Genomic DNA, 120,413 nt, shown 5'->3' on the forward strand with positions numbered 1-120,413 from the left:
CTGCGATATAACGTTTTCATACGACGACTAAACCATAACACGGTGCGTGTGTTATTATATTCTAAAATTTAATGCTGGCATTTCAATCCATTTTCACAATGCTCGTTTTGTTACAAATCATTTCTTGTATTTTTGAATAAAAATATTAAGCTTTTCTTTTCATTTTTATAACATTTCGTAGTTTAACGATAACATTTGAATTTTTAAATTTTATTTTAACACTAATACTCGATAACACAGTTTTTAAATTATGACAAAATAATATAAGATATTTTATTATTCGAAAGTGGTAATTTTTCCAATCGAATTATAAAGACATTTTTTTTTCTTCGGATTTAAAATTCAAAACGTAGATGCTGCAAAATCGTGCAGTCTTTTATAACTCGATACATTAATAAACAAGTTGTTTGATCATTTCGTTTATTTAATATTTTAATGTCACAGTTCTGATAATAATCATTTATACACGCGCAATATTTCACTATAAATATATGTATAATCTGGGAACGTAATCGATTTAAAAAATTACATTGTTTCTATTCGCATAGTTATCATCTATTATGCAGGACTTTTTTCAAGTACACAGTTCGTTTTATCTGTCGAAACGTTTATCATTTTCTTGCACTATATCTGAAAAGTTTTTACAAAGTTACATTCGTATACAAATTTATATTTTAATTTCAATGATTTATTACTACTTTGTCAGGTTTGTAAATACTTCAAGGCTACACGAAAGCATGAACATATGCAGATACAAATAATGTATTGGATATGTACAGTATAATACGTGAAGTTCGTTAGCTATCTGAAGAATCGATACGCGAATATAATTAATTTCAAAAACTTATACTGGAATGTACTTTAGTACAAATCAAATATTGATGACTGAGACGAAAAAGACGAACTTCGGGAAATATGTCACGACCAATTTGGCACCACCGTGTTGTAGAAACAAATGTATTATAAATAAGACACCTTGATCACTGATAAGGTTTCAGCATAATTACCAGTATTTTGTCAAATTTGAGCTCCAAAAAAAATTAAAAATAAATATCATTCAAGACCCATATAAGAATACTTAATTTCTAGTATTTATAGCGGGATAAGTTATGTAGTTTATTTTTAACTTAACAATTATTTCACGGAACATTCTAAATGACTACCTATTTAGTACTGAATACAGTTTAATCAAAGTTCTTAAAAATTAAAAGCACAAATATTATCATGCACATGTAGTATGAATGATGAAAAATGTCATTTTTTTCGTGTTATTTTATTTATTCACCACACTCACATATTGTTTTTATTTATTTTTATCAAATAAATAAGTTTCATACATCGTGCGTAAAATTGATAATAAATGTACAAAAAAAAAAAAATTAAAAATCAACATTGAATCTAAATTGTAAAGATCGAATACCTATTGGAAAGATTATGGTATCGATGGTATTGAGGATCGAGATAACAGTAATAACAATAATTATTTAGTGAATGATTTTCCATTGATATGGGAATGAAATTAATTTTGGGATTTTATTTTTAGGTGAATAAAAAATACATAATTAACAGCATTACATTAAGTAAGCCATTTATAGCAAATAATTATCATGACGTATACGATTCAATGGAATACATAAAGAATTATTTGTCTTAATTATTTGAATAAATGACCAGATAAAGTCCTATGCGATGGAGACAAAGACCAAAATGTAATTTTGCATCTCATAGTAGTCAAATAAATAATGTAAGCCTGTTAAATATAATACAGTATTATTATGTTATATTTTACTATCATCATAGACTTGTGAGAAACCGGTGGAAAAACGAACCCGTGCGGCAATGGTGTAGCTAATTTGCCTATCGAAGGCGCCGTACAATCAAATTGGCACATATTGAGTACAATATGTACATACCACCGGACTATATAATCGATATTATTAAAGTTTTGTCAAGTGTTTTTTGTGCATCTATATTTCACAAGGACAATTATATTTTAAAAACAACATGCCGACCGTACATAATACTTATTAACGGAACGCGTTGTTATTAATTAAGTAAACGACGACAACAGCGTTCGGGATGAGAACTTTCAATTATAACATTAATTATTTATGACTCGTATTCGCCAGAAACGAAATTATACATTTCATTAATTCTACGCCATGCCAATTGAAAACAAGGGTACGACAACAATACATTTTATTCAGTTAATTATTGAGTTACTGTAGAAATAATATATTTTATAATTACATTTTTTCTATTAACGCAGCTGATTTTGTTTATTAAGCAATAAAATGCACGAACACCACTATAGATAATATTATACTGCACAACAGTTTACCGAGAATATTAATGTACCGGATAATTCAATATCAAACAAAACAATTACAATTTTAATGACTATAAATAATTAGGGGCATATAATAATAATAATAATTATTATAATATAAACGTTGTTGACCTTTATAATTGTTCTCTATTATAGTCGATTTAATGTTGAAAAATGGCAATCAAGTTTCACACGACGTATAAGTATAATAAAATATTTATATTGATTCTTCAGAAAAATTTAATTGTTTAGTGGTTACGAATTTTAATTTTTAGTTACTTTTTAAGTGTATTTATATATATATATATATATATATATAGTACTGAGAATAACCTACAACGTTGATTGTTTTTTAAGTTTAAATATTAATATTACAACGAAGTTTTTCTTTTGAGTGTTTTTCTAGAATTATGTTTTGTTTTGTTTTAATTACGAAAATAAAAATCTACACAAATAAAATCAACAGGTGGATTTTACTATCGGTTGTGTTACAACTATAATCTTTGAACGTAAATCATATAAAGGTTCTTTTTTTTTCATTGTTGACTGTTGTTATTATTATGTATCACCGTCCCCGTAGTTATACATACTACACGTATGGCACGTGATTACATATTGTTCAAAACAAGGATCTACATTTAAATAAAACAATTAGAATGAAAACCTCCCCCAAATAAAAAAGATTATAAACAATATAATTTTAAAATAATGTGCAGTTAAAGAAGCATTTGCGTTACGCTTCGCTTAACAAGAGAAAGTCGGTATTATAATAATTTACAATAATCATACATTTGAAACAAATATGCACATTTTTATTTATTTAATTGAAAATTATAGTTATAAATGAAATTTACATATTTATTTATTTAGCTTTTTTACTAACTTATCTCGCGAGCTTCCAGAGTGATGATATAATTTTATGTCGTTCACAGACAGCACTAAACGTGGCTATTCAGAGTTATTTTGTATTGTTTAGAATCCTATTTCGTGATCTTTAGTTTTCACCATTATTTACTTGGTTCTGAATGAGAGCAACGTTAAGTAAAACCAACATTTAAGGAAAGATACCAATCAAATCTCAGTTGTAATGAGTCTTTTTTACAATAACGCTTTAAAAAAAAAAAACTTTACCGTTCCGGAAAAAAATATAAACAGGTGTTTTTAAAATGTGTTTGATATAACTATATAAACTTATATTATTCTAAATTCAAAATTTCTGAATTTGAAATTTAAATTCTTATAATATTATTGAGCGATGTTTTCCAATTAATTATTCCTTTGAAATAAAGTTAAATGGTTAAATTTAAAACATTAAATATTTTATGTAATGATTTAAATAAATTATAATACGTAAGGATTTTTATTAAATATTTAAGCTTTATTTTGTATATGTTATAACTGTTTTAAAATTTCCAAATCAATATAATAGTATAGCGTTAATTTTATTTTTTATATTTTTCAATAAAATCAGTAGTTTAGAAAATTGAAACTTATAATATTATCAAAAGGTTGTCCACATTGTATTTTAAATACCTATAAAAACTTGAATGACATTTTTTTTACAGCCTTATAAGTTGTCATTTTCAAAATGTTATTAATACACGTCATGGATTAAGCACATTATGACGACCAACGATCCCTTCTCATTCAGAATTTAATAAGCTTCAAAATAATTATTATCTATAAAAACAAATAACAAAAACTCATTTATGTTGATATTCATAACAATAACCTTCCGTAGATTTTGATAGAATTATTTATACATCATCAACGATGTCCTATTATGTTGTTTTTCTATTTTCCGTGACAATCTTTTTTGGCGATTGACCAAAAACGAATTCTTAGAAACATCATAACGTATAGCTTTAGTAATAAATTTCATTTCCTATTACAACGACATCTTGAAGTACTAGTATAAGCAAAATAATAATGTTTATGGTAGTTATTTCAAAAAGTTGTAGCTATAATAAAGATATATAAATATTATAAATATAATATTTTATTAATTCACAATTTATTTTAAATAATATTATTTTAATTTATATAATTTGGAAATTTGGGTTTGAATGTTATTATGAATTCACTATTTATTGCGAAAACAAACGAGTGAGTTAAAATACGGGTTGTAATCCTTTCTCCCCAGAGAAGATTATAAATTTAAAATTTTTCTCTCTGAATAACTCAGTTAAAAAAATATTTATTTTTTATTTTATTTTACTTTTTTTAATAGTGGATAATTTATTGTTTTAATTTTTTATATTTATAAAATATGAATATTGTATATTTATAATATATTCATTACTATCATTATTAAATTACCATATTTTTAAAACACATTATCGTGAACATATTCTTCTTAGTACAAGAACTTTAAGTAACTAACTTAACAACTACTCGTTTGAATTTTAATTTTGATACGTTAAAATGGTAAGAAAAATATCCATTCAACAGTTTACATTAGAATGGAGAAATTTATGTTTGAAAAATAAAAAGTGTATACCTTCACAAAACACTCCGAGTAATACAACAAATCTCAAGAATTTTAAAATATCTTATGAAATTATATTGAATAACTCCTAATTAAATCTGATTTTTGGAGTTATTCAATATAATTTCATAAGATATTTTAAAATTCTTGAGATTTGTTGTATTACTCGGAGTGTTTTGTGAAGGTATACACTTTTATAAATCAGATTTTGCATAGTTGCGTTCTCGTAGAAGAAAAATGAGATGGTGAAGTATTCTGTAGATGTGTATACGGAGGATCACTATGTTTTTCCGTTTCCTGTGTTAGTTAAACAAGAAAACGAGAAAACCCATTTAACACCGAAACAATTTTGTTCGTCGCGGTCAATACAATCTGGCATCCCTTATTAAATCAAATTACCAATTCCCGCGGTGCGCACGGTCAAAACGTTATTGAATTCGACTAGGTGTACCTACATAAATGTTATTACGATTGCGTATAATATTATTATTATATTTGTATAGTGGCATAATAATTGTCACATCGTAGACATCTCTATCGTTGTTTACATGTTCACCTACGGTCTTACGGTGTAATTTTATGTACGCCTCCTAATAAATGAGCTGCAATCATGTGATTCGGTTTAAATTGGAGTAATTTGTATTGATTGATTTGTTCTGTATACAAATTAAAATGTCGATAAATTACTTACAGTATTTTAACGTAGGGGAGGAGGGGATAACATTTAAAAATATTTTACCAGAATAAATTTTGTTTTGATTACGAGTTCTGAAAGAGGTATATTATATATATATATATATATATATATATATAAAAAAAAATATCAAGTTCGATGCTCCTCGGTCTGCCGTGCTCGTTCAAATAGTATTGTATATTTTACACGTGGGCCATTTTTTTTCATACCGCGTTCGATTTTATTGTGTTCCAATTCACCGTCGATGAATTTTTACCAAAGATATGATTGCTATGATTAATATTTCACTAAATTATTTAAAACGTTATTGTATCTTTTACAGTAGTTCAATAATTAATAAGAGTGATTTACAATATATTATAGTCTTTATATTGTAGAAGTATGTATGCATACGTGCATTTAATTACAATATGTTCATTTTAATGCATCATTAGGAATATTTTCATCTGTTTCCAAATGAAATAATTATTTATTGATCGTAACGATATTAGTAGTTAAAACGTCATCGAATCAAATTATATATTATAGTGTAGTGTGTATTGTTTATTGTAATATTATAATTTATAACTCAACTATAGTAATTACCTAACTGCTAAATTATGCGGACGATGTAATTAAAACCGATCAAACCTTTAAATATTCGTAAATGATATTTGTTTGCTAACTAAATTATTACATACGTTATTTCAAATTTCAAGCAATATATTTAAAATACATGCTTTACCGACTTTCTACTAAATACACCATAGTCATTTATATTAATAACACTCACTCTTTTTTATATTTTATGTTATTATTTTTAAAAAATACATTACGTCTTAGTGTACACAGAGTTTGTCTTTTATTTATTTATGTTATTATTATTATTATTATTATGTGATTATAAATTATCGTTTAACCACACACAACACACATAATATACTTGTATTGGTTTTGAATATGTTTTTATTTTCTTGAATATATCTACCAGAAATTTGATCGAATAAACAAAACATGTTGTGTTTTAGTTATTTACGTAAAACATAGTTAACGGATGAAGTTGTAAATCAAAGTTATAAATATGACGTAAAGTAGGTAAGCGATGTTATAACATTATACGGAAGTAAAATAATAATTATTACACAGTGTAAATTTGCTAGACGCAGAGTATTATAATACGCAGGTATTATAATTCTTATGTGGTATATTTGCGTTCATAATTTAAAACACAATAGAGTGTATTATACGTATAAGACTATGAATAATTTTCGTAGATAATTTTCATTTTCCACCATTGATTAATTAGTAAAATCATATATACAATAACAATCCTGGTAAAGTTAAGTTGTAAAATGGAATACCGGATCAGGTTGGTACTAAGTACTAAGATTAATTTTATAAGACATCATCCAATAGTCGTATAATATGTAATTTAGCTTAAGAGACATCTCGTATAAGTTTCCGGTTACGTTATCAAATTATCAAAATTATCTCACATTATACACAAGTGTTTTGTCTTAAAATAGTGATGCACTTCCTAACTTAATTATCCCAAAATGTTGGTTATAATAGTATGTTGGTATAATTAAAACACTAAACAATAAAGCATCAGTCATTATAGACAGAGTGATTTAAAACTGTGGTTAGCATTAAATATATTTGAATACACTTGCATTGTATTATTATATTGGTAAAAACAACCAACCATTGTTGTGATATGCTAGTAATTTTATTTTAGGCAATTAGGTTTTCCACTATTATTATTTATTAGTAACGAATTATATAACTAGAAAATGTGATCCACTAGACAGCTTAACCTTTATTGTTAAATCGATATAAATCAATTTTTCATAGTTTTATAAAGGCCTATAACAAAATTTTGGTTAGATTCATTTTTAATAATAATAAAAAAAAAATAAATATATATAATATATATTTTTAACGACTAGAATTGTTATGTATTTAGATAATTAATAGATGATTTATAGTTATATTATTTTGATTACCTAGCCTTTAAATTCACATGCATATTTAAACATTTGTAAAATAGGTGCTTTAATAAAAGTGAAAAAATACACTTGAAAAATAATTGCAGAGGTAGTTTAAAAACTTCTTATACAATTTAAAATATATTTAAATTTCAACTAGTTGAAGATTTAATGTTATTGAAACTTAAACATATTAATTTTAATTAAGTAACTTAGAACTTATAAAACTATTTAATATCAAATATCAACGGCAAAAGGCATTCATAAATAATATAGGTAACATACATTATAAATTTATAATAATAATCATCTTAAATGTTTAAGATCTTTATATATTATATTAATAAGTTTCACAAAAAATATCTACATATACCATGGTATACTCATTTATACAACATTAATTCTTGTAATACTTATTACAAATTTCATAACTTTATGACAACTTTTAACAAATTTATAGTTATATTACTATGATAATCTACTGATGATAAATCATCAATCTCTAGCATGTAATATATAAAATACACATAATTATATAATACATACATATACATATTTATATATATAATTTAACGGGAGTTAAAACTTGGTAAAAATATGATTTCAAAAAATCAATAAAGCTAAATAATATATAAATAACGGTTCCAATAATAATTTATATAATACAAAGTCAGCGTATATAAGTGATTAAGTTAATTCAATTAGAAATAAAGATTTTCCATTTTCTTACATTTAATTTAAGATAAAAATGTGTTCAATTACCGTTTTAGGGGCTGGAATTATAACTACGCCAGTGGTTACGAAGTTAACATATCCAATGGTTTGATTCTCGACTGAATGCAAAAAAAAGAATCGTTTTGCATATAGTTTTCCAAGAGTAGTACAATCATCTCCATAAATTTAGAGAAGTAAAGCAGTATTTCTAAGCATATACTAATATATTCATTAGTGAGATAAATAAATCACATATTATCATCTTCCTATCACCTATTTGTAATGAGAATTGACAAAAACCTCCTGAGTTTATCTTAATAACCAACAATTTAAAAAAACAATTATTTTATTGAATTTTTCATCGCGTTTTCTCGGGTGGAAAGTTTTAGTAAAACATATTATAATTTAGGAAAACATCATTATTTAACTACTTGTTCACTTTACATAATATGTCATTTTTTCCACATTCATTTTCATTTATAAGTATATCAAATATAATTTATAACAAATTATAATAAGTTACTGTTTTATTACATATACAATTATTTGTCTAATAGAGTACCTATTTATTACCTATATCTATAATTAATTAAGATTATATACAATAAATAACATCTCACTTGTCCATACTGACATTTTAGTTTATTGATAGTAGTTGTTTTAGATTTTATTAAGTATAAAAGAATTGAATTTAACTACTACTAACAATTTTTCCTTTCCCTGAAACAAGTTATATAGTTTAAGATTTTTAAGACACTATAGGTTTTACGTCGCAACTTCTCTGACTTTCTGAATCTAGATTATTTGTGGGTTGAGGATTCTACATTATAGTTATATCGTAAGTTCCTGTTATAAATGTTTATATAGAATATAGAAACTCGTCTATTATATCCTTTACAAAACGAGTGTTTCTGATATCACCTTTGTCTTCGAACTATTGAATAGTTCAATTGTCTATCCTGAAATATTGGGAAACATCGATTTCACATCCATTAATTTTATCATGGTTTCAATAGAACTTCAATACCGAACATATAATAGTCTCTATTCATCTCAAATACATATTTTTATAAAACCTTTGACTTTTTCAATTTTACAATAATTGATAACATTGCCACATTCAATATAAAATAGACGTAAACAAATTAATTTATTGATCTGAACATACCTTTACACTTTTTATGATTTTCTATCTAAACTCCCATACCCATTTTAATTGAAATATTTTAATGAAAAACATGTATACAGATATAATTAAATATAAATACGTTGATTTAGTTATTATTTTCTTTTTATATGTAGGTACACATTAATTACAATTAATTTTATTAAGCCTTTATTAAAAAAAAAAAATGTTTGAGATGCAATATTATTTTGATACAGATTGAATAAAAGTATCAACAACAAACACGGGAATAGCTACAGGAATAGCTCTAGACATTATTCCGTGAACACCCATTGCAATATCTCCTGAAATAATAGAGATATTATAATTATGTTTTTTTTTAAATACTCACAGAGACAAGGCCTACCAGTATTTCTAATTTAAATTTAATTTAATATTTTGGTAAAAAAGTTTAAAAAAAAAAATATATTTTATTGAACTATTTTCAAAGATAGTCATTTATAGAGTTTTTTTTCTAACGTTTCATTTTATTTTCATTAATTTCATGGTTTTCAATATTTTTTTACAATTTAGAGAAAAATTGTGACTTTTTACTAAAACATTAAATTAAATTAAAATATGAAATACTTGTAGGCCTTGTACCTGTGAGTATTTAAAAAAAAAACATAATTATAATAACTCTATTATTTCAGGAGATATCGCAATGGGTAAATCCTCGTGAGACACTTTGTACTGTATGCTGACGATGATGTCATATTATTTTCTATTTTTTATGAATTAAAATTGTAATAAAACACATCCAAACTCATCTCGACGAAATCCAAAAATGGGTGCAAAGATTTTTGCCCTTAGTCCGTCGAAAATCATAGCAGTTATTTTCACTCTACGAAGACCAAAAACTATAATACTTAAAAGTATATTTAAAGATCAACGAGCAAAAAATAGTATGGTATCATAATATTAAATATCTTGAAAAGTAATAGACATTAGATAAAAAAAAATAAACTTATCTGGAACCCTCACATATCTTCCATTTTACAACAAGAATATCAACGTTTAAAAATATTATGTCTTCTAATTAATCTTCAAACTTTACTGAGCTGGAAGTATTCATTATTGTTATATAAATACATTATTCGTCCTTACTACTATAATATGCTGTCCCGGTGTGGGGGGTCAATGTACTACATAAATAAAATATAAATCCTACGATTTAAAATGCTCCGTGGTTTATTAGAAATAATTCACAGCACACAGACTTCAAAATACCATCAATCAAAGGCTACATCAAGAACCTATCGGTAAGCTTTTTCAGCCAAAGCTAGCGGTTTAAAACAGTTCAGGCTAAGTGTTCGCCCTAACAAGGGCAGACTATAACGTGGTCATCCCCAACACTTTTTAAATTTGCTAATTCAACTTTTTATTATTGTAAATACAATTTATCTTGTACGATTGTAGAATTATTATGCGTAACATAATTGTATAACATAAAATTTGCTATATACGTATTCAATGATTTCTGGTACAGAAACGTTCAAAATTATAAGCCTATATGGCTATATATAACCCAAGTTTAGATGATTAATATCAGAAAAACTTTAAAAATAGTATATTTTAATAGATATTCAAATATTATATATTTATTATTTATATCTAAATATCTTTCTACTGGTAGAAACAAAATATAATTTTAATCCAAAATAAATATGAGGTTAAAAGACATACCTATACGTTTTTGTTACAACATAAATATTAAACTTATACTTATGTCCTATGGCTATACGTATAATAAGTATACTTATAAACTTTCTATATAATATATATGTATGTTTTACCGGAAATGTTTATATTTAAGAAATTACAACGATTCCTGTTAATGGAAAGAAATGATATCATTGTCCAATACATGTTATAATTTCATAATGAGAGTAAACTATTCAATAGCTAAATAATATTTATACATTTTCAAAACAGGATTTTTTTTTTTATATTTCCATATAGAATTTTAAATTAAATGTGGAAAAGTGATGCGTGATGACGGTACCTAATAAACTACGGAAATTATGACAAATTTCTAGACAATTATATAATTTTCTTACCATATTAGGAATTGTCATAATTTCTAAAATTTTCAATATTTCTGGTAAAATTTGGATTATTGTTTTAATAATAATTATTAAAAAAAAAACAATACATAAAGGTAGGTACCAAAATAATGAGAAAAAATGTCTTACAACAACAATATATATTTGTACAAAATATGTCATATTTGAACAATTAAAATCAAAAAATACATTTTAAATAAAAATTTAATTTAGAGATTCCCATATTGAAAATTCTAAGTTGTATGTAGATTCTATAACTAATAAACTATGAATTTATTTATATTAATAGTTAGGCCAACATGTTCGTTAAAGATATTCTCTCCAACGACCTTACGCCATTTTTGCATTCAACAATTCTATATAAAACTGCCGTATAATATAAGAGTGAACGATAAATTACACAGAAACGTCCAATGCTGAATCCGTTTTGTAGACCCAACATTGTATATCATTTATAAACCGCATTCACAATACGCTCTCAATTATCCCAAAAATCCGAAAATGAAGTTTTGGACCATTTTAAAATTATTATACATAAAATGCTTAAATTTATTATAATTTTTTATGTAGCTTATTTAAAAAATTAACTTCAATTTGTTTGACGATTTACTATCCGAGTCAAAAAAATATATGAAATGTAGTTTTATTTAATTTTTTTTTTTAATCACAAGATAAAACAAGTTAATTTAAATTTAAAAATATTATAAATAAAATCTATTTCTAAGTTACTTAATGGCAAATAATATAATGTAATTAAATTAAATAACGTTGAATGTGTTATTATAATAAGAAAAATTCTTAGATTTTATCTTTATCTTATTTTCTGATTACTGATATACTTCATAGTAAAAATGAAATGTTGGTATCTCTGCTCCCAGTTAACCTTTATCGTACAAAAAATAAATACATGATTATTTAACATATAAATATATTATATTAACGAAATACAAATTAATATTATTCTAGTAAAATATTTACAATAGTTGCCAATTATTTTATAAATTTAGTTCTTTTTTTTTTACTGTAGAAAACTTTATTATTGCGATGAGATAATTAAGATTATAAACCATTAAATGTAGTATATAAAATTGGATTTTTAGGGTAGGACTGTTTACTTCCAATTTTCTTACTTTTTACTTAATAATTAATCTAAAATTAAATTTTTAATATACTTATAATTTATTTAATACAATTAATGTCAAAAGCGTATCCATATTCAATAAATAAAAACATGAACATATATAAGTAGTTTAACTACTATTCAACAGAAAATATTAAACGTCTGCAAAATAAATAAATAATATTTTATGTATACATTTACAATACTTTTAAATAATTAAAATTAATTTAAAACGTTAAATTTATTTACTTTTTCATTAGCGTTAAAAACTATATATAAATTTGCATCACATTTCAAAATTTGTATGAATTGCTTTATCCTATATAATAAATCAATTTATTTTAGTACAATCATAAACCTTATTTTAGTTCCTAACGTCTATAAATATAAACCATTTTAATCCACAAGGTTTGTTTGAAACTCCATGCAAATACCAAATAAAATCGATTATATACCGTTATAATAAACAACGAGTTATAAAAACAGTCTATATGCAAAAATTAAGTGTGCCCTATAACATTTTTATTTTTAAAACCATTTTTTATATTACAGCAATAAATATAATATTGTAACAAATATGTGATTTCAAAATTGAATATACATCATTATCCACTCAAAATGTTTTCAATACAAATAAATAATTGAATTACATAATTATTTATACCCTAAATAAATTAAATAATACTTTTTCATCCCCTACTATTGTAAAATATTCTGAAATGCAAAAACTTCTTTTTTTTCCATTTCAATAAGTAAATATTAACAATAAATAAAATGATACAAAAAAAAATGTTCTATTATTATTTTACCTTTAGAAGACAACATACTCACATATTATGGATATTGGGTAATGGACAATGGGTATATGTATGTGTGAAAACCATCTTACAATCTCAATTTCATTTTATTAAAAATATTCAACAAAGAGTTAAACTTTAATATAATTGCTGATGAAGTTTATCTAATTAATTTGTTTTTATATACATATACCTTTAAATACTAATAATATATTAAATATATTTTAAAATGTTGCCAATGGTAAATTATATTTATTTATTTTATTGTTTACATACTCATAGCATGGTACATTTGTATCTCCAAAATATATAAAAATACATATTGTGTCGTGCATGATAATAACTAGTAACAATCAGACTATTAAAAAAAAACTTGAATTATAATATATTTTGTGAACTGCGTTTAACTAATTGTAAATATACGTATTTTATTAGAATTCATTTTTCATGAATAATTGTATACAAATACTACTTAATTATTTGACATCGTACGATAAATATTCCAAATATTGTATTTTAATATTTATAAATAAATACATATTTCATATGGGTTTATTCAATACATAAACATTGTAAATCCTAACTAATGTGCATTGTTTTTCCTCAATATTTTTTATTGTATATTCAATATCAGTACGTATTAAACCATTATTCATATTCTACCTATATTAATTAAAATGAATATATTTGTATATGCTGTGACACAATATTTAATATATAAAAAAAAATTTAAGAAATTGAACAAGTAAAAATTTTTTGTTTTTATATCGCTAACATAATAATATTAGTTATATTTCGTTTTAATTACTTATTTAATAGAAGTACTTAATTTGGCAAGGGTGAATTTTCTTTGTTCGTTGCAATTGAAAATTTAAATAATTTTTATTTAAATAATATTTAATTAGTAGTATTGAGACTTAAATTGAGATAAACTTTTTAAATATCTAAATGAGAAATAAATGTAATTTAACATGCCACTAACAAAGACTCAATGCTTACATTGCTTAGTCTAAAAAACGATAGTGTGAACAAATTTAACATTTTAGCTATTTTATTTAACAGTGTCGTTACCTATTTTGGACCGTTTTCATGAAATAAACATTTGTATCTCTTTATACAATTTATATAATTCCACACTCCATCACACCTAAAGTATAGGTACTTTGTATATATCATATTTTACATAAATATATATATTTAATATCACTTGAAGATTTTAAAAAGATAGAGTACCTGTAATTTATAACATAATAGTTTAAAAAATAATATCATCATTACTTTTGTGTATTTATGCATTTTATGTTTTTAATGGCTTAAATCAAAAAACAAAAAAAAATAATTAATACTTTTTTAAATAATTGTGTTTAGACAATTAGCCATTAAAAAGTATTACTTACATTTGAATTTAATAGGTAGTTATGATAAAAATAAATATATTAAACTAAACTCACTCTTGGGCTTTGGGTATCTTATAATAGTTATACATATTGTATCGAGTTTTATTAGCAACATTGTGAATGTGTTATAGGAAATAATAAATCAATAAAAATATTAATAAAATATATTTATTATTTTGAATGTTATATAATCATTATTTTGATTTTTATTCGTGTGTAACAATAAAATCGGCAATGGGTAAACCGGCATTTATCCTTAAGGATGCTTAAAAAGTTTAGTGGTATCCTTGCTTAGTTAAGAAATACAAAGTTTTCACGGAAGTTGTAGCAAGTATAAAATAAAATAATATAATAACTATTATACAATTATATCATTTATATGTAACTTAAGGTTAATTAACACATTAATGACATTATATATGATTCAAACATAAGCCATAAAAAAAAAATAATGGATAAATTAGAATATTTAATTGAATAATTAAATATCAAAGAGAATTAGGAAAACAACTATTTCAAATAAGTCATAGGCTAGAGCAATGTTTCCAACTGGTGTTCCACGGAACCTAAGGGTTCCGTCAGCCGGTGCCAAGGGTTCCGTGAAAAATTTGGGAAAATATAAATTGATTAATAATATTTTTGATTTGAACTATGATTCTAATATAAATTTAATAGCTCCAAAAATTACATGGGGTTACACAAAACGTTCAAGTTCCTGCAAAGGTTCTGCGAGAAAAAGAAGTTGGGAAACACTGGGCTAGAGTTAACTTTAATTTTAATTATATTAAGACAAGTACTGTTAGGACCATTTTGAAAAATAAAAAATATTGAAAAAAAAGTTAAGACTGATAAACCTGAAACAGATAAACTCTGAAAAATAGTAAATATAAATAAACATAATGTCATTATTTTCTTTTATCATAATTATATTTTCTTTACAATGGTTAAATTAAAATTTATGACATATAGACTCGTATTAAACAAGAAATAACGATTTTTTATTTAAATATGTAACTCTCAATATAAAAAAAATGATTTTATAATCATTTTATCGAAGAACAATTATTATTGTTAGTTATTATACCTAAGTCGATTTATATATTTTAATTATATTAATGTAAATATAAATATAAATTATAATTAACTTTATTTTTCGACGATGTAAGTTTTTTGATTTAATTTAATGTAATTCAATTAAATTAAAAGTATTTAGGCAATAAGTCATAATATGTTAAATGTATAATAATATAAATGCAATAATACTATTAAATATTAAAATCAAAGATTAAATTATAACTTGCTTTTTAATTTAATAAATTTAATTTTATATTTGTTTATTAAATTAGTTAATGCATTATAATATTTAACGATAAATGGTAAATTAAAACATACAGTATCTATCATGAGGAAAATTATATCACTCCCCGCAAGGTCAGTATTTTGTTAATTGTACAGCTTAAAAAAAAAATTTGAATAACGTTATTGGTGGCTTATTATAAATACTATTAATAGATTTAATGTCAACATATCAAATACAAGATATTTTTATATCACAATGACCAAATTTTATTTTATTTTTTTTTTTTTTTACATTTCGTTTTATTATTTTATTAGCACAGGAAAAATAATACAAATATTAAAAGATTTAATACCTTAATTATAATTTTTAAGTAATTGATTGAAAAGAATTAATTTTCTTGGAAATAATAACCCTCGCTTAAAATTTATCGTAATGTTAATCTTGATCGTTTAACGATATTGCAAATTATTGCTAGTAATATTATTTAATAAAATAAAACATTTTAGTCAATAATTATTATTCAATATTGATGTAAATAATATACACAGTTATTTTATTTTGTTTGGTTAAACAAAATAAATAAATTACGAGTTTTGATTTTTCAAATATCCTTATACTATTTTAAAATTTTATATAGTTACCTCATATTTTCTATACAAAAAAATTAATATATTGAAATAAAAAATGAAATTATTTGTTAACATTTTCATACAGACATACTGAAATTTAATTTCAACTTGTTTTAAAAATAAATGTAAAATATTTAATGCAATATAATTTCTAATATGTAATTTCCGGCTTGCTGTAGTGTATTTAGAATATTAAAAGTTTGTTTTAATAATAAATATCTTTTTCTTTAACTTTTTTTTTCAAAAAAAGAATGTTTTATGATGAAAATCTCTTTTTTAACGAGTAAAAAAGGTAGGATAAAGATAAGCGACTGGATTAGAGGGACAGCTCTTACCATATGTATCCTACCTGACGCAAATGTATACTGATAGATAATTTTTTTTTCAAGTAAACAAATAAATAAATACATGTTATCTTTTTATATTATTTATTTATACTGACAAAAGTTTCATAAGCTACATCACAAATTACTTTGCAGTTCTTTCAGAATATCATAAACCAACTACCAATAACATCAAATTTATTATGATATCTCGTATGAACTATATAGATTGTATATAAATAAATATACTGTACTTTATGCTAGTTAGTGCTGTTGGTAGTTTGTGTTTGTTTATAATATTACTTTTACAGAATGATTGGTTTTTCCTGGCTCGGTGCGCCTGCTCATTTTGTAAAACGAAAATAATTCATCGTATGGTTTTACTTGATATTATTATTATTCATGAACAATACAATAACGATATTGAATCAAACAACTGTTTTTTCATGCATTTGAATTTGTTATTACAGCGTACGAACAACGAACACATCCACGTAAAATATAACCGTTTTAGACATACTATATGTATAATAATCTCCACACATCATTAATATCTATATAAAAAAAAATACATTAGCGTTTAACAATATTCATAATATCGTTTTCAAATTTTAAATAAAATGTTTTATATTTTCAGTGAGGTTTTTAAAATAGTTCAAAAAATTATATTACTACAAATGAAAAAATAAAATATCAAATAAACTTTTTTTATTAAAAATTCAATAATATAAAAAGGTTTAATCATACAAGAAAAATATAAAAACACATTTACCTAAAAATTATCTTACCACACGTAACAAATGTACGTGTACCCTTGGGAATGAAGTCCGGAAAATAACCACAGTTTCTATAAAATTTTACTTAAGCTTTTGCCTAAATGAATACTGTCTTTTTTCTAAAAAAATAATAATAACAAAAACAACCCCTTGGCGTAATAAAAAAAACATAAAAGCTCTCTATGTTACATTTCACGAGTTGTATTATATGTATATTGTATATATTTATATTTATTCTTTTTTTGTAAACCAATTTTGTTATATTTTATTTTTTTACATGGCCATAATCATATATAATGTATCTTGACGTTTATTTCATACTCTGACAATGTATGAACAGTAAATAATAACAACCAATGATATTATCAACAAAATGAAAAATGAATTTTGAAAAATAACGATAGATAGTCTAAGTATCTTAACATATTGTGATATACTATTATATTTACTTTTTATGACTTCTCGTAATTATATAGTATTTGTATACAATCACATTTTATGTAGACATTATGTATTTTAATTATATTGGTTCATCTAAACAATTATTTTTAACGTCAACAAACGTATAATTAGAGTATACATATTATTAATAGATATTCGTAGTTCTCTATTCCGCCATATACAGGGTAATTCTTTTATCATTAAACACTCGTTATGTCAACTATGTTGAATTTTCCAATTTTCCAATTTTTCAAAATATTTGTATAATTATTAAGGATATCTGTAATTTATTAGTATCGATAATTTCAAATTACAACAAAAACGTTATTTATAATTCACAAGATTTGGATCTTTTGATCTTTATAACACAACATATTAAAATAAATGTATACACGGAAAAAAATATATTTTATATTATCTCGTACACCTATCAATAAATATAATAATAAGAAAAAAATATGAAGCATAATAATGACTAAAAAATAAAAATAAATATTAATAGGTATGTTATAATATAATTATAAGCTCCACAAATTTTAATTCAAATTGTAAATTAATTATTGTTAAGACCATCTTATCTAAGATGTCGTGTAAAAATTAACCTTAATATTAAGTTTAATAAAATTAAATACTCTTATTTAAACGAGCAAATTGAGAGAAATTAATAAGACTATAAGAAAAAACTTTCAAAATAAGATATCATGAATAACAAAAAACAAAAAATGACTTTTATTTAAAAAATATATACATTTTAAGTTTAAGAAATATATAATGTGTAAAAAAAAAATAGGAAAGAAAAATAATAAAATATTAAAAATAATAATAATAAAACAAATAACATGGGGTGAACAAGCTTAAATGATTCAGGTTGGTCTCTCAGCATGCCTATAGCTTTATATATATTTGGCTATTATAGAGCAACAGCCTTGTAACATTTGCGGTTGAGAAGTTTTTTCCCAGCGTCCTGAAGTGTTTTAACTTTTAAAGAATGATTTTGAGATGAAGTTGTGAAAGTATCAAAATATAGGTTTAGTTTAAAATGGAATATTTGGTGTGCAGACAGCATTATTGATTTTTTTTTTTTTTTGTTATGTAGATTAAAATCTAGAGTTTTTTATGGTAAAGACTTGAAGTTTTTATAGAAGAATTTTGTATGACAGATATAATATTATTATGTTTTTTCGTTGATGTCTTATAGAAGGCGAAAGTGTGAGTTAAGTTTTCCAACTATAATATTTTAAGTGTAAATTGGTTTAAGCTCGAGTTAGAAATCTATAAAATATCAATCACAAGTACCACGAATTTCGAATAAGTTTTTGTAAACAACTACCAAAATCTTATTTAATGTACCTAAGAGACATCTGTGATAGGACACCACGAAACCAACATATAAGCTGATACAATAACATTTTAGATTCTCAGTGGAGTTATAAATGTATTCATTTTACAATAATGTGTGTTTTTTTTTCTTTATTTTTTCTGTCATTATATTTGTATTTATTTATTTTAAGTTTAATTTTATACATTAACAAAATTAAACAAATAGTTCAGCTTCTTCTTTTCCGCACTCGGCTAATGCCAAGTTTAAAAAGAAGCACTTACAGAGTCCGTTTATTTGTTTTAATATGACTTTCTGAATTATTGTGGAATGTCGAATGCGTAATGCCTCCAAATACCTAAAATATATTTTTTTGGTCTTAACGCATTAAACTACTTCAACCATTTCATGGAAATATCTGCAAATGCCATTATTTCAACATTGAATCCATAATCATTCTACGCGACTCAAATATTTTGGATTATTACGCAAATATATAATACTGAAAACAATTTTAAGGGATTTCACCAAATTAAATAAAAGATGTAGTTGTAACTTGTTAAATATTTATTAAAGATATTTGAGGTTTATTTAGATAAATAAATTAAATTATGTGTAATTATTGACATTTGATAATGTAACGATATAATTTTTTACATTATAATATGTATAAAATATTATTTTGAGTCAATGTATTAGGATATTGCCAATTAATAATAATTTTTGTGTTTTAAAATATTTTTGCTCGAAACATTTTAACATCAAAATCAATAACAATAATTATTATCATTTTATTTATTTGTTTGAAAACGCAGACCCAGATGACAAATACCTATATTATATTATTGCATATCAATGGAGACGATTCGAAAATTATCAAATAATTCTACTTTTTTATACACTAATTAATTCGATTCAATTCATGATAATATTTCCTTAAAACCGGAATAGAAGAGTAATAAATTTACATTATGTAATACACATTAATTTTCAAAATAAAACAGTACTTCATCATACATACATTTTAACTTTTTTAGTATTTACCCGTATTAAAATGAGAAACTAAAAGTTGCGTGTATTATTATTAAATGTATCCTCAGTGAAAATTCAATAATGATAATATTCCAATAGAATATAATAATTTTTAACCCATGTGGCCATGTAATTGTTTCACTGTCATGAGAAATATCCTTTTTAAAAGAATTGAATAATACAAAATAATTATAAATTCTCATATTTCAATTATACGTACTCGTAAATATTTCGGATATTTCCTTTATCATTAAATTGAAAAATTAAACATTACATAAATAAACTTTTAATAGTGCATTTTCTTTGAAAACTTTTTACTAAAAATTAAAAATATATGACAGGATACAAAAAATTGTATATGTACTCATTTTGTTTAGCTGTTGTAACTCACGCGGTATTTACTATTTAGTATTTTATTTATTTATACATTTATTAAATATTTTGAATCAATAACAAAACAATTAATTTACAAATGTGCTTTACTACAATATTTTGTTAAAATTAATACAGTTTAAGAATCTTATTAATAATAATAATTTATTATTTTATAATTATAATAATATTCTTGTATATTATTTAGAATATTGGAACGATTGATATTTTATTTAAACTCCACGTAATCTAAAATAATTAATTATAAACTTTAAATCAAAACAAATATGATCAAATATTTTAGATACAATTATTAATCAAGTCGTTAAATTTATAAATTATCAATCACTGCAAACCTACCAGAAACTCGAAATAATTTTGATAAAAAACATAATTTTAAATAATTTTTTTATTAACCAACATTATTTATTTATTTATTTATTAGAATACCTATTTTTAATTACTACTTGAAATGTCTTACATCATTAATTTTATGTAAAAATTACATATCTTCAAAACAATAAAAGTATAAACAGTGATAATTAAAATTGTAGGTATATTTTGATAGAAATAATTGTGATGGGGATAATATATATCCAACATACATCAAAAATATCTTCCTAAATACACTACCTAGACCTATAGGATACCTGTTAATTTGAACAATGTATAATATTATAGACTTACAATTTAAACTTTAAATATTTTAAATTATATTATTTAATTATATATATATATATATATATATATTATCATTAATAAAATGAGAATGTTAACATTACAATAATATTGCATGCTATATTAACAAGACAACCATTACTCAACTGGATCTTAGTGTCTTGTAGTAATGTTATTTTTTTTTTTTTTTTGGATTCCATCAAGTATTATTCTTGTTATGGTGCAAAATGGCCCATCCATTATCCACTTTTACGATTGAATCAGGTTTGTCATTAAAGACAGTTAATCCGTCTGTGATTTGACGATCAATCAGGTCAAAATCTTTAGAGACGCATTGTCTTTACATCAAAGTCAGCAATTACACCTAACATTGTAATCTGGTTGGCGTATATTTCAGTACTTGCGTATCGTAAATCAGAGCGAATTCCGTTTAACGACCTTAGAGATTTTTCTAATTTCAATCCACAGTCATTTAAAACACACGGTTGGTTGGTCAACCGAACGGGAAATTCTATTAAAGTAAGTCGTGTGGGACCAAAAAAAAACCCTAAAATCAATTCGAATGTAAGATAATAAAACGATTTCCATTATCACCATTTGTTTTTTAGAAGACGACGTATTAAAACCATATAATAAAGAATAAAATAATAAACCAAAGAAGAAAAAGAAGATTTTTTAAACCTTCTTATATTGATTTTTATTAAAACAAATCAAATTTTTTCATTAGATTAGAAAATTAATTGACAATAATTTAAACTACTACAATACATACATGAAACGAGTACTTTTTGTACAATGATGTCTATGTATTTTATCATTTAAAAGATTTAAACAAATTATTTAATGCACTAAGCCAGTTACTTTTAAGAAGTAGCACATGCCATGACATACTTACGTAGTATTTTTAATCCCCGCATTAGACAAAAACAGAAAATCATGCTTCCAATATCCTTAAATTAAATTTATATATAAAAAAAACATCTAAGTAAAAAATGTAAATACACCATTTACTTATGTTACATATAAACGCTATTACCATTCAAATTGTACTATTAAATTAAATAGAAAATGCATAGAATATTATGTTAGACAATATGACATGATTTATTTATAATTGTTTAATTGTACGTATATGAGAACAGAAATGCATCTTGTGTAAATAAAAGTTCATACTATCAACAACAATAAATAAAATTATTAGATATTATTAATTATTAAATTGAAATTGTCATAAAAATATAATTAATATTATGTATTATATAACAATGAATAAATGTTATAGTGATATTGCCTATATTGTACCTACTTAATTAGTTTTATTACAACTCTTACGTTGTAAATTATTTATGTATCAACATCAAAAGAAATATTACTTTTAATGAAATAACAGAATATAAATGCAATTTACCTACTGCTTAAAATTATTTTAATTACGAAGAACTTCAAATATGTTTTTAATGAAATTACAACATTAACAGATTTTTATTATCGTATCAAAACTCTTTAAATACATTTTTTCTGATTAACCTATTTCCTCAAATTATATAATCTATGTTTATTATAATAATGTGTATGGAGTATAATACTGACTATTGAGACGCTTATTTTATTTCATGTGATTTAGCGTTATACATGCGTAAATATTCTTGTACTACATTATAGCTTATTACATAATATTATTATTAATTTTAAAATCAACAATAAGACTTAGCTTTAAACATGAGATTCTCAATAAATTGCAATGTACTATTTCATCTTCAAACACTTAAGATTATTTTTCCACCACGTTACTAGGATTCAAAAATGATTTTATAATATACACCACAAGAAAATAAAATTATATTCGCAAGATTTATTTTGAAAATTATAGTGTTATCCGACACATGATAATATATGATAGATTTCTTCATGAAAAATTATAGACAAATAGACAATAAATAAATTTGAGTCTGGAATTAATGTAACAATATATTATTATTAGTTATTACTTAGTGAAACTGTTTATTCAATATATTATTGTAAGACTACAACAACCATGTACTTTTCAAGGTGATTACTTATTAACCCTTTTCATCATGATACATGAATAATTTACGATGAATAAATTATTAACATGGTAGGGTCAAGTGTGATGTATATGTATTTTAAAAGCTGACTTTGGTATCTCGTGACATTAAATTCGGTAGATCAAAAACATTATGATTACTATCTAATAGCTTTAAGCCGATAAAATCAAAGGTAGGAAGTTGTTTTTAGATGTCTTATGAATAATATTGACTATCCGTAATGGGCATCTTGGATTCACTCCAAAATCAGTAAACGTTCTAATAAGATCAAATAGAGAATTACACAAATCCATTAGAATCCATTAGTAATCAATGGATAAATAAAGGTATTACTTAATCCGATTAAAATTTGCACAGAAATCAGTTTTTTTTATAAAAAATCTTTGGTTTTTTGTTATTGTCGAGTGACAAATTTAACAATCGGCTGTATTGGAAACCAAACTTCTCAATAATTAATGCTTACCTATATGTATCCTTTAATTTAAATTATATTTTTATACCTACAAATAATATTATGGTTTATGAAATTACATTATTTCGTTTAAATCATTAAATTATTAAATATTTTATCAATTACGTTTTATTTAATATCGAGAACCTTTTAGTCTAAAACAATGGTTGAATTTAATTTAGTGACTTATCGTGAAAATGAGTAATTATTAATTATTATTATTAATGTACCCATCATAAATATTCGTAAATGTTATTTATTGTGTAGTTAACAATTCACAATAATGATCAACTATACCTACCCAATAAGCTTATTTGAAAAATATATATATAATTTATGAATAATTTTTGAAAGTGTTGACAACTTCTTGCTATGTCGTTTATGGCGTTTATCAAAATATTCTCCTGTCGAATTTTAGGTAGTATTTTAATATTTTACTCAAATATTTTAAAATATAAAAAAATGTATTGTTGTCCATCGGTTACAGCTACCTAGTTATCAATATTAAAGTTTTATAATACCGCTATGTTCAATTAAGTATTAGCTAAACAAGTATTATGAAATTTATAATAATATATTATGAAATCATTTTTAACGATTATTATTTATATCATATCGAAATAAGATTGTGACAAATCAATCAATAGCGTTCGTATTTATTTTAATAGTTACAATAATAGAAATTCTTCTAAACTCTCGTCTAAAGTTAATAGATGAAATAAAAATTTTAAAAAATCTTTAGGATTAGGACTAAATTAATAATAAGCTGAACTTTTCAATTTCTGTTTTCGTCACATCAAATTTATTATATAATAAAATAAAACGTTTAAATATGTGCCTAGAAAAACTATCCATAATTAATCAAAAAGGAGATAAACAATAAACATTAAGCATAATTATTATATTATTTTAATAGTTTTTCAATAAATTAATTTAAATTAATCACTGAATAAATATTGTTCTTTTTAATTTATAAATAAATAGTTAAAAAATACTCGAAACGATGAAAAAAAATAAAAAAATAAACATAGTAAGTGAAAACATAACATATACAACTACAAAAATAACGAGTATTAATTTGAAATTTGCTTTTGTGAAACTGATAATTCATATATTATTAATTATATTGTTGGTATTGTTTTTTTGTTTTTTTTTTTTTTAATTTTAATTTTAGGAAACCATAATATTTTATACTAAAAATATAAAATTATCAAATACAAAAAAAAAGCATAAACATAAAAAATGTTGTTTTTATTTTATAAATTCAAAGTGAACTAAATATGAATTACCTGGTTTCATTTAAATTACTCTATGAAACAAAAATGTGTTTAGAAAAAAAAAAACAGGAAATCCAATAGCCGTGATATAACTTTTATATTTATTATAAATGTATGTGTTTACCTATTGGGATACATAATGTTAAGAAAAACAATAGATGCTTAAAATGTTAAATAAAAAAACACGAATCAGCATTGGAAACTATAAAAACTTTTGAGTATAAGATTACGTAATACTAAAATGCTAAACACATTTCATATTAAATGTGTTCATGTGTGAAACAAATGTGTAGCTCGTATATATTTTAGTTTCTGTAGATTTCCTAGCATTCTACAGTAATAATAATTAGCAAATACTAGAGGATCCTAGTTTTAGAAATAGCTATCACAAGAACAAAGTCCAAATATTAAACTATGTAGCAGTACTCTAGAGTTTCTTGTTTAATTTAATGGGAGCAACTGAAGTTTAGAGTGTTTATAAAACAAGTAAAAAATATATGTACGTATTATATGTTTAATGTTAACTAAAGCAACCAATTGGAACGTATAAATTTTCTAAAAGTTTTGATTGAATCGATAGTATATTTTTCTGGGGAAAAAAATGTCAAGTAACTCTTGAAAAACGAACGGGTTTTTATATATATATATATAAATAAAGTAATCGTGTTTCATTTTTCTCTTCCGAGGACTTGAGTGTACATTATTTAGAAGTAATTCAACAACACAAAAAAAAAATGTCTACTTGAAGCACTCCAAGTGTTGACAGTGCCCCCGAGTATTTGATTTCAAAGACCGCCCTTTTTTGTCAAATACGCTGACGCCGCAGTCAAGCATCAACCCACTTTGATTAAAACATATAGCGTATATACGGTATATACCTATAACACTACAAGTCAAATATAATATGTATATATATATTTATTATTATTATTATTATTATGTGTGGTGTGTACACTTCGCAACGATCAATGATCGTGTCGGACGACTCGGACGTCGGTTATCAACACCGACACGATTTTTCCTCACTATACACACTAGGTACGTGATCTGAAAATTAAAAGCAATATGATTTTATAATTAAAATCTCATTCAGCGAGAATGGTTACTCCGCGAAACAAATATGAAATTAATTTCGGTCCCGAACAAATTCAATTACTGTTGGGACAGTAAATTTTCAGTTACCATTTTACAAAGTTCTCCCGCGTCATTGTGTTGTATGTTTTTAGTCATTTATTTATTTTTGTTTTTTCGTGTATATATTTCTAGTCGTAATTTGGTGAAGCGACAGATATTATGGAATATCGCCCAAACATTTACACCCGAATAATAGTAAACATAAATTTTCTACCGCTCGGTTATTACAGCCATTAATACGCTGCAATAACATGATAATTTTATAATCGTACATTCGTAATAATATTTAATATTAAATATAAAATATAGTAGATAGACTTGTAAAAATACAATGAAATTGGATTTAAATGCAGATACAAAATATGTTTCCATTCAAAAATCATCTAAAAATACATTTAAAATACTCTTAAGAAAAATTATTCAATAATTTATATAGATAGTTTTTTGGCGTGTAATTAATACTGTTCAAATATATTTTTAATTTTATTTATTTAATTGTACAATTAGGTATAAAAATAATTTTATAATTAGTAATAACTTATTTAAAATAATCATGTCACATTTAAGTATCATTCGAATTTTGTACTATACCTAATTGATTTTATACTAAAAAGTTGTGATAAATACAAATGCGTTTTATTTTAATTCTGAAATACTTAAAGATTAATTTAATAATAAATGGTTGCTAATAAAATACTAAATAAATGTTATATAATAATTCGATTTTACCTATTAACAAAATAATATCATGGTTATCAAAAAACAATCTGAACTGTAGCGAATAATTCTTTTGAATTTTATAAAGTACTGACATAAGAGTATTTATTTTGTCAAGTATAAATACGTAAAACATTGTGTATAAAATACTGTCCAAACTCTCGATTTAAAAAGAATACCAAATACAATAAAATTATTTAAATGCATTTACTCAAATTATGTTAGACTGATAGTATGTTCTATGTACATCGAATATACATTTTAAAGTAATAATTCACGAAGTTAACGATTCTGAATGTTTCGGCACTTCTCTATCTGTGAGAAAAACGTACAAAGTCCAACAATATTAAGAACATTGCGATTTTATCTCAAAGCCGACAGCGGTGGTATAAATTAATTAATCAAGAAACCTTGTATTATTAATATCGTGGTATGATGACGGATATGTTAGTTGTATACCACATTACCACGTATGTCTTAGAGTGTTGTAAGCATAATTGTAAGAATAATTCTAAGATTAAAATATGTACACAAACAAATTGATATTATAATGTATTGTCTTCTCGAGTAGAAATGCAAAATATAGTGTAACAATATAGTCAGATAGTTATACACTTATACAAAATTAGGATTTCAGTAGGAATTAATAATGTTAAAACGTAATATATGATTTTCTAGTATTATTGTTGTATACGATATAATAAATGAAAATCTGACAATTCATATCATATTTTCATTGCAGTTGGGTAGAGCCTATATATATTAAATAACAACTTGCATTTCTGTATTTTAATTGGTACTTATATTTCTATAGTTAATTTAGTCGCGGATCTCACGTAATATTTTGATAAGATTTTGTATTGTGTATACATTTTGTGTTCAAATAAAATGTCCATGTAAAATATTATATGTAGCTCAAAATGTATAACTATGGTGTTTTATTTTATTTAGTTCATTCATCAATTGACTATATTCATCATAATTTTATTACATTAATTAAAATTAGCTGTAGCATATCAATTATTTATTAATAAAACACATATAATATTAATATAATAAATATAAATTAAATTATTAATACCTAGTACAAATAAAATATAGTATTTTAACTATAGTTGATTCTTAACAACGTCTTTATGTGAACTATAAATATTTATAAATTATATTTTACTAAATAAGTTGTACCTACAATCCACCTAATAAAAAATGGCGTAAATAAGATTCTAGATTGGGAGTCAACATTTTTTCTTGGTCAAAACTCAAAAGTTAGAAAATGTTACAGCAGATTCCTCATACTTTAAATTTATACTAAATATTTAAAATATAATTTCTTAATTACCATATTATTTTATTTTATTTTATTATGATATTTAACTATGCTGAGAGTAAATCTATATAAGTAATGATTTAAAGTGTTAAAAATATTAAATAACAACGATATGGATACATGCACTGGTTCGTAATTTATATATATATTTTTCGATAAAACTTAAATAGAATTCATCATAATCAATATAATACTAATAACTATCGACAAATTATTAATTTGCACAAAACATATTGTAAAACTTTTATATTTTGTAAGCTGATAACCTCAGCAATTGAAACCGTGCCATGAATAAAAAAAAAAAAAACAAACTTTTATTCCAACGAAAACTTATTATTATCAACACCATGTGAAACAGTACCAACTAATTATTATTATTTCTATCCAAATTATAAAATTCTTAGCAGCCACCGACGTTATAATATATACCAGACAAAACGACATTTGTTACAAATAAACTTGAATTAAATAGAACCCCATCGTGTGATACTGAAAATATGTTGCGACTATTGTAATTGTTTTAGAGCCGTCTGAGAATTGTTTCGTTTCTCGCTACTCCTATGACGACAGTGAGTGCACTTATTGTCGGTAGTTTTTAAGTTCTTATACCTACGAAGTTCGTATTCGTACGCTTGTATAATAATTCATTGTATTCCGGTTCTTTGTTTCCTAACTACTTGTCGAGGATTAAAAAGTATGAACGTATTCGTTAAAATTGAGTAAATACATAAAGACTCCGGAGCTAGAATTGTTTATAATAATATACTCGCACTGCAGAGGAACAAAAACTGATAAGCAATGCGATATCCAGGGTATAAAATAACTTAAAATAAAAAAAAACTCTCTTAACGGATATAATTAAAATTGACAAAACGTAAATTATAATATAATATATTGGTACCGTACGGGTACGGTATTGATACAAATACAAATAATATATAATTTCTCCAATTATTTATATTTTTTATTAAAAAAAATAAAGCTTTGTATATTAATTTATCTTTCACACATATATTATTTTTAAATATTATGAATTGCAGATATTAAATTTTGAGATACAAAGGGGGTGACGCTTGAAAAGTAGGGATCACACAATATACGCCTATGGGGTGAGAGAAGCATGCGGGAGGGTACAGACCCCTAGTATTATTATAATGCGATCGTATACGTTTGGGATGATGGTTAGAAGAAGGGTAGTGGCTCGAACAAGGACCAAATAAACTTGCTTGGCGCCGTCCAGACGTATAACGGAAGTGAATATCCTGTTGTTGGTAAATGGTATTTGGCATTTCATCAGATCAGAGAGCAATTGTGTAACGGTCATCATTGGCACGGTGTCGGAAGATCATAAATATCGAAGTCAATTTTCAAAGTTTTCATTTGGGGGTGATGCGTATGTTTGAGCCTTGCATCAAGACACATTACATTGTGTATGTCTACACATATTAAATTATCATCGAATGTTATAGTGGAACACTGCAGTTACTATAAAGCTAAATCGAAATCTCAATAGTCAAGAACGATTGGCGATTTTATATCCTCAATAATTCATAATATGTTTCGTCGTATTATGTACACCAAGATTACCTATTATAATGCAAAACTGAAATTCAACACGAATTACACCTATACCGTTCTGTGTTTCATGTTTAATTCCAGTTAGTGATTTATAAACATTGGATTTGTTATTAAATGAAAATTTTATATTTTATCGTAATCGAAATCGCAATGCAATGCATAATAATGACACGACACTATTGTGCTGGTTGTTTTTGTTTATTGTTAACCACGATTCTTTATTAATCAGTTTTTAAAGGAAAAAAACGTCTTCTTTTAATTTTATATATTTTTCAGTACTACAATAATAATAATATAATATATATATATATATATATATAATTATTTTGGCATCCGATGTGATAACCTACTTAGTACGGGTAATATGCGACCTATAATATCATTTTTATTATTATTTATTATTTTTAATAATTTTTTTACCAAGAGTTATACATTAGGATACCTTTATTAGGACATTTCTCAGGATTAAAAAATACAAGTCTGAAATATATTACCTAGGTACTATAATACAAAATCGCTGTTCCAAAGCCCGAAATAATGAAGAGCTTGGTGGTATACATAATAAAAGAATGTAAAAGAATGAGAAAAAAACGAAACTCGGATGAGAGCTTTAAAAAGTACATTTCTTTTAAGTGTTAGAATACCTATTGAGAATTCTGATATAGTTATTGCGATATAAACGGCGCATCTACTGTATTACTGAGACAATTTAAAAATATAGTGCTGGCGATCTATTCACTTAAACAAACTATATTTGACGAATTCTTAACAGAAATGAAATGACTCGTTATAATTATTAATTAATAACTTTTAAATGTGTTAAAGTAAAAATCTATCTCGTATGAATGTATCATTGATTATATACAAGCAATTAACGCTGATAAATGATGAGCAATTTAGATGCATTACAATTGTCACAATTCATAGCATTCGTAGGTGTATAGGTGGAAAAATGAACGTAATAGATGGTATAAATAAAAATGCAATTATATAAAAAAAATTATTATAATTTTAATACGAAAATATGTTAACATTACTCAGTATAGTTAAAGTGTTAAGTGTACAGATTTTGTGTGACTTTATAATATAATAGTTTTTTTTTTCATTTAGGTATTTCAATATTTGAATATAAATAAATACATTTTAATGCATATTTAATGTATACAAACAAATTAACTATTTTAATAAGTTATACGCAACATTGACGAGTAATTTATAATTTAGTTTGTTTTAATATAGTTGTGTATATAATTATAAACAATAATTTACTCGCTACGGCTTGTATTTCATTGACGGTCTGGTGGGAATCACATCCTTGTTTTTTCCATAATATCCGATTTTACTCTCGGTCCGTATAAAACCGGAAACTCTGAAAAAAAAATAAATACATTTATATATAATATGGTACATGAAAATATCTAATATAAACCGTCGAGGTGAAATAGTACGCTCTCGCCGCTACACGGAATATGCATTAAAGTAATCGTCCGCAAAAAAGTCGGTGGCGCGCAATATAATAGTAATAATAATAATAATAATAATATCTCGACAAAATAATAATATCGGCGAACATTTGCTGGCCGAGAGCGGAAAAAAAATATTCAATTTTTCTTTTCATTCGGCTTTTGTGCGATGTTTATTTTCTTTGACCGACTTACCGCCACCGCCGGGGGGTGTTACATTATTACTATTATTATTATACGCACAGTTTGATTGAAAAAAAAATAAGCCAGTACCCGTAGCACGCCGATTTCCCGAGTCTTATGCACATTCAACACACCAATTGCGATTTAATTTTTTTTTTTTTTTTTTAACGAATATCACAAAAGTATAACAATCATTATTGTCGGGCATACCTAGAATACTATTGTAGTGGATAAGAGTATATTATCATTTCGTTCGCGGCTATTCGTTTTTACGTACATCATAATTCATAACATGTTAATGAAAAAAACATATGATATGTCAACTACTATTACGCGTCAACCATACGGAGTATTTCTTACTTTTGTAATTCCCGCTAATGAGTATACGTTTAAAAATATTGTGAAGAGAAAAACACGAATGTTTACGATCTGAACGACCGCTGTGTTTCCACGATTTTTGTACAATAATACACACGCATGTTATATAAAAATGAATGTTTCATTATCTATCCTATAGCTATATAGACTCAAAAACTACTGAACCGTTTTATCAATAGATTTCACGAGACTCTGAGGGTGTTCATAGATTATTATCCCAACCCATATTGGTTTCTGTAGAGTGGCTCATGTATCATGAGTTCAGGTTCGGGTCGTGAAAATTTTTATGTTTATTTAAATAGTTGCTATTAATTGAATTGTGTATATCATATTGCTATTGTAAATAAAATCAAATACTGACAATAAACAAAATTTAGTTAAATAATTACCATAATATTTTTATTGCAACAGGCCTGGTAAATTTTTTACTTGATATTTTAAAACGTATAACGACTTCTCAATTTTGACAAAAGACTAATAGGATTATGGGACAAAACCCCATAACATATGCCCCATCTACAAAATGTAGAGCAAAACTATGTTAGTAAGTGAATTGCATTTTTATCATGTGAATAATATTTTTTTTTAGACATCGATAATAATATAGCTATAAAAATAAAACAATATTTTAAATGCAATTTTTCACTCATATTTGACTTGTTTTATATATTTAAGCTCTCGGTGTGCTTAAAAGTTAGTACTACGGTATTGCCCAGCCTTCCCGTATAATGTATATACGTTTATATACAATATAAATATATGATACATCATTGGATAGGTATAATATAATATATTATATTTATTTTGATTAAAATCATAATCCGTTCGTCGTATAAGGTACGATACCGTCGTTAATTAAAATTACGGTTTTAATTAAGTTTGTATCCTTGTTCGTGGAAAGAATCGTAAATAATTAATCAGTAATCTATTCAATCATCATGACACATTTTAATGACTGTAGTTACATTAAACATAATTTATGTATACGTATACTGTATAAAGTTATTGGGAAAAGAGAATTTTTTTTATACGCCTATGTATAACTCAATTTATTAAGGTTAGTCGTCTTCACCACGTTATTATAATACACATTATCATAACTTAACATCAGTGTGCAATCTACGAGTCAAATAATATCTTATAATATTTTATAATCCGTACCACATTGTTATTTAACATCTTACACATCGTGTTCTAATATTCCGGTAAAATTTTATGATACTTTTAAAATATTTTGGCATTACATTTTAATTTTTAACGTATACCCACACACGAGTAGTAATGTAATATATGTCTACTTGCGCCATACTGTTCTCCACGATTATAACTGTCACCATTTATTACGACTTATAGAGCATGAAATACTGCGGCGATGACTATTAAAAAGCCCAATATTAATAATTTGGCTTCGAGATAAGTCACGTCTATCACGGTAAACTGTTAAGGGGTCGTCGAGGGTCGCTGACGGCGTCTCGAGAATTCTGCGGTGCTGACTTCATGCTGTATAGTAATAATCACGTGAATCACGTGAATTCTGCGGGGAAGGATCATTAGATCTCCCCTACTCGTGTAATCCTTGCAGCATGTCTATACGAGTGTGTGAGTGTGTGTCTGATATGTAATAATGATTTCGTAGTCAAATCAAACTTTTACTGTAGGCAAAACCGCAACACACCCCCTCCTGATATCACCACAAGTGACCCTGAATACGCACTATTGTGTCCGCGTCCATATACTACCTATATCTAATACAATGCATTGCCGAAAACTATATACTGCGCTGCACCTCTTTTTCGATTCACCAATCGGCGGCAGCAGTGTTGTAAACGACCGTTTTTCAAGACGGTCCACGCGGGTCTTTGTACACGGCCATTAATCAGAACGAGAAAAGGCTTGTGGAAAAATGCGTTTCCATTTATTCGGCATTATAAAAGCGAAATTAAACGAAACGCCGAACACGCTATACTTTTGAAGCACGCCGATTAATCAACTACCGAGTAGGGGGAGGGGGGTACACGACACATATAATGGAATGGTATGTATCAGGCATTATATTAATATATTATTCTATCATATATACTAGCAGTCACGTATACACTTCGTTGCCCGTACAAAATGCATCCCTGTTAAATCTGGTGGCCTAATGTTAACTTTTAGCATAAAGCGTGTGGATAAATAATATTTTTGGTTTTTTTCATTCGGTACATAGATGATATTTCCGAAATATCGGCTCTACGATATAGCCATCATTAAAAGTGTTGTCCGTCCACATTGTTTTGATCATTTAAAAACAGCATTAAAAAATAAATATATATTTTTCGTTAAGGTGTCAGACCACACATTTTTTTTTAAGTAATCTTCAGATTTTATCGATTTTCTAATACTTCTTTGTAAACTATATTGTTCATTTTTATGATGAGGGGCATAGATTTATAAAATGTTTTCCGAGGTTACACGGGTTCCATCAGCATAGCAGATTTCCTCGTGCACTTCGTTGCCCATTAAAATTATGCCTTTTATGTGGTTAAAACTTTGTTCGATTCGTTATTTATACTTGTCGTTCACAAACGACACAGTGTTCCTTTTATACCTTTATATTTTCCGATTATTTCAAAAATTAATAACTTGATTGTTAATTAACTGATTATAGAATCAGACATGGGTTTAAAACCTTCTTCTCCCGAACGAACGCACGGTACTACATAGTACATTTTGTTGTACCTAATTCTTCTATAGTTGTATTGAGCTCAACTTTACAAGGTAAAAATATTTACTATGTTTTGTATAAAATTTAAATTTATTTTCCTGGACAGATGACCTAAATATTCACTAATATTTTATCGCTCAAAAAATATTCCGTGGACGGGAATTGGATCCGGAAACTATGTTTAAAACCTGCTCCGTCATCTGATCTTTCATTTAAATAAAACCTTATGATATTCAGATGAGTGATCCACAGATCATTGGCATCATGAAACACGTGTATAGTATATTACAAGGCATATCCATGTTATCATTTCCTAGAACCAGATTCAAGCACCGCCTATTGGGTACAATCGGGAATCTAAACCATTCAAGGACCCACTCAAACACACAAAAATGTTTTTCAAAATTGGTCCAGTCGTTTAGGAGGTTAGTTAAACAGTGACATACACACGTACAGAAAAATCATACATATGATATACAGTCATGGCCTATGACTCGGGAAAAATACAGTTAGCTTGTGTAATGTTATTTTCTATTCTACATTATGCACGTATACTTATTGTATATACCTATACACATTACACATATGTGTATTGTGTATGTGTTGAGCAGCAACCATCGCGGTCGTTCACCCGCAAATAATATAATAATTAATTCTAGGAACTTTATACCCTAAAAGTTCTTAAAATATACATGCATGCATTTATACACTTAAAACTCGCCAAAAATGCCCTAAAGGGTACCTATACTGATCAATTATTAAGTATGCTAAAAAATTACATTAATCAACTAAAATATTTAAATTTATATATATTTGTAACAAAAAAAAGTAAAATAACGATAATAGGGGCTAAGGATTAATAATAAATATATAATAATTAAAAAATAATAAAATCGATACAACAACATTATCACGGGTGAAATTCACAAGACGAACTCTATATATTTACGAACACCGGTTGATTAGAGTATCACATTTTCATAAATATAATTCGTGTGTAGACACAATGTTATAGACATTTTATTAAACGTTATCGCAATTAAAAATATAAATGAAGAAAACACACAGCCCACATTTATATTATCCAAATAACATTTGTTCAAGTATAATGTATACGAGTATATTAAATTCTTTTTTTTTTACCAATTTAAAGTACAAATTTAATTTTAATTTCAAAATATATACATACACATTGATTAAAATTCAAGTATAACTGAATAAAATTTAACACGTGAAAAAGAGTTAAATATACAAAAAATCAAACTACTTACTAGTTATACTATAAACTCCTGTACTATGAATTTAATTTGTATGTCATTTAGCTATGTTTAAATGTTTTGGATAATTATTGAAAAACATGCTAACTTCTATAAGTCCTTAACCCTATTTATAATACATATTTTATACTTTCAAATCATTATATAGGTACTGCTGCAATTATAATATTATATCCCGCGTCGGACGACGTTGGTTGACGCGTGTTCAGAAACGCGAAACTCTCATTTAGAACCCGCGGGTACCTAAATGAGTTTTGAACATTTTAATTTTTGCATTTTAGGAAACACTTTTATTACCTACATAAATCCAAGAACAGACAGCAATGGCGTGTTTACAGAGTCTCGCCACCACTCCTCATATTACCGGGACCAACAAACGTATTGCGCTGCACATACATTTACACAGTTACACATAAAAACTTTTTGAATAAACATGTTATTGTAAATTAACAGCATTTTATTTTTTAATTACACAAAATATTTACAACGTCCGTGTATTATTCATGCTATACGCCCTTACCCCTCTGTAGCTTAAAAATTAAAAAGTTCTGGTTTTATCAATCTTTTAAATCAAAATTAAATTACGTCTCAGCTATACGCGTATTGTCGCATTTGTGTCAACCACAGACAAATTCGTTTCCAATATTTGAAATGGACTTTATAGTACAAAATATATTTTTACCCATATTCGGCCATTATGTACTTCACTACAATACATTTTATTTTTTCTCGCGCCTGTTTACCTTCGTGTACGTGAACATTTAGGTATATTGAATGCTTCAATGCGTATGATTTTTTTCCTAGCCTTTAATATCTATACATACATACACACACACACACACACATATATATATATAATATAATATAAACTTTATTACGGTCTCGTTTGGTTTGTTCATCGTGGCGAGTGAATTGTGACGGAAGACAATATAATATTCATTTCGGTGACACTCGCCACTCTGAGACACTTCTTTTATATTATATTATGTGTTACAAGTACGTGAAAGTCAATAACTACTGTATGTATAATGTATATGAGCGATATCCCTCCCCCTATCAACTAAACCACCACATGACTCATCGTGGCTACATCGATTATAACTCGAACTCGTCAAAGTGAAACTTTCAATACTCGCCTGAGTATGCCAAAATTCCGGACACAAAATAACTAAAACTTTCTTCTTATAAACCTAGCTATCTACAAAAACGATTCGTATCACGGCGTAAAGAGACAGTTTGACTTTAAATATTATCATCTATCATCCACTATTAAAAATTGCTTACAACTCCTGCGAATCTTGCTTGATATAAATTATCTATTTTCCTTAACCGCCCTAGAAATGGTATAACGTTGTTTTATTCAATGCATTACTTATATTATGACACCGCAGTATATGTAAAATGTTATAATGTCACAGAGTAAGACAATTCAATTTAAATTTTTTTACGTAACGTTGCATTAAACACAAAGACAGGGATAAATTATATTCCTACTATTATTTAGTTTGTTATTTATACTATACTTTTTTTATATTATGTACAATTTAGATTGGAAAATAACAAAGAAGTATTTAAACTAAAATTTCTCTCTGTAATCAAAATTTTCAAACTTCTGTAATTATAATTAAACCACATATTATGTTATGTTAATAACACTTAATAATATACTTAAGATACTCGTGTGCGAATAAAAAAATATTTATTTGATTAACAGTATTTACCGCAGTCTTTATCATATTAGAGTATAAAAAATATCAAGATACGAGTGATTACTATATTTTGTATATAAAAATTCTTATTGTAATTTTACATTTACACAACATATTTAGTTTGTTAAATACGCAAAAATCTTTTAGATTAAGTACTTTTACTTTTATACATGACTCAATTCATCATAATCCTATACTCTGGATATCACCTCTTTGCACCATACTTTTAAAGTGAACGTGCGTTTAGAGACTTATCCGTTTAGAAACCAATTGACATTACATTTTGTGCACATATATCTTAAGACTCAGAAAATATATTTTACAACTTTATTTTTCAACTCATATTAGTTCTTATAGTAATGGCTCACACGGAAATTTAGTTTTAGCTCGTGAAAATCGAACATTTTTTTGTTTATAAATAGAGTTTTGATTAGTTACAAATATTAAAAATATTTTTATATAATCTATTAAAATCTATTAGATTTTGATGACAATTTCAGATGTTATAGATATTTCAAAAACAGATATCAGGATAGTTTGAAAAATAGTTTGAACCACGTTCAATAATACTTAATGTTATTCCACCATAAGTGGATTAAAAAATGTTGATAAAATTAAAATAGTGTCGTATTTTATATTAGTTAATATCATGGACAAAGTGACGTTGTATATAGCTAGTATAATTAGTATATAATTGATGTAAGTTATAGATATATTTAAAAATATAAAACGGATGTATCTTTTGTATATTAAAAACGGTATCGAACAATAAATTTCAACTAGATATATTTTTCTTTATTTATAGTATATAGGATAGTGATACGTAGATATGTGTAGGAAGTATCTATGGTCGACTTATAATAAAGTTTTGCGAAAACCAGTGCGGTTCTGAGCGTGGATGCGCACATCAAAAAAGCGTATACAATAATGACAATAAGCATAACGACAGTGTTACAATGTTATTATTGTGACGATGATTTTTATTATTTTCTGGCACGAATATATATTGTTATTATACATGTCGGTCGATATAATATAATATGTGTAGGTATATAGTACGGCCATTTGGCGTTCAATAGCGCGCGTTATTACGACCCAAAGACAAAATACCACGCAGTGCATTGTATTATAATATCTGGGTAGGTACGCACATACTATACGTATATCCGGAAAAAATATTGACGGTAAAAATATAAACAATAACAGCAACGTTGAAACGATGTGAAACAAGGAGATAGTGTGTGTAAGTACTTAAAGAAAAAATGTGTGTGTGTGCATATATATTTTTAAAAATGTTACTAATATTGTATATTTAAAAAAATAAAATAAAAAAAAATCGTTTTTTTGCAAACTTCCTGTGATATCTATTTGACATGATATTATATACATCGGTTCGATCGTATAATAATAACATAATATTATTATACACGTTACGGGGGGGGGAGGGGACACACACATTTTGGTCCCTTCGTTCTTCGCACACCCCAATGCAGGCTGCATTATTCCGGCCATGAGTATATTATATTATTATATACATACACCGCCATCCGCCGTAGTTAACATAATAATATAAACAAAAAATAAAAAAATAATAATAATGGTAAACAATGAATAATAATAATATTACTATAATAGAACTATTATGCAATTCCGTTTAACGGCAAAGCTCGGGTAATCGGTTTTAAATACCGTATTGACCCTGAACTGTGTTTATTTGTGCTGTACACATACCTTCATTATGTGAACGTGTACAAAACGGATAAACGGAATAAGGAATAGATAATAATAATAAAGGTATGCATTTGTGCAATCGACTGGGGATTGTCATGAACCAAACAAATTCATGTTTATATATTATTATAATAATATATCGTACAAAAACGAAGTACAAATATTTAAGGCTCTCGTTACATTACGATAAATAAACCGCGTATAAAATAATCTTCTACATAGGTATTATATATTTTGTATTTATTTCATCCGTACAGTACACACGATCATGGTTTTCGAGTAAGTATATAACTAATAATTAATACACTTATTATTAATATCATAATAATATATCGTAAATGGTTCGACAACGGCAAAGTAAACCTGTATAATACACGAACGATTTGTTGCATAGGTTGATAATAGCGATTCGATTTATCATTTACCTGAATTAGCTATTTAGCGCGATTAGCTAAAATTAATTTTAAGTACCACTAAAATATAAAATAGGCAGCTATATTAATTCTAGGATATTCTTTTGCAGTATAAACACTCATTATCCGGAAAAATATTAAAGCTTTTGAAAATGGCCATCATTTTTTAACTCATTAAAAAACAACATTTTTGCTATTTCATCGTTATCGTGTTTTCAAGGTTTTACTTTTTTGAATAGCAACATAAATTTAAAATTCAATTTCATATTCAAAAACAGAATATTTTTCTGGGAAGTTTTATTAAAACAAATTTAGAATTAATTTGTCATAAGTACTTATATAAGGTACTTACAGTTTAGATGAGTGGAACAGTGGACCAAAATTGCACTGACGTTATATCACTCCACTCCTCCAATATACATTTTAAATACTTATAACTACTCATTCCAAATTAAATTTTGATACATAAAAATTCTCAGAAAAATATCCTAATTGAAAATAAGAAATTAATATCATTCAAAAGTGTAAAAACTTTAAAAAAAATATGACTTTTCTGAAAATTAATGCGTTGTTGACAAAAATCCTTACAATATACCATGATTAAAATTTCTATCCTGTATACCATATTTTAATTAAGATAAATGTGAAAAAGGTTAAGCGGAAAAATATTTATAATATGGTTTTAAAAGTTGACATACAAGTACCCACTAAACTTGCATTTATTTAAATATAAATGATGATTTCAATTTATCTTGTATGACAACATAAAAGAAAATTTTGATTTGTCTGTTTATAAAATAATAAAGGGATTATAACTTATAAAATATTAATAAGGTTTACCAAAATCCATAAAATAATACGAACAACTTTTCCAAATAATTAATAACTTAGGTCAAGTAATAAAATAAACAATCAAAAACTGATCTCTATGAGAAAAATAATATAATATTAGCCAAAACTCGAAAGACGTGTTTCTCGTGCTTTCATTGTATAACTGTAATAGGGCTACTTGACATTGACTAATGACTACAATTGTTGAACTATTATTTGATAGTACTTTTTCTATATTATGTCTACAACTATTTTCATTTTTATTTTTTTAAATAACATAATATAATATCATCTTTATATTATAATATAAATATAATATCATAATACATCATTTACTATAACAGGTACTATAACGAAATAATATTATACATTTTAATTTGTTTCAAAGTAAACATCGGCAGGTGTATATTGAATAAATAAAAAATTTAAAAAAAACTTTGGTCCAAGGAACATTTTAGTATTTTACATCATGTGCTGTAATTAGGTACCTAATACTCATTAATAGTTAAAAAAAAAAAAATATGTTACTTAATTACAATATGATTGAATTGACGTCAATGCGTGATTGTTATTATTAGTATCTTGATGACTAATATTAAATAGGTTATTTGGTTTACCTAACCTTTGGTTTGTCGGTGTCTATAATTATGCGCTCATCATCGTCATTTTCGTGATAACGCTTAAAACTATTTGGTTATCACTTTTTTACTTTAAAACGGAAGTTTGATTATAATTATGAAACAATTAAAAATAAACAATTTGTTGGTGTAATGTACGTAAAAACGTAGGTATAAGGCGTGGTCCGACGCATCATTAATAAAATACATTCTACCAAAAATGATGATGACGTACAAATTAATAATAGTAATATTATTCTGACACGACCGTATGGTATAACCGTCGTTTGAAATAAAATTTAAATCAACCACACATAAACAAATTACATTTATCACACATTTTGAAAATGCGAAACCTCTGACCGACCTTTTTAAAACCGCGGTGCGTTTATATATTATATTATATGTTTTATTATTTTACTAGCTCTCTACGACATTTCAATTGTATGTACAAATATTATACATATATATTAAATATAAATTCACTATATAATATAATATACCTTCAACGGCGCCGTTTTTTTTTTTTTTTTTTTGTTTTTCGGACTTTATTATACGGTACGTAGTCAGGGCGTTTTTTATATTCGCCCTGATATACTGCTATAACATCAACAATGTGTATTGTTTATGTCTTAGGCCAAAAAAAAGAAATATATATATATGTATAATAATATAAGTAAATAAATAAAAGTTTCCCACTCTGTTCGCGTTCTCGAGGTATAGAAGCGAAAAAAATGTACGAAAAATATCGGTGCTCTTATACGTGGTATACGGTATAGTGTACCTATACGCATACCGCATACACACGCTCCGTGGACTGCAGAATTATATACCTATAGTTATCAGCTATATATATATATCCGGAGCCTACAGTTTGCGTATATATTTTTGACGTCTCGGCGCCGTGATGGGACCAATAAATTTTCGCCAATACGAAACGAACCGAAACTTTGTTTCGGAATTATGGCCAATAAACTTTGCCGCAGTACCTCTACCTAATATAATAATGGATAAAATGTATATTACGCATATTTATTTATCATACAGTTTATATTCCCTGTGCTTTTCGAACGTAGTTATTTCTGGCAAAAATATGTCTCATTTTGTATAATATACCGAATGATCGAATTAACGTGATACAATTATATCATTTCAAAAAGTATTGACGTTTTTTAAAAATAGTTGGTAATTTTAAGCATAAAAAATATATATTTTTATCATAATCTTTAGTTTTTTAATTGGAGTGGAGTCATAAAGGGATAACACGCAAAATTTTGGTCATTTACTCCGTTCGTCTAAACTTTAAATACTTATAACAGTTATAACTCATAAGTTACAACTAATAAACTTTTGTTTTAAATTTGATTTTGATAGATCAAATAACATTCTGATTCTTCGGAATATGAAATTAAAAATGTATGTTATCGTTCAAAATAATAAAAAACTTAAAAATTATAACTATTAAAATAGTAAAAATAAACAATATTTTCAAAAAAAAATAGTGTTCACTGATGAACATCTTACGTTTGAATCAGTCTGTTTACATCTTATTGCATAAAATGATTGAAATATATTAAAAAATGAAATTATGCGTATTGTACGTATAGGTTTTCGATGTAAAATACTTGTTTTGACGTCATTTTCAGTCGATATAATGACAATAATAATATGGTGTTAAAAAAAACTTAAAGCGCTATATATACCATGACCGATCGCCGGAGTCGTTAAAAACGTCGTATAATTAAAAAATATATATAAATGCGCGCATACTGAATAAAGCTGGTAAGTTCCTACTCGTATATATATATTTAATGGGTATAGGTATAAACATATTATATCACACTGGGTAGCTCACTCGGACAAGTGTGTTAGTGGCATTAGTTTTCTTGCGTTAAATTGTGTGTACGTAATGTGTTCAAAGTCATTATAATTAATGCGAAAAATTAAAATCGTGTCTGTGTAATAAAATAAGTTTCCGCTACCTAATTACGATGCGCGTTTAATATTATAATCAACCGCGTAATAGCGGAGGTTTCCGAGAAACATGTTTTTCACTGTCACAATTATATTTTAGCTACGTCATTTCGTATGAATAATTAAATTTAAATTGCAAAAAGGAAGATTCACTTGTAAATACGTACGTTTCAAAAAAATTATGACTGTCGACTTTAATGTCTTCAGATGGAAACTTAATGTTTTATAATAACAAATAATAATTAATAATAACAAGCACTTACAATTAAATTATCATTTCACTAGTCCTTCAGAAAACTAAATTTTATTTTTGTAATTAATTATTAATAACGTCAAAAATAATTCCTTTAGCATTTTATGTGATATTTTATGTAAAACTTCAAATACGCACATTAGAATGGGACGTATTATTGTTTATTGTATTAATAGTAGTTTACAACAACTATGTATTCATAATAATTTATTTATATAATAAGTAATCATAATTTATTTATAATAACAAATATCGGGACACAATTTATTATATTAGATCAAATTGATGAAAGTTGACTAACTATAATATATTATTATGTCATCATCATCGTATACAGCTTAAGGAGCTATTGAGGTCCAACGTTGCCGTCACAATAAATAATCATGTTATATACGATAGTAATAAAATATTTGATTAGATTGTCTAAATATAATATTTTTCAAATGTTGACATTAAAACAAACATATATAATACATACTTAAATAGTTGAATGCCCTTAGCTACATATTTAAATAAATATTTGAGGTGTTAGCAAATTGTATATAGTGAACAATAAACAATAAAAAACATTTTATAATATCGATAAATACTTAATAAATTATGTATTGAAACATTATAAGTAATTATTATGTAATATTTGCAAATACTATAATACTAGAGAAGAAATTATAAATATGCAAATATTGTCTTATATAAATGTTCGTGTTATATACTCACGCCAATAGATAAGGTTTCTCTCCTCCAGTAAATATTTCAAAAGAGAAAAATATATTTTATCATCAAATTTATTCATTGTGCTATATGTTAAATATCTCTGTTTTTCTTTAATAAAAAAAAAATAAATTTAATTAAGTGGTCATTTTTTTAAACAATAGTTATAATCTTTAATAACAATTATAATTTAAACATTATTTCAAGTGTCTTAGAATTTGAATTTCGTTCCTTTTTCCTAACACCTTCCTTCACCTAACCTCCATATATATGTCATATGTTTATTAAATTAGTACAATTAGGTGAAATTAATATTAAAATATATGTCTAACTAAATAATCTTTTAAAACAACAATTTATAATGAACGTATATTCAAAATAATACAAATTGTTCTACAAATGTACAAATATAAAATCAAACTTCCGTTTAAAATAACCTTTTAGTCTGCTATAGCGTTTAGTGCTATTAGTGTTCAATGAGCAAATATGAGTACGTGATATACCTATATCAAATCAGCATTGCACTATTACCTAGAGTTTAAATTTAAGAATTTTTATAACATTTGTTACTGTATACAATTTTACTAAATAATATAATATAATATATTATATAGGTATAATATTATTATTTTCTGTGTGTATCGTGTATTGTAGAAGCAATTGTAAAGGTCGGCCGAAAATCGCATTTGGAAATATTGAATGGAACGGTTGAAACTGCATTTGTCAAATAAAAACGATTATACGATTTCAACGATTTGACCTTTTACTCGTCTACAATAACAAAATTTTAGTATTATCTCTGGTGGCTAACCCGAAACGTGTGAATACTACAAAATGCGAAAAATATAGAATGACCACAGATATAAAATGTTCATAGAAACACGCGTATATCGCTAATGTTCAAATCGTTTATCAAGTATTTTATTCGACTCGATAACGTGAATTGACAGAAAAATTGCGAGAGCTCGAAAATATTTCAAAAAGTTTTGGATCTTGCAGTGTCGGCTTCATGTCATGTGGTCCAATAGTAATAAGATTCGATTATACTGTATCAAAGATACGAATGGATCCCGTGCGGGTTAAAAATATAAAGCCGTCGTGGTACCTACTGATCAATACATATAATATTGTATTGATATTGAAATTCAATGCACAAGAAAAAATATTTAATCGTTGTCATTTTTTCGGTATTTAATGTTTAACCGACTTAACCAAAAAAAACTAAAAATAAATAGATTAAAAACCGAATGTAACAGTGCGTGTTTGAGTAGCACATCATTATGATGAAAACTGACGTTTTAGAAAATTCTAGGAGACATTTAAAATGAAACAAACGCAAACCTTCAAATTCTTTGTATTGACTTTTTTCAACGTTTAGAAACGAAACTAGGACAGCGACAATTTTGTCATCTATATACGCAACGACATTTTTTATACAAAATTTAAGATAAAATAATTTTTCAAAGCAAAAACTACATTTATTTTTATATAAACTTGTATATTTAACAATAGCGTTCATAACTTTTTTAATAATTTATCTCCATACAATAGTTACAAACTATAATAACATTGTGTAAATAATTTTAAATAATTTTAAAAATACCTTTAGTAAACTTTACTATTAAACGATTCATAATATCATAATGGCATTAAAAATCCACATGATTATGATGAACATTTAAAAAAAATGCAATGCTGTAGTTGACATTATACTATATTAGATTGATAACAATGTATTATAAAAAATAAAATACAAAAACTCATGAAAAGTTGAGTGTATAATATATTCCAATTGAGACAAATAGTTATATTCCATTCCAATGTTAAGTTTAAATTTTTTTAAATATAAAACTTTATAGCAATATGCTCTAGAGAGTCTCTGAAAAACAATCTCATCATGAATTGAGGAATTAATTGCTTGATTTTTAGAACAAGTGAACTTTTTTAATAACTTTTCTTTGGAAAGAAGATAACACGACAACAACTATACTTTAATACTATCCAAAATTATATTTCGTCCACGAATATTCGACTAGCTGGGAATACATTACGTATGGGTTACATAACTTAAAATTAAAAACGAGGTACACCGAAAATAATACAATGGTAATCATAGCAATAGTCGTATTTATTACGGTATATTCGAATAATTTAACCGTTCGGAAAACACCTCGATGGCTTAAAATGGGTATTACACAACGTTTTAATACCGCGGTGTGGTCGATATTTGAAATACTCCTTTCCTACACCCTTTACCACTTGCCCAACCCAACTCGTTCTCCGGCTATAATTGGTTTTCTTGACACGAATTTCGGATTAAAAATGATAAAATAAAATACGCGACCGGAAGCCGGTGGCGAGGGTTGGATGGAGCATTGTTAGCACAGCCCCTCTTCACTTCAGTTCCCTTTTCCCTTCTTTTTTGAAACTTGTACCGTTCGGATCTGAAGTAGGATGTAAAGGACCTTGTATTTTTCATAATTTTTTTTGCCGACATCGTCGTCAAAACCCGTTTTCAAGATGAGTATATTATGTGAGAATTAAGTGCGAGATAAAAAAAAAATATATTATAATATTATAATAGACGTCAAACGACAAGGATTGTGGATCTATAATCTTTAAAGTTTATAAGTCAAAGCAAAATTTTTATATCACAATAAAAAATGATGGGATCAGCTATAACCTTTGTAGCAGATTTTGTCCCTATATAATATTCATAAAATATTATATCAGTCTTAGTAGTACAAGCATTTTCATTCTATAATATTGTAATATATACTATACATGAATAAGTGATTGTGGTAGTGTTTTTCTAGTCACACATACATCACAGTTGTATTTTGTGTCCGTCCATCTGTCCATTAGTTACTATAATACCAAAATAGTTACAATTGTTGATATTAAGAAATAAATAATTAAATAATAATAATATTTTAATACTGCAATTAAATGAATAAATAATTTTATAACAGTTCCACTCAAAGTGTATCCATCTAGTATTAAAACACGATTGTTTAATGTGTAGTGTCATAATAATAAACAGTATTAAAAATTAGGTAGTAAATTATGAATGTAATCAAATTTTTTTTAGATTGTACATGGAATTATAGTTTATTGCGCTGAATTAAAATACATTTAGAATCAGCAGGAAATTTAGCACGATTTAAGAGTGGACTTTTCTATTTTTATTTTTAAACTCGATTACGTTCCCTATTACTTTAACCTAACCTAACCTATTTTTGATAGATGACAGTAAAAAAATCAATTTTTAATATTACTTGGCTACTTGTCTTGTTTATTTATCGTATTTGTATGTTATCCATGTACTTATCCAGCTTCCGAGTACCTAATGTGGTTATAGAATACATGTGTGTATAGTTCCATTGACAAAATATCAAATTCTCAAAAGGTAGTTCATACACGAATTTAATATAATGATACATTAGTGTACAATAAAGGTGTCGTTCATCGTGGTATATGCGTATTGTAATATAATATAATATTATAAATAATAATATAAAACACGAATGTTCAAAATAGTTATAAAGTATTTCGGTCAGGATCAATACAAGGCAAAAATAGGATTCGGGATAACTACCTTACTGAAGCGAACCGATAACATATTTCACTCTGATGGCGCATATTATGTAATTTTTAATTTTAATTATAATCATACAATACAATAATAATATATATAGAGGAATATTTATATTATGTTCATACATAATGCATAATACATACTATGTATCGTCAGTTGTCACCGTTGGACGTTGCAACAAACACTGCGAAAGAAGGTCGAACGTCTATGGTTAAAACAAACGTCGAAACGACATAGTTCGGGATTGTTACTGACCTAACAACAGCGTTTCCCCATTAGCGAAATGTGGTTTGTATAACGTCAACATTTCGCGAAAACTCTTAAAGAAACTATTTAGAAAAAAAAACAAGGCGTTTTTCCCGAATAAACGGCATTCGACGCGCTCTTTGAAATTACATCCCTGATCTTTATATATAATATAATATATTGCGCTAAACCTAATACATTGCATATCATCCCAAACTAAAATAATATTGCTTTATGTCATTGTGAATTTTTTTAAGTTTCCGATACTTGTGTATTATTTTGACTACCAATATTTTTGCATATCTTAGATTCTGCGATGAGCGATTTCCAATAACAAACTGAATCTAGTTTGTACTTTAGTGGATCAAAAGTAGAAATTGTTTAATACTTTTAAAATAATCGAAAGAGAAGGGGGGAATACAAATATTTTTTAAATTGTAATTGTAATACGTACTATTATTATTATTAAGTTATCACGATGGTTTCGCCTTATAACCATAGTTTTTTCACCGAATACAATAATTTATCATTGAATTCAAAATTAACACATAAATTATATTATAAGGTATACACTCCACACTTACTGCACTGCAGAACGATTGCCTACTTGACAGATTCTTATGTACAAATAAAATTACAACCTGGCTTAAATTTAATTTCCACTCAATTATAGTGTTATTTCATAATTATATTAATAGAAATTTTAGAATACATTTTTTTTTTTGTGTTTGTGTTTACTACACTTGAGTTTATATTATACATTATAAGATACCAATATTAAAAAATGGTCTTTTAGCCCGTTTAAAATATAAAAAAATATAAATAAATAAAATATGTGAGTACCCTTAATTTAAAGATATAAAATAAATAATAATTAAAATGATAGTTATATCACTTTATAGATTGTTTTTATAATTCGTGGGCATACGGTGATTTTACCAACATACGCATTACATTTTCGATTGTCAAAATAAAGTTCAAAAATTATCGATGTATATAATATTAGGAATTTATGGTTGTAAAAGATACAGTTTACTAAATTGTTATTATTATTATTATTATTATTTTTATCGAACAATATAGTATAATAAGAATTTGAAACTTTTCCCTGTTGGCTTTCGATTTGCAGACAACACCATATATTTACACGATTCAACAGTTCAGTCGTTCGATTGTGGTTCTCAAACACATAACATAAAACCATAATAAAATGACGGAATCTATTATTCCCCCCGGAAAAGGACTTGTTCTAAAATTCAGTTTTATAGGCTTGCATTGAGCCTGGAAGTCTTGTTTCGTATTTGTGGTCAACAATACAAAAACTGATTTCTCATAAACTGAGTTCGTCCGACATACATTATACTACATTTTATTGTTTAGATATCACTGAATTTGTATTTGAGTTAATTTATAATATCCACAAATGATGATAGTATTGTTATTTTAATTCAGCAGTATTCGAACTATAGACAACATATTTGTATGCGTTAAACAAATAATTTTCTCGACCAAAATAATTTCGATCACATTGTTATATTACTTTAAATACTTTTCACATTTTAGTTCTACATTACTAAAAATCAAAACAAACCAAATAAAAACTAACAGAATAAACTTTCGGTTTAAGCTAATAAATGTTCTTAATTTTTGTTTCTTCGTAATATTGAAACTTGGAATAAGTAGGTACATGATATTACGTATAAGATTATATTTTAAAGTGGGTATTATAATTTTTCAAATCAGCAATACCACGGAATCCTTTTTGTATAATATATTGTTGTACACGATAATAAATATTCATAATATATAGTTTATATTTTGATTTAATTCATTGATCTCAATAAATTCATTATTTGAATACAATTATTAAGAGCACACAATTTCGTAATATATTAAGTATATTAATATAACTTTACATAAAAATTTCAAACTTGAATCAATTATATATTAATCAATAAACAATAACATAATCTGTATTTACTGCAAATTATAATTTACAATATACTATTTAGGAACAATAATTGTTTATAGTTGGTTTTGAAAATCAAATAAATTTAGCATTCTAAATTATTTACACCAATAGCCGAATCACAGTAATAAATTTCAAGTTATAGTGGGTTAGGTATAATAGAATAACTATTCTTTTAATAGCATATTATCAGAGTTCATTGTACAGTTTAAAGCAGAAAAACAGATGTACTAAAATCATTATCACAACTCACAAGACACCGTGTGTTAAAGCAACTAGCAAGCATAATAGAAAACGCACAATTTAAAGTATACTGTACATGTCTCATCAATATTTATACCAAAATTATAAAATTATAAATATTATAAACCAAAAACAAGCAATCGCAGTAAAAAAGAAGGTTCTGGGGTAACATCATGTAACACTCATCTTGTAGACTTGTCGATATGTCACTGTGCTGTTATTAGTCTCATTACTATTCTACCGCACCTCATAAAAGAAAAAGAAATTTATAATACGATGACATACACAAAAAATTATATATAAATAAATATAAAAATAGAATAATATTATTATCTACCTATATATATATATATATATATATATTATTTTTAATACATATTATAAAAATTATACATTTTTAAAAATTTGAATTTATATTCATCAAAATAATATTAGAAAAATACGTATAAATTTAAAAACATGCTATCATTTAAAACAGGTTACTATCGGGATTTTGTTGAATAAAAATAAAAATATTTTAGTATTTATTTTTTAATTAATTGTGTGCAGAAAAATACTTGATACTAACTATAGACGCAATCAGTGCAAAAAAAAATAATATTTTCAAAAGATCAATTGAAATTTTATATTTTTATATGAACTCTGTTAGTTATGTTTTTTATCTGATGCTCCATTGGGTAACTGAGTGCTTTACCGAGTATACATTTATTATTATTAGGTATATATGAAATCTAATTAAATTTACAAGTGACAAAACCTTTTACGCTAACATTATTATTATATGGACGCATATTATTAAATTAAATTATTATATTATAATGCATGTAGTTAAACAATTTAAAATTTCATAATCATAAATTTTAAATTTTACCAAAATCTTTAATTTAAATTTAAATATATTTATTTCCATTTGTATTGCCTATAATTTATGCTTTAATCTTACAATATAAAATTAATTGGTCAATTTAAATCTAAGAACTCTATTTTACTTCAATTTTTTTTGATAAAAAAACACAGACAATAATTCAAGGTTATAGCTTAACACAATAGTTTTATTTTAGATACTGAGCGAAGCGATGAATGTATTGATTTTACAATAATGTGTATTTTTGTGTGTGAAGACACATTTTTTAGTAAAAAAAAAATGTTTAGATTGGCAACTTTAAGAGTAGTGTCTGAAAGTAAATTCGATCTATTTGAAAGTTTGGGAGTCAACAATATTGTTTATTAGGATAAAAATTGAGATAAAACGGGAATTTTTGATCAAATCGGTTTATTTTTTTGTTATAACTAAAAAAAAATTACCTACATTACTTGGAATTTTCGCAAAATTTTATATAATACACAATACACTGAATATTTTCCCTTAGTATAAGTAACATTGATAGTAAAATATTTTGAATTTTTTTGAGTGATATACATACATTTAACTTTTTTTTTAATTATTTTATCTATATAAATGTTAATAATAAATTCTTCATAAGCCTTTACTATGGTTTTATAAAAATATTAAAGATAAATAATCCCGATTTTTTATCAGAAATTATAGTAACATAAATTACCTACTTTAATAGCAAAATAAATATATGTTATAGTAGGTACATATGTAAACTAAATACTTAGTAGTATAGGCTGACAGATTATCTTCGCTCACAATCGTTTTCTTATGTATTGATTCATCACAGAATTCCAATTTAGTACATTCATTAAGTACACTGACATACTTAATGACGAGGTACACTCGATGCCTACTACACAGCGAGCGGTTACCTACTTACTTTTTCCCTTTAATTTTTAACCATGTTCAATAAATCAGAATATTGTAAATATTATTCATTTGCAACAATCCAAAGAAATTAAAGTATTTCCAATTTTATATTAAAAAATGAACTACTATGCATTTATCGTACAAAAATATATTTTTATTATTAATCTTCCGTAGGTTTGTAAAATTTTAAAAGGTTGTAACACCTCAAATCTCTTTATAGATTGTTATTTTATTATAATTTGTCTCTTGTAAAGGTCGTTTTTCTCGCGGTGCTTTAAATAAGTTAAGCCGTAGGATTATGGTAAAAAAAATATAAGCATGCCACAAGCGCATCTGTTTTTGATAAAATCTTGGTTATTTCCGGTACTGAAACAGAATTGAGTTTTTTCGAACGCTGCAACGGTTCAATATGTATATATTAACAAGAACAAAAAGACGGGTAAGTATAATTTTGAATTGCTAGGGGCTTAATACTTGATTGGGAAAATAATTGAATATTCTTTTTTAACAATTGTAAATTTATCAAGAGCACACAAACAAACTGATTGCGATGAGTAAAAAAAAAAAATCCACAACAACACCAATTGGTTTCTCTCGCATTTTCACCCCAGACGAGTCTAAAACGAACAATCCTCTTTCGCCTATACTCGGATATAATTTATATAGATGTTATACATCATATTGTCCTCTGGCTGGCGCGTTACCCCGTAATAAATAGTGGCTTATTACTCAAAATGTCCGTCCTTCTCTCGCAGACACAATAAAACACGGCATATACTATATACGGCTCTGTCGTCGTATAATATGTTGCGCGATGAAGACCGTACGATATAATATATTACGTAGATATTATATAATATAATACACAGTCGGTAGATAAAGTTAAATAATTTCCGTTTCGAAAACCTCGACGAGATCGCGGGTTTACGGTTCAACACGATGATAATATTATATAAAATATTGGTGGTGGATCACATCCACTTATGATTTTTTCCCGTTACCGTTTGCCAGTCGAACATAATATAAATTGCCCAGGCAGTGCAAAGATACCTGACAACAAATAGATGAAAAACATCTGTGCATAAAAATAAACATATAGGTCTGCATACCTATATTTTATATCACGTTATTCGTTTGTGTATAATTTGATTAGATTTTTTGTTCATTACGTATTTTTTTTACAATTTATTACAATTCAAATATTTTTTTATTTCATCGTATGGTTTTGGAATACGTATCAAGTTCCATAGGAAAAGATCCATTAGTTTAGGTATTGTAGGATATATTTTTGACAAAATTCTAAATTATTAAACGATAAAAAATATATAATGTAAATACCTACTGGTAAATGTAAATGTATATAATACGCAATATGTAGGTATTATAATATATTGCCGTGAACGAGCAAACTGATTTTTTTCTCTACGGAGAAGAGCACAAAACACAATTATTTAAGAAATGCAACTGAAATTGGTGTATAGAAAATAATAAGCAAATTAAAAAAAAAATGTATAATCAAATTAAAGCTACACCTTATCAATTAATCACTCAAATTCCGTCATAATCTCATGGAATAAAAAAAAATAAATAAATAAATTAATAATAAATAATAAATCTGTCACTTTATTCTCAGTACTGGCTATGAACAAAAATTGGTTCAAAGATTTCATAGCAAGTAAAATTCGTGTAAACCAAAATTTGTTATTAGAAATCGTTAATTTTAAACTATATTGCTAAATGCCTAGACAAAACAAAAATTTATTTCTACAAAGATTTTCTATTGTCAAACTAAAATCATTTTCAATGATTATTTTTAATTAATTTGTAAAAACGTGTTATTATCTTGAATTTAATTTTTAATTTTTTTTTACTATAGATTATGAAGTGAGTTGGACGGATATAATTATGTATACAACTTAAAATATTATTATTCCGATCTCATACTTTACCCGCTTTGTTCACCTAACCTAACCTAACCCAAAGAAACGAATTTTTTAATCGCTTAATATAAATTTCAGTATTTTAGGTTTATGTAATAATTACGATGTAGATAACAATGATAATTTCTTAATTTATTTTCTCCACATATTATAGTACGCTAGATGTACGTTTAAAAGGTTTAAATTGAACAATTTAACTTTTTGTCAATTCAAACTCTCAAAATAATCAATACTATAGCAGTACTTGCTATTTTATTAAAAACTGTTATTACTAAAAGTATTTCATAAATAAAATATTACGGTATTAAATCGAACAAACGATTGTATGCCCTTTTTATGGTCGGACCCCGGGTAACGGTACGCTACACAAATATTTATCTTATGCATTTTTAAATATTATACCTACACATAAGTATCTAATTCCTTACTTGTGCTAATTATTAAATAGATAATCATTTATTAATTTATAAATATTTCTAAAATAATTATATTACATGTCTTTCTTTAAAAAAAATGGATTTAGCTCTTCTCTCAAATTTAAATCAGTCCCTGATGTTTTTAATAATAAAACGCCGATTATAGTATATTATTGTTGTGGTCACAGTGCCTTATAAAAAATTCCCAGCTAAATTTTATTACGTGTTCAGCTTATACAATGTACCATTGTACCACGTTATGCACAACTATATTATACTATCATACACTAAACAACAATAATATAAACGTCGATGACTCTAAATCTGCGACAAATCGAATATCGTTTTTTTGTATTTATCGAATGGCCTGTTGCTTATATGTTGTGTTTTTTTTATATGTAAATTTTCGTGGCGTTATGTAATGTTTTTGTTATAAAAGATCAAGATGTATAAAAATATGACTAATATACCTAACGGTTAACGGTAAACATTTTTCCACGCGCCAACAAGATATTTTTACATTTTTGTATATATAATAATATTATTATTGTTATCGATTTATTATAATATTTTAATAGTATTATACTATCTGTATTATCCGACTTAGCCCGATAAAACAAACAATATAAAATACGGCACTTAGCTTATTTTAGTGTTAACATAATATCTCAGTCCGCGGTGCAGCGTGCCAGCGTCACTGAACCTTGCTTTGTGGTCAAATTCAACCGAATGGATACAACTACACTTGATGTATTTCTGTGTCCCTAAATATAATAACTTCATGAACTATTAATCGATTTAACCTCTACTCGCGAAAATTAACTGTTTTAATATATAATACTAGTTTATATATTATATGGCATAAAATCAATACAAATATAAAAAAGTAAAAGTTTACCAATCAAACGTTGTTCAAACTATTCTCCAAACTTTTCTAATATCACTGAAAAATATCTCTGAAATACTCGTCAAAATCGATCGAATAGTTTTTAAATCTTAAAAACCACAACCACATATATATATTTGATATTCCCTTTTAAATATATCATCGTTATAATTTTTTAAGATTTTTGCTATTTTGAATGACAACATACTCTTTTGATTTTACATTTTAAACCAGGATATTAGTTAAGACGAACTGAGCAGTAGATCAACATTTTACGGGATATTATATAATACTACCTACTTTGCTCATCATAACTTAAAAATACTCATAGTAATAAATAATATAATTCATAAGCCAGTTCGTCAGAAATTCAATTTTTATGTATCGAAATATTCCAAAAAATATCTTACTTTGGAATGAGGAATTAAAAAAGTAAAAAAAATAATAAAAATATAATTTTTGAATACAATTTTGTCTTTTGAACAATTAAAAATAAAAAGCATTTTTCAAAAAGGTCAATAGTTTTTGAAATAATACGTTTCTTATACGTTAAATAGATCACTCCGGTGGTATATGTATTACTTATTCCAATAAATATTATGATTGTCGAATTGTGGGTACTAAACGTATTGAACCTATTATTTGTAAAAGGTCGTGACCGATATTACGCAGACCCAGTGCGCGTATGCCAGAAAAACAAAGAGAGAGAGAGAGAGAGAGAGAAAACCGAAAGCAAAAACCATCCGATGGTATGGCGACCGGCCGTCAAGACGATAACGACGTCAATGTAGGCGGCGGCGTATATCACATCATTCACATCACACACGACAATATGCGCAGAAACCGTTTGCGAGAAATATCATAAAAAATAATATAAAAGCAATAAGAAAAACAAGAATAGTGTTTGAAACGTGAAAACCGTAAAAACCGAACGACGCCACCGCATCGTAATAATACATTGAATTCTTCGTACACGTCATATAAACATTGAACCATACAACCCCGCCCCTGAGTTTTCCCATTTTCGCGTGCGTGTACGGCAATATTATTATTGTTATTATGCCTTCGGTCGGTACGTCATTGTGGTGTGAGCGTAAAATAGGCTTTGTAAAAAAAATAAAATAATGACTCGCACGATGAACATAAACGTATAGCAAAAAAAAAAAGATTTAGTGTGCCAAATCAGTACGTCGTCGCTTTGGTAGATTTAGCGAACGGTGTCATTCGGGGGTAGCCGGGTGTACACCTATACTTTTTTGTGTTTTACTTACATGGCATCGTACAACGCACCGATGATCTTTAGATAAAATGTAATATTATATTGTTATGTATGCTTAAATGGTAAACGAGTATTATAGGCAGATATTATAATTTATAATGTCGTTATTAACTACACCATTGATTAAATATGACCCAAAAAATACTCCATTACCGAGATACATATTCTTCGCGAAAAGCTTTAATACGAAATTTTAAATTCACTAATATTGATTTTTGATTCCCGGCTGTGTTCTCTACCAAAGTGGGCCTATCTAGTACCAATATTATACCGATTCCGATTATAAACGGATAAAATAGTTATCAAAACATTTTTGAACTTTCAATACAATTTACATGATAACGACTTATTTAATCTTTTTTAAAGTGAGCATACAAAACATACGATACGACATTTTGTTTTTAAATTTTGAGTACTAAAAATTTTAATATTTTATGATATTAGGCTGAAGAAATTAACTAAAAAATTATGTAAGAAAATAATTTTCAAATAAACTCTGTGACGAGTTTAAATATTATGTACTTAGATATTTCATTAGATAAAATATGTTAGTTAATAGAAATGTCTAAAAGTAAGTACCTACCTTTAAACAAAAAAAAACAACATAATTAATGTTCGTGTAGCGCGATTTTGACATGTGCGTGCGAAAGTGCTCTGTTATTTCTTTTACACTAGTTACACACACTAATTATTACTTACAACGCAATCGAAACAAACAACAATACTAAGAAAATAGCCTATATTGAACTTCTTAAAAATAATCGGTATCGAGCCCCCTTTAGAGGACGCTTTACCAACGTGTGTTGTCTCCGTCTTACAAATGTACAACATAGTTAAAACCATTTCACGCGGGTAAGAACCACTCAGGCTGTAGTCCAAGTTAAGCAACCAAATTTCCACACTAGAAAGAAGAGATTTTGAACTACATAAAATCGTTTTTATTTTTTCAATATCAGAACTATAAAAATAATTTTTTCAAGTTTAAAAACCACAATAATAATGGATTTTGAAATGATAAGATCTCTTTTTGCATTAGTGTGATATCAAAACTAAAAACAATGTTGCACAGCCAACGTTTTCCTTTATAGTGTGAAAATTGGGTTGTTTAACTTAAGCCATAGTTCTTGTCCACGTGAAATGCTTTTTAATGTTTTTATTATATTATACGTCTGTAAGACGGAGACAACACATGCGAATGAAGCGTCCTCTTAGACATTTTAGTATCGTTTTTATATTTACACGTTTTTAAATTTGTAGCCTGTTGTTAGATTAACTATAGATTATAGTTTGTAAATACTCGTAGTATTAATAAAGTATTTAAATATACCTAATTTATATTTATATGTTACCAAAATCCAAAAATAAAGAAGTGAAAAAAGTTAATAATTTTTATTTATTAAGATATTAAATATACAACAGTTCAACACCATTATGCATTAATCGCTAAAAAAACAGTATGGGTATTGAGTGCTTATTTCAGTGTTCGGCTTGTGTGTGGAAAAATAGAGAGCGATTGATTATTCCAACTAAATTTTTAAATATTCTAGTGTATTTCTACTTTTTCCCAATTAAGACGCATGAGAGGGTTATTATAATTGTTAATTTATCGTGGTTATATTTACATAATTATAGTTAATATATTGTTTCATAAAAAAAAAAAAAATTCACAAAATGTATGTAAATTGTAAATTGTATGTTATCTGATGCATCAATACGTATAAACCATTTACATAAACATTAATAAATCTCAACATTTAACTCAGCCGACTATGTATATGTTATCGTAAATTCTGAAGAGAACAAAAATTGCAGATGACGTCTGCTGTCCTAAAAGATAAGAAGACTAACTTAGATGAATAATATTCTCATTTATGGAATTTATTAAATAAAGTTTGTAGAGTAAAAAAAATATTTGTTTACTCTATAAAAATGATTTTGGTTAATTTTGTTGAAAGCTTATAGACATCATCCGTGGTGTCAGCTTAGTTTTTATATATTATATTATGTTTTCAATTATAATTATAATTACATTGGGACAGATTTTAGTCAATTAAGGCAAAAATTAATTGTTATGTAAATATTAAAATATATAATTATAAATGTATATATATATATATATATATTGAGATTACGATTGAAACAAAATATGTAGTAAAATAAAACTCATATATATGTACTCAATTAAAATGTTTGTTTTTTTCCCCACTTTGTCTATAAAATTCATTCGGATTATAAGACTCACTCTGTGCTAGTCCCAAAGTGATTTTTATGAACGGCGTTCACTGTGTATTATAATATTTTATAATTGATAAATATAATCATATTATATATTTTATTAACTAATAAACGAGAGAGGTATATCTTTTAAACGGAATGTATAGGGTGACACACCCCCCACCCTTATATCCGCTGTCGTATTATACGCGATATGTGTATAAATTATATTATACAACATGATGTATAATATTTATAGACTTATTGTCACTAAATTCTAGCCTAGCCGCCTAGGCCTCGAATTTCGTTATTATTATGATTAATTTTCATCTCGCGTAATAAATGTATTTTATACGAAAACGCGAAAATGGCACCGCATTAATCTAATCACTTTTGCGGATCGCAATGTCATTACGTGTTATGCGTTTATTATAAATTTATAATATACAAGATATTATAATAAATACGTATAATTTTTTTAAATACACCACTGTCGATGGAACATATTTTCACGGAATTGGCGATTTTTTCATTTATCTCTGTGAACGATTTGCAGTTTATTGCAGTGTGTGTACATCTACATGCTACATATTATTATTATTTTATTATATTCACCGCGCATATTATTATATTTTTGGCTTATAAAACCCACATAATCGTTGTAAACGCTATTCGTTTTCTGATCAAACGGTGTTCCGTGTCTACAAACCGTATAAATAGATATAGGTAGTATTGTTTCATAATCGATTTGCGATATTGTACCCGTTGTTTTACACTGTACAGTAATATCGTATTATTACGATTTTACGGTGGCTATAAAATACGTTTCAATTTATCATTATAATATAGGTACGTAAGTACACTATTTTACTTCAGAGCCGACGATAAGAAAGAAAAATGAAAATTATAATAATAGTAATAGGTTTTAGTAGCGTCTACACGTGCGTATAAATAAATATTATAATAATATATAGCGTTGTGAAACGATTTCGTAAAATAGATAAATTTAAATAATAATGACATTTATTTTTTCTCTTTTTAAATAAATTCCATCGCCATTTACCCGTGACGCGTTAACATTTTCGAAATGACCAGCTGTACTATATAACTAAGTATTATAGGTAGAAGGGCTTTAAATTTAAAATTCAAATGACGCTACACCGGTATCGGAACCAGTCGGGCTGGTATAGGTTACTACCTATAGGTACGTCTATCATTATTGTTGTTTATAATAATTTGATATTAATTTGTATTATTATTTTGTTCTGTTTTGTGTTAAAACAACAATATTTACTTTGCCATTTGCTCGCATTCAACAAGTTTTCCGAAATGGCTGATATTTTTTCGGAAGTAAGGAGTAAACGCTACGCATACGTAATGTATTCAATACACTATTGTTAATACGTTATAGAAAACGCCGAAATACGATTGCAATACAAAATAAATGACGCGAGACGTTGCTATTTGGACATAATTGGCTTGGCCCCGTTTAACGTCATTCGAATAATAACGAGTGTTTGTATAGATAGCGATGATCCATTTTACGAGATACTTGCTATCACAAAAACTGTTTACGTTTTGAAAATATTTTTAATATTTTAAATCGTTTTTGTTTTTTAAATTTTTTACAACGAGAATTATTTATTTCTTATTTCGAAGAAAAATGTATTTTTAGAATACTTATTCATTACATAAAATTTATATTTTGACGAGTAATCAATAAGTTATATATATATATAATTTATTAAATTTTAGATGAGTCAAATGGAGTGATACAGACTACAGAAGTTCCTCGTAAAATATTTGTTCACTACTCCGTTCATCAAAACTTTAAATATTTATAATAACAATATTTATTCTCCGCACGAATAAACACACGGTGTTATATCGTTGTATCTCGGTCTTATAGTGTATCAGCTCACTGGCAAATCGTTAATTTTTTTAATAGAATTTTATATAATTATTTTAAAATTAACTGAAGAATTTAAGTTAATACAATATTGACAATTCTTTTAGTTATATTAAGCTCGACTTTACCAGGAAAAAAGTTTTACCATTTTTTATGTTAAATTTAAATTTAATTTTCCTGTACATATCACAAATGGCGCTACTAATATTTTATCTCTCAATATTTCGTGGACGAAAATTAGGTCCATAAAACTATGTATACAATCTGCAGATCCGTAGTATTATTTTCAATTTAGAAAAAACCCATGACGATTGGATTTGTGGTTCTCGAGATCATTGGCTTTTAAAATTTACACCATATCCATGGTAACATTTCCTAGAACCTTTTTGCATCACCCCCTATCGAGTAAAATTGTGAATTCAAACCATCCATTGAGCCACTCGAATGCACAAAAAATGTCATAAAATTCGGTCCAATCGTTTGGGAGAAGTTCAGTAATATACACATAATATATATATATATATATATTATACACACGCAAAATAATTGGATTTATATAAAAATAAACAACTTGTCCGAAATATAATTGTTTTGAATTGAAATACTGCGAATAATACGAATTATATTTCGGAACATAAAATTAAAAATGTATGATGTCATCCAAACAAGTGAAAACTTGAAAAATAATGAAGATAGAAAAATTAAATATAAAAATGTAGTTTATCCGTAAACATTTTTTGTAACGACTTAAAACAGTTAAAACTATGGAAAAGCAATATTTTCAAAAACGTTAAAGAGTATTCTGAAATAACGAACGTGCTGAGTTTTATAGATCCCCATATATTATAATAATAATACCAACCGTAAAATACAATTCAAATTAGGTATGTTTCGAACTTATTTAACATAATAATAATCGCGATGATCTGATCATATTCCCGTCGCTATTATTTTTCAAAAATCGTGTTTTGTTTAGTGTATATATAAATATAATATGATGTATCTAACAATGCCACACCGTGTAGTGCTTACAGGACAGCGTTCCTCGCAGTATAGTTTAGTAGTTTAAACTTTAAACTTTAAACTCCTATAATCGCAATTAATTATCATCAGCGTATTAGTTGTATATAGGCATTATCTACCTTTGCTTTTTTTACTGACACGTCAATTTCACACTTTAAAATTTGAAACTTTGGCTAATTTTTATACACGAATAATGTACAAAACTATGTTAAAATATTTTTTTTTTTCGTAATAATAATTCTTTCTGACCGACAACAATACAAGTTAGGTTTAGTAACAGTAATTATACATACGTAGTATAACGATTTCCAGTTGTATCATTATTTCAAATTTATTATACAATATAATATGTAGTTAATAGTTATATTTGTTTAACAGTCTAAATATTTATCTGCAGATCGATATAATAAGTAATGGTGAGAAGAGAGTGTGTGTAAAATAATTTTAATTTTAGTTACAAAATTGTGCATTTTGTGTAACAATAAATTATTAATCATGTAGTTTTTGAGCAAAATGTTTAAATAATATGCAGGTGCTTATATAGGTCGTAGATTCAGGATTTCTGTATAAGCCGAAATTGTATTTCTCTGATCAACTGTGAGAAGATTTTTATTTTATTCCCAGACATAGTGTTAATACAGATTAGTAAATAAAATATTTGTATATTATAAACACTGTAGTATGCTTATTACAAGTCAACATTATAATCATACAATTATAGATATAAATAAATCACGAATGTGATGGACACTGTTCAAATAGAAATGATGAAAACCAAATAATAAAACAATGCATTATATTATTACAAAAATATATGGCTTAATAAGTAATAATGATATCGTTTATTCATTATTTATTTAATAAACGTTAATAACGGACATATTGTTTTATCATACGACTTAAACTGTAGTGTAAATAGCATTTCAATATTAATTAATGAACTCGTTTAAAAACAATAATTATAAGTACACATTAATGAAACCGGGGCTGTGGCTCACTAAATAAAAACAATAATAGCAGAAATATCGCCATTACAAAAATAAAACATACCATTGTAATCACGATTATTGTTACGAAATACCCGAAGTAAATTGATTGCATTTTCGTATAAATGAGAAAAATTTACTGTATGAAACTATGTGTATATATGATGTAATATGCATTTTTTCGTTGCGAGAATCATTTGCCATATTCATTTAACATAACAATTTAATCAAATAGAATTTGTTATAGGTATGGTATGATATTGCATACTTGTAGGTACAATGTACAGTCTCTCAGCCTCATCTGCTCCAAAAAAGAGAAATGTCTAATACTTTTAATCCATACGGGCACAACTTTACTAAATACTGTGGAAGTTGTACACAATATAACTAATACAAGTTTAACAATAACCCCTAAATAATATTATATCATCCCATTTAAAACGCACCAAGTTTGCTTTTGTCAGAAAGGAATTTGAAATTTACATTTTATCGTAAATACTATAATACTCACGTATATAACACAAAAAATATAGAGGTATCCACGCCAATGATATCTAGGACGTCATTTGTAGGTTGTAAGTAGTATTTAGTATTTAACTAATGTATAAATTACATAGAAATTACGGGATTTAACGTAAAACAATATTACAGTAACGCTCGAGCGTTTAAAAAAAATTAATTCACCGCAGGTCATTATAAAACGGTACAAAAGATATTATATTATGAAATGAAATAATAATAATAATATAATTATGGTATAATATAATATAATATATAGTATATTATATACCTACTTAGATACTTGTACATAATTGCATTTTTTCTCGATTCATAGTAAGGTGCGGATTAATAAAAAGCTAGTAATTATAGCGTACAAGGTCCGTTAAAAAATATATATTTTTCCGTTCAAAAAACAAATTATTAAAATAAGAAAGTCTTGGGTAACTGTTATGGTAGTGATGTCTTGGTTTAAGTAAACCGTATTTACATAAATATAATAAACCTACTACAGTTGTAATGAATGTTATTAGTAATTACAGAGGTAATAAGAGCGAGCTACCAGAGGACTCTCGACCCAGTTATAACTGAGTATATTGTTCAATGCTGGTGCAGGCGATGAGAACTTATGACAACATGATAATATATTTTCATACACAGTATTATCGTGTCCAAATTGTTGAGTTTACAAGGTACATATTATATAGTCAAATAAAATAAATTTTACACAACATGTACATTGTACTTTGCGGAGGGTTCAAAATTTTCTAATAGAGGTTCACATCCTTTGCTAGGTATAAAATTAATATTTAGACTACGTCTATATTCTTATCGCCAGCTCCGTATTATACAGCAGTATGGATTTTAGATTGGGAAATTATACCCGTAAGAAATTAAATATAGTTGAATAGCTATTTATAGATTCTACTGTATGATATTAAACTTAATTAAATGGGTATTTATAATTTATACTGCTTACAATTTAAGAACTTTAATAGAAAAATATTAATTAATAAGAAATTAAATATATTTTTGCCTAGCACGTCAAACATGAACGCTGACAAGTGTCAGTTAACCCGGTAAAGCTAATCCAATAATTTATTTAATTTATTCGGAATACCGAACTCAGACTGTAACTGTGATGTATAAATGTAATCGAAATCAACATAATATTTGAAATATGTTTTTTTTAGTTTGTACCACCGATGAAATAATAATTTTTATTTTCATACAAAACATTTAGATACAGTCACATCATTAACTAAACTAGGTACGTTATAATATATTTTTACATTCAAATTCGATACTTTAAATCAGTTTTTGACGTTCTTGTTTTCTAGAGATATAGGTAAACATCGAAATTGCTAATATTATTTTCAATCCGCACACAAATATTGTAATTCCAGTATTGTTAGTTTCAACATGATATCCAGGAGTGGGATATGGTTGAAATATGAATATAAACAAGATAATTTGGAATAATATGTCTAATTCTATAAGAACAAACATTATCAACAAAGTTTAGGTACGAGTATTGACTGTTGGATTCACCGGAAACTGGAAATCAATATTAATAAGTAATAAAATGATTTTATTTTTTATCCAAAAAAATATCAATAATAATTTGTTACAACTCATTAGAGGTTTTTAAATGTATACGTATTCCTCTAATATTATTTTGATAAATTAATTAATATATTTTTTTAAAGTAATATTAATAATATGAATTATAATTATTCTATAGATAATAATATTGTGTTCTAATTTTAAAATATTGTAGATTTAAAGTCTTAATCATATAAAACGAGTTTAAAATGTTTTAAAAATCGATTATAATACGAGGTGTAGCTGAATACTAACGAGTCATTACCTAAAGAGTAATCAGAATGACTAATGAGATGTCTTTTAAATTGTTATGTGTTATTTTTATTTCGTACAGACTAAGAAATATTATATTAAATTGCCGATGAAGTTTAGTTATAGTTTATTTTTTTGCTAAAAATAATTTGAAAATCGATATAGTCGAATTGTTATTTGTTAATGTTCAAGTATTTTATTTTCATTACAATGCAGATAAATTTTACAATACTATTTTATATTTTTATTAGTTTTTGGAACATTGATCTTTATAGGTATAGGTAAACATCGAAATTGCGTGTGTGTTATTTTTGATGTATTATCTCACTGCTCACAAATATTGTAATTATTCTTTTGTCTATTTATACATATAGACTTCGTGTCTTCCTAGTATACAATTTATACTGGATATCATTACTTTCAATATGATTTCTGACATTTGTTTCGAAATACGAATGTAACGAATACAAACAAGATAATTTGGAAATGTAATTGCATATCGACGAACATCACCGATAAGTATACAAGTATTGACTTTTGTATTTACCGGAAAGCCAATATTGATGCGTTCTGGTGGAAAACCAATTTACGGCCACCAACAAACTGTTTGCACCTACAAACTATTAAAATACACGCAATATACATAGTAATTCGACGAACACAATCACTCCCATTATTTTCTACAATAATGTAATTATTTATAAATCCATAAATCTGATTATTGTAATTTTTAAATATTATATTTGGAGACCATAGTTTTAAATTTGTAAGATTTGTTTTACAACTTAAGGAGTGTTCTATGGAGATAAAAACTTCTATTACTCAGATAACAACCTCTTTTTATACAATAAATTATTTAGAGGATTATTTTTCCGAAGATGTTGACGTATCAACATCAAAATTTGAATTATTTAACTTTTACTAAAAAGTAAAAATACTGATGATGAGTTTGGAAGATATGGAGACTATGGTGATTTTTAATTTTAATCATTTATATAAATCTAGCAACATTTATAATTTATTATGATTTTTTCCAATTATAATAAATATAAACCTAATAATGGATAAATTTATATTTTTTCACAATACTTATTTTAAAGCCTATAATACTCTTAATATAAACAATTTTAATAACTAAGAAATAATACATAAAGCACTTAATAATTTAGATTAAAAAAAGTTGGTTCAGATTTTTAAAAAAAAAGTTTGTATTCTATATAGCACCTTAAGAATACTTCAAAATTTCAAAAATCAAAATTTGAATAGATTTAGTATTAAAATATTAAAGCAAAATAATGAAGGAGAAAATACACTCTGTATAATTTAAATATGTGTGTAACGTATGGTACAGTGTGCCGTAGAGAAAACTTTAATAAACATAACAATTTGGAATAATACAATGTATGAATAACCCAACTTGGATGGAATATTACTCATGTGTATACGTACATTATACATAATCATCATACATATTAATGCCATGTATAGGTACTTATCAAATATCGAATAATACGTCGTATATAATATTTCAATGAAAATGTTTCGGAGCTTAAAATGATTTTCAGATTTTAAATACCTACTCAGAATATAATAATAATACAAACCTAACAGTAATACCACTAACGTCGATAAAAATAAAGTATAGTTCGAACGTTATGCGTGTAATACCGGGAAAAAAGCACATATTTTTTTTAAGCTGAAGCGAATGATGTGTGCACAGATTGTACGACATTTAAAAATTTATAAATTATTTGGATTAGAAGTTGAAACATTATAATGTATACCTTATTAGTTATTATCCAGTGTGATTCGTCGAACACGTTCAGTGTTCATCCGTCTCCCTCACACACACTCACAAAGTTTTTAATAATTTTGAATAATGATTTTTATTACATTTAAGAAGTGTTCTTTTGACAATAAAAACACATTTTTTTCTTTCATTAAAACCAATCATTTTTACTGAAAATTTTGATAAGCAAATAATTTTTTTGAAAATATTTGTGTGTATCTAAATCAAAGCTCAAATAATATTTTTCTGAATTATTAAAATGTATATATGTACTAAAGATTAGGCTTTTTAAAAATGTTGTGTTAATATTTCAAATTGAAATCCTAAAAATGTATATGGAGGTAGGTATAATATTTATATTGCACACACTTTTCGTTTTATTTTAAATTGTAAAACATTAAATCTTGTATATTATACGGTTATAAATGATACCCGTGCTTATATATTATTATATTGAATAGCTGTATAATAATGTATATATTATATTATTACAGTACGTATAGCTTATATAAATGCAAATATTTTTAGTTTTTTCAAGTGATCGGCAGACAAAAGCTAATACCTATTTATGTACCTATATATAAGCATTTTAAAGCCACAGAACAAAGAATATTAATTCTATGATTTTTCTTTCCGAAAATATTGAAAAAATTGAGCGGTCTCATTTTTTAAAACAAAAATTAATATATACAGCTTAATATTTATTGGTTTAGGTTAAAAAAAAAATACACACATTTCATTATCGTTTACAATTATGGCTACTCAAGAATCGTTTGAATAAAAAAATCAGTTTTTACCAGGATCTATTCTAATGATTTTTGTCAACAACGTATTAAATTTGTTCTACCCCTCTATCACTGGGCACACTTATAACTACTTTAAATGTAAAATATCATTCTTTTTATAAATTAAATATAGTAAAAATTTTTTAATATAACAATATAATTAACAAACGTTGCAAAAATGAGTATATTTTGACTAAAAATAAAATACTTATGAATTTTATTATAATATTTATAGCGCATATAACTAATAGTGTATTTATGCTGCATTGCTAATACTGAATCTAACATGGGAAATATGTCTATATTAAATGTAAGCAAGTATAGGTAATTGACTTTCGAAAAATAATCTTTAAAATAATACATATAACTGGTATACAAATTTAATATGTAATATTTAAAATTTGAAAATCAATCCACTTAATTCCCACAAAATTATGGTATAGATGGTTTTTAAAAAATATAATTTTTGAATCATTTCATCAACTTCCTCACCCGTATTGTCATATAACATTATCAATAATATAAAAATGTATTTCCAACGGCACAAAAATTTTCTCAATATCACAAAGCTCAACATAATACCTTGGTTTTTACTTCGAAAAAAACAAACGTGTTGCTTATTGCGGTACAATTAGTTTGGATATTTTAATTGATTTAATATAATAAAAACTTTTAAAACCTATTTTCATTTCGAAAGCTGATTATAAAATATTTATATTAATATAAAACTGTTATTAAAAATTGATTTTTTTAAATTTACTTTTCTAAAAACCAGCGTGAAATCTGTAACTGTATTGTCTGTATTACAAATTTAATTTATTATTTGAGTTTTTAAAATAGAGATTCTTATAATAATATTAATAATAACTTAATATGAGTAATAAGTATATATTATATAACTAATTTTAAACATTTTCCAATTCAAATATTATACTCTCATGTTTTAACTAGATTAAAGTTGTGGAAAAAATAATAATGGATGATCCGCAATCTCGACTATAATTAAAAGCGATTAAGACAAGCAGGCTTCTCACTGTGATACGCTTTAAATAAATTAAACTCCTTCGTAAATGTAATAAACTAAAACAAAGTATGCGTGTCTTCATTAATTTGTATATTCCTTAATAAAAACATTTTGATAAAACAAAAATCCTTTTGTTGGTCTCAATCGACCCAATCGACTTTAATGAAAAAACTAAAATTATATTTTATTTATCACTGGTTTTCTAAAACGGTTCAATGAATATAGATAAACTTTTTTTAGTATTTTTTTTTCTTTTTGATTTCAGAACAACAATAAATACATCATTTTGTGCTAAAAACATTCTAACTTCCGAACATATCTGGTCAAGCCATTGGTTAAAACGACGTTTCTAACATTTTAGCGATTTTCGTGAAAACTACTGGAAACTGGAAAGTTCCTCACTTTCGAATACAATCTATGTTCAATTTCCAATCTGTAGAGGTGCTGTATAAAACTTTTTAAGCTTTTTTACTACCAAAAAAAAAGTGTTAACCGAAAAAAACACACGTCATTGTAAAACCTATAGCTTCCTTGCCCCAAACTGAATCTAAAAAGAAACATATGAAATCCCTTAAGAATAACAATGTTTGTGTTTCTGAATAAAATCATAACAAAATATAAAAACAGATTACTTTTCTTATTATTACTTAAAAAATGTACTTGGACAATGGATATGTAAATATTTTTAATGTATTGAAATATAAATATTATTTCTGATGTACCATTTTAAAATTTAAAATCCCATGATTAATGGTAGAAACATGGACTATATAGATTAAATATAACAATTTTAATTTTTAATTTAATTTAATTAGATGAAAATTTAAACCACTTAAAAGGTATTTTTAGGGGTATTTTTAAAAAATATATACAATTTACAAAAGCAAAATTATCTGTTTACCTATACATTTTATATCCACTTAAAAATCTAAAATGTTTTCAAATACTTGTAATACAATATTATACTCAAGTATATACCTACAACGTTTAATGACCATAATTATATACATATTTTTAGTAAAAAAAAACTATTATGTTAAAAAATTAATTTTTAATGCATTCGAAAATTGAATTTATTTATTTTTATTATACATTTTGCTTATTCTTAACTCATATAATCTACGTATTATTTACAAATAATTTATAAATTGCCTATAAGGAATAAATTAACGTAAAAAAAAAATGATTCTATTTTTAAAAAAATTAGAACATTTTAAATAAATTGTATTTTATATCACTTTTACTGATCCTAATAGTTTCATTTGATTAGAAATATTTAGTTAATGATAATACGATTTATAAATAAATGTATTATTATTTTTAATTTATTCATTACTTATATCTCTTTGAGATTACGTTATGAAGATATTTCAGGTTAGTATTGACTTAAAAGATTTGAATTATTTTGAAAACTAAAGGTAGATTAGATTGGATAATTTGTTAAATGGTTCACTGATTCGCGTTTGCGTGTTTTTTTTTTTTTTATAAAATCAACCCCCAAATTAACATAATATTATATCTTAATATGCATAAGGCTAATTTATATAATTATGTTAATTCAATTATAAACCAAAACGCGTTTATTTAATTATTATAATTAATGCTGGGGAACCCAAGGCGAGATGGGTCTCAAAATATTTGTTTCAACATAAAATATTACTTTACTTCAATATTTTATTGTTATATTATATATAATATATCAAGAGATAATTGTATTCTTTGGGATACATTCATGAAACTTGACACAATTTTCAGTTTTTAAAACGCAACATAGCTTTTTATATTTCAGTTTTAACTTATAAACAATTTTAGATTATAATATAATGTATTAATGTGTAAAGTGAATTTGTAACGAAAAAACAAAGTTTTTCAATTTCCACTAGTTTTTATTTAGGTAACAATAATCTAGAAAAAAAGAGACAATTATGATATTCGATACATTTTTATTATGATTCTATAAATATTCTATGAAATTAATCAAAAATCTTCGTAAAATATTATGTTTATAATAATTAATGATATTTGATTGTTTCCTACTAATGAATTTTTAAGACAAAATAATAATATCTTGTCTATATTGTTAAAAAAATTCTATTGAAAAAATGTAATACAAAGTAATTATAACAATTAATATAATATGATAACAAAAATATGAATGCGAGTTAATATGCTTAATTATTCTTAGGTCATAGATGAAAGCGCTATCGTATAACAAAAAGTATCTAATACAAATATATATATATATTTCTTTGATTCGCTCTATAAATTCACGCAATCTTACTATATATTTCACGTAGAGAAGGATTAAGGAAAACAAAACTTCGAAATACAAACTATAACAAGTATAACACTTTGACTAAGTTAACCATATAATAATATATATCCATGACCGGAAATAAGATCTATACATGATAAACAGATGAGATATATTTTCCTCTATAAAAAAAAAAACTTCCCATTTTTATGAAAATTGTTTTGAATTAGAATGATATTATAATTTATATACAATATTTTGATTAAAGGTTATTATATAGTTTTAAATTAATAAGAAATTACCTAATATTTTACTATAATTTATAGTTTTATAGGTTAACATAAAAATATAAATAGAAAATGATAAATACATATTTAAATTTATAAGATCATGACAATGGTTTATATTTTGTTGTTTTTTCAAAGAAAATAATCTGTGTGGGAAAATAGCTACGGTTCCGTTATCGATGAGAAGCAAAAGACTTTTTTCAAAAACGGAAGTTGCTTCGTATATGACATAACGTATGTCTGTGAGCGTGTGTGAGATATCCAGAAAAACTTAGCGACTATAGCTGCGCTCGTATACTTATATATATATATATATGATAAAAAATCTAATATAATAACCGCTTACTTTGTCGTCACTATTGACGAATCCGGAAGTCCAACAATCGGAAACCGTCGTCGGTCCGGACCGGTTTCCGGTGCCGGACATCGGGGACCGGTCGCCTCCGTCGCGGTCTGACCCCCTTGGCCGCAGCCGATCGTCTCTTGCGCCGGTGGCCCGTGGACGGAGGCGGCGGCGGCGGTCCGAAATTGATAACCGTGCCGGGCGGCGCGTGCTTGACCGGCAGCAGTTGCACGTAGTCGCCGCGCGCCGAATGGATGACGCCGGACGCGGCCACGGCGAACGTCTGCAACCGGGCCGAGGCGGGCACGGTCACGAGTCGGGCGGCCAACAGTATGGGCACCAGCACAGCGGCCGCCACGACGCCACACCCGAGCACCAGCATCGCTATGATGACGACAACGGTGCGCCGGGTGCCCGCACCACCGCCGCCGCCGCCGCCGCTGTCGTCAGCCGTCGCTGAAGAAGACGACGACGACGACGACCTGCGGTGGTGGTGATGGTGGTGCGGCTGAGGATGCTGCGACGCGTCTCTGCTGTGCTGGTGGTACCGGTACTGGTACTGTTGTTTTTGCTGTTGCTGCTGCTGCTGCTGCTGCTGCTGCTGTTGTTGTTGTTGGTGATGGTGGTGATGGTGCAGATGGGTCCGGTGGCCCGCGGTCACAGCGCTGCACGTCGGCGGTTCGTCCTCGCCACTCGACACGGATGGCGAACGGTCGTCCGTCTGCGGCAATATCGTGTACTCGAGCTCGGCCACCAAGTTGCCGGCGCCGTGTTGGGCGCGCACCGTCTTGAACATGCGGCGGCGGCGGCGTCGTCGAATCGTACGTGCCCCACCGACACCTGAGTGATCCACAAAACGGACGGTTACATTAAAATACTATTGTGTGTGAATGTCTCTAAAATATAATATTATAATACTTAGGACGGTTCGAACATCAATTTTTACGAACTCGAACTTTTCGAGTATTTTAACTTAAATTCATAAAATCGTGATAACTGATGGATGCTATACCGTAAGTAATAATATTATTCTGGAATACCGCTTTTTATATTTTATAAATTATTAATTACATTTGTATTAATATCTACATCAAACGGTTCGATTTCGAGAATTCATTTGCATTAATTATTCGCTTGATAACTGTTAAATAGTTAGTCAGCTGCCAATCAACAGTACGAATTTGCAAATAAAACAAAAAAAAAATAATAATACTTTAGAGTATTTTATCCAATTGGAAATTTATATATTTATGAAAGATAAACGTAATCTTATGCAGTAATCGATAATCTACGTTGAAAATTTGATTTTTATTACTATTTGCTTCGGCTTAAATAATTAAACCATAATAATACTATGTTATTATGACATGGTACAACATTCGTCAAAATTAATAAAAAAAAATTGTGACTACGATGAAAACTGTATATTACATATTACATTCTATTCTGTTCTATTTTCGTTTTTAACATAAAAAAGTGTAATCTAAAATCAACCACATAAGTTTGGTTGAGTAAAAGTGTAATCTCCGTTGAATTTATATGTTTACGTGTAACCCACTGCCCGCGCAACAGTTTATCGGTTTCAATGGTTACACTATACAAGTCGAAAAGATACATTTTTCTTTGCCTCCTCGGCGGCAATATTTACTGTCGATAAATTTTAGTTATTATTTCTATTATTATTATTTTATCATTGCAATTGTACCTACAATATTGTTTTTTCCATATTACTTATAGTTTTTGCTGCTGCAATGGTTGTACAGATTCAACCGATTTTCATCCGTTATTTATGAACGGAAAATTACGAAAACATTTTCCCGGGCACGTCGAATCCCCGTGGACTTAGGTACTAACCTAGGTACTCGTATTACGAGTGTTATATTATACGTGTATGTATGATAATATACTATAATATGGGTATACGGACGTCAATAATCGAATTCAAAACGAATATCTTTTGCGATTTTGAAAGTAGGTAGGTAAATATCGATTATTTCAATATTACGTACGCGCGTCACGAAGCTATGAGTCGTTGGAGGGAAAATAAAATACGAGTCCGCTTATAATAAGCAGTTATATCATTATAATAATATATTATTGCAATTTGTAGTAATCATTTCAATACTTTCGTGTATAGCCATTACGACGTAGGTGTCGTATAATATAATATTATACAATTGGTAAAATTAGATTGAATCGCCATCGAGTTTGTGATTTTTTTTTTCTTATGAAAACGTATTTTTTTCGAGCTGTCCGACGATAAGTAAAAATTATTATTATTCAGTGACCGATATTTATTATGTTCCTAATTAATTGACTCATATGCATTGACCTATTATTGGATTCGAATTGGCTGTAATGTTGTATACACATACATACATAATATGTATGTGTATATTATACGCATAGCCACATATGAACCATATTCCTCCATGGCTCTATTGGACTATGTACCTACTACACTATTAGTTAATGGAATTAACGGAGCCAATTTGTATTTTGAATCGCATAATAATTATTCTACATTTTTAGTCCATATTCCCGATTTAGTCCATATTTTGATGATTACTACTATTTTATTGACTAATTGCATCACATTAAAATAATTACGAACCAAAATTAATTAAAACAATTTTTTTTTTAATTAATTTTTACGTTTCTTTCCTTTATGAATGACAATATGCATAATATAACATTATGAAATGTATAATAATTAATATTTATAAATAAATAACTAAATTAATTTTTCTTATTACAATGCACAATATATTATATATTATGTTTTATTGTTTTTATTTTCGGACCTTTTGCCTCAAGGACTCGTTCGAGTCGTTCGATTAATAACCTAAAAATGTTCTAGTTTTAAAGCTCCAAAGTCCAATAAGCGGCAACTACTGAAATATTATTTTGTGGTGTCAAGTCACCATTATGAATTATCATGATGATAAATATGCGTGTTTAATAAAATATTATTGTATGGAAAAACAAAACATGCTAGTATGCTACAGATAGAATAATAATCATCGAAAAATACATTAAAACAATTATTTTTAAAAGACATCAATACAACATTACGCTGACGTCGTATAATATATTATTATCGTGTGTGTGGATAGAGCCCTAAACAATAAACCTAATTGTTTAAAACACGAATTGAACGTGACACGTATGTTTTAATAATATAGTAATCGTCGCGCGATAGCGACGAAAATGCGCTGCTTTCAATTTAAACAAATTACAAGAATTCATTATATACCTAGGCACTCGATGTATATATATATATATATATATATATACAATATACACACACACATTGCGGCCAATATACGTTCGCGCACAAAAGAACGTAACGTGTGTAATATTACGCGTACTTGTCCGGTCCGGTGGGCGGAAGCGGGAGGGAGTACCGTGTCCAAATGAACTTTAACCCGACTATACATAATATAATGATATATATATATATATATATTATATATACATGGTCGTTCCCAGTGCGGTTTTGTTCGGTTAAAAAATAATGAAGTTAAAATTTATGGTAACTGGGTTACACGTGGTTATACACGCGTACGTAGATAATAATATGTATATATTATAGGTATGTGTGTGTATTCGTATAATATAATATATAATATATTATTGTATACATTATAGAGAACACGGGGCGGCCGAGTTTAATTTATGATTATTCAGCGTTTTGGCGTGTACCGAACGCGTGAGTATATGGTATGTACCTATATATACGAATGAACTATGTACTCACAGCTCCGTAAACTGTTACAATATGATTGCGAACAATGTTTTTTTTTGTTTTTTTTTTTTTTTTTACAATTTTTGTCTCTATCCGTAACTCATAAGCTTAACTTTTATTAATATATTATACAAAAAACTATGCAGGTAGTTTCCAGTTTGTCACCGCCAGGTCGTTCTATAATCGCATATTTATACAAGCCATATAAGCACAACTATAAGTGTGGGGCTTTAGGGTATTAAGCTCCCCCCCCCAAAAAAAAATTATATATATATATATTGGATAATAAGTCACGAAAATGTTTTCTTCAATGAGACATACTATAATAATTGGCAAAAATAAGTATGACGTATTATGCTATATTATTATCGTTATTCGATTTGTACAGTGCATACTGCAGTGTGAATAGCACCACGTTCACGCGCACACATACGTATCATATGAAAAGCAGAAAAATATACAAGTAGGTAACCACTCTGCAGTTATCGATAGTGTGACTCGTCATCGGATATAAATAACTGCAATATTTTTATAAATGTGTTAAATTTTAATTCAATGATGGTCGATCTTCATTATTCATACATACGATTAAAAAACTATTGAGAGCAGAAACGGTCAGCGTATAGGTTATAGGTAATAGGTATATTTCTTATAAATGTTATCTTATTGTATATTGTATTATTTGTATCACTATTGTCTATGTTTAGGTTAAAATTTGAAAATCAACATTTGGGGGACTGGGACCTAGTATCCGCAAAAATGTAGGCCAATGTCAATTTTGAGGTTTTCTTTCACCAGACAGTCGTTGGCTGCAGTTTCTTTTAAACACTTTAACCTTAGGCTATACCGCGGTTCTACAGTTTATATTGTATACTTATTTCAGTTACTTCGATATCGTTGTATATGCTATATTTAAATATACTATATTAAAACGAAACTTTACTGCTTTTTTTATTTTTCGCAAATATTTTACGCTTTGTTAACAAATCCAATTTAGAACATAATATTTTTCAAAACACATATTATAATATACGTCGTAGATATTCGTTCTGTTGTGGGAATACGCGGCATAATAACAATATAATCCCCCGACGCGATTCAAGAACGTTGTTTTTCTTCGTCCAAGTGCTCAACAATTTTTCCGAAGTCTGATAGAAAAGAATATTTAATAATATTATGCACTCGAGTTGAAATTTTAATTTGAATTCATTAAAGTTTTTCGATATACACCACTATACCAATCGCTATATAATATAATATATATAACCCACACAAGTATATATACTTACCTAATACCTATATAAATACAAGTATGTATAATATATAAAATATGGTTTTAAATATCTACAACAGTTTTGTAAAAAATATTAATTTAATTTATGTACCATGCTTCGTACGGATATGTATAACTTGATGTGATCGCTGTTTAACATATAACACACTTATTGTTTTGAATGCTAATAACATTTTTGATAAAAAAAAACTATTTTTTAGTACTTTTATCGTTATCATTTTGTACGTATATTTATATGTTTTTAATTATAACATGCGTTTTTAATTCCTTATTCCAAATCAGAATTATTTTTTTTGGAACATTTTTATGAATAAAAATTTTATTTTGGAACAAAAGCTTATGATTTATGAGTGATAAGCTAATACTTTTTATGGTCATAATTTTTTTGATTGTTTACTTTAAATAATAAGTATTTAAAGTTTAGATGAGTGAAATAGGGTAGTATTATAGAAGTACCCCGCAAAATTTTACTCCACTATTCCTATCATACATACCCACAAATACTATATAAATACTGTCGCCGAAATTTTGATTTTTATAGATAAAAATATTCTAGAAAAAATATACTCGGCTTTGGAATAAGAAATTAAAAATGAGTGTTGCCATAATTATGACTATCTTCATCCATGTATAAGACAGGTATCGACGTTAGACGGTTTCTCATATTATTATAACTACTAATTTTACATCCGCAGACTTTGCCAACTACAATACCCAATTTTGCGATTATCGTGTCCTGTAGTTGGATTATTCCGTCATTGCTAATGTTCAAGTTGGTTTTCATGCTACCGGGCTATAATAATAGGCTATTTAGCTGCGTTAAATGCAAAACGTTTCGAGAATCGCGTGTCTTATGCGTATTATATTAGTTCCAGGATCCACTATAAGACTGCTATGCTTTTCCCCGAAAACGTACATTCACTGTGAAACGATATTATATTTATAAACAATGAGATTCATCAAACATGCTCCCCTCAAAATCTGATTTTTGGAAGTTATAAATATACTTGAGGACTATATTGTGAGAAATTGTTTCGTACTATTTAAGGAGTGTCCTGTGGAATTTATAAAAAATATATTGTCAGATGAGAACCATCCTTTTCGGGAGGTAATTTTTTTTTAATTTTGATACATTTAAATCAAAAATTAAATGATTTGTTTGAAATATATTATGCAAAGAACAAAAAATATATTACATAATTACACATATTTTGTGAATTTACAAAAATGTAAATTCCATAAAACAAGAATTCTTCAAGACTGAACATTGGTGGGCCTCCCCCTCACGTTATTTAATGTTGTTGTTAATCACTAATCAGTTAAGGTACCAAATTTATTTATTGTAGTTAATTACATACGTCCCAAAAGTCCCTTATCACCCTTACTATCTCCGTGAAAAATAAATATATTTAAATGTAGTTTTTTTCACAATGATAAGTATGAAAATTTTGATTGAATGGCATACAATTCAGAAATTACCAAGAAAAATTTTACGCAATTAGGTTTTTTAAATTTTTTTGATAGTATTTTATATAACACTTTGTTTATGTATTATATTTTTGAGTTTCTAAAAATAAGAGTTATGACTTATGTTACTCAGCAAAACACGAATTGCATGATTTAATCAATCTTGATTGAAATGCTGATTTTTGTTTCATGATAATCTGTAAATATTCAATTATTAGTGAAACTTTTAGTTAAGATTAACCAGTATTTTGATAACATGCAGTATTTTGTATGTTAATTCATAATAATTAAAAAAATAATTGATTATTTTACATATTATGTACATTTGGGAGATACTGTATATAATAACATTATAGATTTTAAATATAATTCGTTTATGTAATAATAAAAATTAAAAAACAACAAAGAGGTATTGGTTTAAAAAGACTAACTATAGAACTATAGTTAAGCTACATTAATCTAATATAAATTTAAAGTAATATTTTAATATTATGTATAGCCGGACGCCGGGACTAATGTCATCGACCGTTATTAGTAGGCAGGTACATCAAATTTGATAACTCGGAAACGTTTCATTACAATTTTGATTAAGATATTTCATAGTTTAAAAAAAAAATCATCTGCTAAATAATTCGAAGTAAAAAATGTTGATTCTCATTTGATAAACAAAAGTTTGTATCACCGCATAGCGTGTAGTGATATTGCTTAATGGTAAAAACTCTTAAGTATTTGAAAATATGGTCTTTAAAAATTTAAAAAATATGATTTTAAATAACTGCATTATCAACGGAAACTGAAGTAAGTTACTTGATGAATCACACTGTATACTACTAAATATGTTAAAATATTATTATTATATTATGTACACCTTATAATACAGTTATACGTGACGGAAATATTCGAAATGAAGTGTGACACATGATCTATATCAAAAATTCGAACGGCGTTCGATAACATGATGATAGATTGATACCTAAATTATTTTTGTAAAAGTTCTTTTTAATATTGTTATAATATTATACTCGTTTCCCACTCGAGTGTTTGATATAACTTTTAAAATAACCGACACGTCACATTACGAAAAAAACGAAATACAGACGTATTATTAAAAGAATATATATTGTTCGGAAAATTGTTTGAACTGTTGACCCACGGGCTACAACATAAAATTTCCAATTGTTTTTGTTGCTTGTGTACATACATTCAACATCCATGATTGTATTACACACTCGACCGGAATGGTAGTGACGACTTTGTGCTTGACCAAAATATTAATTTTGGTTCAACGTCATAGAAGTATAGTACTTGAATTTATCGTGTCAAAACCACAATAAACAAAAAAAATCCTCAGTTGTACAGTTATACGTCATATTTCCATACAAAGTTCGTTATACGATTTATCTTCAAACCCGACAATGTCGTCGCGTTCAGTTAACTGTATTATTTTAATTAATAATTATTTGTCGATTTGATTAACGATAATACCATTAATACCTACATAATATTTTGTCTATAGGTAGGTACTAAAACTCAAATATAAATTGTGATTGAGAGGATCGCGTGTCGTGGATTCGCCATTCCCCGCACATAATATGGCAGTCCTAAACTATTTATTGAAACTCAAGGACGGATATTTTTCACAAAGCTGTAAGGTAAAACTGAATGGCATAACAACTTAAATTGGTTTTCCGTCATTGTGTAATCACTTTAATCAATCGAATTAGAACGATATGTACGCAAAACTCGGAGTGTGTATATGGAAATTTACGTTTAAATTGAAAATCCTTTCAGATTCCCATTGTTTACATGTTCACATTTTATTCATTGCACAATTAACAAAGTTGATCAAGTTTTATAATACCATTGCGTTGTTTACTTACTGTTTCTCTAAAATCGAATTATTCATGATATTAACAGACATATTTAGCGCGGCACGGGAATCCTAAAAAAAATTCTCCAATTTGATTTTGAAAATTTGCTCAATAATAAAAAAATATAGCATAATAACAATATGGGAGAAAAGTGAATATTTTTAATTAATCGTGAACAAATATTACCATTATAGCCGCGTTTATATACTCGTATTTTATATAATTAATTATCATTTAGTATTCCGAACGGAATGAAGGTTTACGGTGCACTGCGCGCACGTCGTTCGTTTTCGACGAAATCTTTAAACAGTTTCCGGAATCAAACCAAGCTCATCTGTGTCCTACGACAGAACTGTTATTTGCACTGAATGTTAAAATGGGTCTACAGAGTATAAACACAGTAGACTATACATCGTTATTCATTCGCCACGCAGCTGTCCGACTTGCAGGAGACACCCACGCGCCCGCCCCGATGGCCCGACCAGACCCGGAATCGGCACTTTTGATATTGGCACGGTTTCGAAATAAATATTTATATTATACACAATACACAAACAACTATATATACAATACGAGACCAAATGATAAATAAATCGCGTTGCACTCGGTTGTTTCAATAACGATTCTGCAGCGCGATTGTGCGAATTCCACAGTGGTGTATTTAAGGGGATAGCGGCAACAGTACCTTTATAGTTCCCCTTAACCCCGCCCACGAAGGCTTTTTATTTAACTCTACCGTAAGCGCTATATAAATATACAGCAAAACGACGTAACTCGTAATATTTTCGTTTTCAATTTAATTTTTGTATTACACGATCTATAAAATAATGTTTGTACAATAAGACGTACAAAGTATAGGTATTGCTGCAGGCTGAGTGTTGGGTTGATTGTGGACGCAACTTTTCTTTTTAAACATAAATTAATTCATAAATACATATCATAATCGGTCCCAACCTTTAGAAATTGATGAAGGTTTTCCGATCTATTGATTTAATTGTTTTATCTGTTAAGTGATACTTTAAACTAGTATTTGTATTATGTTTGATATCAGTATCATCCTCAGAATTATACCAATTGCATATTTTTTAATTGTTCTATGTAATTCATCGGTCAGCCTACATTTTGACATTAAAATAAATCCAATATTATTTGCATAACATTATTTGACAAACTTTTAAAATAAATAAGTGACATTTTTAAAAAGATTTCCATCAATGACATCACTTCAACGTGGTGAGTATTATAATTCATAATAAAGTAACATGGTATGATGATATTTTTTCCGTATTTGATGACATTTTGCACAAAAATCGTGCTCCTTTTAATTGGTCAGTAAATACAATGTACAGCTATTATATTTCACAAAATGGCTTGGTGCCTTCGTCACGGTCTCGTATCACATGAATGGCATCATACCTGTTTAGTGTATCATTTATAGTAAATACTAAAATAAAATATTATAATAAATTTGAACTTAACAATGTATCTAAGTAATTTTTGTTTTGTGATTTGGTTATTTAAATAATGTAATTGCGATCTATTGAAAAAAAAGATAATAGTAATTTCCTGGTAGGAAATTCCTGTAGATAAATATTCCGGATTCAGTACCTATATTTTAATCGCTTTCAACAATTTATTACATATAAAATATACAATGTGGTATTTTGACTTAATACCTATGACTGCATGTATATTGTTTTAAATAATATTATTAAATGTGTACACGTTAGCTACGGCCATTGGGGATATCAAATAAAGTGTAATTTATACAATCAAAAAGTGAATTCAATTTTATTTTTTATGTTATGAATTAATAATTTTGAGGTATTCTGATAATTTGACTGTTTTATTAGATTCCGGACTGAGAATAACTTGTGTTACTAGTAATGGAAGGGTGTTTTCACATTTTTACTGTAAATGACGGCATTCAGTTACTAACCGAACATTTATTAATATTATAGTATTAATCATTTATTATTTTATTTTATTTATATTTTAATTGTAATTTTATTTATTTATTACTTAATAGTTAATACCAATTATCTAGTATTTATAATCAATGATATATCATTTATGTATTAATAAAATTATTTATTTTTAACGTATAATTTTCAGGTACCAGTTACATAATATATGACTTTATGCCGATTTTAGGACGATACGCTAGCTGTACAAAAATAACATGTGACCAGAAATAGTTTTTTTTAGGTAAAATCATACAATTTTCAATTACAATACGACTGTAGAGTTCTAGACTTTGGAGTCATTATTGAATCCGTAAGACACACGAAGAAATTTATTGAAAGTGAACATTTTAAATTAATTAAATGAGAAGCGTATTGTTATTAAAAATGAAACGCTGTTATAAAATGTTTAAATTCATAATGAATAATAAAAATAAAAATAATTTACCTTCCAGTTACCACCCACCTAGAAAGTTGTATTCAAATACGCCACTTTAAAGATGTACTTGTTCATTGTTGTTTCCATCATACAAGTGATGAAGTGAGTTATAACTGTTATGAGCATTTTTAATTTACACTATATTATATATGCATAACTAGCTAAAAATTTGAACTATTGTAAAAACCCATATGCAAACACAGTTAATGTTCTTTCCATCAAGTTTCATAATAGTTCGATTCACTCTAGTTTTTTAAACTAACGAAGTTCTACAAGTGATCTGCTGAACGTAAATTTGCTATGTTACGCGCTTGTGAGACGGAGACAAAAAATGGCAGTGTTACGTAGGTACTCTTAAAGATAATCGTAGGAACATGGTCGAAGTTTCAGTTTTTTTTTTCGTTCTTATTTTGACGACCATTACAGTAAATAATAGTGTGCTAGATAAAATATCAAATGTTTAGGGATTTATTTACTGTCTGCAGATAACAAACATTTTGGTTAAAAACTAAACACCAATACGTTCTTCGCTTCGCTCATAGTCCAAAATAGTAAATGCATAAAACTTACTACAATTTTTACGTTGTCTGAACTCGAGTTGGAATAAATTTGAAATCGTTAAAGTTATACCCGTTTGTAATTTTGTGTATAATATAACTATATATATATGAAATATATGGTTTTATAATCTTAGAGTCTTAGACCATTGTTTTCCTTGTTCGGCTTGTATATACTCAATATTTCATTTTCAGTATTATAACATATAAAATTATTTTGTACATATTTATTTATTATTACTATTTGCGAGCATTTATTAATAAAATTGCAAACATTTATTAATAAAATAAAAAAAATAACATATTTTCAATATTTTCGTGGTAATGTTTTTGTTCACAGTTCAATCGGTAATCATCAAGTATTAAAGTATCATTAATAGGACGCAACACCCACATTTGTTTGTATAAAATCTTTATGGGTATAAAGAAACTTAAGAATTCTAAAATTCAAAATTTGAATAAATTCATTGTTGAAGGAAGGGGTGGGCATACTTGCTTTACCGTATAGTAAATTATATTTTCATATTATATATTTTTATATACATAATAATATGATACAGAATAACGACTAACGGCACGTAAATATTATACGTTTTGAGCCCAAACCTTGAAGTATGTACAATGTACAAACGTACAGGTATATACTATGTATTTTTAAACCAAATAATATAATAATAAACCTGTATGTTTTTGTCTCCGTCTTAAAAGTACGTAACATATCAAATTTACGCTCAGCAGATCGCGTTTAGCTCAGTTAGTTTAAAAATTAAAGTGAATCAACCTATTATGAAACTTAATGGTAATAATAACATAATCTGCAGTGTTTGTGAGTTGATTTTTTACGATTATTCAGTTTTCCAAGTAAGTTGTGAGCATTTTTAATTTACGCTTTATTATATAAGCATAACTTGCTAAACAAATATATAATCAGGTACTACGGCGAAAATTACAGGTATAAAAATCATTTTCAATAAACTCGATATAATAGCTAATCAGCTTTTTCATATATATACCTTTTTTTTTTTTATTGAAAAAAGTGACTTTAGACGTTTTATGACAACTAACAACTACTCCAAAAGTAATTATCGCGCTAGAGCATGCAATTATGATTGTATAAGCTTATTATTATTATCAAATGTTGAAATTACGACTTTAGTTTTAATTAGAATTTGTTCAACTCGAAGTATAATAATATATAACTAAACATTTTCTGAAGATACAGCAGTATATATTTCTTCTTTCTTATATTTTGTTCGTGAAGTTTTTAGCACAAAATATGATAACTAGCAATCCGTGAAGAACAATCGTCTGCAATTTTGATTTTAAAGTTACGACAATAACAGCTTAAAGGCTGTAGGCAATTTATTAAATCCCCGTTTTGACCAGATTGGAAATTTATGTAAAATACAAATTTCTCATCAAACGATTTGTCATTTTGTCGTAATTCAAAAAATATTGAACGTATATGTAGGTAGGTATTTGAATTTTTTCCATTATATCTTTGAATATTAAATACAACGAAATGTTCAAAATAATTATAGCCTAAATTTTAATTTTTAAACAGTTCGTCGATATTTATTTATAGTAGTTAATAATAGTAATATACAATGTTATGGAGATATTATGACAATTTTATATTAAAAGTACATTTGAATATGTCGGATCATTATGATACCCCCTGTATATGATATTATACTTGGAGCTCATAGGCGTGCGCACGGGGGGTTCTGGGTGTGCCTGGGCACCCCCGACATGTAATTGGGGCCCTAAAATTTAAGTACTATGGCATATATATGGGTCCGTATTTTAATTAATGTTACTAGAATAAAAATGGTATTTTTTCTAAAATATGTGGTAAAAAAATTGTTTCGAGATAAAAAAAATAATACAACGTAAAATATTTTAAATTTGCGTGATAAAACTTATTATGATTATAACAGCTAGATGTTATTGACTACAAAAGTAAAAATAATAAATAAATATTGCAATTATCTTGAAAATAGATTTTAGATCCAACTATCTAATGAAATATTATATAATTTGGTACTAGTAATACCTACCACTGATTAATATATGATATAATGTAAGTAATGTTTATTCGTGCATTATAATTTATTAAAATATATACATGTATTGTTAAAAGAGAGGGCCTGAATTGAGAAAAGGAACGAAAAAATTACAGGTACCCCCTGAAAATTAGGTCTGCACACGCCTATGAGTCTTGGCTAATATTTTAACAATTTTATTGTTATAAGATGCATGGTGGCGTACGCCTTTTTTTTTGTTAACATTAATTCAATGACCGTGTATTACTGTAGAAATATAAATTGTAATTACTATAAATTATTAAAATAATTACCAATACATAAATTAATTTTTATGTAGAGGTATACGGTCTTAGTTTAATTCGTTGAATTTAAAACACCTATTTCTTAATACATGACAATGCTTATTCTTGAAACATAGGTTGCTTTACAGCAGAGGAATTTTTTCTAGTTGTCCATTAGCACTGAAAACTGACTTGGTTATGATTATCTTAGACTACCACCTAGTGTCCTAGTATATAGAGCCTGATACTACGCCGTTTCGCGACTTCTTAAGCAGGTGAATAAATAAATGATTATATAAATTATATAAATGTACTAAATTATTAATTTTAAAATTAAAATCGTCTTTATAATAATAAATATCGTTTAGTATCAAATATCTGGTCTATAGGCAGGGCTGTATTTATAGAGGGAGTGCAACAGGAGGGTTGTTGCCACGGGTTGTTGATTTTGAGATGGTAGGAAGATTTTTTTTTCATCGATTCAATACTCTCGTAATTCTAATGAATTATTTTCTACGATTAATGTTACATTTTACAATATTTTTCATTATAATTTATCATTATATTATTAGCATGAATTTCTTAACCGTTAAGAGAACGCTATACTCGCATGTGTTGTCTCTGTCTTATTAACATACATCATAACGAATTTTCGTTCAACAGAATACATTTTGTGATAATATAGCTTTAATATTAGAGTAAATTTACCTATTATCAAATTTTAAAGGTAAGAATATTATCTAGACAATGGCATATGATTTTATTGATATTATCATTTTAAAGTGAGTTATGAACATTTTAAAGTTGTAATATTTTACATACCTGTAACTCACATTAAAATGATAATAATATCAATAAAATCATATGTCATTATCTAGATAATATTCTTACCTTTAAATTTGATAATGGGTAAATTTACTCTAATATTAAAGTTAACATCACAAAATGTATTCTGCTGAACCAAAATTTGTTATGATGTACGTTAGTAAGACAAAGACAACACATGTGGCCATGGCGTTCTCTTAAAAAATAAATTAAACATTGAAAGTGATCTAACTTCCACCATCAGTAATATGAAAATATAATTTAAAAAACTTTAAGTCACAATCTAGAAATAAAATAAAAAAATTTTCAAGTTAATTATAAACAACATTTTTTTAAAACGTAACATTTTTTTTTTGCCCCTGAGATGTGAATTCCTAAATACAACCTATATGTATAACGGCAATAGTGAACTGTAGACACATTAAATATTTAAAAACGCATAGTTACGTCGAGTTCGCAATGTTTTCACTTTTGTGTAAGGTTGAAACGAATTATTTTACTTACATACATATTTACTACCTACGTCCTACACGATTTAAATCTTTTTACCATCGGCAAGTACAATAATCTAATCAAACGTAGGTAGGTCGTATTATAAACGTTATACGTTCTACAGTTTTATTTCGCTCATCGACGATTCAAATGCATACATTTTTTTAAGTCTCTTTTCCTTGTACTTCTCGTCAATTTTATCTTTCATAAAATTAAATATCGAATTCCTCGCTATATTTATAATCACTTGTACATTATTATATACGTAGTATAATGTATATAAATTATGCACATACCGGATATTTTTGCAATATATAGGCGTTATGAGCTACAATAGCTACGTACCTGTTTTGTCAAATTGTAATACGATTTAATATAATATATTGGTATATATAGAGTGATTTACAAAAGCATGCTCCTCGCCTCCAATTTTTATTAAATAAGTAATATTTATTCTAATTCTGATTTTAGACATTTCTAAGTATTTGGATTTTTAAATAAAAATCAAAGTAAAATATCTATTTGGTATTTTATATTTTATGATAACCGACTAATGAGTAATGACTATAATTTATTTATTTTTACTAATATTATTATGGTACTAATATAAATAGTAGCTAGTAACCAATAGGTATACTAATATTATATAGATATGCAAACAAGAAGTTATTACAGATTAAGAATAAAATATTAAAATATAGATAATTAAGTATGTATAATAATACAAATTAGTAGTGATATAAATTATAAATTATATTATAATATATTTAGTAATATTATAGGTACCTATAGTATGGTTATTAAGGATTTTTATTCTTAGTTATACATTTTAATAACACAAATACCACTCATTCACATTTCTACTTTGATCAATTAACATTTACAAAAACTTGATCTGTTTAACAATAGTTAATTGGTAAGTATTAAGTACACAATAAAAAGTGTAGTTTTCGTTTGAAAAAGGAAGTTTGAACAACAACCTGGAACTCTTAAAACGGTACCTACTTAAAAAATCAAAGTATCTAAAATTATGGTTTTCTAAGTATATCTAAATATATTTGAATATGTGCTCAACAGGTACCTTTTTATTATTACTTAGTATTTATTGTAAAATGTTCACTAGTCGGCGTTAACGACGAATGTGCTATTATTATTATACAGATGAAGTATGTTATAATATTATAATATGTACTTTTCAACTTTTGTACTCCTAAAATGCCATCGGCTGCAATAAGCCTTCTGCAACCCCAAAATTACACCTATGAATAATAAACCTATAATATCATGTCTTATACATTCATAATATATATTAATACATGATAAAAGGCCCTGTGACCTTGCAGTGTTATTGCAATATTTTTAAATTGCATGATCACATATATATTATTTTATATTATATTATATTATACATTGTATAATGATATATGGTTAGCGCGTTTGTATGTTTTTTTTTTTATTTATGTACACTAGTTTTTGTTTTGTTTTACATGATATATATATATATATATAATATATACTATTGCATTCGAGCTGCGTATATGTAAGTAAAAAGTTTTGAGTAATAAGCCGACCCCAATAACATCTTATATTATGTTAATGTTATATATTTATACAATACGAATATTATACATTATGTTCGGTCGACATGTTTCGTTTGTATTCTTTAACGAAAGTTAACCGTAAATAACGAAGAAAAGTGCTGTTGTGTAAACGCTTTAAACTGAAACTAATTTATATTTACATTAATTACAGTAGGTTTGCACCCCGCGGGTCACGACAAAAATATTAATATTCAAAAAAATAAGACTTTTTATTATTCATCGCATCTTTAAGAATTAAATAGGTAACTGATGTTAGTAAATTAAATATGAATATATTATTAGACAACACTAGCTATTATAAGTATATTTAAATTTGGCACTAATATTTTTGATATACTATATAATGTGTATAAAATATATGACAAGATTTAATTTATTTTGAACTCAATTTAATTCCTTAACATATTAAAATTGAAAACAAAGCATCATCAAAATAGTTGATTCTAATCTAACCCTGGAGTTTTGGGATTCATTAATATAATTACATTAAAAACCTAGAGAAAATATCTCAATTTGATTTTTTTAGTATAAATTATAAAACAATAAAATATATTGTCGTCCTAAACCTAGTAAGAAAACTTAATTTTAAAATTATTACTACAAATACACAAAATAATGAAACATTTTACATAAAACCCTTTCGTGACGTAACTACACATTTGTGTAAGTTTAAGTTAGCGTACCTATTTCTATTTAAAAACGAATATATTTATAAAATCTCACAATTATCAGTTTTAAAGCTTACACAAATATGCAGGATTTCTGTTAACCGAGGGGGGGGGGGGGGTTAACATAAATATGGATGGGATGGAAACAAATTTAAATAATCATGAAAATAAATCCCTAAATAAATAATTATTTTTAGAAATCTTAAATTCGTTATTTTTTTACAGATAAGGAATGGCAAACACAATTATGTAAGGTTTAAGCATGTCATCTGACTATCTAAGTATTTAAGTTTACATAATTTTATGAAAATACCTGACATTTGTTGATATCAGTACTTATTACTAAAATAAATTTATCAATAGGACTAAAGATAGTACTAGATTTACCTACACTATTGAGTATGCTAGTTATAACTTTTAAAGCATCTAAAACAAAAAGAAACACTCGTTGTGAAACAATTCAATAACTACTCACTCTATCTTGCAAACACACTTATGTCTGTTGGTAATTTTAATAAAAGTAAAAAAATATTTTACTTGTTCGAAACTGGAAACTATATTTTATATTATTTTTATTGTCAATAACACATGACGTTGAAAAACAATATTACAATATATTTTAAATATGAAAAAATACTTTAAATAGCATAATTCTAACATTATGAATACGAATATCGAACGTACTCCTGATTGTTTTTTAAAATATATTTTTATTTTCAAGAAAATATTTTTTGTATTTTGAATAACTTCAAAGTCATTTATTTATTACAAAATATTTTGAAAATTGTTGGTTGTATTTTGTCAGTTTTTAATGCTAAGTGCATATATATTTAACGACTTTTTAGTGAATTAAATTTGCAATTCAATACTTATACAATTATACTAGTTATACTCGAATATAAAATCAAGTTAAATATTAATTTTTAAATTCAAACTTTTTAAAATTAATTATAAAAGAAATAAATGGTAATATTTTGAACAAATTGCAATTTAAAGAGTAGTAAACTGGTAAATACATATAAATAATTGACAATTATAAAAGCTACAATATAAAGTATAAGTACTTAATTAGTACTATAGGTATATAATATATATAAATATAATAATAATTTTATAGTAATATAAATATTTTAGTAGATTATTACAACTGACAAACCTTGTATTTTAGTTATACATATTATTATATACTTCTATAAAATTGTAATAATAATAATAATTGTAATACGTTTTAACCATCATATTATTCATATTATCTAACTTTGACAAAATAAATCAACAGCCTGATTTATATTCAAATTGAGAAAAAAAAATTAAAAATTACAAGTTACACATAATACCTATATTATCATAATATAATAGGACGTAATAACGGTTAGTATAAATTAATTTTACTATAGAAACCGATTTATTAAAGAATTAAAAATATATAAGATACTCAAGTATTTATATAAATATAAGAAGTATAATAAAATACAGTTTATTTATTTTAATTTTTTTCTATATAAAAAAATATTATCGTTGTAAGTGATGTTTTATGAATTAAAATATTTTTGTACGGTATTGAGAAAAAATAGAACAAAAGAATATTATGATAATAGTAAATAAACAATGTTGTACAAAAGTGCAAAGATGTAGATATTAAATAAGAAAGTAATATTAGTAAATTAAAGCTATACTAATAAATTAAATTATTCGTGTGGACAAGTATTATGTAAAACAGGCAACAGCAATTCTTACAATATTTTGCTCGATTTGAACATACGACTCGATTATAAATTCAACGACTTGAGAAAGTATCTTCAGACCAAAAAATAAAGTAAATAAGACATTTTAAAATTATTTTTGAATATAGTAATAAACTGCGATGGCCATAATAATCAAGAGAATTAGAGAAAAAATATAACTACTCTTTTTTATACGGATCAGACAATAAATTAACACAAATTTTTTAAAGTAAACTCATCCATTGTATTTTTATTTTTTTGACGTTTTTATGTTTATTTTTCCTTTAAGAAGTGTTTTGCACTACAATTTATTAATACATTTTAACAAATAAATTTACGGGGTAGTGGAGGATATTCTCGACATTCATCGACATTGTCAAGCGATGTTAATTATTTTGTACCTATTTAAATAAAATAATTATTAAACATATTTTTAATGAAATAATCAATCACTAGTTAATTATGCTAATTATTAATATTTCAATGACCTCATACCATTTTTCATCTTTTTTTTTTATTTAGTATATATATTTTTCCTGCCAATTAAATACACTAACAAAATCTTAATAATGTAAAAAAAAAATCAAATTGTTGCCATTTTATTAATAGATTGTGAATTGTAATTAATTATTTGATAAAAATTAATACCAATCAACATTTTAAAAAGTTTATTTACAGTTATACGAAGAGCAGAATACAAACATCTCCATTCAATTTTGTGAGGTGTTCCCTGGGCCCTGGCTACAACTACTGTAAACCAACTTTTTTATATTTAAACTAAAAATTATAATTTGAATAATACGCTTCTTATATGTATACTGTTGAACGTTTGTTTACTTGACAACTGACGACAAAAAACAAACAGTAACAATGTATATCTATGTAGAAATATTGAAGAATATGAAATCGTAAAAACAATGGTTGTTATTCGAGATAGATATAATAAATTAAGCTTAATAGTATAAATAATTAAAACGTATCTATATTTTATTGCATAGGTACGTGAAATGTATTTTTATAATGATTATTATAGAAGTAATGAAGTTACTTCGAATTACATATAACATTTGTCGTGAAAATATCAGTGTCTTACGTTCTTAAAATTACAAAAACATTGTTTTAGAATAATAAAAAACAATATTTAGGTGTTGAACTTTGAACAATTTATCATAATCATTGATAAAAACACATTTAATTATATGTATTAAAACATTTTTGTACCTATTTTAAGCAAATGTCGCGTTTTAAATGCACACCGAAAATTATTGTATCTCACTTTATCCTATTTTTTTTACAATGGTGAATTAAATAAGCATTAAAATTCTTATTCAATTTATTTTTTTTCACGTAAACGTTTAAAAATGTGCACACTTCTAGAATACAGGGATTTTTAATAGAAATTAAGTACAAGGTATCTATATTGTACTGTTGAAAAATATATTATATATATATATATAAAGAATACATTTTATAGCGGATCATAACGACTCGTTCCACGATATATTTATAGATATTTATTTTAATATTATTATGTTGTACCTATAAATTATTATTATTATATTTATATATTTTATAATCAAGTCGTTTTAAATGAAATCGCATGCAAATAAAAAATAAATCTCTAATTTGTCGCGCATGATGGTTCAGAAAACGAATAGGTATAATTAATAAAATGGAAATCGCCCAGTTATGCGTTATATGTGCACTCAATACACACTGCATTCACACATGATCATAAATATAATATAATATATAATATTGCAGTTGAATTATTGTTTTATGACGTAATATTATTTTATGATAGTAGGATGAGCTATAATAACGATGAACAAATTTTTCATATTTTTGTTTTCTGTTAAAATATTGTTAAATACCACTTTTACGTAATAAAAATATAAATATTATTTTTTTTCGTGAGCTTTGATGACTTATTTTTTTTTTTTTGGAAGGGGTTGGTGGAACTAAGCCTTAACCAGTCACCTCTTCATCAATTTTCCAAAACGGGTACGTAATTATAACCAAAGATATATATTTTAAAATAATGTAAATATTACTGTATAATATATATTATATATTATAACTATATAAATATCAACGTAAAACTAGATTTTTTTTGAACTGTTCAAAATAATGTCCGAGTTCGAGTATAAATTTCCAATGAATTTCGATCTGTTTAAAATTCTCAAAGGTCGGATTACCTAGTTTTTATGATTTTATAACCGTTATGTGTGATTGAAATTCAGAGGTTCAAAATGTTCGAAAAATCGAGTAAAAAATGATTTTGAGTTCTACAACAAAGCTAGAGTTCGTGAAAATTGAAGTTCGGCCCATCCTTAATATTATTATAATGTTTATATAATAATATATATTCTATAATATAATATGTACTTACGAACTGTGTGAAAATAAAAACAAACCGTCGGCCAACGGCACAATATATATAAATGTATTATAAAATCTATTTACGAGTGTCCGAACGGTATCGCAGGAGACGGACCCGGAAGACCTCGACTATATATTGTTGTATAATATAATAATTATATTACGTTAATAGAAACGTATACGTCTTGATAATATTTTACAATAAATTATATTATAAATAATAGCAATAAATTGTTAATTGTTATAATGATCGTTCGGGGCCTTGGTAAACGTGACGGCGGCGAGTCATCACGCCGAAAACGCGGTGGCGGCGAATGACGGCAGCAGCGGCGGGCGGTAATGAGCGGACGATCGAGACGAGCGCGACACTACAGGCCGTTCGGGCGCGAATCGCGATTCGCGAATGCCGCTGCCCAAACGTTTTCGTCGGATCGCCGCTACCACGCGAGTCTCCGCGCCGAAGCGCGCGAATACGATGGTATAACATTATACTAATACTTAATATTATCATTACGATATAGCAACCGCCCTCTAACGCCGAATTTAAAAAGGGTGGTTTTTCAATCACTGTCCAAAGTTATTTTTATCGGAATTTAACGGTATACTATGTATCTTTTTTGCAAGTACAAAGAGCGCATCGTTTAACGCTGTGGAATATTCTATAAACAATTCCACAACTATAACGAGGAATACTGGTGAGGTGTCGGTGCCAAGTACCACATAGTTAGGGTCAATAAGTTAACTGGTTTGATTTTAAATAAAATATATCATTGTTATTATTTAATATACAGCCAAAGACTTACATATTTACTTACCTAGTCCAACTGTGTTTTCGACACCTACAGCAATCTGCATATTATTTAGAAATTAATACTTTAACTGGGCCACCTATAAAATATACTGCTTAAACTCCCACCGATAAATACCTACATACATAGTTGCAACATAGATCTCAAAGTCTGATCTTATTAATTATATATCGAATCGATTGTGTTAAAAAAAATATTAATATGCTGATCAGGCACAATCAGGGATAACTTTGAGGGAAAAATGTAAATGTAATGTAATGTATATTGTTTTATTATAAGAGTAAGTTGGTCTACTATATTCAAATTTAAATGTAAAAATGACAATTAAACCTACTTAAAAATTGAAATATTAAAAATAAGCTTTTGGGTGTAACTATGCTTACAAAGAAATTATTTTAATAATATTAAAATTTGTTATTAAAGAAAGTATTGGGAATTTTTTACATTTGAAATTTTGAACCCTCTTCAAAAAAAAAAAAATATATACCATCTATAGTTATAATTTCCTATCAGAAATCACCCCCATTTTAAAAAATCCCAAAATATGATATCAGACAAAAAAACACATTATTATAAAATCAATACATTTAACGTTCTGCTCAGAATCTAAAATTAAAGACAGGGACTGTTTTTTCGGTTGTAAAAAAATAAAATAATAAATAAATATTATAAATTTATACTCAAACAGTTTTTATCCTTTGACTTACAATATTTTATTTTATAGAAGTACACACTACTACAAATATACACTGAAATAATAAATATAAACAAATTACGTGATTTTTAAATATAGCAATTTTTTCAAATGTGCCGTTACCCTTAATATATGTTATTATGAATTAATGTTTCTATATAATAGGTACCTTTTTTCTATGTATTCTCTACTAAATAAACTTCGATTTCCACCCAATCAAACTGAATATATTACATACAAATCCGGACTCTATAATATTACTAAACTCAAATAATTATGGTTAATATTATAATAAACATATCTATAAGTATGAGTCCATGTGGATGATATTATTAACTGCAGCACAGCTAAAGTACCTATTTACTGACTTTAATATTTGTTAATACCAAAAAAAATCTAATGACTTTTGATGTGTTTAAGGTAATTAATTTGATGATCATCATTAGATGATGTGTTGCGATTAGCTATATTACATTCCGAAACAGTTCGGAAATCGACAGGTGTGATTTTAATTTTGTATAAAGTAAGTAGTATACAATTAATTAATTATTTATTATTCAAACAAAAAAAATTAATAATAAAAGTTATTTGCAATTAGTAAACTAATATAAAAATGAGTTGGTGTACAATTATTTATTATTCAAAAATAATTATAGGTACATAATTAATAAAACAAACAGATATACAATACAAACTATATTTTATATTATTATTTATATACTTTGTACTTAGAACCATGTGAATGTATCATGTAAAGTAATGTTTTTCAAGAAAATCATTGATCACGTATTTAACAGCATTTTCTTCTATGTTTTCATTTATTTTAGCAGACTGTAAAAATAAAATAAAATAAAATAATGAGTATTAACAGAAATATTCAATACGATATTATTAAGTCATATGAAGACCATAGAAATAAGTGCAATTAAGGGGGGTTGGCGCTCGGGGATGCTTTAGCAAACTTATCTCTATTCAGGACTTCTCTCCACAAATGTTAAAACTAAAAGTAACTTTAAAATAAGTTATTAGTTTATTTTCAGTACATACAGTGTTATTTTTACAAGATAGTTTTATTTAAAAGATTGAAGTATATAAGAATTATTACAAGCTACTCTAACAATTTGTGGAGGGTCTACTATATATGTATGAGAAGCTTTTGGTCAATGTGCTGTCTAAAAAATTGGATAAGGCAAAGTATGCAACAACAGTATTTCACGAATTTATTAATATTAAATCTTGCAAGTTGTATGAGATGTAATTAGTAATAAGATTACTTATTTAGAAATACTAAATATAAGCATCCTACTTGCAATTGTAAAATATAATGTAAATACGAATTATATTATATACATTTAAGCTGATATCTAATACAAGCATTTAATGTTTAAGATGATACAAATTATTTTAAATAAAACTGTACATCACAAAAATACATTTTTATATTATAATAATAGAAGTACAACAATAAAAAAAAATTAGTACTGTTTTATTACTACAGTCTACAATTATTTTACTTTTCTGTAATTAACAATAATGGTTTTTGAAGTTATTAAATTTAAGGATTCTTTCTGAAGGAACCCTGTGGCTCTAAGGACGTTGCATAATATAAATTATTAAAATTATATAATTATTATCAATTATTTTAATACAATCCTCTGGCGCTTCTGTAATATTTAAGCTCACATAATTGCTTAAATTTCAATTCAAACTTCAAAACAAACTATATAATATTACATAATATGTAATAATTTACTTTTAAAATTCTAAAATTTCACCATCATGGATAAACATTCCACACAGTGTATATCCCTCCATAATTTTTTCCTGCAAAATCGAGCAATCTGTTATTGTTTCAATAAGTGAAGATCTGCACTCCTTGGAGCAGTATTTCGGTTTACATCGATGACAAGTATTGTGATCACATTCTTCCGTGCGTACCTGTATTATGAAACATATACATTTATAGAAGTTTTTTTCATATGGATATTCGTAAACAAATAAAAAAAACTCTAACCTCGATTATACTTTTATGGCAAATACGGCACACAAACTGCTTAAAAAAAATATTTGGCGGACATTCTGCAGGCATCGTTGTGCTTTCTATAATAAAATAAAAAAATGATAAAAAGGAAAAAAATTAACATAAATGATATTTTTTTTATAATTTACCTGTCAAATTTTTAAGGAACTTGTATACAGAGTTATTATTTTTACCAACGGTACTGCTGTTACCGCACATTATTTGAATATTTGAGGCAATCAATATAATTTGACACGAGCTGATCGTCGAAACGCCTTGACTCTAGAGGTAACAAATAAAAATATTACCGTTATTATTTACATACCGTTGTACAATCGATAATTAATTCATGGATGGCTAATACTATTTAAATAATAATAATTACGCCATAATACACAATAATAATAAGACCATTAATAACATATGCATGCCCAATATGGGCAGCCGCATCCCAAACAAAACTTACAAAATTACAAACAATACAAAAAAAATTTCTTAGAATAGCTCTTAAAACCCCATGGTACATGCGAAACACACAACTCCACTGGAATACCATACCTATAACCACATGGACCAATGAATAATTCAAAAAATTTCATTCGAAACTTAACACAATTAAAGGAACCCTTCACTTCAAAATTGGGAAAAGAACTAAAAACCGCAGACTAAAGCCACAGATGTCTTGTTACCTCCTAAATCATCATCATAATCTTCAGCATCGGTATCATCAGAACTTTGACTTAAAAAAACAACTCATAATCTAAATACATTTTGCTAAATTAAAACAATTTTTAAATTATCTTATTATTCTATTATGTCTATCTAATTATGTAATTCATTGAATAATATATATATAAAAGAAGAATTATTGTACAAAAATTGTATTGTTTGTTTTTTTTAATTTAAATAACAAACAGGTATATAAATAAAAAAAAGTATTTAATTTCGTGTCATTATAGGTACCTTTCAATGAACAAAAATATAATGTTGGACATTTTTATTATTTGTAAATTATAATAAAATTATTACTTATAAGGTATAAGGTAGTAATAAAACCGAACGATATACGTACCTACTCTGTACTAGTTTCTCAGTATATGATTACTGAAGTGGATTGAAAAATGGCGTAAAATAAAATCCACCTACTGTTCAAAACCCGAATACGTCCTACAGCCGCGTGTCCAACAAAACAGTGTCGGTACATTCAGTAGATGATGGTAGACTGATTTATGATATCAATAATAATATCGTGTATGGTAGAACCGGCTTCATTGGGGTCGGTGGACCTCTCTCTGATTGGTGGACTCGGTCCCTGGGTTTCGTGTACACAGTGCTGGCAACATGAGATGCGCGTCCCCCTGCTACATTTTTTTCATTGCTATATATTTTATCTTCTTTAATCACGAGTGCGATTCAAACATTTTGGAGTAGGTAAGAAGGTTCAAAATTCCTCGTAACGGGTGGTTGTAAATTTCACTGACTATGTTTATATTTATGCTTCGTCAGTACAATTCTTTTAACCAAAAATCCTATAAATTCTATCGGCACTAATTTTTAACCTATGAAAATAAACATAAACTCCGCCAACATTATTATGGGTATTTATGAATTGCGCCCATGATTAATAATAAGTAGTAAAAAGAGTTTTTTAGATTGAGGTCGGCATTTTTCGATTTAAAAAATGGTTTTAGTAATTTTTTCCCATACAATAACTATAAATGACATCGAATTCATTGATATTTATTTTAAACACTATAATATAGTACATTTTTAGTTTAAAAACCTAACATTTATTTGAGTTGCATTATTCTGAAATATACGTAAAGTTCATAATTATAGTATAAACGAGACGTATAATTATATGTAGTCAGCAAAGACATAACTTAATTTAACAATTTATTTCCTAGTATCTGCGGCGCGGCGTATCTGCAGTTATGATTTTTATTTTTCACTAATATATTGTTTATATTATTTGTAACGTACCTAACATTTTTATTTCAGGTACTACCGAATATCCTTTACGAAATACTTACTTGTACAGTTGTACCTACCTATTACCCACTCTTGAGACCGCAGTTAACGATGAGTTGTCCTGACGAAATCTCTCGTACACAAGTTGAGTCCCGATGATAAAAGTAGCCAAGTGTACACGAGTTGTGTCCCAACTGTTTTATAAGGTTTTACACAAATTAGGTCACAAGAATAAAATATGTTATTGTTACGTTAATTGAAATAAAAAAGATTTTTCCTTTATTTCCTCCTCGTGTATGGCAGAATCATCAAATTCAATGCTACGCACAACTAATAGTTGTAAAGCATTTCACTCGAAATTTAATTCTATGTTTTATTCAAGCCATCCCAATATATTTCAATTTACTGAAGTGATAAAAAATTTGCAATGCGATATTTATATTAAAATTAGAAGTTCTGAACAATTATCAAAGATAACATGTGAAAAATATTTATTTCTTAGCCAAAAATTAAATGCATACAAGAATGGAAAAATTTCATGGTTTGAATTTATTAAAACGGTATCATTTAAATTTAAACCAAATATGTAATTTTATTAATATTATTAATGTAGTTATTTTTATTTTGTATTTATATTTATTAGACGAAACAACGTTGATTTTTTTTAGATTAGATTACAATTTTTACTATGATAATATTGACTATTTTATATGAACTTTTTAATTTCTAGTGTAAAATATTATAATATATAATACACTATTAATTTTTTACAAATTAATTTGTACACAATTCGTGTAACTCGAAAAAAACTGCGGGACACCATTCAGTATTTGGGACACAACTCGTTTGTAGCCTAATATATAGATCAAATTTTTGATTACATTAAACTACATTAGATTGCTTATATAGATTACTTAATTACTATTTTATATTGTTTTCTTAGGTGTGTTATTAGATTAGATGTCAAAGATCTATTTCGTTGATGAAATTGATTAAATGTATAGTTATCTCGAGAGCTACAAACGAGTTGTGTCCCAAATACTGGATTGTGTCCCGCAATCTAATGTATAGTTTTAATGTGATCAAAAATTTGATCTATATATTATTTACATCTTTAAAAAAAAAATCTTATGCCGGCTAATAACCTTGTAGAATGCCTCAATCTTTAATAGTAAAAAAAAAATCTAACTGATACTATAAGCAGTGGTGTCAAAATATATATTTATTACTTATAACAATTGACATAGGTGAATTTAATAGGTAGGGGATCACTTTTGTCATTGAGTGTGCAAATTTATATTGACCTAACCTAAGTGGGTTAATATAAGGTGTCAAAATGTTATGTAGAGGTGTATAACGTCACAGAAAGAATTTTGGATTTCGGCGTCACTGATAGATACTAAGGGGGGTTCAAAAATTAAAAATTCTCAGTATTTTCAAAATAATAAAAAAAATAATAATTAAAAATTAAGGAAAACGGGAATTTTTAAAAAATATAAATTTTAATACAACCGATTTTGTATTTTTAGTGTAATTAAAAAAATAAACTTACCTGAAAATGTTCACTATATATTTAAACCAGTATTTTATATGAAATTAGATATTACAATTCTTAAAATATTTTGTATCGTTTTGAAGCAATAGAAATTTGACATTTTTGATTTTATTTAATTTTCTTATCTATATAAAAATTTTTTCAATAACCTTAAAACTTTAACTAAGGTTCCTTGTAAGCTTTTCATTTAAAAATCTAAAAATAGTAAATACATATATACCTATACAATATTATTTAACAAATAATGCTTTAAGTTAAAACTGCAAAAATTTTCAAATTATTTTGTAGTTAGAAATTCATACCTATATGATTTGAAATTTAGTACAAGGTTCTCTATAAATATTGTTATTGGAACTAAAAAAAAAGTTGATCGTAATTCAAAAATATATTTAGTTATATATAGTTATTGATAATAACGATTTTAGTTTTTTTGTGGTATTTTAAAAATATTATTTGTGGGGGTACTTTATACTTGAAATGTATATTATTATATTTTAGACACAAAATGTTTTTTTCGATATTTTTTGAATTTAATTCTATTAGAAAAACTCCTGAAGAATATTATATTATTAAAAAAATATTCTATCCAAATTAATCGAATAAAAATCTGTTTAATTTAAAAATTAAAAGAGCCCATATAAAAATTGTTTCATAAAAATATTAGGTAAACTTTTAATTGTTGCAATATTATTTCTTTTTAAATTTTAACAAAAAAAACCAATATATATTTTTAAAAACTGTTTTTGCATAAATATTTATGTTTTTGACCAATTAGATTTAATTTTTTACTAAGAATTAAAGCCACTTTCAAATTTAAGATTGAAGCATTGTATCTGCTCTAAAACGTAAAAATATAAAAGAATGAAATACACAAAAATAAAATTACACAGGACATGTCATTGAAAGATAGTTATAGATAAATACATTTTTTTAATATAAAAAGAAAAAAATATTCAGATTGAAAAACCAGTTAATTTATTATAAGTAATTTTTGTTACATAATAATATAATTTGTTTTCACTTTATTTTTATATGACATATATGTAGACATATAGTTATATAATTGTATTACACTTGACCATCATGTATATATATATTATAATAAATCTTAAAACTTAAATTGTATAATATTAAAAACAGGTAGGCACGCTTATAAGTATTATTTGAGGTAATTTAATTATTTATTATATATTATGATTATAATTTATTATTATTTGAAGATTGGTTATATAGTATAATATCTGTTATGATATTTATAATAATTAATAATATATATTTTTGTATAATAAACAATAATATGTAAGCGTGATTACTTGAAATATAAATTAATTATTACAAGAAAAAGAATTTATACAGTTATTTAAAATATAAATGTATTGAATTTCTGGAAGAAATTTTTCCAGTAAGTATTTAAAAGCTGATATTTGTGTATATATGAGCATCAGTAATTCAGAAATCCTGGCATTCTATTTAAACTACTAAGTCTGATTTACTTTAATTTTCCTTATTAATAAATAAATAATAGAATAATTTGTACTATAAACTAAATTATTTTGTACTAAAAATTACAATTAACTGTCAATATAAATTAAAAACTTTATAAGTTGCTTAATAAAAAGTGTTTAAAAATATTATTAAAAAGTAACTACACAGTCTAAAGATGTAGGAAATGTATTCATATTCAAACAGTCACATTTTAACATCTACAATTATTGTGCACAAAAACTTCTTTTCATCAATATATTTATCTTCTTAGCATTTTAGTAGGTAAATATTTCTTTGTTTAAAAAATTTAAGCTTTAGGTTAATTATGATGATTTAACTATTTGTGATTCTGCATTTATGAAATATGAAATTTGTAAGTTTTAGTGAATGTGTATTAATTTGGAATGTTCATATTAATCTCCTCAGCTCGATATCTAACGAGGTCTTCAGTGAAGTGCCCGGCATCAGCTATTTTGAAAAAAAAAGTGAAAATGTTAATAAATAAAAATTAAACAACACAGTTAGGTATTTATTAAGATTAATAACTTAAAAAATAATATTTAATTTAAAACAAACTTAATAAACTATATATTGTGGTGGTTTTAAAGAATGGAGACCCCCTCCCTCATTGGGACTCAGTTCCCTTTTATTAGTGATTATTAAAAATAATTACTGGTAAATTAAATAATTAACAGTATAATAACATATAATAACATTTTGAAAATATAACAATATAAAATAAAACCTAATGGTTTTCGCAATAACTGAAAAAATGTTTTTGCATGTTTATTTTACTATATAATGGTATTTAATTCACCCCATCAAAATCTTGTGAAAATTACTATAGAAATCATGTAATAATTCTTACTCAATTTTTTCGTTTTTAACTTTACAAGACTGCAAAGTTTATCCACTTGTCTCCTGTTCAGCATGTCTTTAAGCGGTACTCCACAAAAAGGACATTTTCTACCATCATCCAAAAACACCCACATTTCAAAACATCTTTGACAGCAAGCATCCTTTGACATCTTATAAAATATATTCAAGTACAATATATTATGAATTTTTTACTTCATATTATGAAAAAAATATAAAAATCACCTCAACCATAAATGATCCACACAATGCACAATCAACTTTCTCGCATATCCAATCGAGAGCTCGCCCTACAGCATTTGGATTTTCATTTCTGACATTTCCGAAATTTCCGAACTTTCCGATACTTTCGAGCACTAACACAAAATAATGTAAAAATTAATCGAAATTAAAATTTATAAAATCTTTCATAAAAAAAAAAAAGAATAACTAATGAAGTATATTATATATACATTCCATCATTTCTTTGTCAAGTGCTTTATCAGTTTTTGAAGTTTTTCTAGGATTTTGCGGCTTTGTTTTATGATATCTGTGTCTTCTATATCTTCTCGACACGATGACGACCATTTTTGTTAAATTCTTCACGTCTATTATATAAAACTTGTAAAGCTAACAAAAACAAAAAAAAAAAAAAACAATAAAATATTATACAAATGATATAGTTATATATTATATTTTATATATACATTTAATATCAATATTTATAATGTATTATTGTCTCTACATAATATGACAATGTCAATGTTTAATACCATATAATAATACCTGCAATGTATATGTACTATATGCAACGAAGGAAAATGTGATGAAGGTCGCACTATTGTTTTGTACAAGTCCCGAGATACAATCAATTGCAGATATATAGTCATGGGTCATATAATATACGTCAGAAAATAATACATTTTTTTAATATAAATCATTATTTATACTATATACCTAACTGTTAAGGTTAAAAAAAATGCTCTTTAAAAAATATGTTTATATATATGTATGTGTAGATGAAACATATAGGTAATTTAATATAATATATTACATAATAGTTTATAATTTTACGCCGTCCTAACCTATACTTAAATATATATTACGTTTAAGAATGGCTGTCGAACGCCACTAACCTGTTATTACACATCAACCCATCAACGTGTTTACAAGATACCGAATAAATCAACGAGAGAGGAGTGTACATCATAATAAATAAAATATTTCAGTAGCGGTGCTAGTAAGGTAGTCATCCTGGGATTCGAACTATCGAACATGGATAAAAGGGTGGGGAAAATTGTCCTTACTGCGCTGGAGAAAATAAATTTTATTTATCAGTATGAATAAAAAAGTAAAAATATATTTATATATACTATATAAAAATATAGCTAGCACTACTACTGAACAAGATAGACCGTTATAGAAAATGGCCGCCACCATATCGCGTACATAAATCTAAAGAGAATGGAAGAAACGTTAAGAGAGCGCGCGTTACGAAAAAAAATTCCAGTGGAGGCGCTTAGGTTTAGTCAAGTCCCGGGACTTGATTAGCAGGATTGGATAAGACGTAGGAAAATGGCCGCTATGCGCTTTAAGGAGAACGATCGAAACGTTGTCTATGCGAGTTTCTTTAGGTAAATATGTTACAAAAAATGACACCATAGTGGTAGTGCTTCGGTAATCATTTGAAATGCTTAATATAGGTGTGTGGGAGTGAGGTGTCGTGTAAATAATATGTTTAGATAATAAGCAATATAATATAAAATTTACTTTAGAAATACAAATTGGTATTTTTAATTTCTTTTGAGATAAATCATAATAATTTTGCTATGAGTAAAAAGTATATTTTTTTTTAAGTGTCTCTAAACACATAGGTACTACAGTTAAAGCCACCACTCAACAAAAACAATTTTCACAAAATGGTCGCACACGTACAAAATATATTGAGAGAACAGATGAAACGTCGTAATGTAATGTATGCATCCGTGACGAGGGGAAGTTAAAAAAATTTCAGTATATAGTAGTGCTATGGAAGTCGTCGTGGGCTTAGGTAAAGGGGTGTGGTCGCTTAAATACATATACGGATAAAAGTAGAACATATGTAACATACAATTTTTTTCAATGTTGTTAGCAATAAATTATGACGTCGAAACGACTATAAAAATGAGTAAAAGAAAAAAATGTTTAAAAAAGTGTCGCCCTCATAAATACGTAATATATGTATATATAATATTATGATGGATATAGTAAACGCCACCACTGGACAAGACCAGTTGGCTGCGCAAAATGGCCGCCATCAACGCGCGCACGACGATTGGCGGATGCCGAAAGTATCGAAACGGAAAGTGAAACGTATCGTGACGCGCCGTCTGCGATTTTGCACCACTTGCGCGGTATCAAACATATACACAACAATAAACAACAAGTAGTATAACATATATATATATATATACTCACTATCACCTCTGGGCGGCGGCCGTGGTTGTCTGTTGATGATAATGGTCGTTAGGTGCGGGTCTCCCGACGAGGATAGCAGCCAGCAATCAGCGGACAACCGATCGACTGGAACGTCAAAATCCAAATGACGACGATCTGCAGCTCGGGTGGTTCGGCCGGATTACCGGGACTTCGTAGGGTGCAACAAACTTTCCCGCACGATGCCGCGAGTGACTACGAGAGAGTGAAAGGTATGCTCAACCGCATCCTGCAACGCCACTTATCGGCGATCGGCTATTATTGTCGTCGTGTCTTCGAGTCAATGCGTGTGGTTCGAGAGATGTGATAAGGCGAATCGTCATAATTCGACGACGTCTACCGATTACATAGTTTATCCGGTAGATGTTGCAGGTGATAGCGATTTTGGTCCGCAGCGTCACCCGCCAAATCGTTTATACGGCGTGCATTTTTAATTATCCTTTGAGTTTAATTCGATTTTGTTCTGATCGTTGTTTAAATTTAGATTTTTATTTAAAATTTTTGCTCCTGGTGTATGGATTTTTGATCGAGAACATTGCGATGAGTGTAGTGGATAAATGTGAAAGGTACGTAATTTTTTCGAGATGGAGCAGTCGTCGATTTTGGTGCGCAATATTTCGTGCCCCAAAAGCGGTAATACTGTTGCAACCTACAAAGAGCGAGGAACGCGGAGCTGTAATGTGCGCGTGGTGTAGGGAAGGGGAATGTCTCGATTTCCCGCATCTTTTTTTTCTCGTCCAAACAAGTCAGCGGCAGCCATTTTTTAAATTATTTTTATTATTATTTACCGGCTCACCGCTCCTGTAAGGGATCATTCGAAACATAATATTAAATCGATACTTTAATAATATTTTATATCAAAATAGATATCTATTAGATAGTGGTTTATTATTAATTAGGTATGTGTTTATTAAAGAAATAGTCTCACGCACGGAATAGGTACACAATATTAGGCATACTAAGTATATGGTATGCCTACATAGCTATAAAGATATAAGTTTATGCATAGGTATCTTAAAATATGATACTAATAGATATAATAATACCAATTCGTAGTGTTTCGATTTACAATCCTCATAAATCTTATTATACAACGAATTTTGTTGGTTATTATGTTCTTGCTGATTTAAATTTCACTATGTAACGAACTCTCGATATAACATAAGGTATAGGGCTGGCTGATCGGACGTTAGAAATTAGTAGGCCAATACCTTGTCAAACCTAATCGAGTATATTTTATTAAATGAATAAAAATATCACTTTGTGTATAAAATATAATAAAATAGATCCATGTACAAAGACCAGTCCATAAGGAAGAATCTAAAGACTAATATCCAAATCTACTACATACTTTTTATATTTAATTAATAAATGAATGATGAATCAATCCATTAAAGTAGAAATAATCATATTTAGAAATACTAAAAAAATATATATTATACCTATATAATGGACAAAACAAATAGGTATATTTATAATAAGTTGTAAAAATAATTAATTAATCTAAATTACTATTAATTAATTTAAAACATTATACAACTATATACAAGTGTCAATGTCACATATAGTTTTTATAATTAATGATTTTTTCTGGATATTGCAAAATGTCTTCTAAATTTGAAATGGTTTCAAGCTTTATTTTGTCTCATCTGTTCTATCAGATCTATTTGTAAAGCGCACCGCATAGTTATTTTTTTTATATTTGTCTCTGTATAGCAAACGACAGTTCTCTAAAAGTAAAGTTCGAGTTTACACCAGGCACTAAACTGCATGCTTATCAAATACACTCTAAATTCGAACGAAATGCAATCGTAATCGTAATATTAAGTTCACGGTTTAATTAAGATTCTATAATTTAATTACAACGGAAGTATACGATTCAAATAAAAAAAAATAAAAAAAAGGTTTCTCATTTTAACTATATCCCCATACCTATATGAAAATATATTGTATAATGTAGGTTATTTACATATATATTTCACGTACGTGATCTTATTCGACAACAATTTATAATACTCGTATAAAAAGTACGTAATTTTTAAACTTGCTGAATTGCTGAATTGCACAGAAAATCACAGGTAAAGAAACAAAAATTATGGGATAGAAAAAAGTATACAACGTTTGCGCCGGTTGATTTTATTGCAGAATATAGGTAATACGCGTATATTATACAGGTAGTATCCCAATTTCCCAAATTCGGCGTAATTGACGAACACCGTTTTTCATCGTATTCCTTTTGTGATGTTCCTGTCCTATATGGGCTATAATACATGACTGGGCCGATACGGCCTATAAAACAATACCTATAAATTTCATAAGTTTAAGCAAAAATCACTCGTAATCATCGATTATATATTGCATCATGTGATCATCTCATTTTGATTCAAAACAAATTGTTGAATAATATTTCGGCAGTTTTATATTAAATGTTATATTATAATTTGTTCCCGCGTAATCCCACGTACCCAAAAATACTTGTGATATTTCAAATATAAAATATTTTCGAGATTACAAGTACAAGGAAGATAATACTATAATGATGTCATTCTACGTAGTATGATGGTTTCCGTTCGATAACGGGTCATCACAGAGTTCACGTGATTATTCCTATCAAACATTTTTTTTTAATAATCATAAATTTAAATGAATATAATATATTCTAAATTGGTTGTTATTCTTCTAAACGTCTTAATATATATAAAGACATTTAACTACTAGTTGAAAAACACACACGTAATCAATATATAATAATCAAGCATTAATTGTTGGTATATAAATGTAGGAATATAATATAGATAACGAGCGTTAATCGCGTTGTTAACTATTATATTATAAATTTCAATTAAGACTATATAAATTTGTAGAACTGACTTACTACCAACATAGCTTCTAAACATAGTTTGAATTATAGGAAATAATACATTTAATTTTAAAATTAGTATTTTGCATTTTTTGTGACATTTTTGATTTTATTGGTATAAGTTAGTCTTTTTAGATAATTTTTTCTATATATATATTATATAGTTTATAATAATTTCTATTAATCAAAATGTTTACACCATGTTCTGTAATCGCAAGTTATTGTACTTAATTAATAATATATTTTTATATAAAGTTTTTGTATATTTAGTTTTTTAATTTATTAAATTTAGGACCTAATCATATAACATTTTATATATGTATTATAATATTGCATGCTGTAAGTAAAAGACAACTGTTATATCCTATAGTACAGAATAATATATTATTACTATAATCCAACAGAAACAACATTTATAATACCGAAATCGTTTGATATTATTGTAAGACATTTTCGGTTGGGTTGTGGAAAGTCGAGGTAAACGCAGAGAAGAAGATAAAATCGAAAACCAAACGATTGACATAAAAATATGGTTGAAAAGAACCCTCCGTTATTGTTCCCAAAGAGGGTGCAGGCAAGAATCCACATTCTTGCCATCCTATTGTAGGCCGAGGGGTGAATATATTTATTGTAGCCGTTGAAGGACATTTACAAGAAGACATACGTTATATATTTAGTGCGTTTACATACCAGTGGCCATCACCTGCCGATCCCGTGTTACTGCAGCTGTGTAGCATATATAGACGGTGAAAATAATTTTATGATTTCAAAACGAAAAATAAAATGATTTGTTGTATTACCTATACCTCCCAAAATAGTATACCCTAACTGTGACAGTGATGCCCAACCTTTTTTCTTCTGTAAACAATTTATTATATCTTCAAATGGGTCACCAAACACCTATATCAAATTATAAATTATAGATATTATAATAATCATTTCGATTTTCTATGATGTTTATTTTGAAAATTATTATTTTATTTTATCTAAACAATTTTACATTTTCTATACTAATAAATATAATATTATTAGCTAAACAAATAATATTATTTTTATTGATAATTCAAATATTATAATATTTATGTTTGCATGCAATGAACATTATATGTATTAAACAAGCGGTTTTATGTCAAATAAAATACATGACGATAATGATAATATGTATACCTATTATGGATTACACTTGGCGAAATTAGCGATATTAAATTAAATCAGTATCTATAAAATTATATCATTGAAATTCAAAGACGGCTATATTTATTACCTATATATGATAGAAACAGAAAAGTACACTTAGTCATTTGCATTCGATATAATATATATTACCGCGGCTATGTAGCCATGTATAGGTGCGTCATAATGTCGTATTAAACATTATTTAATTTTTGAAAAATAAGATTCTGCTCAACAATTTATAAATTATTAATTTACTAACCGTATGATAGAAATGTGTATATTACATGTTTAGATGCGGCGTATTAATAATTTTTCATAATATACCTAATAAACAATACATTTTGTATTTTTGTGTTATTATTATGATGAAAACATTTATTTCGTCTTATTGTTATATAATTTATGTACATATTTTTTAAATTTCAATTTTAATGTCGTGTATTATTTAAATATTGTATCTACCACTGAATAACGTCATTCGATTCATAATAGTATATTATCATAATTATTGTATTCAGTCATTATTACTATTTTTATATTATTTAGATGTAATACAATATTATACTATAGAAAACATTGGTCGAAAGAACACTATTATCTCAAACTCTCTTCACGCTATACAAAGTCCTACCTGCAAGGTACGTTACGGAAATCACATAATAGCTGCATATAATATCGATGATATGATATCGTTTAGGTATATCAGTTATACTTAAACATATTTATGTGGCCATTCGTTGTTAAAATTGATTTTAAAAACCTTACTGCAATAGAAATCGTGTAACCATACAATATAATACAATAATATATTGTTAATTTTTATATCAAATGTTGTAGATAACCGTGATTGAAACTGATGATGTTGTTGAACCTGTAGTTTCCTACCAAGAAATTCGAAAAACGACCTTTCCCATTTTTTACTTAAATATAATATTATGTAGTAAAATATTGTACATGTTCGATGCCGGCTCAACACAGTTTTCTATATAATAAAATACTAGTATACCATACTCCAAAAACGAGATTGGTAGGTACTCATAATATACCCTCGGAACCCACGCATTCGAAGCCTGTAGAGACCACCCAGTGCGGGAGCAGCTGCAACAGCTCAGCTCCCTTTGTCCGTCGCACCCCTAGACGGGATTCCGAGAAACACAAGATAAAAATCAATACATCGAGAACGACGTCACTGTCAGCGCCATAATAATGATATGGGTATACCATCCTTAAACTCTGCTACAACGTACAAAATAATTTAACAATATAAACTCCATCGATTTAAAATGTATGTTGTTTTGAACAAAAAGTTGTTATAAAATAAAATAATAATTGGAAATGTTATCATAAGTGTTGAATATATTGTATTATATTGCCTACAAAATTATAGGCTGTGTTGAAGTGTTAATAAGTGCACTGATTCTGGATTTCAACGTGAATCAAATTATGAATTAACGCATTTATATAGAAAACCATTTCACTATCTAAACACTAAATAATTTCAGATAAACTAGTTCAAAGTTTAAAAATAATTTAACATTGTGTATATAGATAAATCTTTCTGTTTTTATTTCGTACTCTTATATATATTATTTATATATACAAATGTAGTATACTACATTTTTATTATAGTGTACCTATGAACTTTTATCATATTGTACATATACTTAGTATATATTAAAAAATAATTAATTTAGTTTCCTTTTTAATATTCAATAGAAATGTTTTTCAACTTAACTATTATTTTGATATATATCGTAAAAATATATTAACTTGTATAGACCAACTAATAAGTTTTAAAAATTATGAATTAACTTGTTCAGACTTATTAAGTTGTTTTATACTAATTACAGGAATTGTGATGGGATCAAGCTCAGAATAATATCATAGACCATATAGTATTGTGGCAGCATTTTTGGTACCTACACAGCATATACAATTTACAGTAGAATATCATATTATATTAATGCACATATACCTAAATTCTAATAATATTAGAATAGTAAAAATATTATAAAAAGTAAAATATCATAAATATAAATGTAGTCTTGTAGAAAAAAAATAAAAAATATTGTTTCTGGAATATGTGGTAACATTAATATTATAATATTTGGATGTTATTTGTGTTGTAATAGAAACATCGAATCGAAACGCGCAAGAGTGGCCGACCCGCGACCCCTGCGCCGCGGCATTTGACCTCGTCGAACTCGTTTTGTGATTCAAATTACGCGGTTGGACTTTACACACCATCATTATTATTATTATTTAAAAAACGTATGCCTGCGCGTGATAACAATCTTTTAAAATGTAAAACGAAATTATACGAAATCATAATACGATACTGTAGGCATACATTATTGTATTCAACTGCTTCACGCGTGTACGCTTTAGAGTCGACCAGATAGTGGTTTGAATATTTTAGTTTTGTAAATATATACGGCGTCAGCCGACAACTGGAAATATAAGTTTCCGGCCGTTTGTAGCTTTATATTACAATAATAATATATAATGGATATATTGATTATATTAATATTCAAATTTTATTCCGTCTGTGGGTAAACTGCACTAAAGCAGAGTACACATAATTATTTTATATGCAACACAATAATAAATAGTAATGTGATGACACGCATGATGTAAAGCAACATTTCGGAAGCTTTATCGTAATAAAATATTGTTTCGGACTATAATACGTACCATAACTTACAATAAAATTACACATGCAGTACAATTAATTTTTATTCCACTTAAGCAATATATTACAAATTGAATCACTGAAATTCGTGTAATTGATAACAATTAAAATGTTCCTATTTATTAATAATTATAATAATTAGTCAATAAAATTAGGTATGTATCTACTTATATTTTACTGATCAGTAACGTATAAATTTCAGTCCATTATATAACCGTAGATTTCATCTGAAATGCGTATATTCATTAACAATTAAATTTAATATTACCTATCACAATAATTCGTCCAACATTATAATTACGACTTATTTATTATTTATTACACAGTTACAAAAATTCGATGATAATTATATTTTATTTATATTATAATATTATGTATTTATGTTATGTCATATACCATTACCATATATAATTTTTATTAACCATATACATAATTATTTTTCTCTGTTTTATTAGCTAGAAAGCATTTATTATTATTTTATAATAATAATATTATATTATTCATTGTTTTCCAACGTTTTTGATTTTGTGAAATACCATATAAAAATGTTATATAGATCTTGTATAATAATCAAAAATTGCTTCCTTTAAGTTTGGTGATTGCCAGTTTATTTTAACTATATATTTATAAAAATTCACTCTTCTATATTATTTAAAAAAACTATTATCAGTTATTGTTTGTCAATGGCTTAAAACAAATTAAAATAGTTACCTACTTAAATCAAAACACTTTAAACATACTTTTCAGTGTAATGATTATATTAATACGAATAAACGGGCATGATTATACTGTAGCAGAGACAGGCGATCATCGTTTCTGCCAAGAATATGATTTTCGTTTCCACTAAATATATTTCTACCTAAAATATTGAGATGGAGTTTGAAAACCCTAGCCTATCTGCAATGCTATCCATCATCGATGTAAGTATAGGAATTCGAAATAAACCATTTATATTTGATTGTATCAATATATTCAATCATAGTAATTTCGTCCAATTTATACACTTATTTCAATAATAGTATTAAAATCATGTAAGAGTATATAATTGTTTACTACACGTAAATCAAATTGAAATCATAATTTTAATTTTAATCGCAATGACTAGTGAACTTTTCAGTTATTTATATTCTGTATGTGGATACCTATATTATACAGGGTGATTCTTTTATAATATAAATTATAAGTCATAATCAATCACATTAGTTAAAGTTAGTTGTTCCTTGTGAGTTAGAAAGTATTTCCGCCCATAATTCCAGGGGTAATATTGAATTTTAATTTACTACTTAGTACTACTAATTAGTATCAACTAATTACTAAATAGTTAGCAAACTCTGGTTCTAGGGAAGATTATTCAATCGTCATTTCTAAGTATTACCTATTTCATTATTTAGGATATAGTGTGAAACCAAACCTAATTCTTGTATTTTTCTTCACCAATATTTTTATCGAAAATATTTATAAGGCCGGAACCGTATTCCGCTGCGTTGTCCGTCGAACTAAAAATGCATTGGTTTATTTTTAATTCGATGGAAAACGCCGCGGAAACACAGTGTTCGAAACAAGGCAAATACACCGTATATAGCCTAAAAGTACAAATTACTAAAAACAAGTTTTCATATAATAATATTATGTTAATGATAAATATTTGATTATTATTATTTTTTAAAAAATTAAAATTAAATTTTAAAACCACTGTAAACCTAAAGAAAGTGTTAAGTGAAAAGGTAACACGAATTGCGTCCGTGATGCAATTCGTTCAAAAAGGTTCGTCTACCTATGTATTGGTACGCAATTCATGTATACCGTTCAAACCACCAGACTTCAAACAGCTATAATAACTCATTAACGGTTAAATAATGATTTTAACATTAATTCATAAAAATAATAGCCCTACTATTTTATAAAATTTTAAATTTAGGTTACCATTTGAAAATCAAAAATTGATAGTGTTAACAAGAAAATCATGATACAAAATATTTTGAAGAAAAATAATGAAAAAAAGTAATAATAAAACAATAAAAGAATCACTGTGCATTTTTTTTTTTTTTGGACGTATTAGCCCATTCAGCTTCCGTTTTACAAAAAAGATAATATTTTGCATACTCATAACTCATCTAGAAATTAAAATATTGTAAAAACCAATGAGAGAACAGATACTGTTCTTACCTAAAAGTTTGATAATAGGTCAATTGACTCTAGTATACTATATAGTGGGTGCGACGTCTTCTTAAAATGTGGTATATCTTAAAATTTTTACAAATCCTATATTTATATTTATATCGTTAAAATATGGACTTCCTAATCTTCCCATGTTACTTGGTAAATCAGTTTGAAATATCAATAATATATAAATAAACTAATATAAAAAATCAATAAATAATATAATAATAATAATTATAAAAAAAAAGTTAATATTTTGAATTACAGTCAATCCTTAGATATATAAAATAATTAGCCATTTTTAAAATTTTGATTTTAAAAGGTTGAAATTGGTGAAAATAAATGTTTACATGTAATTTGCATACCTAAATTCATTTAATAATAACTAGCAGTCGGCCGATAACGGGAATACGGTACGTCACGGCGTCCCAAGGGTTACCAGCTACCTGCAACCTGACCTTTTTTATGTGTCTGTATTTTATCGGCGTGTAGATATGAATTGTTCAGATGCCTAAAACACCGGTCACTAATTAGGTCAATTATATAAATTATAAAATAAATGTTTTTCGTCTTTAAAACACAGCAATGTGTGTTGATTTAAGAATTTCATTTTGAGAAAGCAAAAACTGCATACGGGCGAAGCCGGCTATTCAGCTGGTAATTTATAAATAAATAGAAAACGTATATACTATTAATTAGAATATATACTTTAGTTTTGAATATTATACAATTATTATGAATTAAAATCTTACAAAATTTCATATGGGGTTATTGTTTCCGTGATTATTTTTTCAAGGACTAAATTTCTAAGGTTATTTTTTTGCGATACCGGTATTATTGTTAGCAGCTTGAGAATTTACCCGTTTGTAAATTTTTTTTTCGACGGGAGCAATTTTGGAATAAGCAAACTATGGACGGGAGCCGTTTGGGATGCGCCGTTTTTTTTTAATGCATAATAATATTTATAAAAAAAGATTTATAGTGATTTAGAACTATTTTAGTAGTAGATATTCTTCTTAATCGATTTACCTTTTATGTGCGAACCCTAAATATTGCTTCACGAAGGTTAATATATCATGTCCTATTGTCCTGCAGTATACTTATTGTCATGCCGACCAGTTTTTAAAATATATTTAGTGTTTAGATTCACCGAATGAAAAATAATTATTCAATATAACATATTTTAAAGTAAAATGGTTTCTCGAATAAATACTTAATAATTTGATAATGAATTTTAAATACGTCGAAGAACATCATTATTCATTAAACATAATTTTAAGTAGATTCAAAATAATATTAAAAAAATATGAATATATTTTTAATTACTATTCCAAAGCAGAATAATTTTCTAATTTTGTAGTACATCGTTATTCATTGTATAAAAATTGAATTTTGGACGAGCAATTTATGAGATATAAATATTTAAAATGTATTTAAGCGGACTGGCATAATTGGCACAAGGATAACTTATAAAATAATATTATTTTAAATTCATCACCAACGCTATTATACGTTCATTTCAACTGTATATACTTACCTACCTAGTACCTATAACTAATAAACTGCTTGAGTAAAATTAAAAATTTATAAATCGGAATATTTAGAATAATATAATAATATTCTGCTTCGAAATATAAAATAATAATGTATATGTTGTCGTCCCAGTAAAAAATTAAAAATTCTAATGACGTAAATAAACAACATATAAATGTAATAACATTTTTTATCATTTGACATAGAACATATTATTTTATATAAGTACTTAAACATAATTATACATTTCTTCGAATTCTTCAATCACGAGGTTGCCCATAACATTTATTTATTTTACGCTTTTTTCTATGCATTCCTCGTCATAAATCATAATGCATACTTACCATCTTTTTTAAATAGTGTCTGTGTAATTATATGCCACCTCTTCATGGACTTTGTGGCCTTAAATTCAAGCAGACCACTTGAAAAGATGTTGGAATGCAATTAGGAAATGTTTTGTCATACGATTCGGATACAGCCAATTTAAAAGATAATACCCCAATGTTTTTGTACGTACTCAATAACATAATTCACATATCACCAAATTGCGGTCAAAGGGACATTTTTTTCCTTTTTCGTACCCCGATTGTAGTCTGTATAAAGTAGGTAAGATATACTGTTTACAGTAATTATTAAAACTAAATAAATATCTAAATGCATCTTAGGTATTATAATGTAAATAAAAAAAAATAGCACATTTGGTGTGTGACATTAAATTTAAAAAAATATATTTTATTCAATAATTATCGGCGTGAATGTTGCTTTCTAGTTCATTACAGATAAAACAAATCGATAAGTTACAAAATTATAAATAAAAAAATGTTTAATTTTGAGTTGATAAAAATCAACTTTAAATATTAAAATCGTTTTATTTATTGTATTTTATGTCTTTTATTTATATTTAACTATGTATATACTTATAACACATTTTAGGAACTCCACTGTGTATTTAAAATACGTATATCTACCGTTGAGACAATTTAATATGTCATTTATTTATTCTGTAAAAATATATTAGTTATAAGTTTATGAGTTGACTGTATTAATAATTTTCTTAACTTGAAGTTGTTAATTGTGTAATGATAATTAAAAAAATAGATTATATTATATTTTTATTATATTTTGATGTGTCTATCCTTAAAATTGCTCAAATATAAGAAAGACACTATATGTAAAAATATTATGGGTTGTCGCATTACTTATATTAAAGTTGAATTGTTAGTGGCACCCTAGTAGATACGTTATTTTGGGAACCGATGTCGGACGCAATCGGGCATCTCTGCATTAAATAATGTTATAATATTCCGAAATTGACAAAAGTATTACCTAATTCGATTTTCGTCCATTATCGTAATAGTTGAGAAACAGTTATAAGTCACAATTTAATATGTAAACGAAGTATGTAATATACAATCAATTCATTATTTATAATTTAAAAAAAATGAATGAATAGCAGAAGTTATATGCAAATAATAAACAGATAACAAATGAGTTATTAGCGTACGGTTTACAATTTATTATCCAAAAATAATTATAGGTACATAAGTGATGTAATATACAATACAAACTATATTTTATATTATTACCTGCGCATGTATAAAGGATGAAAATATCATTTGTATAGTATATAATAGTATAATATAATGTGTAGGTACCTAATATAATTAAAATTATTTTGTACTTAAAGTCATCATTTTATGTCGATGTGTAGTAGTTTCTTTTGAAGAAAATAACTGATTCCATCTTTGACAGTCTTTTCTTCTCCGTTTTTGTTTATTTTAATAAACTGTAAAGATAAAGTATAAAAGTAAGTGTATTAACAGTAATATTCAACATAATATTTTTAAGTCAAAGACTTAAATTCAATTGGGGGGTATTGGGATTCAAGGGTTAAAATTATTAATAAGAGTTGTTAATTTATTTTTAGTGCCCATAGTGTTATTTTCACAGGATGGTTTTATTTAAAATATTAAAATGTATAATAATTGTTACAAGCTACACCAGGTTTAAAATGTAACTCATACGTAGCATAATAGCTCAGTACCTATCGGTTATTCGGGCTATCTCGACTACATATAAAATTTACAAGTAAATTCAATTCTTCTATTATTTTTATTTTATTTACGGCTATTACTACTACATGCGTTTTATTATTTTACGTCGACTTGGTAATCACAAGACAGAATAATAAAAGTATGTTTGCTCAATGCTAAACAAAACTTACAGTTTAAAATAATAGAATTAAAGTGCAATTATATAAGAACAAGTAAACAATAACCTAGAAAGTCTGAAATGGTATGAAAAATATTGCAGAGATTTTTCCATAGAGTATTAACCATAGGGTTCAGTTTTGTTAGGCAAACTTTATATTTTATATTAACTTACCGATTACCAAGGACAGACCTATAAGGGGGGTGACCTCTGAAAATGTTTTTTAAGTAAGGCACTACGGCCTTGTGGATTATATATTTGTTTTTAAATAATAAAACGTGGTATTAACCTATGGTATTCGCAATAATATAAATAGGTACACAGGAATATCGAATAAGAAATCAATGTAACCGATAAGTAAATAAATTGCAATATTTGAGCTCACGTAACGTTGATAACTGTAAAAATTGCAGTTTAAAACAAATTATATATATGTACTGATTTAATAATTCATAAGAATTATTTACACTAGAAAGTTCTTACATTTAATCCTGTTCAGGATATTGCCTCTTCTTCTTTGGTACCACCTTTGCTAAATCAGAACAAGTCAATTCGTAACCATCCATTACTCTGTCATACAATTCCGGTCTGTCTATTGTGTCAATAAGTGATTTTCTACAGTTCACAGAACACTGAATTGGGACACAGTCTAGACAGGATTTGTGCTGACATGGTTTTGAGCGTACCTGCATTGTGAAATACATACGAATTTTATTCACAGTTGATTTTATATGTGGCCGTGTGAGTATTCGTGAACAAATAAATCAAAACCCTTACCTCCATTATCTTTTTAAGGCAAACGGAACACTCAAAACTCACGACAAAAATTGATATAGTTGGCGATAGGTCTTCCAGATTACTTGAAGTAGATGTAGAGGCGGTCATTGTTCCTAAAATAAAAACACATTAAAACATACCAATTTAAAAACAAAAAAATTAACTAAAATAGTGCTGTCGCGTCACGTTATGTATATGTACCTTGGGGATTTTCTGCAAGATCCTCAGACCCTGAGTCGTCGTATGAGCTAGTGTTTCCGCTCATTATTTAATAGATTGTGATCAAAATATAACACTAGTTGATTGTTAAAAAACCTAAAGGTAACAGAAAAAAAATTAATATTATTATTTTCATATCATGCAAAGTCTACCGTTCACATCATAATAAATATATAATTAGTATAACCGTCATGCTATAATTATATTTTATACCGAAAAAATGTTATAACTGTCTCAAAATTTAACTTCACTGCTACTAGCATACTAAAATATTACTTTTAGACATATGTAATATCCTAAAAACTTTGAACGATGAATCGAAATTTATATATTATAAGTCGTGGACGTATACCTGAAGTCATTTTTATGAGGTAAAAAAATTGTTAAGCATGGTAAAAATGTCACCTCAATTGTCATTAGTAATATCTTCGGTACGTAGTTAAATAAAGGAGTGTCGTCAGTGGTCGACTTTTCGCTTAAAGATCACCCAGCTAAATATAATTATATTATTATTTATGCTTATTGTAAATAAATTGTAAGATAGTTTTTGTTTTGTTAAAATAATAAATATTTAAAAAGGTATAATATGTATTAATATCACATTGTTATACCTTTCAGCGTATAAAAATGTTAATTTAAACCATCTTTTTATTTGTTAATTAAGATAAAATAATAGCAAAACCAGACGATTTACCTGCTCTCAACCAGTTACCCGGAGTACGGCCGCTGCTATTTGTTAATGTGGTGCGAGTTAAATTCCTTAGACGGTTCAAAAAATGAAGACGCTCTTTTGCCGCGCGAACACCTAACAAATACAGTAGGTGATACAAAACTGATCTCTAATCAGTAATTCATATGTATCATGCAGCGGAGAACAGGTGTCATGAGTGCTGGTGGCGCAGTCTCCGTTCGACGGGCACGACTCCAGCTACTCGTGCACACAGTGTTGACAACGTAATACTCGCGTCCCGCAACCAATATCCACTCAATACTGTGTTGTTTTGTCATAATATTTGGTCATTGCCAATAAAAAAACGGACTGATAAGTGATAAGTGATAGTAGTTGGAGAGAGGTTCGGTATCTACATTGATAGAAAAAGATGGTATACAACTTGGATTATCTCAATTATATAAATACCTATTAAAATCGAGAGAGACAGAGAAAGCAAGTAAGATACAACAAAAAAACAGCATAGGTACACTTTTTGAATAGGTTTTATAGTGTTGGTATAAATGCGACCGCCGGATTCGAAGATACACGGCATTTCTTGTATACCTAAATAAAAAGTTATGTTTATTTGTCTATCAATCAATGCTCAAAACACATTAAGTGACGTACTGTCACCCGTATCTCCATTGAGGATTATCGCAAATTCTTGATGCCCGTTTAAATTATTAACCAAATTGGTGATTTCTACATTGTTACAGTAAGTACTCTTTAATATTTGTTACCAAACCAATATTTAATATAGCTGGAAAATAAGTTATAATTTGCTTGGAGTGGCAAAAGGAAATGCGAGGGTTGCACGTTTTATTAGTAAGTCCATTGCCACCTATGCATCTCAAACCCCTTGACTAAAATTTATTTTCAACATGTAAATATAATTTATTAAGCAATTAATCGAAAATTCATAGTCTGCAGTTAATTAAACATTGCTTATATTATTATACAGGTAAACATTCTTCATTTAGTTTTCTACAGAATACCTTATAATGTTATTATTTATATTTCCAGAATCTCTGAAATAGTTTATTTTATAAATAGATACATCAAAGCCAGTCTTAGGGTGGAGCGATGCCTGGGGCAAATCGTAATTTTAATTTCATTAACGCGAAGCCTAAA

At 26.6% G+C, this 120,413-nt stretch overlaps 3 protein-coding genes across 4 annotated transcripts; all 3 read right to left on the minus strand.

Moving 5' to 3' along the window:
* Positions 1–31,481: 31,481 nt before the first annotated feature.
* Positions 31,482–93,468, minus strand: LOC113554154 (AT-rich binding protein-like). The gene is made up of 3 exons (XM_026957869.1): positions 93,089–93,468; positions 71,721–72,557; positions 31,482–31,525 (listed from the first exon to the last, which is right to left on the minus strand). Exon 2 carries the CDS (start codon positions 72,511–72,513, stop codon positions 71,731–71,733), a length of 783 nt encoding a protein of 260 aa, XP_026813670.1. The 5' UTR covers positions 72,514–72,557; positions 93,089–93,468; the 3' UTR covers positions 31,482–31,525; positions 71,721–71,730.
* Positions 93,469–101,471: 8,003 nt separating this feature from the next.
* LOC113554554 lies at positions 101,472–105,073 on the minus strand. 2 transcript variants are annotated; one of them, XM_026958446.1, is made up of 5 exons: positions 104,931–105,071; positions 102,941–103,097; positions 102,714–102,844; positions 102,481–102,640; positions 101,472–102,080 (listed from the first exon to the last, which is right to left on the minus strand). In XM_026958446.1, the coding sequence occupies exons 2-5, from the start codon at positions 103,053–103,055 to the stop codon at positions 102,007–102,009; spliced, it is 480 nt and encodes a 159-aa protein (XP_026814247.1). In that variant the 5' UTR covers positions 103,056–103,097; positions 104,931–105,071; the 3' UTR covers positions 101,472–102,006. The 2 variants fall into 2 exon arrangements, with proteins under 2 accessions (XP_026814247.1, XP_026814246.1); XM_026958445.1 differs by having other exon boundaries at positions 101,474–102,080; positions 104,925–105,073.
* An 11,840-nt stretch (positions 105,074–116,913) lies between these two features.
* On the minus strand, positions 116,914–119,388 carry LOC113554636. The gene is made up of 5 exons (XM_026958562.1): positions 119,265–119,388; positions 118,553–118,666; positions 118,352–118,464; positions 118,058–118,260; positions 116,914–117,149 (listed from the first exon to the last, which is right to left on the minus strand). The coding sequence occupies exons 2-4, from the start codon at positions 118,614–118,616 to the stop codon at positions 118,060–118,062; spliced, it is 378 nt and encodes a 125-aa protein (XP_026814363.1). The 5' UTR covers positions 118,617–118,666; positions 119,265–119,388; the 3' UTR covers positions 116,914–117,149; positions 118,058–118,059.
* Positions 119,389–120,413: the final 1,025 nt, after the last annotated feature.

This window comes from Rhopalosiphum maidis, chromosome 2 (genome assembly GCF_003676215.2).
Source record: "Rhopalosiphum maidis isolate BTI-1 chromosome 2, ASM367621v3, whole genome shotgun sequence".
In the NCBI taxonomy this organism is placed as follows: domain Eukaryota; kingdom Metazoa; phylum Arthropoda; class Insecta; order Hemiptera; family Aphididae; genus Rhopalosiphum; species Rhopalosiphum maidis.

Coding starts and splice junctions, on each gene's coding strand:
- LOC113554154 (XM_026957869.1), bottom strand. CDS start 72,513: ATGTTCAAGACGGTGCGCGCCCAACACGGCGCCGGCAACTTGGTGGCC.
- LOC113554554 (XM_026958446.1), bottom strand. CDS start 103,055: ATGGTCGTCATCGTGTCGAGAAGATATAGAAGACACAGATATCATAAA. Junction 102,845..102,940: donor TGACAAAGAAATGATGGAAT/GTATATATAATA, acceptor ATTTTGTGTTAG/TGCTCGAAAGTATCGGAAAG. Junction 102,641..102,713: donor GTGGATCATTTATGGTTGAG/GTGATTTTTATA, acceptor ATATTTTATAAG/ATGTCAAAGGATGCTTGCTG.
- LOC113554636 (XM_026958562.1), bottom strand. CDS start 118,616: ATGAGCGGAAACACTAGCTCATACGACGACTCAGGGTCTGAGGATCTT. Junction 118,465..118,552: donor TCTTGCAGAAAATCCCCAAG/GTACATATACAT, acceptor TTTTTATTTTAG/GAACAATGACCGCCTCTACA. Junction 118,261..118,351: donor GCCTTAAAAAGATAATGGAG/GTAAGGGTTTTG, acceptor TTCACAATGCAG/GTACGCTCAAAACCATGTCA.